General features: G+C 45.5%; 2 protein-coding genes, 2 long non-coding RNA genes and 1 other non-coding gene across 24 annotated transcripts; 1 reads left to right on the top strand and 4 right to left on the bottom strand.

Annotated features, from left to right (window-relative positions):
* Positions 1-31,767: 31,767 nt before the first annotated feature.
* LOC149128670 (uncharacterized) lies at positions 31,768-36,904 on the bottom strand. Of its 4 annotated transcripts, XR_016235981.1 has the most exons (5): positions 36,754-36,904; positions 33,683-33,767; positions 33,314-33,361; positions 33,117-33,181; positions 31,768-32,001 (listed from the first exon to the last, which is right to left on the bottom strand). It is a non-coding gene; the product is annotated as an uncharacterized LOC149128670 (long non-coding RNA). The 4 variants fall into 4 exon arrangements; XR_016235984.1 differs by lacking the exons at positions 33,314-33,361; positions 33,683-33,767 and adding an exon at positions 33,793-33,950; XR_016235978.1 differs by lacking the exon at positions 33,314-33,361.
* An 11,769-nt stretch (positions 36,905-48,673) lies between these two features.
* ZNF510 (zinc finger protein 510) lies at positions 48,674-73,897 on the bottom strand. 14 transcript variants are annotated; one of them, XM_070049533.2, is made up of 7 exons: positions 73,580-73,897; positions 71,947-72,217; positions 71,061-71,119; positions 66,129-66,264; positions 56,040-56,166; positions 55,672-55,767; positions 48,674-50,873 (listed from the first exon to the last, which is right to left on the bottom strand). In XM_070049533.2, the coding sequence occupies exons 4-7, from the start codon at positions 66,189-66,191 to the stop codon at positions 49,180-49,182; spliced, it is 1,980 nt and encodes a 659-aa protein (XP_069905634.1). In that variant the 5' UTR covers positions 66,192-66,264; positions 71,061-71,119; positions 71,947-72,217; positions 73,580-73,897; the 3' UTR covers positions 48,674-49,179. The 14 variants fall into 14 exon arrangements, with proteins under 14 accessions (XP_069905634.1, XP_069905641.1, XP_069905651.1 ...); XM_070049540.2 differs by having other exon boundaries at positions 71,947-72,022; XM_070049550.2 differs by lacking the exon at positions 66,129-66,264 and adding an exon at positions 69,123-69,334 and having other exon boundaries at positions 73,580-73,895.
* Positions 73,898-78,757: 4,860 nt separating this feature from the next.
* LOC127485067 (U6 spliceosomal RNA) lies at positions 78,758-78,862 on the bottom strand. The gene has a single exon (XR_007912270.1). It is a non-coding gene; the product is annotated as a U6 spliceosomal RNA (small nuclear RNA).
* Positions 78,863-89,620: 10,758 nt separating this feature from the next.
* ZNF782 (zinc finger protein 782) lies at positions 89,621-109,434 on the bottom strand. 3 transcript variants are annotated; one of them, XM_051818454.3, is made up of 6 exons: positions 109,310-109,434; positions 107,956-108,186; positions 106,970-107,028; positions 103,063-103,189; positions 94,455-94,550; positions 89,621-93,470 (listed from the first exon to the last, which is right to left on the bottom strand). In XM_051818454.3, exons 3-6 carry the CDS (start codon positions 106,985-106,987, stop codon positions 91,624-91,626), a joined length of 2,088 nt encoding a protein of 695 aa, XP_051674414.1. In that variant the 5' UTR covers positions 106,988-107,028; positions 107,956-108,186; positions 109,310-109,434; the 3' UTR covers positions 89,621-91,623. The 3 variants fall into 3 exon arrangements, with proteins under 3 accessions (XP_051674414.1, XP_089191683.1, XP_089191677.1); XM_089335557.1 differs by having other exon boundaries at positions 89,621-92,937; positions 109,310-109,433; XM_089335551.1 differs by lacking the exon at positions 106,970-107,028.
* Positions 109,401-125,422, top strand: LOC149128669 (uncharacterized). 2 transcript variants are annotated; one of them, XR_016235989.1, is made up of 3 exons: positions 109,401-109,515; positions 110,150-110,264; positions 124,986-125,422. It is a non-coding gene; the product is annotated as an uncharacterized LOC149128669 (long non-coding RNA). The 2 variants fall into 2 exon arrangements; XR_016235988.1 differs by lacking the exon at positions 109,401-109,515 and adding an exon at positions 109,545-110,028.
* Positions 125,423-142,979: the final 17,557 nt, after the last annotated feature.

Here is a 142,979-nt window from a genome sequence, read left to right as displayed (position 1 = left end):
TTGAGAGGTAGAATTACAGAGAGAAAGGGCTTCCATCCGCTGGTTCACTCCCTCAGTGGCTGCAATGGCCAGAGCTTTCCCAGCCATAGCAGAGAGATGGATTGGAAGAGGAGCAGCCAGGACTAGAACTGGCTCCCATATGAGATAGCGGTGCCACAGGTAGAGGCTTAGCCCACTACGCCTCAGCACTGGTTCCCCACCCCCATTTAAGAAGTAAGCTTCAATGTTCTATAACTTTATTTTTTCAGACCCTTCTGAATGAACAGTTTATGAACATTGCACTGATACTGTGGGAAAAAAGGACAGGTACGCTGGGCCATTTTGCTAGCAGGTCTGACAATTGCTAAGGGTTCCAAAATAGGGATGAAAAACAGAACTCAGTCCCACAGTCTTCTCAGGAATCCACACCTGCTTTTCCTTCTCCTACCGACAACAAAACACAAATGCTAAATGTTCTCCTATTTAACCCGCATACAAGCCAACACAGCTATCCGGAACGCGCATCCTGTGATTTCCCCAAGGAGATTCTTCATGTGTAAAATAGCTGACAGCGCTTCCGCGTAAAAGATGATTCTTTTGTCTTCTTGTTCAGTAGCCAATCTGGCATCTAAAAATATGAGACTTTTTTGCTTCACTGTTTTCTAACCTACCAGAATAATTTACATAAATTCGTGCACTATTAGGCTTGCTTTTTTACTTTTAAGCTATTTCTAGTCCCTGTTTTCACCAACAAGCAGAGGAGATAGTGAGTTGTGACTTCATTTTGTTTTGTCCTAACGTATGTCAAGTAGCTTCAGGAAGAACTCAGTTCTAAGCTCTTTTCTAAGCTCTAAGAACTCTGTTCTAAGCTCAGTTCATAATCTCCCTGAGAAGTGGCTGTCAGTAATCAAAGTCACCATTCTCCACAGCATCAGTATGTTTACTGTTTTTTTTTTTTAAAGATTTAGTTATTGGCCGGTGCCACGGCTCACTAGGCTAATCCTCCGCCTTGCGGCGCCGGCACACCGGGTTCTAGTACCCGTCGGGGCACCGGATTCTGTCCCGGTTGCCCCTCTTCCGGGTCAGCTCTCTGCTATGGCCCGGGAGTGCAGTGGAGGATGGCCCAAGTGCTTGGGCCCTGCACCCCATGGGAGACCAGGAGAAGTACCTTGCTCCTGCCATCGGATCAGCACGGTGCGCCGGCCGCAGTGGCCATTGGAGGGTGAACCAACGGCAAAGGAAGACCTTTCTCTCTGTCTCTCTCTCACTGTCCACTCTGCCTGTCACACACACACACACACAAAAAGATTTAGTTATTTATTTTGAGAGGCAGAGTCACATCACAGACAGAGAGAGAGAAAGGTCTTCTGTCTGCTGGTTCACTCCCCAAATGGCTGCAAACGGCTGGAGCTGGGCTGATCTAAAGCCAGGAGCCAGGAGCTTCTTCCAGGTCTCCCACACAGGTGCAGGGGCCCAAGGCCTTGGGCCACCTTCTGCTGCTCCCCCAGGCCATGCAGAGAGCTGGATCAGAAGTGGAGCAGCCGGGACATGAATTGGTGCCCATGTGGGTCGCCGTACCAGGTAAAGAGCCACAGTCAGCTGAAGTAATTGCTGAAGGCATAATACTTGTGGAAGAGTAATGAGAGATGGCAGCAATGAACCGCAGATTTAGGAGCGGGCGTTCCAGCCTCGCGGTTAAGACCCGGGCTAGGACGCTCACATCCACTGTCAGAGGACTTCCTCATGATTCAGGCTCCACCCCCCAACTCCAGCTTCCTGCCTGGGGTCCAGCCCTGGCTGTAGTGAGCGTCTGGAGAGTGAACCAGCAAGTGAGAGCTTGTACGTGCTGTCTTTCTCTCTGCCTCTCAAAAACAAATTTTAAAAAAAGATTTACAGGGGCTGGTGCTGATGCCGCCTACAGTGTTGGCATCCCATATTGGTGCTGGTTTGAGTCCCGGCTGCTCCTCTTTTGATCCAGCTCTCTGCTGTGGCCTGGGAAAGCAGTAGAAGATGGCACAAGCCCTCGGGGCCCTGCACTGGCATGGGAGACCCAGAAGAAACTCTTGGCTCCTGGCTTCGGATTGACTCAGCTCTGGCAGTTGCGGCCATTTTGGGAGTGAACCAGCAAATGGAAGACTTTCTCTCTCTCTTTCTCTCTCTGCCTCTACCTCTCTGTAACTCTGACTTTCAAGTAAATAAATAAATCTTAAATATATGTGTGTGTGTGTGTATATATATATATATATAAAGACAGAGTGACAAAGGGGACAGAGACAGATATATCTTCCACCTGCTGATTCACTCCCCAAATGGCTGTAACAGCCAGGGTTGAGTCAGGCTGTAGCCAGGAGCCAGGAACTCCATTTGAGTCTCCCATTTGGGTGACAGTGACCCAACAGTTGGGCCACCTTTCATTGCCACCTCAGGTGCATTATCAGGAAGGTGAACTGGAAGTGGAGTAGCCAGGGCTTGAACTGGTTTTCCAACATGGGATGCAGGTGGCAGAAGTGCTGGCTTAACTCACTGTGCCACAGTGCTGGCCCTCAAATGAACTTTTTTTTTTTTTAAAATGAAGGGCCGGCGCTGCGGCTCAATAGACTAATCCTCTGCCTGCGGCGCCGGCACACCAGGTTCTAGTCCCGGTCGGGGCGCCAGATTCTGTCTTGGTCACTCCTCTTCCAGTCCAGCTCTCTGCTGTGGCCCGGAAGGCAGTGGAGGATGGCCCAAGTGCTTGGGCCCTGCACCCCATGGGAGACCAGGAGGAAGCACCTGGCTCCTGCCATCGGATCAGCGCGGTGCACCAGCCGCAGCGACCATTGTGGGGTGAACCAAAGGAAAAGGAAGACCTTTCTCTCTCTCTCTCTCTCCCACTGTCCACTCTGCCTGTCAAATAAATAAATAAATAAATAAAGACATTCTTTAAAATAGAATTAATATGCAAATACCAAGTACAAATATGACCAGTTGCAGAATTGAGGATAGTAGTTATTATGAACACTTCTTATGTTGTTACTAACATGTTTGTGTGAGTAAAATTGTTTCCTTTCCTCCTTTATCCCTTTTTTATGTACCACAAAATGCATCAGCTTGGGGCCGGCGTTGTGGCATAGTGGGTTAAGCCAGCGCCTGTAATGCTGGCATCCCACATGGGCACCAGTTCCAGCCCTGGCTCCTCCACTTCTGATCCAGCTCCCTGCTAATGCTCCTGGGAAAGCAGTGGAAGATGGCCCCAGTACTTAGGTTTCTGCACCCTCATGGAGACCTGGATGAAGCTCTTGGCCAGTTACTTTTCAGACTGATCATCACCACCCTCCACACCGTGGGTGGCCCTCAGTGGGGCCAGTCAGTGAGGGTCTTAAGGCCAAAGACAGGTTTCCCAAGGTAGCTCCTTCCCGCTGCAGCTCGGGGCATCCTACCCAGGCGTCCAGCCTCCTGCCCGCACCACTCACACTCCCAGGTACTTGGGCCCCTGCACTCACATAGGAGACCTGGAAGAAGCTCCTGGCTCCTGGCCCAGCTCCAGCCATTGTGGCTATTTGGGGAGTGAGCCAGGAGATGGAAGATCTGTATTTCTGTAACTCTGCCTTTCAAATGCATAAATAAATCGTTTTTTTTTTTAAAGAACTGTACCCTGTACCTAAGAAATCTGTTCTCTTTATGGTAATAAAAATGAAAAATTAAAAAAAATAAAAAAGAGACCTAGAGACAGCCTTGCTCACCCCTGGGGAATACTGGCGTGCCAAGACGGACTTCACCAACTCCACGCTGCAGGGCTCATGGCCAGGACTCCCTGGGTGGGAGAAGGAGGTGGGGGAGGTGGGAACTGAAGAGCGGGGCCTCAGCGAAGGTGTATTCGCATCGGCTCCAGCCTGGGAACTGCAGCTGTGCAGCAGGGGGTCCCTGGGTGGCGAGGGTAAAGACAGCTGGTCCCTTCTGCAAGAGCTACACGGAGAGGGCCGAAGGTGAGAAACTGACCTATAAGCCAGATCAGCCGGGCTGAGACAATGTCACCATTTGTTTTCCTTTCCTTCTCTCAAAAGCCAGTAAAAACCGGTGCGCAGGTCCGACTGGGTTCAGCCAAGTCACTGGGATAAGCAGGAAGCCCGGGCGGGTTGAAGGCGTGAGTGGGCGGACAGCGCCTCCTTGTGGTCAGCGCGAGGGCGGCGGTGTTTAAGAAAATGGCTCTTTGATGAAGAATCGCCTTGTTGAATTGTAAGGCGGTCTGCCCAGAGCGTCGGAATCCATCCTGGCCGAGGTAGCAAGGGGAGAACCTGGGCCAGGTGCTGGGGTCCACCAGACAATCATGGAATCCGCAGCTCTAAAATCCACCCGTCCCTAGTGTCAGAGCCTAAGAGGGGCTCCAGCCGGCCCCCGGACCCAACGAGATGGGATCATCCCACACCACAGGGCATGAGGATTCGCTGCAAAACCCGGTTCTCCTTGCAACACGGGACACCCACAGCACAAGTGTGTGCCCTGTGGCCTCTGACAAGAAACTGGGAGACCAGGGGCTGGCGCTGTGTCATCACGGCCACGGCTTGTGAAGCCTGCATTCCATAGGGGCTCCAGTTCAAGTCCCTGCAGGTCCACTTCCCGCCCTGCTCCCAGGTAATAGCCTGGGAGACCCAAGTGCTTGGGTCTCTGTCACTCACTTGGGAGACCTGGATGAAGCTCCTGGCTTCGGCCTGGCCCAGCACTGGCTGTTGGGCTATCTGGGGAGTGAACCAGTGGGTGGAAGATCTGTCTCCGCTTCTCTCTGTAACTCGGACAGAAAGAAAGGAAGGAAGGGAGGAAAGGAAGGAGGGAGGGAAGGAGGAAAGGAAGGAGGGAGGGAAGGAGGGAGGGAGGATGAAATGAATGCTGGGGAAGTCTGAGAGGCTAGTGCAAAGCCAGGTCCAGTTAGTTTAAGGGGTGTCCCAGCACACGAAGCATTTTGCTTTATTTGTTGCTGTGCATGGCATACAGCAAGGAATAAAGAATCTCCTGTGCCTGCAATTCTCCCCCTTTAAAAAAAAAAAGATTTATTTATTTTATTGAAAGAGAGAGAGAGAAACGTCCACCCTCAGGTTCACTCCCCAAATGGGCCAGGCCAAAGCCAGGAGCCAGGAGCTTCAGCCCCTCCAATTCCTTCCAATTCCCTTCCCACTTCCTGTTCTGCTGTGGTGTTGCAAAAAGGCTTTTTAAAGGGAAAACAGGTAGCTGGATGGGACAATGAGTCCAGTCAACTGATAAACAGGCAGCATTTGCAGGCTTTGTTCTGATGATCCCCTGGGAAACCCAGGGTGTCAGGCCCAGGCTTCCTGGAGCTTATCATTAGTCAGGTGAGTCAGGTGGAAGCTTTCTTAGCCCCCTTTCAAGGGGCCCCAGAAATTCTCATGGGGTTATGCCCAGTTCAGTCGTTCCCAAAGACCACCAAGGAGCCGATACCGCTGTAAAACGCACAAGAGTTTTATTACAGGCCCAGGGCTGGACTCTCAACCATCACCGACACAGCGGGTCTGAGTTGAGAGCCCCGACCCTTCAGTTAACAGGGTTTTTATAGGGTTTTGAGAGACATTCTATACATCATGGTACCATTTAGCAAATCATCTCATCCCGCGGGAAATTCAAAGGACATCTCTTAGAATTGATTAGTGCATCCAGCGGCGGGAATGGACCTAGTAAAGGTGATTGGATGGCTTTGGGGTTGATGCCTTTTTAATTGATTGGCTAAAGTATAGGGTCCGAGCTGCTGGGGTGTAGTGCCAAACCCCAGGGTCTCGGGATGTTATCAATCGCCTTAACTGCCTGAAAAGACACTTGGAACTTTGGGTATTTCTCTGCTATCTGCTGATTGGCTGTTGCTAGGAGAGTTTATTGCAAGGGGAGTTCATTTATTTATTTATTTTTTCTTTTATGAACTTTAGGGTTCAGGGCCCGGTCAGGCTGAGTTACAACATGGAGGTCTATTCTAAAATAGCTGTGCCTTGATCCAGGCTCAGGTCTCTCAACGGATACATTATTGCTCATAAGATTAGTCACAGGTAACTCAGGACTGACTCCTCATGGGTCATTCACCAGAGTGGTTGGGATAACTCTTGACAATATTAGTAGCTGGGTTGTGGTTAATGAAAATGTGAAGAAGAAAGGACAGTGCTGTGGCTTAGCAGGTAAAGCCACCTGCAGTGCCAGCATCCCATATGGGCACTGGTTCAAGTCCCAGCTGCTCCACTTCCAACCCAGCTCCCTGCTATTGGCCTGGGAAAGCAGCAGAAGATGGCCCAAGGCCTTGGGCCCCTGCGCCTGCACTGGAGACCCAGAAGAAGCTCCTGGTTCCTGGCTTTGGATCAGCTCAGCTCTGGCCGTTGTGACCACTTGAGGAGTGAACCAGTGGTTGGAAGATATCTCTCTCTCTAAGTCTGCTTTTCAAATAAATAAATAAATCTTTTTAAAAAAATGTAAAATAGGGCCGGCGCCATGGCTCAACAAGCTAATCCTCGCCTTGCAGTGCCGGCACACCGGGTTCTAGTCCCGGTCGAGGCACCGGATTCTGTCCTGGTTGCCCCTCTTCCAGGCCAGCTCTCTGCTGTGGCCAGGGAGTGCAGTGGAGGATGGCCCAAGTGCTTGGGCCCTGCACCCCATGGGAGACCAGGAGAAGCACCTGGCTCCTGCCTTCGGATCAGTGCAGCGCGCCGGCCGCGGTGGCCATTGGAGGGTGAACCAACAGCAAAGGAAGACCTTTCTCTCTGTCTCTCTCTCTCACTGTCCACTCTGCCAGTAAAAAAAAAAAAAAATGTAAAATAGAAAGGCAGGCAAGATGCCTTGGCTGTGGGTACAGGAGAGCTTCCCTCCTGCCCTGTGGACCCACAAAATCAGTCCTGGATCAAAGGGAGCTCTCTACTTGACCTTGGTATAAATCTCTGCCCTGTGACGGCAGAGGTAAGACGCAGACCCACTGCCGTCCCTGAGAACTCCTGGGAAGCACAGCCTCTGGGTAGCTGAGTACAGGTTGCGTCTAACAGGTCCAAGTGAAGCAATGGTTCACGTTTTCCATTGTCTCCTGAAAACCTTCTGCGCCAAAGCCTTGAATCCCCACGTGGCTGCGGGGTTATTTCATCCTATTTGAATCAACCTCTAAAAATGTATTTATTTGAGAGGCAGAGAGAAAGAGAAAGAGGAGGAGAAAGAGAGAGAGAGAGAGAGCGAGAGAGCCAGTTCCCATTCTGCCGGCTCATTCCCCCAAGTGCGTGCAACAGGCTGGGCTGAAGCCAGGAGTCAGGAACGCAATCCAGGTCTCCCACATGGATGGCAGGAACCCATTACTCGAATCATCACCTGTTACCTCCCAGAGTTTGCATTGGCTGAAGCTAGAGCCAGGAGCCACAGCCAGGGCCGGGAATCAAACCCAGGAACTGTGACACAGGACATAGGCATCTTAACGTTCAGGCTAAACGCCCCCTGCTGGTCAGTTTACACTGGTGCGCCATCACTAACACTGGCCGATGGGGGAGGTGCCCTGCCCTGCCCCAGTGTGTGCCAGTCTCTGCCAAGGGGGCTCTGTACGAGAGAGCAGGCCTGGAGCCCTGGTGGGGAACTCTTGGTCGATTCTGTCTTTCCCTAAAGATGGTGAGTGGATTCCTGTCTGGTTGCTACAATAGAGAAGGATCAGAAAACATAGTGGTTAAAACACAACCCAGCTGGCAGGGCTGGGTGTCAGGAGGCTCTGAGGGGAGACACAGCTTCCTGGCCTGCACTCCTTGGCTCGTGACCCCTTCCTCACACCATCACAATCTCTGTGTCAAACCTCCTCCTGCTTACCCTGGACTACCCAGGATAATTCTCCCGTCTCAAGTCCTTGTCTAGGTGCAACATCACTTTGGCCGTATCAGGTAACATTCATAGGCTTTGAGGATCCTGATGTGGACATGTGGGGGCCATTATTTAGTCCAGCAAGATGGGGACCATGCGGTTCTCTCTCTTTCTCTTAATTAATTAATTATTTATTTATTTGAAAAGTACTTACATAGAGTGAGGGGGAGAGAGAGAGAGAAAATGTTCCATCCACTGGTTCATTTCCCCAAATGGCCACAACGACCTGGGATGGGCCAGGCCTAAGCCAGGAGCCAGGAGCTTCTTCCAGGTCTCCCACATGGGTGCAGGGGCCCAAGCACTTGGGCCATCTTCTGCTGCTTTCCCAGGCATATGAGCAGGGAACTGGATTTGAAGTGGAGCAGCCGGGACTGGAACTGGCACTCAAACCACCTTTCTGTCCCCTCTGCTAGACCCTAAGATGCACAGTGTTTTGCTTTGTTTTTGTGGCTTTTAGTGGCTGGTGCACACCCAGCACCTGGAACATAACGTGCAGCATGATGGGTGCTCGTGTGTGTGCTGCATGGAGGAATGAGAACAACAAAGTCCGTCTGCAGTTTCCTCTCCTTCTCTCCGTTTAATCCCACAGCCAAGGCTTTGGCAGGATTCTTTCTCCCAGCAATGGTAGGGGAATATACTTGCCTTTTTTGCTTTTTCTGATGTTTGGTCCAACTATCCTTATATCCAGCTTGGTGCCATTTATGCATTTACTGGTTAACTGATTGCACACCTCTGGTGGGTAACTTACAGGGCTTCCCCCTCCCCCAATAACGGAAGGTTCTCTACTCCCTTTGCAGATATAGTCCCTCTGCTCCATCCACCCTGAGCTCCTGTGGGTGTCGCACGACGTGTCTCCTGGGAAATGAGGCTCCTCTAAAGGGCTGGCCGCTGCGCTGAGAGCCGCCTCTCTTCCGCCACAGTGAGCTGGGTGTTGGCGTCTCCACAGCTTGCCTAGCTGGCACCTAGTCACCCACGTGAGGCTAACAGGAGGTGGGACCTGTTGGGAGAGGAGCAGTCTCGCTCTCAACACTGGGATCAGTGCCCTGACCCAAAGCTCCTTGCCTTGCATAAATACACAGCTAGAGGGCGCACCTGCAAACCAGGAAGTAGCCCTCACCAGACACCAAGCTTGCCAGTGCAATTTCTGCTGGTGATTAGCCGACCAGTTGATGGTGTTTTGTTACGGCAGCCTGAAGAAGCTAAGACACCCACCCACATTGTGACGCTCTTTTTGCTGCCTGGCCAACCTCCTCCCTCTGAAAAGAGCGTCTGGGAGCCCAGGACGAGCCTAGGTCTACTCTCAAAAGCCTTATTCTTCCCCTTCCTCGGCCTGCAACAAATTCACACCAGAGCCAGTTCCTCCAGCCACAGTCTTTCCTGCTCCTGTGCCGGAAGCCCCACACGGGGCTTCTCATGGCTGTTACCTGGGTCTCAGGGTTCCCGGATCTCAGCCGCCATGTCTTCCCAGGTCAATAGAATTTCAGATGTAGAACCAAACATGCATATTGAGAACACACATCCTCCTTTACAGAAGATGGTTACAGTATAAACACACAGAGCGTCAGTGGAAGCAGCCTGACCCTCACTGTGACACCGGTGAGGGGTGAAGAGGGTACACAGGCGTCCACAGACAGTTTTACTACGAAACACTCACTGGTGGTCCCACGGCTAGGAGGACTCTCGGGAAGACCTTTCATTCCTGAGCCCCCAAAAGTCTTGGTGTGGGTTCAGTGGAGGCAGGAGGTGGCAGTAGAGACCTGGACCCCTTGGAGACATCACTGTCTATGGCATCATCAAAGGTTATGTGAGGATGAAAAAAAAAAAAAAAAGGAGGGAAAAAAACCCCACCTCCATCATAAAAAGAATGCAGCCAAGATGCTGAGACCTGTGGTGAGTAATGAAGCAAATGAGAGGTCAACCAACTGGGGAATTATGGGGCCATATTCCTTCAGGGCTGCTCTTCAGGTGTCGGGTCCCCATGCCCTCCTCAGGAACAGAGACCCCTCCTGTCTTTGACCCCTTTCACCCACTGTCCCCAACTGCCACCTCCTCCATTGGCTTGCCCCTCCCCCAAAGCTAAAGGAGAGACTGTGTTAAGAACAGCAAAGCCAGTTCAAGTCCTGGCTGCTCCACTTCCGATCCAGCTCTCTGCTGTGCCCTGGGAAAGCAGTGGAAGGTGCCCCAAATCCTTGGGCCCCTGCATCTGTGTGGGAGACCCAGAGGAAGCTCCTGGCTCCTGGCTTCGGATCGGTGCAGCTCCGGCTGTTGCAGCCACTTGGGGAGTGAACCAATGGATGACCTCTCTCTCTCTCTGTGTATGTCTCTGTGTGTGTGTGTGTGTGTAATTCTTTCAAATAAAATAAAGTTTAAAAAATCTTGGAAAAGAAGATTTCCAAATTTCATAGCTAACTGAGGAGACAAGACAGTGTAGGAACAACAGAATAAATTGGCTTCAGGAAAAAACAAAACAAAACAAAACAGAAAACTGGACTAAAACTCGGTCCAGAAATAAACCATGACATTCGCGGTGAATTGACTTTTGAGAAGGATGCCAAAACAATATGATAGGAAAGGAGTAGTCTTTGCCACAAATAGTGCTGGAGAATTGGTGATCCACAATCAAAAGAATCAAGCTGGACACCGTCCTACAACATAAAAATTAACTCAAGACAAATCTGGCTGAATAAGAGCAGAAACTACAAAACTCTTAGAAGAAAACATAAATGTAAATCTTTACGACCTTGCTTTAGGCAATAGTGTTTTTTGTTTCTTTTAAAGATTTATTTATTTGAAAGGCAGAGTTCCAGAATCAGAGGCAGACAGAGAAAGACAGAGAGAGAGAGAGAGAGAGAGAGAGAGAGAGAGGGAGATCTTTCATCTGTTGGTTCACTCCCCAGTTGGCAGCAATGGCCAGAGCTGGGCCGATCTGAAGCCAGGAGGCAGGAGCTTCTTCCAGGTTTTCCACATGGGTGCAGGGGCCCGAGCATTTGGGCCATCTTCCACTGCTTTCCCAAGCCATTAGCAGGGAGTGGGATTTGGAAGTGGAGCACCTGGGACTTGAACTGGTGCCCATATGGAATGCCAGCACTGTAGGCAAGCAGCTTTACTCACTACACCACAGCATCCAGCCCCAGGTAATAATTTCTTAAACATGACACCAAAAGCACCAGTAATGTAACAAAAAATAGGGCCGGCATCCCATTTGGGCACTGATTTGAGTCCTGGCTGCTTCACTTTTGATCCAACTCTCTGCTAATGGCCTGGGAAAACAATGGAAGATGGCCCAAGTGCTCGGGCCCCTGCACCCACATGGGAGATCCAGAAGAATTTCCTGGCTTTGGTTCAGCCCAGCTCCATCCGTTGTGGCCATTTGGGGGAGTGAACCAGCAAATGAAAGACCTCTGTCTCTATCTCTCCCTCTCTCTATCTGTAACTCAACCTCTCAAAAGCTAGAGTCAGAGTTACACAGAGTCAGAGAGAGAGGAGACAGAGGGAGAGAGAGAGAGGTCTTCTATCTTCTGGTTCACTCCCCAATTGACTGCAATGGCCAGAGCTGTGCTGATCTGAAGCCAGGAGCCTGGAGCTTCTTCCAGGTCCACCCAGGTGCAGGGACCCAAGCACTTGGGCCATCCTCTGCTGCTTTCCCAGGCCATAGCAGAGAGCTGGATGGGAAGTAGAGCAGCTGGGACTTGAACTGGCGCTGATATGGGATGCAGCACTGCAGGTGGCGGCTTTACCTGCTACACCACAGCACCAGCCTCAATAAATAAATATATATATTTAAAAAAATTTTTTTTTGACAGGCAGAGTGGACAGCGCACCGCGCTGATCCGATGGCAGGAGCCAGGAGCCAGGTGCTTTTCCTGGTCTCCCATGGGGTGCAGGGCCCAAGCACCTGGGCCATCCTCCACTGCACTTCCTGGTCACAGCAGAGAGCTGGCCTGGAAGAGGGGCAACCGGGACAGAATCCGGCGCCCCAACCGGGACTAGAACCCGGTGTGCCGGTGCCGCTAGGCGGAGGATTAGCCTAGTGAGCCGCGGCGCCGGCCAATAAATAAATATTTTAAAAAATAAGCTGGACTTATTTTTAGATAAGCTGGACTTAAAAACTTTTGTGCTAATGGACACCATCAAGAAAGTGAAAAGACAACACACAGAACAGGACAATACATTTAGAAATCACACATTTGATAAAGATGTTATGTCCAGAATATATAAAGCACTCTTTTTTTTTTTTTTCCCAGGCAGAGTGGACAGTGAGAGAGAGAGAGACAGAGAGAAAGGTCTTCCTTTGCCATTGGTTCACCCTCCAATGGCTGCCGCGGCTGGTGCACCGCGCTGATCCGATGGCAGGAGCCAGGTGCTTCTCCTGGTCTCCCATGGGGTACAGGGCCCAAGCACTTGGGCCATCCTCCACTGCACTCCCGGGCCACAGCAGAGAGCTGGCCTGGAAGAGGGGCAACCGGGACAGAATCCGGCGCCCCGACCAGGACTAGAACCCGGTGAGCCGGCGCCGCAAGGCGGAGGATTAGCCTATTGAGCTGGCGCCGGCCCCATAAAGAACTCTTAAACCCAGTAATAAAAAGGCAATTAATTGGGTTAAAATGCAAGCACAAAGGATCTGAATAGACATCTCTCTGAAGAAGATACATAATGTCTCATAAGTGCACAGAAAGCATCATTAATCCTCAGGGAGGTACTAATGAAATTCACCGTGCAATACGGCTGGAATCAACCGGTGAATGGGAAGCAGTGATGGCGAGGATATGGAGAAACTGGAGCTCCACACACTGGTGCGAATGCAAAATATAAAACTGCGTTGGTGAGTGGCCTGGGAGCTCTTCAAAAAGCTGTACACAGAGTTACCACCTGCTCTAGCGATTCTACCCCCAGGAATCCACACAGAACCGCAAACACGGTTCCCACAAAAACGCGCAGCCGAAGCTTCAGGCCCCGCGTTCGTCCACTGACTGACAGACAAACAAAACGTGGTGCATTCATATTCGGCCACACGAGGACTGAAGTTCCAGTACGGGACGAACACGGATGGACTCTCGACACATCGTGCAACGGTCAAGAAGCAGAGGGAAATCCACAGTGACAGGAGGTTGAGTGGGTGCCTGGAACCAGGGGCAGAGGGGAGTGAAGAGTGGCTTCTAACAAGCATGGGGTTTCCTTCCCTCCCTCCCTCCCTCCCTCCCTCCCTCCCTCCCTCTCTTCCTTCCTTCCTTCCTTCCTTCCTTCCTTCCTTCCTTCCTTCCTTCCTTCCTTCCTTCCTTTCTTCCTCTCTCTCTCTCTCTTTCTTGATTTATTCTACTTGAACGAGTTACAGAGAGGCAGAGAGAGAGAGAGAAAGAGAGAGAGAGGTCTTCCGTCCGCTGGTTCACTCCCCAAATGGCTGCAACAGCCAGAGCTGGGCTGATTCAAATCCAGGAGCCAAGAGCTTCTTCCAGGTCTTAAGGTCTTTTGAAATAATTGAGTCACACTTAAAAAAAAAATCTTAAAAATGAAAAAAACACCTGCTGTATTAATAGGTAAATTTAGCAAATATATAAGATCAGAATTTAGGCCGGCGCCGCGGCTCACTAGGCTAATCCTCCGCCTAGCAGCGCTGGCACCCCGGGTTCTAGTCCCGGTTGGGGCGCCGGATTCTGTCCCGGTTGCCCCTCTTCCAGGCCAGCCCTCTGCTGTGGCCAGGGAGGATGGCCCAAGTACTTGGGCCCTGCACCCCATGGGAGACCAGGAAAAGCACCTGGCTCCTGGCTCCTGCCTTCGGATCAGCACGGTGAGCCAGCCGCGGCGGCCATTGGAGGGTGAACCAACGGCAAAGGAAGACCTTTCTCTCTGTCTCTCTCTCTCACTGTCCACTCTGCCTGTCAAAAAAAAAAAAAAAAATCAGAATTTAAAAATCCATTGTATTTTTTAAAGATGTATTTATTTATTTGAAAGTCAGAGTTAAACAAGAGAGCAGAGGCAGAGAGAGAGAGAGAGAGGTCTTCCATCTGATGGTTCACTCCCCAAGTGGCTGCAACGGGCCAGAGCTGTGCCGATCTGAAGCCAGGAGCCAGGAACTTCTTCTGAGTCTCCCATGCGGGTGCAGGGGCCCAAGGACTTGGGCCATCTTCCACTGCTTTCCCAGACCATAGCACAGAGCTGGATCAGAAGTGGAGCAGCTGGGGCTGGCCCTGTGGCGTAGTGGGTAAAGCCACCGCCTGCAGTGCCAGAATCCATATGGGCACCAGTTCGAGTCCCACTGCTCAACTTCCGATGCAGCTCTCTGTTAGGGCCTGGGAACGAAGTAGAAGGTGGCCCAAGTCCTTGGGCCCCTGCATCCACGTGGAATACCCGGAAGAAGCTCCTGGCTTTGGATTGGCACAGCTCCGGCCTGTTGCACCATCTGGGGAGTGAACCAGAGGATGGAAGACCTCTCTCTCTACCTCTCCTCTCTCTGTGTAACTCTTTCAAATAAATAAATGAATCCTTAAAAAAGAAAAAAAAAAAAAAAGAAGTGGAGCAGCTGAGATGAACTGGCACCCATATAGGATGTGGGCACTGCAGGCCACGGCTCTGCCCATAACGCCACAGTGCTGGCCCCTGGAGTTTCTTTTATTTTTTTATTTATTTATTTTTTCCAGGCAGAGTGGACAGTGAGAGAGAGAGACAGAGAGAAAGGTCTTCCTTTTGCCGTTGGTTCACCCTCCAATGGCCGCCGTGGCCGGCACGCTGCAGCCAGTGCACCGCGCTGATCCAATGGCAGGAGCCAGGTGCTTCTCCTGGTCTCCCATGGGGTGCAGGGCCCAAGCACTTGGGCCATCCTCCACTGCACTCCCTGGCCACAGCAGAGGGCTGGCCTGGAAGAGGGGCAACCGGGACAGAATCCGGAGCCCCGACCGGGACTAGAACCCGGTGTGCCGGTGCCGCAAGGCGGAGGATTAGCCTACTGAGCCACAGCGCCGGCCTGGAGTTTCTTTAAAGGATGACAAAACATTCTGGAATTACACAGCAGTGATCAAGGCACAATTTAGTGAATATGGCCAAAACTTTAACTTTTCAAAAACATTTATTTCTAACCTTTTGTTATAAGGCAGATACTCAAAACACAGGTATTGCTTAACAAAATAAGGGGTGGGTGAGTGTTCGTCCTGGTGGGTAAGACGGCGTGTCCCTTGTTGGAGTCCACCGTCAAAATCCAGCTCTGTCTCCCGGCTCCAGCTTCCTGCCAGTGTAGCCCCCAGGTGATGGCTCCATGACTGGGTTCCTGCTGCCCACGTAGGGGAACTGGATGAGTGGCAGTGCCAGCCACTGGGGAGTGAGCCGGTGGGCGGGGCCTCTATCTTTCCATAAAAAGGGACGCGGATGTGGAGACTTTTCACTGCTGCCTAGTCCAAGGGAAAAAACTTGGTCAGCCAACGGAGGAGCCTCACAGCGGCGAGCTCTCTTCTCCACAAGTGGCCTCCACGATGTCCCTGTGGTCATGTGCACCCCTACCCGCTAGAGTGTCATCCTCGGTGACTTCTAGATCTGTCCCAAGTGTCTCCCTGCAGGCTTGCGACAGCGCTGGCGATGGACTGGCCTCCCGCCCGCGTGCTGGACGCGTCCTGGCACACAGCTGGTGCTGCTTCTCCACTCAAGGGTGTTCTTGCTGGACTCCCACAGCTCTTTTCCGCAGTCTCTTTTTTCCAGGGTTTCCTTTGCTCTTCTTTAGCTTTCCCGCATTCCCTTCTTTGCCTCTGGTTTTCCTTTGTAAACCAGACTGCTCGCACCATTGTAGAATTCACCCACTTTCTCTGACGGGATTTTCCGATGCACTGACCTCGTCTGATGGCACTGTAGGAGAGAGCACTTACAATGTGAAAACCACAGCAGGTGCAGAGACGGACAGCACCCGGCCAGTGGTCAACGTTCAGAGAGGGACAGGACCTGGGTGGTTGTTAACATTCCACCTGCTTGCTTGACAGGTAGGGACAGGCCCAGAGAGCAGAGCCACTTGGCAAAAACTTTTGAAGTGGAATTGACCACATCAAGAGGGAACTGGGGCTGGTGTAGTGTCGTGGTGGGTTGGGTCACTGCTTGTGACACCAGGATCTGATATTGGAGTGCTGCCTCAAATCTCAGCTGTTCTACTTCTGATCCAGCTCCTTGTTAATGCACCTAGGGAGGCAGCAGATGGTGGCCCAAGTGTTTGGGCCCCTGCCACCCATATGGGGGACCTGGATGGAGTTCCTGGCTCCTGGCTCAGCCCCAGCCACCGTGGTTATTTGGGGAGTAAATCAGCAGATGGAGGATCTTTCTCCCTATTTCCATCCCCCCCCCACCATTTTTCCTTTTAAATAAATAAATAAATTTAAAATGTAAAAGAGTGCTCTTTAGAATAAGTCAATTATATCACAATAAATCTGCTGTATTTAAAAAAATTAATAGTGCTTCCTCCTTGTTGAAGAAGTCATGAAATGTTAATCTTCCACTTAGAAAAAGCTAATATACAAAGGTTCTGAAAAGGTTAAATCACAGAACAATCTAAATGTACTCAAAATCAAAATGGTATGGCCGGTGTTGTGGCGAAGTGGGTTAAGCCGCTGCCTGTGACACCAGCATCCCACATGAGCACTGATTTGAGTCCCGGCTGCTCCACTTCTGATCCAGCTCCCTCTACTGTGCTTGGGAAAGAAGCAGAAGATGGCCCAAATACTTGAACCCCTGCTGCCCACGTGGGAGACCTAGATGGAGTTCCAGGCTCCTGGCTTCAGCCTACCCCAGTCCTGGCCATTGTAACTGTTTGGGGAATAAAACAGTGGATGAAAGATCTCTGTCTCTGTCTCTCCTTCTCTCTTTGTGACTCTGCCTTTCAAACAAATAAACAAATCTTTAAAAAAATTAGTTATTCTTAGAGAACACTGAGTTTATGGCTGTTCAGTTCTTTACTTATTGTGGGGAGCAACTCGGACTAGACTAAGTTACTGGAATTAAGACTTATTCTATGCATCTGCTCTCCCACAATATGGCGCTGGGAGAGGAGTAAACAACTTCTACATAGCTGCCTCTCACCAATTTGATTGACTGAGCTGCAGGAGCTGATCCTGCTCCTGATTGGAGGAGAGCAGTGTGCTCGGCGTGTGGGTAGCCGAGTTGGGATTGGTGGAAGAGGACTATAAAGGAGGAGAGAGACAACATGCACCAGGAACATCTAAGGGGAACACCTGTGCAGCCCCCGAGAGAGCCGGCCGGCGGTGTGCCGCTCCCCCGCGGAAGTGGGGAAAGTGGCAGGGGGAGCCGCCCTTCCACGGAGGTGGAAGGATCGGCAGCCAACCCGGGAAGGACCAGCAGCAAACCCGGGGAGGGCCGAGCAGACAAAAGAACAGCGCAGGGTCCAGTGTCATTCCTCCGCAAAGAGGGGGAGCGACACTTATTTTTTTTTAAGATTGTATTTATTTATTTGAGAGGTAGAGTTACAGACAGAGAGAGGGAAAGACAGTGAGGTCTTCCATCTGCTGGTTCACTCCCCAGATGGCTGCAACAGCCGGAGCTGAGCTGAGCCAATCCGAAGCCAGGAGCTCTTCCGAGTCTTCCGTGTGGATGCAGGGCCCCAAACACTGGGGCCATCTTCTACTGCTTTCTCAGGCCATAAGCAGAGCGCTGGATCAGAAGAGTAGCAGCCGGGACTTGAACCAGTGCCTATAGGGGATGCTGGCGCCGCGGGCAAAGGATTAGCCTACTATACCATAGCACCAGCCCCCAGTTCTTTACTATTAACATATTTTTATGTTGTCTTTATATACATCAGAAAAGAAATGTAGAAAGAACACTAGCAAGCAATTTCCTGTCTTCCGAAGCTATGTGGAGGGATCCGGGCACACTATTACCCTTAAACGTGGTACACACAGCAGATGCCCATTACAGGTGTAAAGTGCTGATGCCACTCTCTGTTACCATTTTTTTTAAAACTGGAAATGAAGTAGGGGGCTGACCTTATGCCGTGCACTGATAAACCGCTACGTCTGACACACAGACACCTGTGCTGCTACATCAAATCCCTTGCTAACAGCAGCCTGGGAAGGAGGGGCTTTGTCAGAAGGGATGAAAGAGGTATTTTTCCCACAACTTGGCTACTGCACAAAAACACTGGGGAGCTCTGTGTAACGCTGTTCATGATGAATAAGTCCTTTGTATCCCATTGAAATCTCATCACCACGACATGCACCTAACACACCCTTAAACAAACCGAAGCCCTTCCAAGAGCGCAGCTCGGAAGCCCATCAAAACGACTCTTGTGCTTAGCCTCTCCAGCACCTGTTGTCAACGAAGCTGCTCGAAAACTGATCAGGCCTGGCAGCTCTCCTCCACGTTCCTGGTAGCTGGGGAGTCCAGCAGGACACCCTGGTGTAGGAAAACCTTCCCTCTGGTTCCTGGGAGATCAGCCAGGCCAGGTTGGGATGGGTGGAACACATATCACAGTGAAATCAAGTATGAGCTGAACTCTGTGTCTGCTTAAAATGATGCTAATGGCCAATCTTCTTTAGGTTTGACTGGACATATATAATATATCTGTTTTAGTGAGCAAGTTTCATGAATATTGTTTGGAAGCTGCGTTTAACATTGAGGGGCTAGTGTTGTGGTACATGGGGTTGTGCCATCCCATATCCGAGCCATCGTTTGAATTCCAGCTGCTCTGTTTTTTCTTTTTTTTTCTTCTTCTTTTTTTAAAGATTTATTTTATTTATTTTAAAGGCAGAGTTACAGGGAGAGAGAGCGAGCTAGCGAGAGAATCTTCCATCTGCTGGGTCACTACTCAAATGGCCACTAATGGCCAGGGCTGGACCAGGCCAAAGCTAGGATTTTCATTTGGGTCTCCCACATGGGTGCAGGAGCCCAAAAACTTGGGCCACCCTCTGCTGCTTTCCTATACACATTACCAGGGAGCTGGGTCAGAAGTGGAGCAGCCAGGACTTAAACCAACGTCCATATGGTTTGCTGGCACTGCAGGCGGTGGCTTAACCTGCTATGTCACAGCACCAGCCCTGCTGCTCTGCATCGATCCAGCTCCTGGCTGTTGTGCCTGGGAGGCAGTGGAAGACGACCTCTGTCACCCACGTGGGAGACCTGGATGGAGATCCCGGCTCCTTGTGTCAGGCTGGCTCAGCCCCAACTTTTGTGGCCATTTGGGGCGTGAACCAGCAGATGGAAGATCTCTCTGTCTCTCCCTCTGTAACTCTGCCTTTCAAATAAATAAAGTAAATAAAAAAAAAAAAAAACACAGATACACACATGAATGTCAGTAACCCTGGAGTCCTGAAATAAAGCATATCTAACTACATCAAAGGTATCTTTATAAAAAGAGGTCAATGCTGATTAGTAATGGAATTCTAACCTATCAATACATGAAGATTTATAAACCTTAAGATTTAATTTTTTTTTTTGACAGGCAGAGTGGACAGTGAGAGAGAGAGACAGAGAGAAAGGTCTTCCTTTGCCGTTGGTTCACCCTCCAATGGCCGCTGCAGCCACGCTGAACCGATGGCAGGAGCCAGGTGCTTCTCCTGGTCTCCCCATGGGGTGCAGGGCCCAAGCACTTGGGCCATCCTCCACTGCGCTCCCGGGCCACAGCAGAGAGCTGGCCTGGTAGAGGGACAACCGGGACAGAATCCGGCGCCCCGACCGGGACTAGAACCCGGTGTGCCGGCGCCGCAAGGCGGAGGATTAGCCTAGTGAGCCGTGGCGCCGGCCCAAGATTTAATTTTCTACCATCATTCATATTTTATTGATACTAAAAATTATCAGATGATAATAATACGAAAGAAAATACCTTTATTTCATAGAGCTTTGACCATTCACGACGCCATAGTTTATAAATGTGAACGAATAGATAAGGTTTACCTGAAGCTCAATCATGGTTGATAAAGGGATTACACAGTTCTTTTTGCTCCACTATTGGAACAAGGTTAAGAACTGATGCTAAACTTGCTGTGGGTTGTTCAGAAAATCCACCCGTTCTTTCTGTTGGCCCTGTGCTTTCTCATTCACCCTCCTTGCCTCCTGCCTGGGGGTGTGGACTGGCACAGTAATCCCAGGAGAGGGGCTCCCCTCATAGATGAATGCATCCAAAAGTAAAGGAGCCACCGAGCCAGGGTGAGAGCAGGGCTACTCCTGATCAGCTAAGAAAGAAAGCTGTTTATCTTTGGGACTGTGAAGCCCCTGTTTGTGAACACACTGTAGGAAGAAGAGAGGAGGGATGTCTGTGGAACTTTGCTCTGTTTTCTGCTACAAAATGTGAATAGTGCAGAGTGAAAACCTTTTGTGCTGGTTGATGTCTCAGGAATAAGCTGGATCTCCAGTGTTTGGGGGATGCTTTGACTCTCAAAAACCGATAATCAGAAAAGTATTTTTTGTGTTTGTTGAATGTGTCCCTGTTCTGATTAATTAAACTCCAAATTTCGCTTTAAAAACAAACAAACAAAAAAGAACTGATGCTAAAGAGGACAGCGACAATGTTCTTGTACAGAATTTAGAGGTTGCTCAATAGCATACATGGGAAACCAGGGACATTCAAACACTTAAATGCTGGCTGAGTAACCAACTACGCAACAATTAGATAATCACAGGGGCTGGCGCTGTGACTTACCAGGTAAAGCCGCTGCCCGCAGTGCCAGCATCCCATATGGGTACCAATTCTAGTCCCGGCTGTTCCACTTCTGATCCAGCTCTCTGCTGTGGCCTGGGAGAGCAGTCGAGGATGGCCCAAGTCCTTGGGCCCCTGCACCCATGTGGGAGACTGGAAGACGCTCCTGGCTCCTGGATTCGGATCCGATCAGCCTAGCCACTGGGGGAGTGAACCAGCGGATGGAAGACCTCTTTCTTTCCCTCTCTCTGCCTCTGCCTCTCTGTAACTCTGCCTTTCAAATAATAAATAAATCTTTAAAAAAAATAATCACAGTGTTTGGTACCATCTCAGCATCAGATTCACAGCAGAAGGGCAAAGAACAACGTTACCGAGGGCTGGAGAAGCTGGGTAAGGCTTTAGAAGTCACAAAGTAACCTTAGAACAGAAAGATGTGGACAATAAGGCTAAGCAGAGGGCTCCCAAGGGCTTTCTGGGAGCGAGATGCATTGAGTTCGTTGGCATAGGCACTGGCAAGAAAACCACTAGACTGGACAGGAAGATTCAGATTGAAGAAGATAGGAACGCACAGCGAAGTGGAAGGCAGTCAGAGTCTGAGACTTTGTAAGCACCCTGATTACTCACTCATGCATTCATTCTAACTACTTAAAAAGGATGAGATGTTTCACTGCTGAATTCTACCGAGCACTTAAAGAAGAACAGAAACGAATTCTTAACCTATTACAAAAAATAGAACAGGAAAGAATTCTTCCAAACATTCTGTGAGGCCAGCATTACCCTGATACCAAAACCAGATAAAGATATAACACACACAAAAAACAAAGCCACAGGGGTTGGTGCTGTGGCATAGCATTTTTTTTTTTAAGATTTATTTATTTATTTGAAAGTCAGAGTTACACAGAGAGAGGAAAGGGAGGGAGGAGAGAGAGAGAGAGAGAGAGAGAGAGAGAGGGAGTCTTCTATCTGCTGGTTCACTCCCCAGATGGCCATTGCGGCCATTTAGGGAGTGAACCAGCAGATGCAAGACCTCTCTCTCTCTCTCTCTCTCTCTCTGTCTCTACCTCTCTCTGTGTAACTCTTTCAAATAAATTTTTAAAAAAGATTTTATTTATTTGGTTGCAAGGGAAAGTCACAGAGAGAAGAAATATGCATGTGTCTTTCAGGTCTCCCACGTGGGTGCAGGTGCCCAAGTACTTGGGCCATCTTCTGCTGCTTTCCCAGGTGCATTAGCAGGGAGCTAGACCAGAAGTGGAGCAGCTGAATTCAAACAGGCACCCATATTGGATGCTGGCACTGCAGGTGACGGCTTTATCTGCTACACCACAGCACCAGCACCAGCACCATGTCTTTACATGAGTAGAGTGATTACTCTCAGCTTATTCTTTATCAAAATTGTTTTAGCTATTGTGATTTCTTTGCCTTTCCATATAAAGTGTAGAATACACTTGTCTTTACAAAAAAATCTTTCTGGGATTTTGAAAAAATGATTTATTTATTTATTTATTTGAAAGGCAAAGTTACAGAGAGGCAGAGGCAGAGGCAGAGTGAGGTCTTCCATCTGCTGGGTCACTCTCCAAATGGCTGAGACAGCCAGGGCTGGGTTGGTCCAAGGCCAGGAGCTGGGAACTTCTTCTGGGTCTCCCACATGGGTGCAGGGGCCCAAGCACTTGGGCCATCTTCCACTGCTTTCCCAGGCTACAAGCAGAGAGCTGGATCAGAAGTGGAGCAGCCAGGCAGCTGGGACACAAATCGGTGTCCATATGGGATGCTGGCACCGCAGGTGGAGGCTTAGCCTACTATGCCACAGCGTCAGCCCCTAAAGCATGAATTCTTAAACTAAGAACTAAACAAAACCACACAACAAAATCCCCCAACTTAACAAAGAAACAGGTTTATCTAATTGGGGTTTGTGTTGGAGAAGCTGCTCCACAGTAGTGGTGGGAAGATGCAAGTGGAAGAATAATTCTCTTGTATACAAAGTGCTATCTCTCCAGCCCAGGTTTCATGTTGAATGGGGAAGGGGATGGTCCCACAGGTAGACTAGGGCCGAAAGACGGCACCAGCAGAGCCGGCGCCGTGGCTCACTAGGCTAATCCTCTGCCTGCGGCGCCGGCACACCGGGTTCTAGCCCTGGTAGGGTCGCCGGATTCTGTCCCGGTTGCCCCCTTCCAGGCCAGCTCCTGCCTTCGGATCAGCGCGATGCACCAGCCGTGGCAGCCATTGGAGGGTGAACCAACGGCAAAAGGAAGACCTTTCTCTCTGTCTCTCTCTTTCACTGTCCACTCTGCCTGTCAAAAAAAAAAAAAAAAAAAAAAAAAAAGACTGCACCAGCAGTCAAGACAACCTGAGAGCTTATTTTAAGGATGAATACTAGCAGCAAAGACATAGCTGCGCTGAATCTTGCAGGCTGATGTGTGCCGACCAGGCACGGCAGTCTGGGCAGGGTAGACTGCACCTTTGGAAGAGGGGCTGGCACTGTGGCATAGCGGGTAAAGCTGCCGCCTGCAGTGCCGGCATCCCATATGGGCACCCTTTTACTTCAAGTCCTGGCTGCTCCACTTCCAATCCAGCTCTCTACTATGTCCTGGGAAGGCAGTAGAAGATGGCCCAAGTCCTTGGGTCCTTGCATCTGCATGGGAGACCCAGAAGAAGCTCCTGGCTCCTGGCTTAGGATCAGCACAGCTGTGGCCATTGCAACCATTTGGGGAGTGAACCAGTGGATGGAAGACTTCTGTCTCTGTCTCTCCTTCTCTGTAACTCTGCCTTTCAAGTAAATAAATAAATCTTCCAAAAGCAAAAAAAAAAAAAAAAAAAAAAAAAAAAAGAGTTGGAAGAGGCAGGGTAGGAGCTGGAGGAGGCCTATCTTTGTAACACTTAAACCACCATTAAAAAATGCATGTATGTCTTCAGCTCAAATGGTTTTGGCTCACAACAGGGTGTTCCTGAGGAGTTGTGGGCAGCATCAGGGAGAGTAAGAAAGAAAGCGGGCAGCAGCAGTGGGGAGGGGGCCGAGGCTTCTCACCTGCCTGTGTAGGGGGCAGCTGAATCCACGTGCATTAAGGCAGTTGCTCCTCATGGAGTCCTCGGGGTTCGGTCTCCCCCTTCTCCCTGCTCCTGGGCTCCCATGTCTCCACCTGGGCCAGTTACAGCTTCTGCCAGTCAGGAGCAGCTCCATCACACTGCAGCCAAGTAAAGGCAATGGTCAGCCTCCTAGAACTGGAGACAAGTAAGAGGGAGAGGGGGAAGGGAGGGAGGCGGGGAGAAGAAAGACGCAGCCAGGAGGAGTCAAGCCACCACCAAAACAGCAGCCTGAAGCCATCAGGAGTGAAGGAGTGAGCCAGAGAGCCACCAGAGCCTGTCTGCTCACACTCACTGTGTTCTTGCACACGTGTGTGTCTGAGTGTGGATTTGTTGAGACTGGAGCTGACTTGGGCCATCCTCTGCTGCTTTCCCAGGCCTGTTAGCAGGGAGCTGGATCAGAAGTAGAGCAGCTGGGACTCGAACTGGTGCCACAGTGCTGGCCCTCGGCCTGTTTTTCTACATGTACTGTATTCAACTTATATTTTCTATAGTCAACTGTTATTCTTTCTCTTGTGAATATTCATTTTTAAAATTTTTTTGATTTATTTGAAAGGGGGCAGGGAGAAGGAAAGAAAGATTTTCCATCTGTTGGTTCACTTCCGAGATGCCTGTAACAGCTGGGACTTGGTCAGGTTCAAGGCAGGAGCCTGGAGCTTCTAGGTCTCTCGTATACTTGGCCATCACCAGATGTCTCCCAGGGTGTGCATTAGCAGGAACTTGGATCAGACTTGATCCCTGGTACTCGGATATGGGACATGGCTTCCCACGTGATGCTTTCCCCATGAGTTTTCTCTGATGTCCAATGAGTCATTGACAGAAGAATTTTCCAGTTATCGTGTTTTTTTTCTTTTTCTTTTTCTTTTCTTTTTTGACAGGCAGAGTGGACAGTAAGAGAGAGATGGAGAGAAAAGTCTTCCTTTTCCATTGGTTCACCCCCCAAAGGCCACTGCAGTTGGCGCACCGCGCTGATCCGAAGCCAGGAGCCAGGTGCTTCCTCCCGGTCTCCGATGCAGGTGCAGGGACCAAGCACTTGGACCATCCTCCACTGCACTCCCTGGCCACAGCAGAGAGCTGGCCTGGAAGAGGGGCAACCGGCACAGAATCCGGCACCCCGACTGGGACTAGAACCCAGGGTGCTGGCACCGCAGGCAGAGGATTAGCCTAGTGAGCCGCAGTGCCGGCCCAACTATCGCATTAAGAGGGCTTCCCTTGCTCTGTGGGTTTTCTGGCGTACATTTAGAGGTGACTTCTTTCTCATTCCTTTCCCTCTATTCATTGTATTCATAAGATTTTCCTCCCTTGTGAGTTTTCTGATGTGTTCTGAGGGATGACATCTGGCCGAAGGCTCCCCACATTTATCACAATGGAAGGGTTTCTTTTTTTATTTTTATTTTATTTTTAAAGACTTTTTATTTATTTATTTGACAGGTAGAGTTACAGACAGAGAGAGAGAGAGAGACAGAGACAGAGACAGTAAGGTCTTCCTTCCATTGGCTCACCCCCCACATGGCCGCCACGTCTGGTGCTGCACCGATCTGAAGCCAGGAGCCAGGTGCTTCCTCCTGGTCTCCCATGGGGTGCAGGGCCCAAGCACTTGGGCCATCCTCCACTGCACTCCCTGGCCACAGCAGAGAGCTGGACTGGGAGAGGAGCAACCAGGACTAGAACTCGGCGCCCATATGGGATGCCGGTGCCACAGGCGGAGGATTAACCAAGTGAGCCATGGCACCGGGCCCCAACAATGGCAGGGTTTCTCTCCTGCGTGAATTCTCTGATGACTGCTACAAGTTGCCATCTGGAGCAGTGTTCTTCCCACGTCGGTTTCCCCCCAGTGTGGATTCTGTCATGCCTTCTGCAAGCTGGTCTCTGGGTAAAAGTTCTACCTCAGGCACCACATTTACGTGGTCTCTTTCCTGTGTATTTTCTCATGTGGAACAAGATGTGTGTTTCTGCCAGGAGGGTTTTGCACACTCATTACATTGCTGAGGTTTCTTCCCTGTAGGAATTTTCTGATGATGGCTAAGGATTGCCTTTTGGGCAAATGTTTTCCCACATTCATTACATTTAAATGGTTTCTCCCCAGTGTGGACCCCATTCTGCCCTCCTGAGCCCTATACACAAGCCAAGTGCCATACTACCGTGCTCTGGGAAGCTATCAGGACCGGCACCGTGTGGGTTGGTGGCTCAGAGCACCCTCCTGCATCCCCAGGAAGCTACGAGGTGTCCTACCCTGAGCAGTTTAGACCCCTGAAGGTCTGAGACATAATTTGATGGCTCAAATCATCCTCCTGAGACCTGTAAAAAAGCCAGGCGGCCCAGCCACATAGGTGCAGTCCTGGGAAGCCCCACACTCATGCCTCAGAAGTTCTGGGAAGCCAATGAGTGGTCCCATCTATGCCCCTACGTGCTCAAGAAGCAGCAGAGCAACCTGCCCGGTGCAGCTTAACCTGCCAAAGTCCTGCAAAGACAAGTGTGCCACCCTTGGCCATAGATGGAGGCCACTGATGCAAACCAGTCATGATTGCATGGCTTTCAGGCACTGGCAAGTACCCCACTCCCACTGTTGGGAGTGCAGTACCATGACCACTTGGGCTGCTGAAGCGGCCCACCCCAACAGAGCCCTCAGTATCTGTTTGGGTACCCTGTCTCCACTGCTCCAGTGCCATGTGCCTCACCTGCTCGGACCTGCCAGAATGGCCCTGCCATCACATGACCTGAGAAAAAGGACAGGTACCCTGCACCCACAAAGGCACACAGGACACCCAGATTATCAGTGAACTGACCCTGCCTGCCTGAGAGTGGTATTCTAACTGGTAGAGCAATCCCACAAACCCCTGCAGCCGAGGCCACTGGGACACCTGCAGGCATCACTGGTGCTGATGATGGATGGCCAAGCTGTGCAGAGACCGTACTACTGTGCCCGCCAGGAACAAAACCCACCTAGTCCATTCTAGGCCACATAGCCAGGGTAAAAAAAAAATTTTTTTTTTTTTTTTTTTTACAGGCAGAGTGGACAGTGAGAGAGAGAGACAGAGAGAAAGGTCTTCCTTTGCCCTTGGTTCACCCTCCAATGGCCGCCGCGGCCGGCGCACCGCGCTGATCCGATGGCAGGAGCCAGGTGCTTCTCCTGGTCTCCCGTGGGGTGCAGGGCCCAAGCACTTGGGCCATCCTCCACTGCACTCCCGGGCCACAGCAGAGAGCTGGCCTGGAAGAGGGGCAACCGGGACAGAATGCGGCGCCCCGACCGGGACTAGAACCTGGTGTGCTGGCGCTGCAAGGCGGAGGATTAGCCTAGTGAGCTGCGGCGCCGGCCTTAAAATGTTTTATGACACAAACCACTTTAGAAAATCAGACAAGGCAGGGCAGGCATTTGGTCTACCAGTTAGGATGGCTACATCCCATCTTATTGGATGCTTGAGCTTAATGGTGCCTAAGCTCCACTCCTGGCTCCTGACTCCAGCTTCCTGCCAGTGCAGACCCTGGAAGACAGCAGGTGTTGGCTTACGTAATTGGGTTGCTTTTGCCCTCATGAGACCTGGACGGAGTTCCTGGTTCCTGGCTTTGGTCTGGCCCAGTCTAGCCACTTGCAGGCATTTGAGGACTGAATCAGCAGATGGGAGCGGTCTTCCTGTCTTTCTCTGTGTTTCTGGAACAAATAAATAATCCTCCCCCCAAAAGTTAGAAAAACTGATTCACCAGATATGCAAATATGAACATGGGGACATAAGAAGCATGTAAAAGCAGAGTGCATGATGCCTCCAAGGGAACACAACGACTCTAGCACCAGACCCCCCCAAAAAGGAAACTGGTAGATTGTCTGATCAAGAACTGAAAATGATGACTTGAAGCAAACTCAATGAGCTTGAAGAGAATACAGACAAGTAAGAGAAAGTAGGGGAGCAATTCCTGGTATGAATGAGAAATGTAAAAAAAGATACAGCAATCACAAAACAATCAAACTGAATCTTACAGTGGAGAGCTTCAACAACAGAACACGCCAAACAAAAGAATTTTTGAGCTTTAAGACTCAAGGGTCTTAAGGTCTTTTGAAATAACTGAGTCACACTTTCAAAAAATGAAAAAACAACTGCTGTATTAATAGGTAAATTTAGCAAATATATAGGATTAGAATTTTAAAATCCACTGTATTTTTTAAAAGATTTATTTATTTATTTTAAAGTCAGAGTTACACAGAGAGAGGAGTGGCAAAGAGGCGAGAGAGGGAGAGGTCTTCCATCTGATGGTTCACTCCCCAAGTGGCCACAACGGCAGGAACTTCTTCTGGGTCTCCCACATGGGTGCAGGGGCCCAAGGACTTGGGCCATCTTCCACTGCTTTCCCAGGCCACAGCAGAGAGCTGGATCGGAAATGGAGCAACCAGGTCTCGAACCAGTGCCCATATGAGAGGTTGGCCCTTCAGGCCAGGGCGTTAACCCGCTGCGCCAGAGCGCCAGCCCACAAAAATCCATTGTATTTTAATAAACCAAGAATAAACTAGAAAATGAAAAAAATTAAAAATATTATTTCAAATACAAAGCTAGTGAGAAAGAGGAAGATATCTTCCATTAATCCCCAAGTGGCCAGAATAGCCAGGCCTGGGCCAGGCTAAAGCTAGGAGCCAGGCGTTCCATCCTGGTCTCACATAGGGGTGACAGGGCCCAAATCCTTGGGCCATCATCTGCTGCCTTCCCAGGCATGTTAGCAGAAAGCTGGGGTGGAAGTGGAGCAGTCAGGATTCGAACTGACACTCTGATGTGGGGTGCTGAAGTCACAAGTGGCAGTTTAACTTGCTACACAGTGGCAGCCTTGGAAAACTGTAAAAATAGTACCATTAGCTCTAGTATTGAAATAGGTTAAATACCTTCAAGTAAATCTAAAGAAAAATTGCCTGATTTCACCTGTATTCCGAAGCACTTCCCAGAAGGATTTTCAGTGGGAAACTGCTAACATTTCCATGAAAAAGTAAAGGACCTTAGCATTTATAATTTTTTGAAATAATTTTTAAAAAAATATTTATTTGAAAGGCAGTTAGAGAGAGAGAGGGAGAGGAGAGAGATCTTCCATATGCTGGTTCACTCCCCAGATGGCTGCAATGGTCAGGGCTGGGCTGAAGCCAGCAGCCACGAGCTACCGCCAGGTCTCCTACATGGGTGCAGGGGCCCAACGACTCGAGTCATCCTCTGCTGCTTTCCCAGGCTCATTAGCAGGGAGCTGGACCGGAAGTAGAGCCACTGGGACGGGAACCAGCACCCATGTGGAATTGCTGGCGCTGTAGTTGGCGGTTTAACCTATTAGGCCACAATGCTGGCCTCTATCCATTCTTGAAGAACTTGGATGCCTTACACTTCCGTATTTCAGGAGTTGCTATAAAGCATCTGTACTGAAAATAATGAAGTAGCAGCAAAAAGATAAAATGACCAAAGGAAGAGAATACACAGTGTAGACACAGATCCATACATACATGCACTAATTATATGAGAATGATCTTTTTCTCTCTCTTTTTTTTTTAAGATTTATTTATTTGAAAGTCAGAGTTACAAAGAGGCAGAGAGAAATCTTCCAACCGCTGGTTCCCTCCCCAATTGGCTACAACAGCTAGAACTGTGCCGATCCGAAGCCAGGAGCCTCTTCTGTGTCTCCCACGTGGGTGCAGGGGCCCAAGGACTTGAGCCATCTTCTACTGCTTTCCCAGGCCACAGCAGAGAGCTGGATCGGAAGTGGAGCAGCAGGGACTTGAACTGGTGCCCATATGGGATACTGACTCTGCAGGCGGTAGCTTTCCCCGTATGCCACAGCGCTGGCCCTGATCTTTTTGACAAAGGGTTTGAGGCCGGCGCTGCGGCTCAGTAGGCTAATCCTCTGCCTTGCGGCACCGGCACACTAGGTTCTAGTCCCGGTCGCCCCTCTTCCAGGCCAGCTCTCTGCTGTGGCCAGGGAGTGCAGTGGAGGATGGCCCAAGTGCTTGGGCCCTGTACCCCATGGGAGACCAGGAGAAGCACCTGGCTCCTGCCTTCGGATAGGCATGGAGCGCCGGCCGCGGCGGCCATTGAAGGGTGAACCAATGGCAAAAGGAAGAGCTTTCTCTCTCTCTCTCTCACTGTCCACTCTGCCCTTCAAAAAAAAAAAGGGGGGGGTGGGGAGGTTTGAGAGGGATGGCAACACAGCTCCCATTTACAAGCACAGGTTCGAATCCTGGCTCCTCTACTTCCTGGCTTTGGCATGGCCCAGCATTTGGGGTGTGAAGTAGCAAATGGAAGATTTTTTTCTTCTCTGTTACTTGGCCTTTCAAATAATTTCGGCAATGCCAGAGTCCCATATGAGCACTAGGTTGTCTCCACTTCTGAACAGCTCCCTGCTAATAGGCTGGGAAAGTAGCAGCAGGTACTTGGGCAAGTACTTGGGCCCCTGCTGCCCACATGAGACCAGGGGTTTCCAGCTCCTGGCTTCAGCATGGTTCAGCCCCAGCTGTTGTGGCCACTAAGGGAGTGAACCATTGAACATATCTAATTTTGCCTTTCAACTAAACTAAAAAAAAAAAAAGCCAATAGTGTTAAGGATTGATTTCTGGACCCAAAAGGTGCTCCAGTAAATAACTCTTAAAAAAACCTAAATCCCCACTCATCCCCCATCCCCCGCCTCCTGCCTCCACGGTGTAACAGCAACCTAACATCCATCTGGGAATAGAAACCTGACATTTACCTTTTACCTTTCATAAAAGCTGTTTCCAGGGGGATGAAGCCTAAATAATCAAGTATCTATGACACTGTAGAATATCTTTATGGTCTTAGAGTGGGAAAATTCATCAAACAAGGGTACCGATTCATTAAATTTAAGCACTTAGCTTAATATTGAAACTCCTACTAATAAGTAAAGCAATCTAATGAAACAAGAGTTGAACAGGTTCTCTTGTTACATGAGATATCCAAATCATCACAACACAAATAATAGTGATGAACATGAGTGTTCATCACACTAAACTATAGAATGGCTTAAATAAAAGATTGACAGTAGCAAGTATTGGTGATGACTTGCTAGAACAGGAATGCTTGTGGATATATAAACTGACACAACTACTTTGGTAAGCTACTTGCAGTAGGTTATAGCTGAATGTTTATTCTGTGAAGCAGAATTTCATTTTCTAGGTATTTCCCCAAGCCTGATGGGGGCAAAGGGGTGTTGAAACACTCTCTAACAGAATGAACGAATCATGGTTCATTCCTACGAAGAAGTCTGCTAAGCAGTGAAAGGGATACTCAAACTGCAGCAATGAGGAGTCCGGATACTATGCCCAGGGCACACATCCCCTCCCTTGAAAGAGTACACGCTGTCACTCCATTTATGATGTTCAAGGGTTATACTTTTCTCACCTGTGAGGTCAGAGCTGTGGACTCCCTTGTAGAGGGAAACAGTGGTTATGAAATGGGAACTGGATAAAAATTTCAACGTTGCCAGAATGTTCTGAATATGATAGAGACCATTATTATTGAGTTATTATGAGTACATATGTAAAAGCCCATCCAGTCACACCATTAAGAATGTGATTAACTGGCATTAAAACTGTACCTCAGTGGCCGGCGCCGCGGCTCACTAGGCTAATCCTCCGCCTAGCGGCGCCGGCACACCGGGTTCTAGTCCCGGTAGGGGCTCCGGATTCTGTCCGGGTCGCCCCTCTTCCAGGCCAGCCCTCTGCTGTGGCCAGGGAGTGCAGTGGAGGATGGCCCAGGTGCTTGGGCCCTGCACCCCATGGGAGACCAGGAAAAGCACCTGGCTCCTGGCTCCTGCCATCGGATCAGCGCGGTGCGCCGGCTGCAGCGGCGGCCATTGGAGGGTGAACCAACGGCAAAGGAAGACCTTTCTCTCTGTCTCTCTCTCTCTCACTGTCCACTCTGCCTGTCAAAAAAAAAAAAAACAAAAAAACAAAAAAACTGTACCTCAGTTAAACTAAATTAAAAAAAGGGAAAAGAATATATAAGAAAAAATTTAAGGACTTTTAGCAGGGAGCTGGATATTGGAAGTGGAGCTGACACCTATATGGGGTGCTGGTGCCCCGGGCAGTGCCTTCACCTACTATGCCACAATGCCAGCCCCCAAAAACATTATTTGAAACTTTTCTCAATTCCTTGTAAGAAAAGGAATTTGCATCTAGACACATACAGCACAGATGTGAAGACACAGGGAGCAGACAGACAAGCCACAGACAACACAGTCTTCCCTCAGCACTCTCAGAAGTAACCAACATGCTGGCATCTTTTTTAAATTAAAGATTTATTTTATTTGCTTCAAAGGTAGAGTGACAGAGGAAAAGATCTTCCATCCACTCTCCAAATAGCTGCAACAGCCAGGGCTGGGCCAGGAGCCTGGAATTCCGTGTGGGTCTCCATGTGGGTGGCAGGGGTCCAAGCACTTGCTGCTTTTCCAAAGGTGGCTTAACCATAACGCCGGTTCCTTTGCTGGTTCCTTGATGATGCCAGATTTTCAGCCTCCAGAAAAATGGGAAAATAACTTTTAAGCTATTTAAACTGATTGTTCATATTTAAATATTAAACACGCTATTTAAATATTTAAATTACTGATGTTTAAACTGCCAGTCTCGTCTCTGTGATATTTTATTTCTAATATGTTCTTGGTTTGTCCTAACATTTATCTATATCCCCATCCCATCACCCCTAAGATGAGGTCCAAATAACTGGCAAAGATTTTTACTGGACCTTCTACGCTAATATGGGCTGTTCTTACCAGAACTCCTAATGCAAAGGTGTGGAGGTGGAACCTTTCAGGTTGTCAGGTCATGAAGAGATTAATGCAGCTCCCTTGAGAATGGGTTGTGTGGTCGTTGAGGAGCGGGCAGTTATGCAGCGAGCCTGGCACCACCTCCTCCTACTCTTGCCCACATGCCCACCTCTCCATGAACCTGCTGCCCTTCCACTGCGAGGCCCTTACCAAAAGCTGAGCAGATGCCAGTGCCATGCTCTTGGGACTTGTGGAACCATGAAGCTAAATAAACCTCTTTTCTTTATAAATTAGTCGCAAGTATTTTGTGACAGCAACAGAAAATGGACCATGACACGGGCCTTGCATTCACCACACCCATTCTTCAGGACTGACCCGGTCCTTTTCCACTCTCCACCTCCCATCGTCTCAGCCTCATCACCAATCCCCACTTTCTCTCACAAACTGTCTACCTCAAGGTCTGTCCCTGTTACCTGAGGACTCTTAACAAAAGCTCTGCTATGGCACTACACCATCCACTGAGGAAAACGTGGAGCCAACATACTTTGGGGCTTTTACAGGAAATATATTTTATCACTTATGCAAAGGCCAACACATAATTCTTAAAAATCCCTGTTTCCCAACTTCAAGGAATTCATACTCCACAAGGAAATCTACTGGGTTCAGGTTTCCCATCAAGTGTTGTCTATGCGCCATGGGTCAGAAGGTTAGGAATGAAAATTGGGTAATCTGTAACTGCCATTCACATCTTTGTCTATTATCTTCCCAGAAGATTCTGACCCATTTCTATTTCTAGCTTTCCTTGATAGCACAGATTCTTAAAGCTCTATAAAGTCCAAGAAAAAAGTGTTCATAAATAACTTACCCCTTGCATGTTCAACAGCCAATGCTTGTGTTTGTAGAAGACTATGGAGAACTGCGAAGGACAAGCTGGGGGCAAAGAAAAAGTCAGGAGAGGGGCACGCGGCACCTGTATCAACCTGCTTAACACCTCATCTGACAAGTCAACACTTCCTGCATACCCTCTTAAACTAATTTCCAAAACATTACAAGGGAACACACCTGTCAATATTCAAAAATCATTTACACCAACAGAAAATCCACAGGAAACTGAGGAAAGACAAACGATTTCGAAAGAATAATTTCACGTCTGGTACTCTAACTTGGTGCAGTTTTTTCAGTTATGGACAAATCAGCCCAGGCTCTGGTGTTAGGGGTACATGAGACAGAAATACAAATCTGTGCCTTATAATGGCGCAAGAGTGGCTCAGACCGTGGGCCACACACGGGGCTACACAAGGAGGACTGGAGAGAATTTCCTGAACTCTGGCTGGTTATGCCTTCTCTAGAGACCATGGAGAGAAGCCCTCCAGGAAGTGGGGCTTTTCCTGCACGGCCGGACGGTCACCCTCCCTCTTAACCCCAGCGCACCTCTTGAACTTTGCCTCAGAATCAGGAGGTCCGCATGGTTAAGAGAGGCCTGTGGCTCTGGTGACATCGTCAAGTCTGGCTCTGCCTGGACAAGAGGAGATGAGAATTACTTTTAGGTGGAGCAAGTCAGGACCTGCTCTCCTCTGGGTCCGCCCGTGTTCTGAAGCTCCTGGCAGTAGGTCTCTGTCAGAGGGTGATCTTCCAGGTGGGACTCCCCTCTTCCTGCCAGAAGAGGGGCCGTTTTACTCCAGAGAAGCTAGGATTAGATCTGGGAAATAAATTCATTTTAGTTGAAACTTTGATGGGAAGCGGTGTTCCCTACCTTAGCACTTACTGACATTGTGAACTGGATCATTCTTTGCTGTGGCGGGCTGCCCTGTGCGTGGCAGGACGTCTACAAAGATTTCCAAGTGCTGCCGGATACTAGTGATACGGTGAAGCAGCAGCAGAGCAAAGACTACCTCAGTTCTTTGTCTCGCATGGAAGAGGAATTTCCAGGCAGACGGGGTAGAGAAAGCAAGACGTATTAAGAGCAAGATTTATTTAAGTCAGAGACCCCCAGCCAAGGTGACCTGCATGGGGATGGGGGCTCCAAGAAAGGCAAAACCCATGGGGCCTGCGCCGTGGCTTGCCTGGTCAATCCTCCACCTGCAGTGCCGGCATCCCATATGGGCACCGGGTTCTAGTCCTGGTTGCTCCTCTGCCACTCCAGCTCTCTGCTGTGGCCCGGGAGGGCAGTGGAGGATGGCCCAAGTGCTTGGGCCTCTGTACCCCCATGGGAGACCAGGAAGAAGCTCCTGCCTTCAGATTGGCGCAGGATGGCCATAGCAGCCATTTGGGGAATGAAAGAACAGAAGGATGACCTTTCTCACTGTCTGTAACTCTACCTGTAAAATAAAAAAAAAGCAAAACCCAAAGAGACTGGTGGTAGTGGGGTTTTTAAAGCAAAATATTGGGGTAGAAAAAAACATGACAATCAGCTTGACATTCAGTTACAAGGCAAGACAAAACCCATCAAAAGTACATTTCCGGGGCCGGTGCTGTGGCATAGTGGGTAAAGCCGCCGCCTACAGTGTCAGCATCCCATGTAGGCACCAGTTTGAGTCCTGGCTGCTCCACTTCTGATGCAGCTCTCTGCTATGGCCCGGGAAAGCAGTAGAAGATGACCCAAGTCCTTGGGCTCCTGCACCCATGTGGGAGACCCAGAAGAAGCTCCTGATTCCTGGCTTCAGATAGGCGCAGCTCCTACTGTTGGCAGCCAACTGGGGAGTGAACCATCAGATGGAAGACCTCTGTTTGCTTCTCTTTTCTGTTTATTCAATTAAATAAACTAAAAAAAAAAAAGTACATTTCCAAAGTCCCATGGCAGAAAAACCACCTTGGGTGAAAAAAATGACACAGGGCCTTAAACCTGATTCTTAAATGGATTCTTTGGGACTTTAATCCTGCTGATGTGCCTGGGAAAGCAGCTGAGGATGGCGCCCAGGTCCTTGGGCCCCTGCACCCTCACGGGAGACCTGGAAGAAGCTCCTGGCTTTGGATAGGCCCAGCTCTCTGACTGCTGCGGCCATTTGGGGAGTGAACCAGCAGATGGAAGACACCCCCACTCCCCGTCTCTACCTTTCTGTAAGTCTTTCAAATAAAATAAAGTAAGCCTTTAAGTTGGAACATGTTGTGGTAGAACAGGTTAGGCTGTTGCCTGCAATGCTGAAATCCGATATGGGTGCCAGTTTGTCTCTACTGCTCTACTTCTTTCTTTTTTTCTTTTTAAAGGCTTTATTTATTTGAGGGGTAGAGTTACAGAAAGTGAGAGGGAGAGATAGAAAGGTCTTTCCTCCTTTGGTTCACTCCCCAGATGGCCACAACGGCCAGAGCTGTGCTGATCCAGGAGCTTCTTCCGGGTCTCCCATGTGGATGCAGGGGCCCAAGCACTTGGGCCATCTTCTACTGCTTTCCCAGGCCACAGCAGAGAGCTGGATTGGAAGTGGAGCAGCCAGGAATGAAATCTGCACCCATATGGGACGCTGGCACTGCAGGCAGAGGATTAACCTACTGCGCCATGACACCTGTCCCCTGCTCTACTTTTTTAAAAAAAATGTATTGGGGCCGGTGCTGTGATGTAATGAGTAAAGCCACCGGCTGCTCCACTTCCGATCCAGCTCTCTGCTTGTAGCCTAGGGAAGCAGTAGAAGATGGCCCAGGTGCTTGGGCCCCTGCACCCACGTGGGAGACCAGGAAGGAGCTCCTGGCTTCAGATAGGCACAGCTCCGAAAGTTGCAGCCAACTGGGGAGTGAACCAGTGGATGGAAGACCTCTCTGCCTCTCCCTGTAACTCTACCTCTCAAAGAATCAAATCGTAAAAATCTTTTAAGTTGCCCCTGACCCGAGGTCTCTGAACCCCAGAACAAATACACCCGCCACACAGCAGGATTCTGTCCACTGTGACTGCACGTGGTCCTGAAGACCCGAGGGCAAATCATTCAGCTGTATGAAGGCTGCCAGGAGTCTCAGGGACGCAGGGTCTGAGAGCCGCCTGATTCAGTGCGTAAAGCCTATTCGTATTTGCACCCTAGCTCCGGCAGAGACGAGGAAGAGAAAGGTCTTCCACCCACTGGTTCACCCCCAAATGACCTCAATGGCCGGAGCTAGGCCGATCCGAAGCCAGGAGCTCCTTCCAGGTCTCCCACGTGGGAACAGGGGCCCGAGCACTCGAACCATCTCCCACTGCATTCGCAGGCGCAGCAGCAGGGAGCTGGTTCGGAAGTGGAGCAGCTGGGGTCCGAACCGGCGCCCATACGGGACGCAGTGGCGCTGGTGAAGCCGGAGGCTTAGCCTGCTCCACCACAGCGCCGGCCCCTCGCCTCCTCACTCTTCAGAGGAGAAACCTGGCTTACGCACGCCCAAGTGACACGGTCACTCCGATTCCTGCACACACACACTCACGGTCAGGTGCGCGTGGCGGCGGGGCCAGCAGTCGGTTCACACACCCGTATTCCCGTCCGGACGCTGGAAAGAGATGTCCCCACGTCCGGCTGCAGGTGCCGCACAAAGGTCCCCCCATCCGAACTCACCCCTCAGGGCTCCCTCTCAGTCAGCCTCTCTCAGGCACACGTCCAGGCCCGGCCAAGGCGCGGTGGTGAGGGTCCTGTCTGGGCAGGAGGTTCCCCAGCGCAATACCCTAGGTAGGTCTGCACACCGCGCCAACGCCACGTGGCTCAGAGTACTCACCCAGCTCTTAACTCTGCAGCTGCACAGCAGGACTGAGCAGGTGGGGCGGAGTGCACTCGCGCTGAGGGAAGAGCGGGCTCTCTGCTCCCGAAATGCTGCGCGAAAACCCATTCCATGAAAGACTACATTTCCCATAACGCTTGGCGCCCGGTCGCCATGTTTTTTGTATTTATCTTCGTGTGGAAAGAGTAAAGGTGTTATGGCGTGTTAGTAACAGTGTATGCTGACGTCTGAGTCCCAGTTTCTGTCAGGGCCCCAGCCCTAGTAATAGGTTAAACTCTACGCTATAATAGCAAATGCCGTGTTCCTGATTACAGAAAACCATTGGGAAAAATCAGGGAAATTTGTATATAAACTGGATACTCGTAGTAACAATATTAAAGTTACTACGAATTTTGTTGAATGTGACAACATTGGGCTTATGTAGACAGTTTCACCTACTGTTAAAGTCATGGTGAAATGTTTATGTTTTAAAAGAATTGTGGGGCCGGTGCTGAGACGTAGTGGGTAAAGCCGCCGCCGCCTGCAATGCTGGCATCCCATATGGGCGCCGGTTCAAGCCCGGCTGCTCCAAATAAATATTTTTTTAAAAAGTCATTGTCAAAAAGGGCAAACATAGCAAAACTACCTTTACCATAGAAGAGTGTACCTTTTACTATTTTCTACCTCTTTATCTGTTTGAAAGTTTTGTAAGTTCAGACAGGGAGCAATTTGGACAGTCATTTCTGTAGTGTGTTTTACTGGAGTTTGCGTGTCAACAGCTCTTGTAAATAAGGCTGTGAAGTATAAATAATACTAGAAAATGGAGTCCGTTAACATAAAAAAAAAATATCTGTAATCCTCAGAGTATTTCTTTTGGAAAAAAAGGAAAGACTGTGAGACCTGAGCTTGGATCAAGGTGTAACTATTTTAAATTAGGCCTCCATCTAGGAACTTGGACCTGACCAAGCCCTGAACCCTAAGCCAGAAGCTCCTAAAAGTAAATAAATGAACTCCCCTTGCGATAAACTCTCCTAGCGATTAGCAGATAACAGAGATATACCTAGAGTTCCTGGTGTCTTCTCAGGGCAGATAAGGTGATTGATAGCTTCCTGAGACCCTGCAGTTCGGCACGTACACCCCAGCAGCTCGGACCCTGTGCTTCGGCCAATCAATTCAAAAGGCATCAACCCCAAAGCCATCCAACCACCTTTAGTAGGTGCGTTCCCGCCACTGGATGCACTAATCAGTTCTAAGAGATGTCCTTTGAATTTCCCGCGGGATGAGATGATTTGCTAAATGGTACCATGATGTATAGAATGTCTCTGAAAACCCTGTTAACTGAAGGGTCGGGACTCTCAATCCAGACCCCCTGTGTCGTCGTTGATTGAGAATCCAGGCCTGGACCTCCAATATCGGCTCCTTGGTGGTCTTTGGGGACAACTGAACTGGGCATAACAAGACAAAGCAAGAACATCGTTCAGTGTCCTATAATGCATGAAAGTACACACAGGAAACTGTTATGCAAATTTTCAATTTCCTAGGAATGCATTTGCTTAAAGTGTTAGGTTTTAGGATTTTCCAGTTCAAAGGCAGGGAGGAAGCCGGTTAAGAAGAAAAGACTTTATCTTTGAGGGGACGGAAGTGAGGGGTTGAGCGTATGGAACACGTGGCAAAGGCCCCAATCCCCAGAGGCCGGGCCTTTTTAGATTTTAGGAGGGCTGGGGCTGAGGGTGGGGGTAGGGAGCAGCAGGAGGAGGCGAATTCCTGGAACTGGTCTTTCAGGTGGCCATGGGGGGTGGGGCATGAAGGCAATAGGGTGTGAGACCCAATTGACATTCAAGGGCAAGGAATACATTCTAATGTTCATCTATTTTTTGGGCCGTGAGTGAGGATGGGTAAGGTTTACATCCTTGTTCCATCACATTAGCTATCTGCACCCAGTTTCATTGAGCCTGGGGGTGCAGGCCCAGTGACCTAATGGGTTCTATCAGACCTCAGTAGCCTAATAGATTCTAACCGACTGTTAAATACATCATGAAACAAAGAGGTAGAGAATCAGGTAATCCTGCTGTCTTTTAAGAGAAGAGCTAACTTGAAAATAATTTCCATCTAATCTCATCCAAACTAATCTCGCATAGCCTTCAACTTCCACAAACCTTTTTTTTTTATTATTTTATTTATTTATTTATTTATTTTTTGACAGGCAGAGTGGACAGTGAGAGAGAGAGAGAAAGGTCTTCCTTTGCCGTTGGTTCACCCTCCAATGGCCGCCGCAGCCGGCGTGCTGCGGCCGGCACACCGTGCTGATCCGATGGCAGGAGCCAGGTACTTATCCTGGTCTCCCATGGGGTGCAGGGCCCAAGCACTTGGGCCATCCTCCACTGCACTCCCTGGCCACAGCAGAGAGCTGGCCTGGAAGAGGGGCAACTGGGACAGAATCCGGTGCCCCGACTGGGACTAGAACCCGTGTGCTGGCGCCGCTAGGCGGAGGATTAGCCTAGTGAGCCACGGCGCCAGCTCCACAAACCTTCTACAACATGCTTATTCCTTCAATTCCTCTATCAAAAATTTTTTTCTATCCAAACATTCATTCAATTTTCCTTCACCAAGAATACATTCTCATGCTTATAGCTCTCTCCAATTTTCTTTCCTGCCACCCAGTTCCTTCAGTTCATATCCTAAATAGTCCTCAAGGCCTTTAAATTAAGAAAAAAAAAAAAACTTAAAAGAGCATGCGTAGTTACTTTAAAGCAATTTTTGAATTTTAAAAACATTAAACAGTTTTTTGAACACTGGAGAAATTAAATTACTTTACCAAGGTGTTGTGAACCCTAGGAGTTTCAGGAAAAAAATCTGTAGCCTAGAAAACTAGACACTTAGGCATAGTACTAACAGTGCTTTGCTAACAGGCGTAAGTATTTTTGGGAATCACATTGTGGATGACAAAGGATTTAAACTAGTCATGATTACAATAACAACTGAACAGTTTATAGCCTCTTAGGAAGTATGTATGGTTTGTGAGGGAGGAAGTTACAAATTAGCCTATGTGGGGGAGGTGGGAGGGGCGAAGGAAAACAAAACATCAGTAGAAGGTCACCTTGGAAGCAGCCCACTGTTTTACATTACAAAGTGTGGCCCAGACCCCAGTAACTTTCCTGGTGGTCTCAGCCTTCCTCTACCCTCCCCCCCAGGGAAGCACCCCAGGACAATCCTGTCTGCTCAGCACCAAATGGGTTGCCTGGCCTGATAACATTGAGCAATAAAACCTTTACCTCCTTCCTCCAAGGCAGGCACCACAGGTGGGCTCCAGGTGGGCTCCTGGTCTGATAGCCCTGAGTAGTGAATTCTTGGGAGGAATTTCACCTAATTTACACTCGGCAGCTCTTTGTCCTGGAGAAGAAAGGGGGGGGGGGTGGTGAAATGGCAGAGAGAACTGGATTCTCCCTTACAGGAGGCACTCTCAGCTCTCAGCTCTTTCCTGAGCCACCCGCCTGGCCTGCCATGTGTATTTTCTCCATTAAACCACATAACCTTGCTTTTCCCAGTCTGAGGAGGCACCTTCTCTCAGATTCTGTCCCATATGTGCTGATGGGTGCCCTACTCCATTAAACTTTGCTACCTTGCTTATCACTGCTCTCTGTCTCACATCTGAATTCTTCCTTGCATGAAGACAAGAACCTACCCCACTCATCTACACTTGCGAGTTCACTCCCCAGATGGCCACAACGGTCAGAGCTGCACCGATCCGAAGCCAGGAGCTTCTTCCAGGTCTGCCACACAGGCCCAAGGACTTGGGCCATCCTCTACTGCTTTCCCAGGCCATAGCAGAGGCTGGATCAGAAGTGGAGTATCTGGGACTCAAACCAGCGCCCATTTGGGATGCCGGCGCTTCAGGCGATGGCTTTACCCACTGCGCTGTTATGCCTGCAGTCCGTGGTCCCCCAAAAATCACACCACCAGAGGCCGAAGTTGAAGCCAATTAGCAGGGGCGTTTTTATTACGAGTTCGAACCCGGGCCTCTCTGTACCTCTAGGAGAGGAAGCCCCCAAGAAGCCCCGAGCCCAATTCTTCTTTTTTTTTATTTTTAATTTTTAAAATTTTTGACAGGCAGAGTGGACAGTGAGAGAGAGACAGAGAGAAAGGTCTTCCTTTTGCCGTTGGTTCACCCTCCAATGGCCGCTGTGGCCGGCGCACCATGCTGATCTGATGGCAGGAGCCAGGTGCCCCGACCGGGACTAAAACCCGGTGTGCCATTGCCACAAGGTGGAGGATTAGCCTAGTGAGCTGAAGTGCAGGCCAGAGCCCAATTCTTACAGAGCTTTTATTATCATGTACAAGCAGGCTTTAGGGGAATGCTATAGATCAAGTTGACACTTCTGATAAGTCTGGAGACACCTGTCTGGACTCCAGGGTAGGGTATAGTTATCTCAAGCTTTAAACCTCCTTTTTACACTCCTGGACCTGGGTCAGGGTAGGGTCACATCTGGCCAGGTGGAGGGAAGGGGGAGTGTAGGATAGGGTAATCAACTTAATGTAGTTACTGGATTACTTAGTTCAAAGACACTTAGCATTGCTTATTATTACTACTAGTTGCCTAACAAGCTAATGTGATTACACTTTAGGTTACATTAAAATAACGATAATATTTTCTAGCACTATTATAATGGATAATAAGGACATAGTAAAAGCTGGTTGTGCAGGTGTCTTCTCAGTGCCACAGTGCTGGCCCCAGAAAACTATTATAGTTTAACAACTGAGAAAAAGTGGACTTTCTGTGTCAGCGGTTAGAAAGCATGGCTCTGAAGGTTGGTGGGAAAAACACCAGGTTAAAACAAACCCTGTTGTGATCAGTTCTTGTCAGTGTGTCTTTTTTTTTTTTTTTTAAGATTTTTTTAGGGCCAGCGCCATGGCTCACTTGGTTAATCCTCTGCCTGTGGCGCCGGCATCCCATATGGGAACTGGTTCTAGTCCTGGTTGCTCCTCTTCCAGTCCAGCTCTCTGCTGTGGTCTGGGAGGGCAGTGGATGATGGCCCAAATGTTTGGGCTCCTGCACCTGCTTGGGAGACCAGGAAGAAGCACCTGGCTCCTGGTTTCGGATCGGCGCAGCTCTGGCCGTAGCGGCCATTTGGGGAGTGAACCAATGGAAGGAAGACCTTTCTCTCTGTCTCTCTCACTGTCTATAGCTCTGTCAAGTTAAAAAAAAAAAGATTTTTTTAATTTGTTTGAAAGACAGGGTTACAGAAAAAGGTAGAGACAGAAAGAGAGGTCTTCCACCTGCTGGTTCACTACCCAAGTGGCCACAACAGTCGGAGTTGAACCAATCCGAAGTCAGGAGCCAGGAGCTTCCTCCGGGTCTCCCACATGGGTGTAGGGGCCCAAGCACTTGGGCAATCGCTCACTTCTTTCCCAGGAGCATTAGCAGGGAGCTGGATCAGAAATGGAGCAGCCGGGAATCAAACTGGTGCCAATATGGGGTGCCTTTAACTCGTTATGCCACAGCACTGGCCCCATCACTGTTTTTTTAAATGGTGTCCAAGGAAGTAGGGCAAATGAGACACAGGGCATCCTTTAGTAGGGAGGGCCTACTGAGACCAGGTGCTGGACCTTGGCTGGTGAACTTCCCAACATTTGAGATGAAGGAGAGCGGGTAGTGAACAGACCCTGTGCAGATCAGGCAGGCCAGGGTCAGGAGGGCCCAGGTAGAGTTTGGGAGAGTAAGTTGGCCTAGGTCTCTGGTAAAACATTCCTCCTGTGTGAGTGTGGCAAAGAGATTTTGGCCGAAAAACAGAGGAGATGCCAGGGTGGCTGGGTTAAAAGAGAGTGGGCAAGGCTGTCTCCGTGAAGTATTGGCAGAGACTTTGGCAGCCACTAGACAAGGCAGGGGAAAAGAAAGAAGAAGGCTAGGCATGGAGCATTCTTCAGGGCGAAGTTGCTCAGGACTTACTGTAGGGATAGAGTCCCTAGCTTGCTAAATGTGGGTTTCTCACTCTGGCTTGCTCGCTTGCCAGCCGTAAGGCCATGACAGGCCTCATTCTGGACCAGGAAGGAGGCAGGTCGGGTCCTTGAGAACAAAGAAAGTAAGCTCTCCTGGAATGTATGACCTCCTGCTCCCCACCAGCTTCCCTGGAATCTATGGCCCAGTGCTTCCCGCCAGTGCCTCCCGGTGCCATCCCCTTTGTGTGGCCTTCCCACCACATAACGCATATAGCCTATACGTTTAAATGAACCAATGAACATGTTAGGCCCCAGTACCTTGCCATGTAGAGAGTAAGAAGGTAACCTATGCAGGAGATGCCCTGCACCCTTGTAAGTGTGAGGCTATAAAAACCTCTCTTAAGCAAATGAGAGGGCCTTTTGCCTGTGCACTGCTAAATGGCTGTGTGCGGGTAGGGGGTCCCAGCCCGCTGGTAACAAATAAACCTCTGCTTTTGCATGCACGATTGTGCCTTGTGCATTGATTGGGAAATTCGGACACAACATTACCACTGTTCTTGTGCTTTTTCCTTGGCTAAGCATACTATTGGATATGGCTGAAACAGAGGTTTTATCTTCATGCAAGAGAAAATTTAGATATGAGATAAAGTAGCAAGGTTTAATGGGGTAAGGCATCCATCAGAGCAGATGGGCACCCCTCCTGAGAGTGAATGAGAGTCCAGTCATTTAGACTGTGGTAAGCAGAGAGAGAGAGGTCTTCCATCCGATGGTTTACTCTCCAGATGGCCGCAATGGCCGGAGCTGTGCTGATCCGAAGCCAGGAGCCAGGAGCTTCTTCCAGGTCTCCCACGCGGGTGCAGGGGCCCAAGGACTTGGGCCATCTTCTACTGCTTTCCCAGGCCATAGCAGAGATCTGGATCGGAAGTGGAGCAGCTGGGTCTTGAACCGGCACCCATATGGGATGGTGGCACTGCAGGCCACGGTGTTAACCCACTGAGCCACAGCGCTAGCCCCTGTTGTCTACTTTTCATTCTGTGGGCAGCGGCAACTTGTCAATGGCATAGTAGTCAAACTTCTTTCTCCAGTGGGTACTCTCCAAGGGTATTTAAGCTGGCTCCAGAGCCATAACATCTTGGGTCACTGGGAGTGGATGATCTGTGGATCTATTTTTGTGGCTATGGATACCTTTTAGCACTGTCATCTTGGTCTTCAGAACTTTTACATTAGCTTCAGTCTTAGGAGGGGCAGGAGCTTCCTTCTTCACCTTCAGCACCATCTTGGTGAAAATTGTTTCTAATTGCAGGTATCTCGGTGTGAGATATATCACGATGTAATTATTTGCATTTTGCTAATGACTGATGTTATTGAGGACCTTTTGATGTACTTGTAGACCATCAGTATATTTTGTTTGGAGAAATGTCCATTCAAGTCATTGCTCATTTTTGAATTGGATTGCATGTTTTGTTGTTGAGGTATACAAATCCTTTATTTTGGATATTAGATTCCTATCAGATGTATGATTCACAAAACTTTCCTCCTTTTTTTTGGGTTTTCTTTCTTCTTTATTAAAAAACAAACAAACAAACAAAACAAACCTGCTGCTGCACAGAGAGCACAATAGCATGAAGCTAGAACTGGGAGCAGAACTGGGACTTGAGCCCAGGTGCTCTGGGATGCGATGTGGAAATCCCACAGCATCTTAACTAAGGTGGAAAATGCCCGCCCCTCTGCTTTCTTGATGCTGTTCTTTTTCGCACAAATGTTTTAATGTTTATGAAGTCTAATTTATAGCAACTTGTTGTTACTATATTCTTGGTGCCAAATCTAAAAAATAATTGCCAAACCCATGGTCAAAAATTCACTTCTATGCTTATTTCTAAGAGTTTTGTAGTTTTAACATTTATATTATTGGTCTGATATCCTCACTTTTTTCCACGTGGATGTAGAGTTGTCCCAGCACAACATTGAAGAGACTCTTCATTCCCCATTGGGTGTTCCTGACACCAGCGACAAAAATCAGTTGAACTACATGTACGGGGTTATTTTTGACTTCTCAAATCTATTTCATGGATCTGTATGTCTAGCCTTATGCCAACAACATATAGTTTTGATTACTATAGCTTTGTATATATACATTTTAAGATTTATTTATTTGAAAGGCAAAGTTCAAAGAGAGAGAAGAAGAGAAACAGAGAAAAAGAGAGATCTTCCTTCTGTTGGTTCACTCCCCAGATGATCGCAACAGCCAGGACAGAACCAAGCTGAAGCCAGGAGCCAGGAGCTTCTTCTGGGCCTTTCACGTGGATGCAGGGGCCCAAGCACTTGCGCCATCCTCTACTGCTTTTCCAGGCACATCAGCAGAGAGCTGGATCAGAAGTGCAGCAGCCAGCACTCCAACTGGCATCCATATGGGATGCCAGCACTCTAGGCTAGGGCTTTAACCTAATGATCCACAGTACCAGCTCCATGTTTTAAATTTTGAAATTGGGAAGTATGAATGTTCCTACTTTTATTTCTGATTTTAATAATTTGAGTTTTTTTTCCTTAGTGCTAACTTAAAGGTTTCTAAGTTCTGCTGGCTTTTTCAAAGAACCAACTGTCTGTTTTGCTGAATTTCCTTCCATGCACTGCTTTAGCTACATCCATATATGGCAGTGTGTTATCTTCATTCTTGGAGTGCTTTCTGGGATAGACACTGGGTGCTGTGGTTGACACCACCTGGGATGCCCACATTCATACTGCAGTCCCCGAGTCTGAGCCACAGCTCCACTTCAGTGTCAGCCTCCCACTCACACACGTCCTTGGAGGAAGCAGGTGATGGCTGAAGTGCTTGGGCCTCTGCCGTTCACAAGGGAGACCTGGATCGGATTTCTGTCTCCAGGCTTTGACCTGGTCAGTCTTGGCTGTTGTAAGCATTTGGAGAGTGAACCAGCAGATGGAAGATACCTCTTTCTGCCTTTAAAATAAAAATAAATTTGATAGAATAAAAGTATTCTCTAGTGTTCGTTGTGATTTTTTTAAAAAATTTATTTCTTAATTTTCACATATTTCTTAATTTTCACATATTTATGAATTATTGTTCTTATTGACCTCTGTATTCATTATAATTGTGATAGAGTACTTTTAAAATTCATTTAGAGTTGTGATGTGGCCTAACAAATATCTCTCTTAGAGAATATTTCATGTGCAACTTGATTGAGAACCATGCTTCCTCTGCTGTTGTTGGGTAGAATGTTCTATATAGATGCTAACTGGTTTACAATGTAATTAAAACTATTCCCTGTTTGATCTTCCGTCTAGTTGTTTTACCCATTATTGAAAGTGGTGGTAGGGGGCGGATATTTGGCCCAACAGTTAACACACTGTTGTAATGCCTGCATCCCATATTGGGGAGCTTGGGTTCAAATACTGGTTCTACTTCCTACTAATGTGCACCCTTGAGGCAGCCTCAAGTATTTGAGTCCCTTCCAACTATGTGGGAGACCCCCACGGAGTTCCTGGCTCCTGGCTTTGGCCTCACCCAGCAGTGGCTGTTTGAACATTTGGGGAGTGAACCAGTGGTTGGAAGACTTTTGTCTCCCTTTCAAATTAAAAACAAATAATTTTTTAAAGTGAAAAAAGTCATATTTAAAAAAAATGGTATGTTGAGGTCTACTAAGAGCTACCAAAGTGGCTTGCTATTATAATTTGTAGCTTTCAAATGTAATTGTTGTGATCCCTCCCTTCCTTTCCACCATAGAACCAGCACTCTGATATGGGATACCACTGCTGTAGCCAGTGGCGCTTAACCCACTGCATCATGACGGCCAGTAGCTGGTTCTAATGAGGATTGAGAGATTGATGCATTGAGTTGGGGAATTTAATTTAGTACACCTGAATACCATACAGGAGAGGACTAAATTTTATTGATGAAGTATGCTGAAGCTAAGTTAGAGACTGGCATCTCAATACTTCAGATTTCCAAAAAATATTTCTTAAAAATGTAGCCTCATCACTTCTGCCATTTGAAGGACTGAATTAAGAATTTGTTCATTGGAGACTGACATGTTGTGGATAAGAAACCGAATGAGGATAGGACATACTCATTTAGTCCCAATACTCCTGATGCCAAACTTGCAAACAGTCAAATTTATCAAGCTGTAATAACTGTTTTCAGATTTCTTTCCACAAGAAGCCAGATCACCTAGTTTTTTAGTTTATTAATTATGTACCAAGATCAGTGAGCTGAAGATTAATCTAATCATATTGTTTTGTCAGTGTTCCTTAGAAAACTGGAAGATCAATAAAAAAATCAGGGAGCAACACAGGCTAATGGTACTTGGAGACTGCAATGAGACTATAAGAAAATAATTGTTTTTTTTTTTTCCCATTATACAAAATTTCCATTAGAAATGTAGAATATATTATTTCTGTTGGGCTTCTAAGACTTTTAATACAAGAGAAAAGGTATCAAGAAAGACAAACATGGAGGCAGAAGGTCAGATGCAGGTGTTATACCCTTTGGGGTGAGAAATATAAAGGACTAGATTCTTCAATGTGACAAAATAAAATTTTCTCTTTGAAATGTTAGGATGATGTGAAAAGTAAGAGTGAGTGTAACTACTATAAGATGGATTATTGGGATGAATTCTAGAATTTCTTTGCCTGTTCATTTAGTTGATCTTGGGAATCTGATTTTACCATTTTTCGTCATTTTATTAAGTTACTTGAATTGGTACTTAGGAAGTCTTTGTGTGGAAGTGAAGCAAAACAAAACCAAAGGAGGGGGAAAAATGTTCCACACACTCCAATAATGCTTATAAAAAATGATTAGGAGCAGGCATTATGGTACAGTAGGTTAAGCCACCCCTTGGGGCCCCTCTATTCCATATCCGAGTGCCAATTTAAGTCCTAGCTACTCCACTTCTGATTTAGCTTCCTTGTAATTCATCCTGCAAAGCAGCAGATAACGTCTCAAGTATTTGAGTACCTGCCAACCATGTGGGAGACCCAGATGTGATTCCTGGCTCCTAGCTTCATCCTGAGCCAAGCCTTGTCTGGTGCCAACATTCGCATGCAAGTTTTCCTGATGGAAAGCATGCCCTGCAACACAGAGGAAGTACAGCACATATAATACTAATTCCTACTGTAGTTTAACATGTAGGAGTAATCACAGTACATCCTACTGGTCCCAAAGGCCTCATCCATGGAGTTACAGTTTTCCTTCTCTGAACCCCATTAGCTAAATTTAGGCATCCTCTACCCACAAAGGAACTGGTAAGGTGCTAACTTGGGCACTAGATGCAATACAGCCATACAAATTTGAGTGTTTTCCTTCCCCGAAGGTCTCCAGAATACTTATGTGCCAACAGCCTCCTTCTCAGTCTCCACTGGAGACAGGGAAACCTCTTTCTCCTTAAAAGAGCTTTGGTTGGGATACAGAGTTGTCAAGAGGTGAGGAAGCAGTGACTTCATGTTACTAAACAAGGCACTCCAAGCTGCATGGCAGCTGCTCACCATCAGCCAAAACCAAACGCCCAGCATTTAGGTTGATATATGTCCTGTATCAGGTGGTGCTGTTTATTTCATTACATTGAAAGATGTCTTTCATATGGTTTCTCGAATGATCTTTGATGGACTCTGACTCTAACCTTCTGATTAGGTTTGTGTCCTCTGGCTTACATAAGTCGAGACAAGAGTTTTCTGCTTTCCTTGCAAAGGGATATGAAATTATGTGTGAAAACAAACAGATCTGAACGTGTACAAGACCGACAGAATATAAGCTTAATTTTTGCTCACAAAATGTTCAACTGATAAAGTTTCCTTTATCTTGTCATGTGCCACATGAAGGCACGCCACCCAAGATTGTTACGAAAGTCATATACATTTTATTCTGATAGGTTCCTGGTAATCTTTTATTTGTCAGTTTGGGATGTGACATACATCATAGGTACGCACATTCCATTACCTAGTCACAAAGCCCCATTTTCACAAAAGGGAGAGTGGGAAATTAAGACTAGATAAGTGCTAAAAAAAATAAAGTTGTTACTGGTGAATACATTATCATGTTGTGTGGTGTGTAAGTTATCTAATGGGGTGTGACTTTATTTAGGACTTTCCATACTCCTTTGAAAGAAACAGGAGTCTGTGTGAAAACTCAGATGTACTCTGAGGGTTTGCCTTTTTGACAAATTCTTCCTATTTTTAGGTTCAAATGATTTTTTTTTCCTGTGTGAAATCTCTGAAGCACTGTGGGGGTTGACTTCTTAGACTATTTACTTAATAGTCACTAATTTAACTAGTTTTCCCCAACAGTATTCTGAGTCAAATGGGGTTGTCCCTTTGTCAGAAAGATTTTCCACATCATTACATCATTAGGGTGTTAACCCTCCTTGAATTCTCTGGTATACAGTTGACTTCTCGTACAATTCCCCATATTCATTACATTCATAAGATTTCTCTCCACTGTGAGTTCTCTGATGTATTCTGAGGTTTGACTTCTGGCCAAAAGTTTTCCCACATTTATTACACTGGAAGGGTTTCTCCCCAGTATGAATTCTCTGGTGGTCACTAAGGATTGCTTTCCGGACAAATTTTTTCCCACATTCATTACATTTAAATGGTTTTTCTCCAGTGTGAATTCTCTGGTGCACTCTCAGGGTTGATGTCCGGGCAAAAGTTTTCCCACATTCATTACATTTAAATGGTTTCTCTCCTGTGTGAGTTTTCTGATGTTGAATGAGATGGTCTTTTCGCCAAAAGGACTTTTCACATGTATTACATTGATAAGTTTTCTCTCCACTATGAGTTCTTTGATGTATTCTTAGGTTTGACTTCTGGCCAAAAGTTTTTCCACACTCATTACATTGAAAAGATTTCTCCCCTGTGTGAATTCTATGATGATCTCTGAGGGTTGACTTTTGAACAAAAGTTTTCCCACATTCACTACATTCATAGGGCTTTTCTCCTGTGTGAATCCGCTGATGCCCCCTGAGCGTTGATTTTTGGACAAATGTTTTCCCACATTCATTACATTTATAGGGTTTCTCTGCTGTGTGAATTCTGTGATGTGTACTGAGGTGTGATTTCTGGGAGAAAGTTTTTCCACAATCATGACATTCAAATGGTTTCTCTCCTGTGTGAGTTCTCTGATGCTGAACGAGGTGTCCTTTCTGAAAGAAGGACTTCCCACATTCATTACAGTTATAGGGCTTTATCGCAGAGTGAGTTCTCTGGCGCGTTTTGTGAGTCGGTACCTGCCAGGATTTCTTATTTTCATGACACTGAAAGGACTTATCCCTGGTTTGTGTTCTGTCATTACATATTAATGGAGTATCTTCTGTGATAGTTCTCTGTGGTTGAGGAAGGAATGACTTCCTGTTGAAATTATTCTCATGTGTATTACATTCATAATGTAGAACAGTCTTAAATTCATTGTATTTTTCCATAGCTGATTTTTCAAAGAAGGATTTCCCATACTGGTTAAGATGAGAGTGTTTTCCCCCTGTGCCAGTTCTTTGGTGGTCAATGACAGTTGCGTTATCACAGTTTTTCCCAAATTCAGCATCTTTACAGGATTTTTCTTCTGTGTGAAAACTCTTACGAGCAATGCAGTCAGTCCTGCCACATAAAGACTTTCTAATTTCATTACACTCAAAAACTTGTTCCAATGTTTGAAAAGTTTGATGCTCCGGAAGGTTTTTCTTATAACTGAGGGCTTTCATATTTTTATTATATTCATAAAATTTCTCTCTAGTTTGTGTTCTGTCACACTTAATTTTAAAAGGTAAATTCTCACATATATTAGGATAATCTGCTTTTTTTCTTAAATAGTTTCTATTATTAATGACAAATTCAGAAGTATTTTGCAAATTCACTTGCCATGAGTCACATTTGCAGGACATTTTTGCTGAAGAAATAGAAGCTGTGCTCAGATTAAATGGTTTGCCCAAAGCTTCCTCTTCTTCTCTTGTCGATGTTTTATTGCTGATGACCTCTATTTTCCGCCAGTTTTCATGCCCGATTTTCTCATTCTTGGTCAGGTCATCATCATTGTAGTCTTCTAAAACTGAGAAAAATTGAAAATATCTCATGAACCTTTTATCTGTAGTAGGGCTTAAAATATAGCTTATATTGCACTTCATTCTTTGGTTTATTAAGTTTAAATAATTCACTTACGTACATACGAATATGTATGTCTTTGACCCCCCTACTTGGAAACTGGTTATAAATATATATCTGTAGTTGCCATGGTGAAAAGTAAGATTTTTCCCAATTGAGTGGACAAGAAAGAAAAGGAAATAAAAATTAGAGCTTTATAGGGATGGTTATTTCAAGGAGCAACAAAATGAGAGAAATGAGTGAATACATTGAAGACTGTAAACTTTAGAGTAACAAGAAAAATTAGGAGAGAACAGCACTCATGAAACATACCTAACACAAAAAGCAAAGTAGAGTCAAAGTCTGATATTTTCTAGACTATCTGGTAAAATATTCAATTGCCTATGTTCTTCTAATTGATACCCTTCAATTCCATCAATTATAAAACAGCAACTTAATTTTATAAAAACACCAACTTCCTCAATGATTAAATGAAGAAATCTGTACCTCCACTTTTCATCCTTACAACTATGATCCACGGAAATACAAGTGCTGATGAAAATAAAATACATTATTACAACTGAGATACACTGCTCCATTCTGGCTGTCCTATCTTTGATATATTCTTTTTATTTTATTTTATTTTATTTTTTTTTATTTTTTGACAGAGTGGACAGTGAGAGAGAGAGACAGAGAGAAAGGTCCTCCTTTGCCGTTTGTTCACCCTCCAATGGCCGCCGCGGCCGGCGCGCTGCGGCCGGCGCACCGCGCTGATCCGATGGCAGGAGCCAGGAGCCAGGTGCTTTTCCTGGTCTCCCATGGGGTGCAGGGCCCAAGTACCTGGGCCATCCTCCACTGCACTCCCTGGCCACAGCAGAGAGCTGGCCTGGAAGAGGGGCAACCGGGACAGAATCCGGCGCCCCGACCGGGACTAGAACCTGGTGTGCCGGCGCCGCTAGGCGGAGGATTAGCCTAGTGAACCGTGGCGCCGGCCCTATCTTTGATATATTCTATTACAGCTGAAAAATAAGTGAACCTAGGGGCCAGTGCTATGGTATAGTGGGTTAAGCCTCTGCCTGCAGTGCCAGTGTCCCATATGGGCACTGGTTCTGAGTCTGGGATGCTCTACTACCAATCCAGTTCCCTGCTACTGTGCCTGGAAAAGCAGCAGAAGATGGCTCAAGTGCTTGGGCCTCTGCACCAGTGTGGGAGACCTGGAGGAAGCTCCTGGCTCTTGGCTTTGGCCTGGCACAGCCCTGGCTGTTGTAGTCATTTGGGCAGTGAATTAGCAGATGGAGACTTCTCTTTCTCTCTGCCTCTTCCTCTCTGTAACTTTCTTTTTCAAATAAATTAAAAAAAAAAATCTCAAAAAAAAAAAAAAAGTGAACCTAATCAGCCCACCCTGTGTTCCGTATTTCAATCTGAAATGAGCAGTATAAATTTAAAAGTGGCATCATGGAAGTTCTTACTGTAAAGGTGGCATTTATAAAGGGTCTGATTCATTCCTTATGTCTTCTAAATGTCTATTTTTGATAAGTTATATTGAAAATATCACACACCACTTCACCTTTGGCTTTTTTTTTTTTTTTTTAAACCTTATGATTTATTTGAAAGGCAGAGTTACAGAGAGAAAGAGAAATCTTCCATTTGCTGGTTCACTCCCCAAATGTTCACAATGGCTAGGCCAGGCCAAAGCCAGGAAACAGGAGCTTCATTCGGGTCTCCTACTGGCATTCAGGGGCCCAAGAACTTGGGCCATTTTCTACTGCTTTCCCAGGTGCATTAGCCGGGAACTGGATTGGAAGTGGAGTAGCTGGAACTTGAACTGGCACCCATATGGGATGCCTATATCGTAGGAGGTGGCTTATCCTCCTGTGCCACAATACCAGCCCCTCCATTGACTCTCAATATTTGGTTAAGCATACAACAATATATATCTGCATAAAAAGTTTTTAGATGCAAGTTAACAGAAATGAATGAACACTCATGGAATTAGAAAGCATTTCGGGGCTGGTGCTGTAGTGCAGCAGGTTAACGCCCTGGCCTGAAAAACCAGTATCCCATATGGGTGCCGGTTCTAGTCCTGCCTGCTCCTCTTCCAATCCAGCTCTCTGCTGGGGTCTGGGAAAGCAGTATAAGATGGCCCAAGTCCTTGGGTTCTTGCACCCACGTGGGAGACCCAGAAGAAGCTCCTGGCTTCAGATCGGCGCAGCTCGGGCAGTTGTAGCCATCTGGGGAGTGAACCAACGGAAGGAAGACCTTTCCTCTGCCTCTCCTCTCTCTGTGTAACTCTGACTTTCAAATAAATAGATAAATAAAAAAAAAAAAAAAAAAAAAAAAAAAAGAAACCATTTCAAGAAACAGAACACAAGTGGTTGTATGAAAATCCCTATTTATCTGTGCCTGTTCTTCATGCTCAAGAGTTACTGGTCTCCTGATATTTATGTAATTATTTCCTTGACTTTCATTACAGATTTACCACCAATATGTAAATTCCTAAACATATAGTTGAGTTTTGCCTCTTTTTGACCTTTATAGAAGTATAATCATATATATGTGTATGTGTGTGTGTGTGCACGTGTGTGTGTGTATGTTCCTTTTCCTTAGTGCTATAATTGTAATCACTTGTACAAGTTCTTATGTGGCTGTATAATTCTCTCTCTTTTTTTTTTTTTTTTTTTTTTTGACAGGCAGAGTGGACAGTGAGAGAGAGAGACAGAGAGAAAGGTCTTCCTTTACCGTTGGTTCACCCTCCAATGGCCACCGCGGCCAGCGCGCTGCGGCCGGCGCACCGTGCTGATCCGATGGCAGGAGCCAGGAGCCAGGTGCTTTTCCTGGTCTCCCATGGGGTGCAGGGCCCAAGCACCTGGGCCATCCTCCACTGCACTCCCTGGCCACAGCAGAGAGCTGGCCTGGAAGAGGGGCAACCGGGACAGAATCCGGCGCCCCGACCGGGACTAGAATCTGGTGTGCCGGCGCTGCTAGGCGGAGGATTAGCCTAGTGAGCCGCGGCGTCGGCCTGTATAATTCTCTCTTAAGGCTATAACTTTTCTCCATTCTACTGCTGATAAGCTCAGTAGTTGGCAAATATAAACATTATTGCAGTTAATGTTCTCTTATACATTCTAGAGAACACCATTTTGTTGTAAGGTAAACTGTTAGGAGAGGGATTACTTGACTACCATGTATACAAACCTTTATCTTGATTAGACAACACCCTTCTGATTTCACAGTGGTTTTACTGCCAATTACTGGATAAGCGTATCTAATATTCCACATCCACACTAGAACCTGGAATTGCCAGATCTGTTATTCTTACATACTATCTATTATTCCACGTTACACCTCACTTAATATTTTATTTTTGTGCTCCATCTAAAAATAATGAGAGGAAGCTGGCTCTGTGGTGCAGTAGGTTAATCTACTCCCTGCAGCACTGGCATCCCATATGAACATTTGTTCTAGTCCCAGCTGTTCCTCTTCCGGTCCAGCTCTCTACTATGGCCTGAGAAAGCAGTAGAAGATGGCCTAAGCACTTGGACCCCTGTACCTGCATGGGAGACCGTAAGAAGCTCCTAGCTCCTGGCTTTGGATCGGCCCAACTCCGGCCACTGTGGCCATTTAGGGGATGAACCAGCTGAAGGAAGACTTTTCTCTCTGTCTCTCCCTCTCACTGTGTGTAACTTCACCTCTCAAATAAATAAAAAAAAAAAAATGAGATTGAACACATTTTTAAAGATTTACTGGCCATTTTGAGTGTTCATGGTCAAAATCTTTTCTGCAGTTTTCAGTTAGATTGCCTATCTCTCACATTGCCTTGTGGAAGTTCTTTATATTTTCTGGAAGTTTAGCCTTTCTAGGTTACTAGTACCAAATAAATATTTTGCTACTCTGTGGCTGGTCTTTTCATCCTTTCATCATTATCTCCTATCAACAAAGTTTTAAATTAAAACAAAAAATTTTTTTAGCTAATTTATTTGCAACGCAGAGATATAGAGACAGGTAGAGATCTCCCATGTCCTGGTTTACTCCCTACATGGTCACAAGAGCTGGGGTTGAGCCAGGCCAAAGTCAGGATCTGGGAACTCAGCTATTGAAGCCATCACCTGCTGCCTCCCATGGTGCATATATCAGGAAGCTAGAACCAGGAGCAGAGCTGGACCTTGAACTTGGGCACTGAGATATGGGACGCAGGAGTCCCAAATGGTATTTTTTTTTTTTTTTATTTGACAGGTAGAGTTATAGATAGTGAGAGAGAGACAGAGAGAAAGGTCTTCCTTCCGTTGGTTCACCCCCAAATGGCCACCACAGTTGGTGCTGTACCAACCCGAAGCCAGGAGCCAGGTGCTTCTTCCTGGTCTCCCATGCAGGTGCAGGCACCCAAGCACCTGGGCCATCCTCCACTGCCTTCCCAGGCCACAGCAGAGAGCTGGACTGGAAGAGGAGCAACCAGGACCAGAACCCAGAGCCCATATGGGATGCCGGCGCCACAGTGGAGGATTAGCCAAGTGAGCCACAGCGCCAGCCCCCCCAAATGGTATCTTAACTGCGGTGCTAAATACCCACCCCCCTCAACAGCCCTGACCCCCCAAAGTTGTTAATTTTATTGGAGTGAGGTTTATTAATTGTTACCTTTGACCAGTGCTTTTTCTGTCACTGGGCTTTCTAAGAAAAGTATTGCAATACAAAGGTGTACACATCTAAACCGATCTTCAAGAGTCTAACTACCACTACAAAACTGGGTCTGCTAGTGGCCAATAACTCACCTGGGAGATCCTGGCTTGAGAAGTCCCCCTCTGAGAACCACGCCTCTTCTCCTTGCTCCAATTTGAAGATCACCTCTGGTTTGAAAATGCAGTAACCTGGAAATAGGGAACAAATGAGGACTAAGGCCTGACAGATGGGCTTTTGGTCCGCGAGAGTGGAAGAAAACGCATCAGGAACAGCGCCCTGAAGGCCTCGGGTGCATTCGTCACTGAGCGTTGGTGACACATTCTTGCTAGCCCTGAAAAGGTCATCACTTCAGACTCTTGAAGGAAAAGCCTAAATAACATCAAACGTTAACTTCCTGTGCATTAAAAACGGAATGCTTTCTATACGGAGTTACGTGGGCAAGTCAGGCTCACGAGCTCACCCAGTGAGACGAGGTGGCTGTAGTTCTCCAGCATCACGTCTCTGTACAGGGTCCTCTGAGCAGGGCTCACGTGCTGCCACTCCTCCGGGGTGAACTCCACACTCACGTCCTTGAATGACACTGATGCCTGGAACAGCACATTTCGGTTCAATCTGAGGGCTTCACAATCACATGACACAGAAACTGCCCATGAAAACAATACTTGTCATGTTTATTAAAAAGAGCTTAAAACAGATACAAAGGATGTCTATTTTGGATCTAATATTACCATATACTTTGATGCTCAATTAGTAAAAATGTGGATAGGATAATTAATGTTATATGTATTTATGAGTTATATATATGTACTAGCAATAGATATATCAGTAAAACTTTTTAAAAAATTCTTATTTTTCCTAAAAAACTTGTTATAGTTCTTATTCTGCATCCAACAGACTATTTTGGGTATACTCTAGTCATCAGTAAATTATGGCTTGTGGGCCAAATCTGGCTTGCTGATTTTTTAATGAATAAAGTTTCCTTGGAATATGCAATCATTTTGCATTGCCTACAGCTGCTTTTATGTTGAAATAACAGTACTGAGAAATTCTCTCAAACATGTTACAACTGTCAAATCTGAAAATATTTACTGCCTGATTTGTTACAAAAAAAATGTTGCCAACTCTTGACTAAACAATCCAACTACAAGACTGATAACATGAGAATAACATGGAAGACATATTTCACATACAGGGATATAGCTAAGCTGAAGGTAAAAGAATGGAAATATATAACCGGTTATATTAATATCAAAAACATTAATTTATGATAAAAAAGAACCATGAGAGAAAATGAGAAATAATGTATAAGAATAAAATGATCCTGGGCCCAGCGCCGTGGCTCACTTGGTTAATCCTCCGCCTGTGGTGCCAGCATCCCATATGGGTGCTGGGTTCTGGTCCCGGTTGCTCCTCTTCTGGTCCAGCTCTCTGCTGTGGCCCGGGAGGGCAGTGGAGCATGGCCCAGGTGCTTGAGCCCCTGCACCTGCATGGGAGACCAGGAGGAAGCACCTGGCTCCTGGCTTTGGATTGGCGTAGCTATGGCCATAGCAGCCATTTAGGGGGTGAGCCAACAGAGGGAAGACCTTTCTCTCTGTCTCTCTCTCTGTCTTAACTCTATCAAAAAAAAAAAAAAAAAAAGAATAAAATGATCCTTTCAATAGACATTTTAAAAACTAATCTCATAGCTTAGCTTCTAAATACAATCAGAAAGGGTTAGGATTAGGATTCTTTTTATGAATCAATAATAAGTATGCATCTTTTTTTAAAAAAAAGATTTATTTATTTATTTGAAAGTCAGAGTTACACAGAGAGAGGAGAGGCAGAGAGAGAGAGAGAGAGGTCCTCCATCACTGGTCCACTCCCCAGCTGGCTGCAATGGCTAGAGCTGTGCCGACCCAAAGGCAGGAGCCAGCCCCTCATTGTTTTTTTGTAAAGGAAAATGAAACAAATCAGTATCTTTAAAAATATTTATTTATTTATTTATTTGAAGAGTAGAGTGTTAGAGTGAAAGCTAGATATCCTTCCATCTGCTGGCTCACTCCAAGAGAGGCAGAGACACAGAGAGAGATAAGCTTCAACCTGCTGGTTCACTCCCCAGATGGCTGCAATGGCTGGAGCTGTTTCAGGCTAAGATAGTTGTCCAGAGTTTCTTCCAGGTCTCCCACACAGGCAGCAGGGCTCAAGTACTTGTTCCGCCCTCTGCTGCTTTCCCAGGCACATTAGCAGGGAGCTGGATGGGAGGTGAGGCAGCCAGGACTTGAAGCAGTGCTCTTATATATGGTGCCTGCATTGTAGGAGGCAGCTTCGCTCACTCTGTCACAACTCGTCCTCAATAGCAGCACCCATTTTTTTTTAAAGATTTATTTATTTGAAAGACAGAGTTACAAAGAGGCAAAGGCAGAGACAGAGAGGTCTTCCATTGCTGGTTTACTCCCCAAATGACTGCAACAGCCAGAGCTGGGTGGATCCAAAGTCAGGAGTCTGGAGCTCTTCCAGGTCTTCCATATTGGGTGCAGAGGCCCAAAGACTTGGGAAATCTTTTGTTGCTTTCCCAGGCAATTAGCAAGGAGATGGATCAGATGTGGAGCACTGGGACTCGAACTGGCACCCATATGGGATGCTGGCACTGCAGGTGGTGGCTTTACCTGCTACACCACAGCGCTGGCCCTGCAGTATCTTTTTTTTTTTTTTTTTTTTTTTTAAAGATTTATTTCTTTGAAAAGCAGAGTTACAGAGAGGGAGAGACAGACACAGAGACACAGAGAGAGAAAGATCTTCCATTCGCTGGTTCACTCCTCAAATGGCCACAATGGCTGGAGTTGGGCTGATCCAAAGCTAGGAGCCGGGAGCTTCTTTTGGGTCTCCCATGCAGGTGCAGCAGCCCAAGGGCTTGGGCCATCTTCTACTGCTTTCCCAGGCCACAGTAGAGAGCTGGATCAGAAGTGGGGCAGCCGGGACTTGAACCAGCACCCATATGGGATCCTTGCTCTGCAGGCAGCAGCTTTACCCACTATGCCACAGCGCTGGCCTGATGCCGCATCCTTTTTTTTTTTTTTAAGACTAATTATTTATTTGAAAGTCAGAGTTACACAGAGAGAGAAGGAGAGGCAGAGAGAGAGAGGTCCCCCATCGCTGGTCCACTCCCCAACTGGCCACAACAGCCAGAGCTGAGCCGATCCAAAGGCAGGAGCCAGGAGCCAGGAGCTTCCTCCAGGTCTTTGCACAAGGGTGCAGGGGCCCAAGGACTTGGGCCATCATCCACCGCCTTCCCAGGCCATAGCAGAAAGCTGGATCGGAAGTGGAGCAGTTGGGACTCAAACCAGTGACCATATGGGACACCGGCACTGCAGGTGCTGGCCCCTGCAGTAACTTTTTAATAAGCAAAATTTTATTGGAACACAGCCATATTTATTGCTTCTGTATGATCTCTGCTCTAGCTATAGATCCATTGATTTCACATTTACCAGAAAAGTTTTCTGACCACTGATTTAGTTGGCTTAAATGGCATCAATAATCATGCTAACATATTTGGTAAGCTCTGTATAAAGTCATTTTCTGATGTACTTTGCATATTAAAGATATAAGGAAACACATTATATCTCACCCAATTGGAAAAAGTAACAATATATAATGTACCTCTGGATGTTAGCACAGTGAAATAGGGACCTGAAAAGAGCAATACTAACATTTTTACAAGAAGAAAGCTTGGAAAATTGAAAATTAATGTCTTTTTTTGTATCGTCAGATGAGAGAAGAGTACCCGCACAGAGAATTAGGACATGCTCATTTGCTTAGTGATACAGAGGCTACCAGACTCCATACAAGAACAGGAAGTCAGCTAAGGTGAGTGTGTTGAGTCCATGGGGCCACACAGGATCAAAGGAGAATCAAAAGAGAAATTGGAAATACATTGAGACTACTGAAAATGAACGTGCAAAGTACTGAAATTTAGGGAATGTAGTTAGAACAGTGCTTAGAGTGAAATGTATTGCTGAAACACCTATTTAAAAAAGGAAATCTCAGGGCCAGTGCTATGGCGCAGAGGGTTAAAGCCCTGGTCTGCAGTGCTGGCAGCCCATATGGGCACCGGGTCGAGTCCTGGCTGCTCCACTTCCCATCCAGCTCTCTGCTATGGCCTGGGAAAGCAGTAGAAGATGCCCCAAGTCCCACGTGGGAGACCCGGAAGAAGCTCCTGGCTCCTGGCTTCGCAGAAGCTCAGCTCTGGCCATTGCAGCCAACTGGGGAGTGAACCAGCGGATGGAAGACCTCTCTCTCTCTCTCTCTCTGCCTCTCCTTCTCTCATTGTATAACTCTGACTTTCAAGTAAATAAATAAATCTTTTTTTTTCTTTTAAAAAGGAAATCTCAGAATAACCTAACCATATACCTTAAAGAACTAAATGAAGATGGGGACAATTCTATTAACCATACAGAAATAAAAGGGACAAGAGAATACAGTGTAGAGTTTTACACCAACAAATTAGATAACCTAGATGAAAGAGAGTCAATAATCAAAATCCTCCCAAGAAGAATGCCCAACAGCAGCTGGCATCATTGATGAATTCTAACATTCAAAGAAGAATGACCTGCCGGCGCCATGGCTCACTAGGCTAATCCTCCGCCTTGCGGCGCCGGCACACCGGTTCTAGTCCCAGTTGGGGCGCCGGATTCTGTCCCGGTTGCCCCTTTTCCAGGCCAGCTCTCTGCTGTGGCCCGGGAGTGCAGTGGAGGATGGCCCAAGTACTTGGGCCCTGCACCCCATGGGAGACCAGGATAAGCACCTGGCTCCCGCCATTGGATTAGCGCGATGCGCCGGTCGCAGCACGCCAGCCATGGTGGCCATTGGAGGGTGAACCAACAGCAAAAGGAAGACCTTTCTCTCTGTCTCTCTCTCTCTCACTGTCCACTCTGCCTGTCAAAAAATAAATAAATAAATAAATAAATAAAGAAGAATGACCTCCAATCTTTCTCTAAATATTCTAAAAACAGAAGAGGGCACACCCCCTAATTCAATCTACACGCTATTTTGAATTAAAACAAGACAAAGAAATATCACACACACACACACACACACACTATAGATCAATACAGGTGAAAAGTCCTCAACAAGTACTACCAAGCTAAATCTAGCAGCATACGCAAAGGATGGCAGGGGCCAGCGCTGAGATACAGTGGGTAAAGCCACTGCCTTTGACGCCAGCATCCCATATGGGCGCTGGTTCAAGTTACAGCTGCTTCATTTCCCATCCAGCTCCCCGCTGATGTGCCTGGGAAAGCAGTGGAGGATGGTCCAAGTGCTTGGGCCCCTGCACCCACATGGGAGACTCGAAAGAAGCTCCTGGCTCCTGGTTCCGGACTGCCCCAGCTCCAGCCATTGTGGCCATTTGGGGAGTGAACCAGTAAGAACTGTCTGTCTCTCTCTAACTCTGCCTTTCAAATAAATAAATAAACCTTTAAAAAAAAGATGGAAGTTCCCAATTTATGATGTTTTGACACATGATTTTTGAAATTCATAATGGTTTGAAAATGATACACACTCAATTGAAACCACAGTTTATTATAAAATAGATGTATTTGATGATTTTGCACAGGGTATAAGAAGTGTTCTGAGTATGTTTAAGGTACACTAGGCAAAACTATGATGTTTGGTAAATTAAATGTACTGAATTTACTTTCATCTTAAAATGATAGAGATATATTGATTTCCAATGGGTTTTTTAGGATATAATCCCATCCTACGTTGAAGAGCATCTGTATATACCATAACAGAGTACAATTTATTCCAGGAATGAAGGATCGCATGCAAAGAGAAGATCAATCAATGTAATATATAACATTAATAGAATTAAAGAAACCAAATGATCATCTTAACTGATTCAGAAAAAGCATTTGACAAAATCCAACACCCTTTCAGAATAAAAACAGCATAATAGAAATAGAATAGAAGGAAACTGTGGCATAATAGGGTAAGCCGCCGCCTGCGGCACTGACATTCTATAGGGGCACTGGTTTGAGTCCCAGTTGCTCCACTTCTGATCAACCTCCATGCTAACGTGACTGGGAAAGCAGTAAAAGATGGCCCTAGCATTCAGGCCCCTGCCACGCATGTGGGAGATCTGGATGAAGCTCCTGAACTAGTGGATGGGAGACCTCTTTCTCTGTAACTCTTTCAAGTACATACATACATAAATAAATGTTAAAAAATAAAAACCACCACCCAAACCTTTATCAGTTGATAGGATTGTTCATAAAAATGGAGTTTTATTGAGCTATAAAAAGGAATGATGTACAGGTGCATACTGTAACATGGATGAACTTTGAATAGGCAAATTTATAGAGACAGAATGTAGTTAAGCAGTTGATCAGGACTTGGGTCAGCAATGTTGGGATAGGTGGGTGATAGATAATGAAATAGAGTTTCTTTTTGAAGTGATGAGAATATTCTTTTTTAAAAATATTTTTATTTATTTATTTGACAGGTAGAGTTACAGACAATGAGAGAGAGAGACAAAGAGAAAGGTATTCCTCCCGTTGGTTCACCCCCCAAAATGGCCACAGCAGCCGGAGCTACGCCGATCCGAAGCCAGGAGCCAGGTGCTTCCTCCTGGTCTCCCATGTGGGTGCAGGGCCCAAGGACTTGGGCCATCCTCCACTGCCTTCCCGGGGCCACAGCAGAGAACTGGACTGGAAGAGGAGCAACTGGGACTAGAACCAGCGCCCATACGGGGTGCCGGCGCTGCAGGTGGAGGATTAACCTAGTGCGCCACGGCACCAGCCCTGAGAATATTCTAAAATTGTGGCAATGACTGTACAATTCTATGAACATATTAAGAAATGAATTGTATACTTTTCTGTAAAGATTAATTTTACTTATTAGAGAGAGAGAGAGAGGGAAGGAGAGGGAGAAAATGAATCAATCTTCCATCTACCAGTTCATTCCCCAAAAGGCTGCAATGGCCAGAGCTGGGTCAGACCAAAGCCAGGAGCTTGGAACTCTCCCCAGGTCTCCCCTCTAGAAAGCAGGGGCTCAGGCACTTAGGCCACCTTCTGCTGCTTTCTCAAGCATATTAGCAGCAAGCTGGACAGGAAGCAGAGCAGCCAGGACTCCAACTAGTGCTCATATAAGATGCCAGTGTCATAACCCACTGTGTCATGATACCGGCCCTGAATTGTACACTTAAAATGTGCAAATTACATGGGATATGAATTATATTTCCATAAAACTGTTACAAGAATCACAACACTAGAAATTAAAGAAATTTAATTCACAAGTAAAAAATAACTACAAGATACTCTCTAAGATTCCATTACCTCTAGGCCGGCGCCGTAGCTCAATAGGCTAATCCTCCACCTTGCGGCGCCGGCACACCGGGTTCTAGTCCCGGTCGGGGTGCCGGATTCTGTCCCGGTTGCCCCTCTTCCAGGCCAGCTCTCTGCTGTGGCCAGGGAGTGCAGTGGAGGATGGCCCAGGTGCTTGGGCCCTGCACCCCATGGGAGACCAGGAAAAGCACCTGGATCCTGGCTCCTGCCATCGGATCAGCGCGGTGCGCCGGCTGCAGCGGCGGCCATTGGAGGGTGAACCAACGGCAAAAGGAAGACCTTTCTCTCTGTCTCTCTCTCACTGTCCACTCTGCCTGTCAAAAAAATAAAAAAAAAAAAAAAAAAAAAAAAAAAATAAAAAAAAAAGATTCCATTACCTCATGAAATCTTAAACTCTTTCATAGAACAGAAAATAAGTAATTGTTTTCTCACTCATTTTATGAGAACATAATGTTGATGTCAAAATGTGACAAGATATTATATAACAGGAAATGTACAGGTCAATATTTCTTTATCAATGTAGATACAAAAATATTAATAGAAGTATCAACCAACTAAATCCAGAAATATACTAAAGGGATGACATTGCATCACCAGGTGGGAATTATCCCAGGAATATATGATTGGTAAGACACTAATAAGTCTGTCAATATAATTTACCCTTTAACAGAATAAAGGAATAAAATTATATGATTATCTCACTATATACAGGAAAAGCAGTTGGCAAAATTTAGTATGTATATGTAATAAAAACTCTTAAGACATTAAAAACAGCAGTGGAAGTTCCTTATTCTAACAAATAGCATGTAGGAAAAATCTTACACTTAGAATTCATTGGGGGCCAGCATAACTCACTGGGCCACCAGAATGGCCTGGCCTATTCATTTTCAATCATTTTCTCTCTCACTGTCTGTAACTCTACCTGTCAAATAAATAAATAAATATTTCTTAAATTTAATAAATCATGTTTCAAGATCATAATGATAATGCCCTACACTGTGACAGAAATTTGATTAGTTTAGCCTCATCCACTTGGAATTAGCTTTTGTGAATGGTAAAAGGTGAGTGTCAGGACTCCTATTTTCATGGATGCTCTGTTACTCTCATGCCATTGTTGAAAAGACCATTCTCTGTCCACTGAGTTTTTGTAGTGGTCTCTGTTTACAATTAAGTGTGTGTGTGTGTGTGTGTGTGTGCATTGTGTATGCTTTTCATCTATTTTAGCTTTTTGCTTGTACTTTACTTTCCTAAATATTATGCTTTATAGTAAGTCATGAAATATAGCAGGCCTTTAAGTTATACAATAATTGAATGTTTAAGGGCCTTTGAATTTTATAGAAACTTTATGTTTCCACTGAAAATTCTGCTGGGAAGTTTCTCAGATTAGAGGTGAAGTCTTTGACATTTTTCATTAGATTTATTCAAAGATTTTTTTTTTAAAGATTCATTTATTTATTTGAAAGACAGAGTTACAGGGAGAGAAGAAGAGACAATAGAGATTTTCTATCTGCTGGCTCACTCCCCAAATGGCTTCAACAGCTAGGGCTGGGCCAGGCCAAAGCCAGGGGCCAGAAGCTTCTTCCAGGTATCCCACATGAATGCAGAGTCCTAAGTACTTGGGTCATCTTCCATTGCTTTCCCAGGTACATTAGCAAGGAGCTGGATTGGAAGTGGAGCAGCCAGGACTTGAACCAGTTCCTATTTGGGATGCTGGCATTGCCGGTGGCAGCTTAACCTGCTCCACCAAAATGCCCACCTCTATTCAAAGGTTTTTGACAGCCCTGGCTGTCATGGTCATGTGGGGAGTGAACCAGCAAGTAGATCTCTCTTCCCACACCTTCCCCCCTGCCATGTAACTTCCTTTCAATTAAATAATTCTCTAAAAAACAATGATTGGGCAAATAAAAGAATCCAAGAACATCAGCAATACATTAATGTGAAAAAGAACTAGTATGGCTAATGTTGAAAGAATCCTTACTAATCAATAACAAGAAAGAAACAATCCAACTTAAAACCCAAGAATTAATACATTCTTTACACAAAAGGAAAGGATATCCAAAGGATATCCAAAGCAACAAAGCACAAATAATGGTGCTCATTATCTTATCACAGAAAAGCAAATTAGAAATTTCTATGATGGCCGGCACCACGGTTCACTCGGCTAATCCTCCGCCTTGCGACGCCGGCACACCGGGTTCTAGTCCCCTTCGGGGCGCCGGATTCTGTCCCGGTTGCCCCTCTTCCAGGCCAGCTCTCTGCTGTGGCCAGGGAGTGCAGTGGAGGATGGCCCGAGTACTTGGGCCCTGCACCCCATGGGAGACCAGGAGAAGCACCTGGCTCCTGCCATCGGATCAGCACGGTGTGCCGGCCACAGCGCACTGGCTGTGACAGCCATTGGAGGGTGAACCAACTGCAAAAAGGAAGACCTTTCTCTCTGTCTCTCTCTCTCTCACTGTCCACTCTGCCTGTCCGAAAAAAAAAAAAAAAAAAAAAAGAAAGAAATTTCTATGAGACAACTACAGAATGACCAGAAGAGCTAAAATCAAAGACTAGTAAGATGGGGCCACAGCATAGAGGGTCAAGCCTCCGCCTTTTGCCTTGGCATCCCATATGGGTGGTGGTTTGAGTTTGGCTGCTCCATTTCCGATCCAGATCCCTGCTAATGCTCCTGGGAAAGCAGCAGAGTATGGCCTGAGTGCTTGGGCCCCTGCTCCTACCTGGGAGACCTGGAAGAAGCTCCAGGTTCCTGGTCCAGCTCCGACCACTGTAGTCATTTGGGGAATGAACAAGTGGATGGAAGACCTTTCTGTCTGTCTGTAACTCTGCCTCTCAACTAAATAAGTAAATCTTAAAAAAAAAAAAAAAAAAAAAGACTATTGAGAGGAAGTCTACTGGTGACAAATGTTACCACCAAAATACTGGTGGGTATGTACACTGATAACTACTTTGGTAAACTATTTGTAGCACCCGTTAAAGCTGAACATATTTATTATGTCAAGCAGCCATCCCATTTCTAGCTTTGTCCACACAAGAGTGATGAGAACATACCAAATGTGACACAAAGCAACATTCAGGCCAACATTGTGGCGTGGCGGGTAAAGCCACCACCTGCAGTGCCAGCATTCCATATGGGCGTCAGTTGGTGTCCTGGGTGCTCCACTTCTGATCCAGCTCCCTGCTGTGGCCTGGGAAAGAAGTAGAAGATGGCCCAAGTATTTGGGCCCCTGTACCTCCGTGGGAGACTTGAAAGGAACTCCAGGCTCCTGGCTTTGGATCAGCTCAGCTCCAGCCATTGTGGCCAATTGGGGAGTGAACCAGCAGATGGAAGATCTCTCTCTCTTCCTCTCCTTCTCTCTCTGTGTAACTCTTTCAAATAAATAAATAAATCTTTAAAAAAACAAAAAAAAAAACAAAGCAACATTCATAGAAGCTTATTCATAACATCCCTCTGATTGAAAAAACTTACTGCCAGGGGGAGAATGAGGAAGTAAATTACAGTATATTCATATATTGGAATACTGCTCAGTGGTAAAATGGAAATATTGAAACACACAGCAACAATGATGAATCTAAAATTTGCTATGTACAGAAGAGAGCGGACCTCCCTAAGGGTAAGGCTTGACAAACAGTACATGCTGCATGATTCCATTTATATGATGTTCAAAACTGAGTTTATCCTTTTTTTCCCTAACGTGCTCGTTCCTGTAGAGCAGGAGCAATGTCAATGACCTGGGAACTGGAAGGAAGGGAATTTCATGGATGGGGGAGACATTCTCCTTCTTAACGTGGCTGCTAAGTTACCAGTACACACAGGTAGAAGTCCATCCAGGTAAAAGCATACCTTACTTCTATTAAATCTGCATGTCAGTTAAACAACTAAACATATAAAAAGAAAAAAAAAACTGGTAATCTAGGATGGTAGGAACATATTTATTATACCATTTCTTCATTTCTTTCTGTTTCAAAGATTTCTTGGGGTGGGCATCTTGGCACAGTTAAGACATTGCTTGCAATATCTGCATCCCATACTGGAGTGCCAGAGCTTAAGTCCTGGCTCTGCTTCTGATTCCCCCTTCCTGCTAACGCATACCCTAGCAGGCAACAGATGATGGCTCAAGTACTTAGGTCTCTTGTCACCTATGTGGGAGACCTGCCTGGATAAAATTTCTTTTTTTTTTTTTTTTTAATTTTTATTTTTATTTTTGACAGGCAGAGTGGACAGTGAGAGAGAGAGACAGGGAGAGAAAGGTCTTCCTTTGCCGTTGGTTCACCCTCCAATGGCCGCCGCTGCAGCCGGCGCACCGCGCTGATCCGATGGCAGGAGCCAGGATCCAGGTGCTTTTCCTGGTCTCCCATGGGGTGCAGGGCCCAAGCACCTGGGCCATCCTCCACTGCACTCCCTGGCCATAGCAGAGAGCTGGCCTGGAAGAGGGGCAACCGGGACAGAATCCGGCGCCCCAACCGGGACTAGAACCCGGTGTGCTGGCGCCGCAAGGTGGAGGATTAGCCTATTGAGCCACGGCGCCGGCTAAATTTCTTTTTTTTTAAGATTAATTAATTTATTTGAAGGAGAGAGAGAGAGAGAGAGAGAGAGAATCTTCTATCTACTGGTTCACTCCCCAAATGGCCACAATGGCCAGAGCTGGGCTGGTCTGAAGCCAGGAGCCAGGAGCTTCTTTTGGATCTCTCACATGGGTGCAAGGGCACAAGCACTTAGGTCATCTTCTGTTGCTTTCCCAGGTGCTAGCTGGGAGCTGGATCAGAAGTGGGGCAGCCAGGACACAAAGTGGTACCCATATGTGACAGGGCACTGCAGGCAGCGCTTTACAGGCTACGCCACAGACTGGCCAGGGGGTTGGATTTCTGACTTCTGATTTTGATCTGGCATAGCCCCAGCTGATGTGAGCATCTTGAGACTGAACCAGTGGATGGAAGATCTGTCTTTCTCAAATAATATAAAATTTAAAACATTTCTCTCTGTCCCTTATAATAGGAGGAAATTTGAACACGGACCCTTATAGAGGAAAGATGATGTGACGATAGAGAGAACAATGACATCTGTAAGTCAAAGAGGCCTGGAACAGATCCTTGAAGGAAACTAATAGGCTGACATCTTGATCTTGAATTTCTAGCCTCCAAAGAGGTGAGAGATAAACTTCTATTGTTTAAACCACTCAGTCTGGGGCCAGCACTGTGGTGCAGCAGGTAAAGCCACCACCTGCATCCCACACGGGTGCTGGTTTGAGTCCTGGCTGCTCCATTTCTGATCCAGTTCTCTGCTATGGCCTGGGAAAGTGATAGAAGATAGTCCATCCTAAGGCAGAGTTGTGGTGCAGTGGGTTAACACCCTGGCCTGAAGTGCAGGCATCCCATAGGGGCGCGGGTTCTAGTCCTGGCTGCTCCTTTTCGGATCCAGCTCTCTGCAATGGCCTGGGAAAGCAGTAGAAGATGGCCCAAGTCCTTGGGCCTCTGCACCCGTGTAGGAGACCTGGAAGAAGCTCCTGGCTCCTGGCTTCGCATCGTCGCAGCTCCGGCCGTTGCGGCCAACTGGGGAGTGAACCATCGGATGGAAGACCTCTCTCTGCCTCTCCTCTCTCTGTGTAACTCTTTCAAATAAATAAATAAATAAATAAATCTTAAAAAAAAAAAAAAAAGATGGTTCATCCTTGGGCCCCTGCACCCATGTGCAGGACCTGGAAGAAGCTCATGGTTCCTGGCTTCGGTTTGGCCCAGCTCTAGCTGTTGCTAGCATCTGGGGAGTGAACCAGCGGATGGAAGATCTCTGCCTCTGTCTCTCTGTAACTCTTTCAAACAAATGAAAAAAGAAAAAAAAATATGCTAAACCACTCAGTCTGTGGTACTTTATTATGTCAGGCCTAATATACCTAGCCTACATTTTGCAAAGCAAAATACATGTAATACCTATCTTTATCCTCATTTTATTTCCTAAGAGGAAGTCCAAATTGTAATGGGCAAAGATTCTAATTGTATCTTATATGCTGTGATGATTTAGATGTGGGTTGTCCACACCAAAATTCATGTTAGAGATCTGGTTTCCAACAAAAGTATTAAAAGGTGGTGGAACATTTAAGAGGTGATGAGGTCACAGGGGCCCCACCCTCTAGAAGGGATTAATGTAGAACGTGGGAGAGGAATTAGTTGTCATAAAGTTAAGTGTGACACTGCTGCTCACTCTCTTGAACACATGCCCACTGCTCTCCTACCTGAGGCCTTCCACAGAAGCTGAGTAGGATCTGATGGACTTCCAGAACCATGAGCCAGACAAACCTTTCTGTATGAATTACCCAGTCTCAGATACTGTTTCAGCAACAGAAACTGGATTATGACAACTGCCTTGTTTAGTCTTCTCTAAAATGCAGTAACCCACATGCTCTGCAAGAAAAACCCCATCCAGTCTTCAGAATGTAGTGGGGATCTGTGAACAGAGAGGTGAGACACCAAGGCCTTTAACAGGAAGCAGTCTTTATTATGCCGGGATAAAGCTCAGCTGGATTTATAAGCCCTGAACAAAGAAAAGCATTTTTTTTTTAATATATACCTTTTTAGCTTCTTTGTCTCCTTTATATGGCTACATACATACCTTTGGATATTCCTTTTTTTTTTTTTTTTTTGACAGGCAGAGTGGACAGTGAGAGAGAGAGAGACAGAGAGAAAGGTCTTCCTTTTGCTGTTGGTTCACCCTCCAATGGCCGCCGTGGCCGGTGTGCTGCGGCCGACAAACTGCGCTGATCCAATGGCAGGAGCCAGGTACTTATCCTGGTCTCCCATGGGGTGCAGGGCCCAAGCACTTGGGCCATCCTCCACTGCACTCCCTGGCCACAGCAGAGAGCTGGCCTGGAAGAGGGGCAACTGGGACAGAATCCGGCGCCCTGACCGGGACTAGAACCTGGTGTGCCGGCGCCGCAAGGCGGAGGATTAGCCTATTGAGCCGTGGCGCCGGCACCTTTGGATATTCTAATGCTACTTGGCAGCTATAGATAAGAGATTGTGCATGCATACATAGTGTTGATAATATTTAACTTGTTTTCCTTAGCACACCTACTATTTCCTGCCCCCCCCCCCCCCCCCGAGCTGTACGCTGTCCAGCATCGCTGGCACCATCAATCTGTGCTGACAGGCAGGTAGAGAAATAGTTACAAGCAGAAGGAAGGGGCTGCATCCCATCCTAGGACAGGCCCTTTCCTCCTTTATTTCAGGAAGGTCCCTGTCACAAGAACTGACATGATCCTTTTCTACTCTCAATCAGCCAATCTGTTCTTGCTTTCACAAACTGTCTACTCGATTCTCTGTTTAGTTACCTGAAAAACTTGGAACTTAGACCTCTACTTTCAGTGTGAAAAAGTGGAATCATTGTACTGTATTTAATTCAGGGCTGTTATTCGAAATAGTTTCTGTCACATTAAGACCAACAGTTATTTTTCCTGAATTCAATCAGTTTATATTCCACAAGGACTCAATTTGGTTTAAGCTTTTTCTTTTCTTTTTTTTATTTGACAGGCAGAGTTAGATAGTGAGAGAGAAAGAGACAGAGAGAAAGGTCTTCCTTCCGTTGGTTCGTCCCCCGAATGGCTGCCACGGCCGGCAGTGCACCGATCCAAAGCCAGGAGCCAGGTGCTTCTCCTGGTCTCCCATGCAGGTGCAGGGACCAAGCACTTGGGCCATCCTCCACTGCACTCCCTGGCCACAGCAGAGAGCTGGCCTGGAAGAGGGGCAACCGGCACTAGAACCCGGCGCCCATATGGGATGCCGGCGCCGCAGGTGGAAGATTAACCAAGTGAACCACAGTGCCGGCCCCGGTTTAAGCTTTTTTTAAAAATGCAAATTTAAATGATACTGTGTATCTGACCATCTGCCATGGCTTTCAGAAAGGTGAGAGTGACAAATGCAGCACCATGTTGGAAAATCTGTGATCTCTAAGGACCTGCATCTTCCCACATCCCAGCTCTGCTGTGCTATTCACAATGCTTTTGTATTTTTTCAAATTTTATTCAAGTTATACAAATTTCATGTGTTTCCACAATGCTTTTCTAAGTCTTCCTTCTTTTCTATTTGTATTTCTACTTTTCCATAGTATGTTATGGACCCTTAAACACTTATAAAAGTCCATGGTTAAAAAAAAAAAAAAGGTGTTAGTAACTCACCTGAGATACCTTCATTTTCTTCTGTTTAGATAAGAATGTGGAGAACTGTGAAGGACAAGCTAGGGGTAAGGAAAAAGTCATGAGAGGTATGGACAGCCACTCTATTTACCTGCCTAAAATCTCATATTACCAGCTGGGGAAATGGTCTCCCCATTGAAAAATGTTTCTTTGAGCCTAGCGGAGGGGTAGGAAGCACCATGAGGAGACAATATCTCCTAGATATATGCATTTCTAATCCTAGGGTACTTCAAAAAGTTTGTGGAAAATGTAAGTAAGGACATGAATTAATTTTAGTGCAAAATTTGTTTTTGTGCAATCTTTTTCTTAACACATGAAAAATGCATATTTTGAGAAAAATATGCATGATTAAAATTTTTTTGCATTAAAATAAACTCAGAATTTCAATTCAGTTTTTGAAATACCTTCAACATGTATCACATGGATATAATCTTGGTGTTTTCATTGGTGATTATAAATTATTTTTCATTATTTATGTAAATATAGGTCTTCTCTAATAATGAAAAAATTAGAACAGAGCACCCATCTCAATAATCTATATTATTTATACCAACAGGAAAATCAACAGAAAACTGAAAAAGATGATATCTTAGAGACAGAATGTTTTCTATTCTTGTGTTCTAAGTTGGCGCAGTGTCTCAAAAAGACTTAGGGTGCCCCTCATGTGACAGCATGAACAGCAGTGTGCTCTGCTCTCGCTCTGTCCTGGGGACCATGGACACATCATTCATCTCAGAATCAGTACTGCTTTAAGGTTTCGAGAGTGAGAAACAGAAATATGCTCCTGTACTATCATTCTGTGATTCTACATGTGCAGTAAAGAGGACGCCTCAGCACGCAGTCACCCATCCTCTCAAGCCTCACTCACCTTTCGCAAGCTGGTCCACCGCCACACAGTCTGGGATGGCTTCTGGATGTGGCGACATCATCAAGTCTGGCTCCGTCTGGACAAGGGGAGTAAGAATTACTTCAGGCGAAGCAAGTCAGGACCCGGTCTCTTTCTGGTTCTTCCTGTGTTCTGAAGCTCCTGGCAGGTCTCTATAAGAGGTTATTCTTCCAGGGAGGACTCCTGCCCTGGGGCTCCCCCTCTTCCTGCCAGAAAAGGAGCTGTTTCGCTCCAGAGAAGATGGGATTTAGGCCTGGGAAACAAATTCAATTTGAAACTGTCATGGAAAGTGGAATTCTCTACCTCACCCCTGGTGACATTTTGAACTGGATTTTTTTTTTTTTTTTAATGTTCGGGGCTGCCATGTGCATCCTAGGATGTCTAGGAACATTCCCAAACACTCCTTAGACACTAGTGTATCTTTTTTCTTCCAAGTGTGAGAACCAAAAATGTTTCCAGACATTTCCAAAGTTCAGGGGAGCAAAAGCACCACTGACAAAAGGCCTTAAACCTGATTCTTCTGGAATCGGTAAACTGCCGTCCATTACCGTGCCCGCTAGTCACATCTGACAGCTGAGCACCTGAAATCTGGCTGGTGTCATGTGTTGAAATACCATTCTGAATACACTGAAAACCAGAATACGTCCTTGAAATAATTTCATTTTTATTTTAGTCTTTCTTGTGGCTGGCTGCTAGAGCATTTGAAACAAATGTGGCCCACTTTGGCTCTGTTTTGGACAGACCTGTCCTAAAATATCAGACTGTGTCTGCTGAAGACAGCTGCAGATGAGCTCGGCGCCTCGGTCTTACAGAACTAATACACCTGCCACAGAGCTGAGATTCGGAACACACGGACTGCAGACAGTCCTTCGGACGCGGGGCCAAGTCACTTACCTTGTGTGTGGCGAAGTCTGCAAGGAGGAGTTAGGTAGGCAGGATATCAGAAATGGCTTGATTTTCAGAGTAAAGCTTCTCCGTGTTCGCATCCTAGCCCTTCCATACTATAGAACTATCATCTTACCCCCCGTTCTTCTCTCACAATGGTAAGACAGACACATAAATATGGTGCTTGTCTGAATCAAAGGAACGGAACGAAGCATGTCTTCCAAACACAACGGGAGTGGCCATTCATGGACTGCTCATTTATAGTACCTGGCTACTGCTTCCACAAGTGGCAACGCACGAAATACTCTCTACTGACGTCCTCACTGTCGGATGACAACTCTCAGCTATGCCCAAGCGGCAGAGTCAGCAAGCAACCGCCTCCTCCCGGCGCCCGAGCTGGGGGCCTCAGCATGCCCCCGCGGGGCCCCGCGCCCTCCGTGGCGGATCCACGGCTACCACCACAAAGGCGCATGAGTCCGCGGCCTCGGGTAAGGGATATCTAAGGCCCGCCCCCATAACTTAGCCCCTACCGGGCACCTTCCAAACGGAGCGAGGCCATCAGCGCCCAAGAGCCCGCCTCTACGAGTCTCTGGTTAGGTGGGAAACCCAGGCCTGGCCCGGGGCTCCGGGTCCTGTCAGAGGAGGGGGCGTTCCCGCCCCAAGGACACAAGCCCAACCCCCTGAGATGGTCCGCGGTCCGCAGGGAGCCCCAGCCACCCGGAGTCCTCACCTCAGGTGCGAATCCTCCGCCCCAAACTGTAAGAGGGCGGAATCAGGGAGGCGGGGCCGAGCGCACATGCGCAGGAGAACGCGGGGCTCATGCGTTCCCAGGATGCTGAGCGAAAATCCGTGCACGTCAAGACTACATTTCCCACAGCGCACCGCGGCCTCTCGCCTTGCTGTTCGTTTTGGGCTGGTCAGGGAGTTACTGACTATTCATTAACAGGGTGGGCTCTCGTATGACGTAACAGCACATTTACGGTTCGGTCTTTGATTTGTCCCTGCGAAAGCCTTGGGGAACATTTGGGGAGCAGTGCGTATGGACAGGACACGTCGTGAGTTCTGCCAATCGTGGAAACATTGGGGTTATGAAGATTACTTTTTAGAAGTGTGTATTAATGTGTTTAAGATTTCAAAGTAACAGTTGCAACAGGGAAACACAGCAAAACGTTAGGAATTTCGACTTCAGCTATGGAAATTTTTTTGCGCATTTCTGTGTGTTTGAAATTTTTAAAATTGTATAAAGGGAAGCATTTGGACTGTCTTCCTAAGTGTGCTTTTAAACTCAGATCTATCGAGAAAAGTAAAGAAATATATATGTCAGCAGCTCTTGTGAGTAAAAACAAACACTAAAAATGGAGTGCATTGTTACCATAAAAGAATAGTACCTGTGATCCTCAAAGTTTACCTCTTGGGGAAAAAACTGAAAAAGCAAATAAACAATACCTAAAAGTCCATAGCATCCCAAATCAAACGATTACGATACAAGGTATGCATCTCCTACAGAGGTGCACCTGCTTAAAGCCTAAGTGTGTACACTTCTGAAATCAAAAACTTGGAAACTCTAAGCACAATATTTTATGACACTTTTTACTAATAAACACAAAAGCATATTTTTCTTGGTTGATATTTCATAAGGTGGGTTAGTTTGACAGTGATAAAAAGAGATTAAGTTTTGATTTAACAAGGAAAAAATGGGATTAATGCTACCAATAAGGTAGTGTAATTTATAGTATAAGACTTTATTGTGATAGTGAAATAACTAATTAGATATTGATGACAACACTAAAATTTATTTGACAAAATTCCAATCAGCGTTGCTTTCTAGGTGTTTTTTGATATTCATATATTTTAACTGATGCTTATACAGGATGCTCATGTCGCAGGCGGCAGCCTAACCTGCTATGCCACAATGCAGGCCCCCTGCTCTATAGAAAACTCTGAAATCTCAGTGCAAATCCTCAAATTTTCGTTTCCCCCTTTCACATCATTTTGGCTATCCTAGTTCCTTTGCTTTTCAATGTGAATTTTAGGACTAGTATGTGGATATTAATAAAATGGATTGCTAAGATTTGGGAGGATTGGTATCTGAAGTATACTGAATCTTAAAATCAACTGAAATAGTATGTATTCTACTATATGGGTTCTTTGATTTCTTTTGTCTGTGTTTTGTAGTTTTCAGCACACAAACACTGCACAAATTTTGAGATTTGTGTATGGGTCTTTCTTCCTCTCCCTCTCCCTCCCTTTTTCCTTCCTTTCTTTTTAAATTGTAAGTAGATTTAAAAAATATTTATTTATTTGAGAGGCACAGTTACAGAAAGGGAGAGGGAGAGTCAGAGAGAGAGGTCTTCCATCCGCAGGTTCATTCCCCAGATGGCTGCAACAGCTCAGCTGTGCTGATCTGAAGCCAGGAGCCGGGAGCTTCTTCCTGGTCTCCTACGTGGGTGTAGGGGCCCAAGCACTTAGCTATCTTCTACTGCTTTCCCAGGCCATAACAGAGAGCTGGATTGGAAGAGGAGCAGCTGGACTTGAACTGACGTCCATATGGGATGCCAGCATGCAGACAGTGGCTTAGCCCACTACACCACAGCGCTGGCCCCTTGCTAGGAGTTTTTATAATGACTATATGTTGAATTGTGTCAATTACTTCCCTCACATCTACTGATATGATCATATGGCTGCTTCATTTTAAAAAAAGATTGATTTCTTAGAAAAACACAGTTACAGGGAAGGAGAGACAGAGAGCTTCCATTTGCTGGTTCACTCCCCATATGGCCACACTGGCTAGGCAGAAGTCAGGATTTAGGAGCTTCATCTGGGTCTAACAACATGCGTGGCAGGGGCCCAAACATTTGGGCTGTCTTCCACTGCTTTCCCCAGGCCATTAGCAGGGAGCCGAATCAGATGTGGAGCAGACAGGCCTCGAACCCATGTCCATATGGGATGCTGGGATTAAAGGTGGTGGTTTTACCTGCTCCATCACAATGCTGGCCCCCATATGACTCTTTCAATTTAATCTGTTGATACTGTGAATTACTTCGCTGAATAAAAATGATTTTGTAGGAAAATACAGAAAACATAAAACGTGACTATTTCAAGCATTTAAAGTATGCAATTCAGTGACAGTAAGTATGTCCACCTTATTGTTCAGCCATCAGCACCATCCTTCTCCAGGACCTTTCACCATCTACTAGAAAAGCTGTGGCCACTAAGCAATTGCCCATTCCTACAGTTCCGTCCACCCAGCTCCTTTCTAAGCATTCTTCCACTTACTTTTTCTGTGACTTTGGCTTTTCTAGGCACTTTGAGTAGAATCACACAGTAGCTGTCTTTTAGGTCTAACTTATTTCACTTACAATGTCCTCAAGAGTCATCTATGTTATATCATTTATCAGAGTTTCATTGTTTCAAGTCTGAATAATATTCCATTATAACTATTATATATAAATAATTATATATGCATAATTATATAGTTATATATACATAATTATATATACAATTATATATGTTATGTATAAAACAATTTGTTTAACCCCCTCACCTGTCAACAGGTATTTGGGTTGTTTCTACCTTTGGCTATTGTGAATAATGATGCTGTGAACTTGGGCATAAAAATATCTGTTTGAGGCAGTCATGGTGGGTTTGCTGAAGGAGGCCAGTGACCTTTTGGGGTTGGCTGTATGTTTTAGTCCACATGTGAGGCTAAGAATACTAAACAGGAAGGTTCTTGATGTTCTTGAACAAATGCCTAAAAATGCAGCATACAGAAAATATACTGAAGAGTTTACAAATGAGAAGCTGAGTACGGTGCAAGTGGAATCAGATTTTCTAATATATTATTGAAGATTTTTGCATGTATATTTTTGGTAGATATTGGTTTACAGTTTTCCATAACTGTTTTTGACTGCTTTTGGTACAGGGTAATGTTGACTCAATGAATAAATCAGATGTATTGGGTTGGTATTACACCTTCATTAAATGTCTGGAAAAATTTACCAGTAAAACTACCTGGGTCTGGAAGTTTTTTCCTTTTGTAAGGTTTTTTACTGCAAATTTAATTTTGTTAACAGTATGAGTATAGGACTATTTGGGTTATTCATTTCTTCAAAACGTTTTGGTAGTCCATCCATTTTCAAGGACTTGGTTCATTTTATCTAAGCTGTTAACTTTATGGGTATGGAGTTGTCAGTGTTTATTCTTCTTTTAATGTTTTGAGGTTAGCAGTGGTGGTCCCTCTTTCATTTTTGAAATTGGTCATTTGTGTCACCTTTTTATATTTCTTATTAGACTGGTAAGTCTGATAAGTAAGACTTACTAGAGATATTCTAATTGTAATCCTTCCCATTTTTTTAACAGTTTCACAATTTTTGGTTTTAATTTTATGATATCAGAGTGCAAGTTCTATATATTCTTATTAATTTTCTGTCAACTAGTCCTTTCAATTACTGTAGTTGTGGGTTTATCTATTACTACTTTCGGATCTACTCATTTATGGCATATTATGTAGGAAATTCTTTGGCTAGATGCATGGGAGGGATCTTCAAGAAATTCCTTGAAAATGGGTATTGTGAAAAAAAGCTATGTATGGATTTCAAGGTTTTTGCTCGCAACTAAATTTACCTTTTAATCCCATTTCCCCATAAATCTTTCTGAAGTACCCTTGTGTACATTTTTGGATTGGGGCATTTTCTTGGATAGTTAACTACCTTATCATTATGTAATATCCCTTTTTATACCCAACAATATTCCCTTGTCTGAAGTCATCTTTGGCTTGAAATAAATGTCTATTCTAGCTTTTTTTTTCTTAGGTTTATTTATTTATTTGAAGTCAGAGTTACACAGTGGAGAAGAGAGAGAGAGAGAGTGTGTCTTTCATCTTCCATCTGCTGGTTCACTCCCTAATTGGCTGCAATGGCTGGTGCTGAGCTGATCTGAAGCCAGAAGCCAGGAGCTTCCTCCAGGTCTCCCATACGGGTCCAGGGGCCCAAGCACTTGGGTCATCTTCTACTGCTTTCCCAGGCCATAGCAGAGAGCTGGATCGGAAGTGGAGGAGCCGTGACTCGAACCAGCGCCCATATGGGATGCTGGCACTGCAGGCGGCAGCTTTACCTGCTACACCACAGCACCAGCCCCTATTCTAACTTTTCTTTTGTTGGTATCTTGTGGCTTATTTTCTCCATTCTTTTACTTTAACCTAGCTAAGGCTTTATATTTCAAGTGGGTTTCATTTAGAACACAGTGTTTTTTTTTTTTTTCAAATTTAATATAATTGCCTTTTCCCAAATATATTTAGAATATTCACATTTGTATTGATTAATATCCTTGAAGTAAAATATGTCATCTTGCTATTTCCTATTTATTCTTTGTCTTTTCCTTTCCTTTTTTACCTGTTAGATTGTAGGGTTTTAGGGCTTGAAGAGACACAGAGACCACGGGTTAAAGCAGAAGACTTTTTATTGTAGAAAGGACTGCATTGAGGGGGTTTGGGATAAGATTGTAGGCTGAGAGTGGGCAGGGAGGCTGAAATGAATGTTGAGGCCACCCCCACTCTGCCTCTGCAATGGGCAGGAGCCTATTTACATAGTTTTCTGGGAGGGGTCCTGCTGCAGAAGGGCCAGTTGGTAAAGTTCTGTATTTATATGTCTTGTCACAGCAATTTGGACTGTCCAGGTGAGGGGCTTTCCCAATCAACAGACCTGCTATTAACCTTTATATATGTACCCAGCTTTATCGGGTTTGGGGGTTTTAGACCTTGGTGACATAATGGGTTCTATTGGCCTAATAGGTCCTAACAATCTTCATTGTTTTTAGCTGAACCATTATTATTCTATTTTATCTAATTATTGGTTTTACACTTTTTAGTGGTTGCCTATAGTTTTGTTTTTTATTTATTTATTTTTATTTTTTAAATATGGAAAGCTTCACAAATTTGTGTGTCATCCTTGCTCCAGGGCCATGCTAATCTCTGTATCTTTTCAATTTTAGTATTATGTGCTGCCAAAGTGAGCAATGATTTGTGGTTAGGATGAGGGATAAGTTGCCAGAATTGCTTGGTATTTGTCCTCAGTTGGCCTCTAGGCTTCCTTTCCTTCCCCCTGGCAGAATCTACATCTTACAATTGCTCTTCTATTCATATCCACTGTAATTTTATTTTATTTTTTAATTCTTAGCCGGTTTGAGTCCCGGCTGCTCCACTTCCGATCCAGCTCTCTGCTATGGCTTGGGAAAGCAGTAGAAGACGGCCCAAGTCTTGGGCCCCTGCACCCGTGTGGGAGACCTGGAAGAAGCTCTTGGCTCCTGGCTTCGGAGAAGCTCAGCTCCAGCTGTTGCGGCCACCTGGGGAGTGAACCAGCAGATGGAAGACTCTCTCTCTCTTTCTCTCTGCCTTTCCTCTCTTTGTGTAACTCTGATTTTCAAGTAAAGAAATAAATCTTTAAAAAAATGCTTATTTATTTGAAGGGTAGAATTACAGAGAGCTGGAGAGACAGACAGGATCATCCATCCACTGGTTCACTCCCCAAATGGCCACAATAGCTGGGGCTGTACCAGGTAGAAGCCAGGAGCCTAGGACTGCATCAAGGGTCTCCACATGGGTGGCAGGGGCCCAAGTACTTGGGCCATCTTCTACTGCTTTCCCAGGCATGTTAGCAGGGAGCTGGATCAGAAGTAGAGCAGCCAGGACTTGAACCAGAGCTCACTTGGGATGTCGGCATCACAGGTGGCAGCGTCAGTGTGCCACAATGCCAGCCCTTCCACTGTGGTTTCAATGGGATCCTTGTCAGGACTGTGAGTATGGGGATGTGGGTGTTCTTTGATGTTCAGAGTAAGCCTCCTTCTGGCATGCACTGTGAACTTGGGTCTCAGGTGTGTGGTGTTCACGATTGCTTTTCCTCTCCTCTAACTACAGTGCTCAGCCTGGGCACATATTTCTGCTTCTTCACTGGGAGGAAAGCTTTGTTGTTTCGTTGTTCCCTGTACTAAGTCAGCTGCAGTCAGCCCCACCAGAGCCCTAACGCTGCAGCTTTCTTACACTTCCTCCTGAATATTTTGACTTCTGTTTCCCAGGGCAGTTAGAGGAGCTGGTCTGGATACAGGCTTGACAATGACACTTGCACCTGAGGGAAGGTTTCTAAAGATGCTAATAGTCTCTTTTGGTACCTGGTAAGAAAACCTGACAGAAGGGGCAACCCTTACTCCCCACGTCTGTGCTTCCAGTCTCAGAGTAGCCCCTGCTTAGTTTTCAGTATTGCATCTCGCAGGTTTAAATGTCATCCTGGTAGCAACTGCCATAGGTAAGCAAATGCTCAAGTTCTCTTTCTCTCTCCAGGTGCTTGTTTCTTCTAAGTGTGGGAACGACATTCTCAGTTCTCTACATCTCCACGATAAAACTGAAAGTCTAAGCCCTTTATTTTAAAAAAAAAATTTAAAAAGGATTTATTTATTTATTTATTTATTTGGAAGGCAGAGCCACGGAGAGGCAGAGGCAGAAGCAGAGAGAGAGAGAGAGAGAGAGAGAGAGAGAGAGAGAGAGAGGTCTTCCATCCACTGGTTTCACTCCCTAAATGGCTGCAATGGCCAGAGCTGAGCTGATCCGAAAGCAGGAGCCTGGAGCTTCTTCGGAGTCCCCCATAGGGGTGCAGAGGCCCAAGGTTTATCCACTATGCTGCAACACCAGCCCTTATTTCCATCTACAGGGGAGAGAGAGAGAGAGAGAGAGAGAGAGAGAGAGAGAGAGAGAGAGAAACTAAAGTTTCTTTGGAAAAGAATGAGGAATGTAGCATCCTTGGAAAAACACCTTGGAAACCACCCAGTATTTTATACTACAAAGTCCTGCCCATACCCTAGTAACTTTTTTTTTTTTAAAAGATTTATTTATTTATTTGAGGCTGCCATACCCAAGGGAGAGCTTTGTAAAAGCTGGTTGTTTAAACTCCTAAAGTGTTATAGAGACATCTATTTATAATTGGGAAAGGAAGACTAAATCAGCATGGACATTTTTTAAAGAAAATTTTCACTAATGTAATATGATATATATACCTGACTTTTCTTTAACTCTACATTGATAAGACTACTTGTTAAAAGTCATATATCACTTCTAAATAACTTCAAGCTTAAATTTCTTTCCACATTTATCTAATACTTTCCTCACATAAAAATAAATTGCAGATAGTCTTCCGTTTTGCTAAAGTCTTACAGTGAACTGAAGTATTCAATTTACCAAAGTAGGATTGATTCTCAGAAGTAGTTAACAAGTAAACATATATGAGAATGTTTACCATCCATATATTGTGATTTTATTTTCTAGTAAGCAAAACATGCCAGTACTAGTGGAAAATATTTTGATTTTACAGAATGATGAGCAATGTCCCAACAGGCAATGATCCATTTCCATCTTTTCCCACAAGAAGGCTGTTCAGACAATGCTGACGGGATCTGAATATAACAAAGATTTTAAAAGAAAAGCACATCTGCATTTTGAGTATAAATTTCCTATAGGATGCCTTCTTTTCAGGTTTGTATTTTAGTCTATAGTCTGGCATAAAACCTCAACTTTTTTTTCTGAATCTGTACTCATTTATAATTTTTAAATCAAAAAATTTAAGCCAATATATTAGCATTTTCAAATATAACATTTGCATTTTTATTATTTTAATAGGTACATAGTTTTCTTATTTAAATACAAGGGTACTTCAAAAAGTTCATAGAAAATGGAATTAAAAGATGTTTGTTTCAGTGCAAAAAATACATGAAAAGGGAAATACATTTTTTTAAATATTTATTTATTTAGTTGAGAGGCAGAGACAGAGAGAGAGGTCTTCCATCTGCTGGTTCACTCCCCAGATGGCTGTAAGGCCAGAGCTGAGCCAATCTGAAGCCAGGAGCCAGGAGCCAGGAGCTTCTTCTGGGTCTTCCACGTGGGTGGCCCAAGGACCTGGGCCATCTTCCACTGCTTTCCCAGGCCATAGCAGAGAGCTAGATTGGAAGAGGAGCAGCCGGGACTTGAACTGGAGCCCATAGGGGATGCTGGCAGTGCAGGCAGTGGCTTTACCCGCTACACCACAGCACCAGCCCTGGGAAACAAATTTGGTAGCTAAATAGTATAGTAAGTGAAATGAAATTTTTTCTAGAATTATTCAAGTGCAGATTTGAGCAGGCAGAATTTTCACTGAATTGGAAACAGGAAAATGGAAATCACTGAGACAAAGGCTTGAGTCCTGGCTGTTCCACTTCTAATCCAGCTCCTTGCTAATGTGCCTAGGACAGCAGTGGAAAATAGCCCTTGTACCCACATGGGAGACCTGGAAGAAGCTTCTGGCTGCTGGTTTCAGCCTGGCCCAGCCCTAGTCATTGTGGCCATTTGGGGAGTTAACCAGTGGATGGAAGACTGACCTCTTTCTGTAACACTGACTTTCAAATAAATAATAAATCTTTAAAAAAATCCTTAAAAAATGACTACAGTCACACCAAGTAGAATTTCTACAATCTCAGAGCCAGGACAGACTCTCCTGTTACAGGAAAATGTAAGCTGGAGAACCCCAGCAACCCTCATCTCTACTAGTTACCTTAAGTCCTCACTGATACCGTGCCCTGCTTTGGGAATGACCTGTAGTCCACACAGCTGTGCTCTTGCTCTTCCCATAGAAGAAACTAATATTGTATTCATCTCCATGGCTGAGGTGCCATGGTGCTACACCATCTTGGAACTGGAACCATTTAGCTCTTTGCACTACTTCTGGGGACTAAGAAGCCATTGTAGCCCTCTACCCCTGGAGCCTTGTTGCTGCTGTTACAAGCTACCACCTGGGGCCAAGGCTACTCAGCAACAAATCCTCTCCGAACCAAGTTGCCAAGCTACAACAGAGCTATTTCATGTCCCCAGATCCTAGCTAATGGTGCACCCTTGTGGCCTGGGATGACTTAGCACCCTGCCTATGGGAAAGAGAGATGTGTCTAAGCTGTGCAGCCGTACCTCCAGGGGCCAGAATAACAGAATAACTCCAACTGCAGCCTCAGCTGAACTGTGCAGTCATGCCTCCTGGGGTTGAACTGGTATAGTGTCCTGCTTCCAGGAACCAGACCTGTAACTGCACTGTGAGATGCCTCCCTGGGAAGTTGTTGAGGTACCTCTTTCCCTGAATATCAGAGGCATCACTGTGACATCTGCCTCCCAGGGTGTGAAGTCACCACTGTGCTGCCCTTTGCTACTCAAGGCCAAACTGCTGCGGTGTCCTGCCTTCCCCAGGATCATCCATTGTGGCCATCTGGGGAGTGAACCAGTGGATGGATGGGATGTTGCATCCCATCTCCTAGGTCCTGAGCTTGAGAAGACACCTGCACAACCAGCTTTTACTATGCCCTTATTATCCATTATAATAGTGCTAGAAAATATTATCATTATTTTAATGTAACCTAAAGTGTAATCGCATTAGCTTATTAGGCAACTAGTAGTAATAATAAGCAATGCTAAGTGTCTTTGACTTTATATATGTATTATGTTAGATGTTGAGCTAAGTAATCCAGTAACTACATTAAGTTGATTACACTCCCCCTTCCCTCCACCTGGCCAAATGTGACCCAACCCTGACCCAGGTCCAGGAATGTAAAAGGGAGGTATAAAGCTTGAGATAATCAGCCCCTACCCTGGAGTCCGCGGCAGGTGTCAATGTTGGGACTTATCAGAAGTGTCAACTTGATCTATAGCATTCCCCTAAAGCCTGCTTGTTCATGATAATAAAAGCTCTGTAAGAATTGGGCTTGGGGCTTCTCGGGGGTGTCCTCTCCTGGAGGCACTGAGAGGCCAGGTTCGAACTCGTAATAAAAACGACCCTGCTAATTGGCTTCAACTTCGGTGTCTGGTGGTGTGATTTTCGGGGGACCACGGACTGCGGGCATAACAAGCCATAGTTGCACCCTGCCATTCCTTGCTCCATGCTGCTGCTTCAGTCTTTAAGAGCCTGGGTTACCGCAGTGTTCTGTGTCCCACTACCCCAGTGTTTGGATCACCAGTGAGCAGTGCCTTGTCCCTTGGAGCCTGAGTTGCCACTGAGCCTTTATATTCCTGTAATGTGTACGGCTGCTGTGCCTGGGTCCCAACCTTCCAGGGTACTTCTTTACTCCTGGGCCAGGCTGCTGCTACATTCTGCCCTCCAGGGTCAAAGTCACAGTAACCCCTCTTCTTCTTGGGCCCAAGCTCCTAGGGGACACTGTAGAGGTCAGATCCTGACTCTGTGGGCAATCTGCATCAAATCCGTGCCTTGGTGACTGTACCATTATCGTGGGTCCCAGATGCTACAGTAATTCCTCAGGCTTCTGAGTCCACGCCTGGACTCTGCTTTAAATGGCACACATCCTAGAGTCCAAAAACCCAGGACTACCTCTAGGATATATCAGACTTGGCACCAAGACCTTAGCACCTCTTAGGTAAGGCTCCCTAGCAAGGGAAAAATGAATACAGGAGGATTCCAATAGTTCTTCCACCAAGGATCCAACAGCTCATGCTGCTGCTGCCTTCATCACAAACTTCTGAGCCTAAAACACCAGGCTCCCTGCAGTCTTCCCTGCTCTTGACCTCATCTGATGGAGTTGTAGGGAGACCACTTCACTGCACCAACCCAGAAACACACCTGCCATGTTCAACCCCAAAATCACCCTCGGAGTCACTTGCAGGTGAAAATCTTCCCCTATGGAAGTTAATCTGTAACGTGAGGAAATGGTGGCTGCTTGATCAGATGTGAGAACATCGAGACAAGGACATGGAAGCATAAAACAAAACAAAACACCAATAAGAAAACAGGACATCAGTAACAGTCCTCAAAGAAATAGAGATCTACAAATTATCTGAAAAGAAACTAATCATTGTCTTAAGGAAGCTCTGTGGTATACAAGAGAATGTAGATGGGCAATTGAACAAAATCAGGGAAACAGTTCATGAATAAAATGAAAAATTCAACAAAGTTAGAAACTAAAAACAGATCCAAACAGAAATACTGGAGTGGAGGAATACAGTGAACATGCACTGGGGAGCCTCAACAGCAGACTCAATTAAGCAGAAAAAAGAAATTGTGAACTTGAAGGCAAATCTTTTGAAAGTATGCATTCAGAGGAAGAGGGAGAGAAAAGGAAAAAAGAATGAAAGAAAAAAAGTAAAAACCAAAATATTCTAAAAGATTTTTACACCACTAAGCATATCAATATATACATTATGGAAATTATAGAATGAGGAGAGAGAAAAGGACAAAAGCTTATTTAAAGAAATAAAAGGTGGGCCGGCGCCGCGGCTCACTAGGCTAATCCTCCGCCTAGCGGCGCCAGCACACCGGGTTCTAGTCCCGGTTGGGGCGCCGGATTCTGTCCCGGTTGCCCCTCTTCCAGGCCAGCTCTCTGCTGTGGCCAGGGAGTGCAGTGGAGGATGGCCCAGGTGCTTGGGCCCTGCACCCCATGGGAGACCAGGAAAAGCACCTGGCTCCTGGCTCCTGCCATTGGATCAGCGCGGTGTGCCGGCCGCAGTGCGCCGGCCGCGGCGGCCATTGGAGGGTGAACCAACGGCAAAAGGAAGACCTTTCTGTCTCTCTCTCTCACTGTCCACTCTGCCTGTCAAAAAAAAAAAAAAAAAAAAAAAAAGGTGGGAACCGGCGCTGTGGCACAGCGAGTTAACACCCTGGCCTGAAGAACTGGCATCCCATATGGGTGCCAGTTCAAGACCCAGATGCTCCACTTCCAAACCAGCACTCTGCTATGGCTTGGAAAAGCAGTGGAGGATGGCCCAAGTCCTTGGGCCCCTGCACCCACGTGGGAGACCCGGAAGAAGCTCCTGGCTCCTGGCTTTGGATTGGCGCAGCTCTGGCCATTGTGGCCATTTGGAGAGTGAACCATCAGATGGAAGACCTGTCTTTCTCTCTGTCTCTCCTCTCTTTGTGTAACTCTGACTTTCAAATAAGTAAATAAATCTTTAAAAAAATAAAAAAAGGTGAAAACTTTCCCAACCAATAAAGAAACTAAGGCACATGAAGGAGAACTGACCTGCCCAAGGTCGCTCACTCAGGCACATTGGGCAGGGAAGAGGGGAGGGAGGGAAGAGATACCTAAATAGTGAAGATGATAAGCCATTTGGTAGATTCGGAATCTGCTAGATCCCCTAAAGCACTAAAGATCCCAGATTCACTTTTATGATTTTAAAAATCAGTTGTACTGAGCCGGCGCCGTGGCTCAATAGGCTAATCCTCCACCTTGCGGCGCCGGCATACCGGGTTCTAGTCCCGGTCGGGGCGCCGGATTCTGTCCCGGTTGCCCCTCTTCCAGGCCAGCTCTCTGCTCTGGCCAGGGAGTGCAGTGGAGGATGGCCCAGGTGCTTGGGCCCTGCACCCCATGGGAGACCAGGAAAAGCACCTGGATCCTGGCTCCTGCCATCGGATCAGCGCGGTGCGCCGGCTGCAGCGGCGGCCATTGGAGGGTGAACCAACGGCAAAGGAAGACCTTTCTCTCTGTCTCTCTCTCTCTCACTGTCCACTCTGCCTATCAAAAATAAAAAAAAAAAAAAAAAAAAAAAAAAAAAAAATCAGTTGTACTGATGTTTAATTTATATAGTATAAGGGAGACATAGGCTCAATACATCTTGATGAGTCTTGAAAATTTCTACAGCTTTATAAACACTACCAAAATTGAGATATAGAATAGTTTATCACATTAAAATAGTCTCTTCTCTCATTCTACTCAGCGAATCTTACTTCCTCCCCTAAGCAACCAGTGGTTTGCTTTCTATTCCTGTGGCTTAGATATGAGGGTGCTTCAAAAAGTTCATGGAGGGGCTGGTGCCGTGGCACAGCAGGGTAAGCCACTGTCTGCAGTACCAGCATCGTATATGGGCACCAGTTCAGACCCCAGCTGCTCTACTTCCTATCTAGCTCTCTGCTAATATGCCTGAGAAAGTAGCAGAAGATGGCCCAAGTCCTTGGGCCCCTGCACCCACATAGGAGACCTGGAATATGCTCCTGGCTCCTGGCTTCAGATCGCCACAGCTCTGGCTGTTGTGACTGACTCCTGGTTTTGGATTGGCGCAGCTCTGGCTGTTGTGACCATATGGGGAGTGAACCAGCGGATGGAAGACCTGTCTCTCTCTGCCTCTCATCTCTCTGTGTAACTCTGACTTTCAAATAAATAAATAAGTAAATAAATCTTAAAAAAAAAAAAAGCTCACGGAAAGATGGAATTAAAAGATAAATTATTTTGGTGCATTTTTTGCCATTATTTTTTGAATTACCATTTTTTTCCTAGAACTTCATATAAACAGAATACAGCTCTATTCTCTTATGATTGGATTGGCATAATTTTATTGAGATTTACCAATGTTGTTATATGCATTAATAATTTCTTTTATTACCAAGTGGTATTCCACTGTAAGGTAATACCACTGGATTCTTTATAATTTGGGGTTACATATAAAGATTATATGAACATTTTTGTACAGTTCTCTGTTTCTATGGCATAAACACCTAGAACTGAAGTGCTGTTTGAAGGTATCATTACCTTAAAAGGAACTGTCAAATTGATTTATAATACTATCACATTACAGCTTTAATTTGGATTTCCTTGCTTACTAAAGCTTTGAACATCTTTTCTATATAGTTTCTTTTGTGAAACATCTGCATTTATGTTTTCTGTTTTCCCACACTTTAACAAAGTTGTTTAACATTCCTTACAAATTGAAGATGCAAACCCTTTGTAAGATGCACCCAGATTTTCTTCAAATCTATTTTTAATTTTCATAAGCTCTCATAAAAGTAGAGGCTTTAAATCTTAATCCCAATTTATTTTTTTGCTTTAATGTTTCAAACTCTGTGTTCTATCTTAAAGAGCTCTTCATATCTCAGAGTATAATTTGTGTCTTTAGTTTTCAGTTTTAGCTATTTTGTTCATATGGGGTTGGTATTGTGGCATAGCAGGTTGAGCCACTACATTCGAGGTTGGCACCCCATATGGGTGTGGTTTGTGTTCCAGCTGTTTCACTTCTAATCCAGTCCCCTGATAATGCCTGTGAAAAGCAGTGGAAGATGGCAGAAGTGCATGGGCCCCTGCCACCCAAGTGGGAGACGCAGATGAAGATCCTGGCTTCTGGTTTTGGTCTGGTCCAGCCCTGGCTGCTGCAGCCATCTGGGAAGTGAGCCAGCAGATGGAAGATCTGTCTCCACCCCTTCCCCGCTGTAACTCTGATTTTCAAATAAATAAATAGGGCTGTCACTGTGGTGTAGTGGGTTAAGCCTCTGCCTGCAGCACTGGCATCTGCTATGGGCACTGGTTGAAGTCTCAGCTGCTCCACTTCTGATCCAGCTCTTTGCTATGGCCTGGGAAAGCAGTGGAAGATGGCCCAAGTGGTTGGGCCCCTGCACCCACATGGGAGACCCAAAGAAGCTCCTGGCTTCTGACTTCAGATTAGCTCAGCTCCAATCATTACAGCCATTAGGGGAGTGAACCAGAGGATGGAAGACTTTTCTCTCTGTCTCTCCCTCTGTCTGAAACTGTCCCTCAAATAAATAAAATACATCTTTTAAAAAAAGAATAAATCTTAAGGCCGGCGCCGCGGCTCACTAGGCTAATCCTCCGCCTAGCGGCGCCGGCACACCGGGTTCTAGTCCCGGTCGGGGCGCCGGATTCTGTCCCGGTTGCCCCTCTTCCAGGCCAGCCCTCTGCTGTGGCCAGGGAGTGCAGTGGAGGATGGCCCAGGTGCTTGGGCCCTGCACCCCATGGGAGACCAGGAAAAGCACCTGGCTCCTGGCTCCTGCCATCGGATCAGTGCGGTGCGCCGGCCGCAGCGCGCCGGCCGCGGCGGCCATTGGAGGGTGAACCAACGGCAAAGGAAGACCTTTCTCTCTGTCTCTCTCTCACTGTCCACTCTGCCTGTCAAAAAAAAAAAAAAAATAAAAAAAATAAATCTTAAAAAATGAATATTCAGTAATTTTAGTGCCATATTAAAAATAATAATCTTTTCTCCATCAAATTACCCTGGAACATTTGTTAAAAATCAACCGACAACTTTCAGTTACAGCTCAGAGATAAGACAGCAATAAAAAGCATTGCCCCATCCCTAAAATAAGAAACCAGCTGGGTAGACTTCCACAGTTTTTCTTGAATACATGATATGTTAGTATTCACAGGGCAAAACAATAACCCAAAATCTGAGGAGCTTGGTGGCTGCAAGCCACAAGGACCAAAGCAGTTACCTAAGTGAGACAGAGAATGCCAAATGCTGAAGAAAATGACTAACAAGAAAGGGAACATACAAGGTCAGAGTTGGGAACTATAATGGAATTAAAACGCTAGGAATAAAAATGATAGTAGCGTAAATGAATAATGCCTTCCAAGTGGTCATTAGTATACTCAATATTTCCTCAACATTTCTGAGGAAAGAATCAGTGATGTTGAAGACATCATATATGTCTGTTTTACATGTACTGATGACCTTAAGATAACACACAAGTCTACAGAAACACTGGCTTCTTTGAAAAGGAGCAGTTCAATGAAAAATACCTTTCCTATATACACATGTCAGAAGGTACCTGGAGAAAGGGAATGTGGTATGGCACTCTGAACTTTGATATTTCCTGTAAAAGGTTTATTTGTTATTAGTATACATGTGGCAAAATGCAGCTGATGTCAGAATAGTATCATCTATTACAGTGATATTGAGGTCAAATACACGTGTAGAATGTCTGGTAAGTGGCATGCAAATATCCATACGACAGGCAATTTAGAAAACATTCACATACATCCAATGTTGTTGTCTAGTTTATGTAATTTATTCAAGTATTTTATTCTAGTGACTATGAATCAAATATTTCATTAAATGTTTTCATATTAAATATGAAATGACATTTTATATAAAATATCTAAAGGTGATTACTTACCTTTTTCAAATTGGTATTTTCCCTTTATCTTTGAGAGATAAAGTACGATGATCTGTTGAAACGTTCACACATTCAAAACTCAGCCATCAGATATTTAATGAGTTTTTTATAAGGGACTTCCTCCTTGCATTAAAATACTGAATTTCTTCTGGTAATATTTACCTGACTGATAAGAGCTGTGGATGAAAGCTATGGCCTTTCAGGGTGTTATCAAAGGTTTTGGTGTGACTTTTGTGATACAGACTGGGTTTAGATAGCCACAGAATTCATATTCATAGGTTTTACTAAGTAAAGCTTGGTGACTTTATGTATCAAGAATACCCAAACCTGCTGAAGTTCAGCAGAGAACAAGTTTATTTCCTTGCCACAAAAAATCCAACTGTGTATATGGAAATAGAAAATTCCATTCCAGACTCATTATTTGATCCTGTTTCTTTATCATATTTTCTTCCATCTTCATTGGAAGTAATTCCTGGAAGTAATCTCAAATACTTGAGGGACAGGTGAAAAGACTGAAAATTTGAAGGATATATGACAATTATCTGAAATTAATCTCCATATTTCACTAGAGGGTAACAATATGACCCCATTTGGATGACAGTGTGGTTAAGAGATTTAGACTAGATGTTGCATGGGGTAGAAAAGGAAATGGTGATTGGTAAATATTTTTATAGTCATTTTATGACAAATGGGGACTACCACTTGCAAGCCAAGCTATGAGTTAACTTATGGTAGGATTGTCTACCTCCTTTATCTTTTTTTTTTTTTTTTTTTGGACAGGCAGAGTTAGACAGTGAGAGAGAGAGAGACAAAAGTCTTCCTTCCATTGGTTCACCCCCGAAATGGCCGCTACGGCCGGCACGCTGTCTGAAGCCAGGAGCCAGGCGCTTCCTCCTGGTCTCCCATGTGGGTACAGGGGCCCAAGCACTTGGGCCATTCTCCACTGCCTTCCTGGGCCACAGCAGAGAGCTGGACTGGAAGAGGAGCAACCGGGACTAGAACCCTGGGGTGCCGGTGCTGCAGGCGGAGGATTGGCCTAGTGAGCTGCGGTGCCGGCCAACCTTCATTTATTTTCTGTCCTGATATACAATGAAGTCTCTGCCCTCTATGAATTTTATGCTACATAGAGAAAGCTGCTCTGTGGCTAAAGTTGTAACACATTTTATGTTTTCTTGTGCCATTTCCCTGATAATGTTTTGATTCCTTACATAAAAGTTTCACATTTTTATTACTTTCTCAGAGCCTTCCCAAAAGCATCTCCTGAGGATTCAATTCAGAATATTTCCTTTTTTAAAAATTTACTTGACAGATAGAGTTAGACAGTGAGAGAGAGAGAGAGACATAGAAAGGTCTTCCTTCCATTGGTTCACCCCTTAAATAGTCGCTACAGCCGGAGCTATGCTGATCTGAAGGCAGGAGCCAGGTGCTTCTCCTGGTCTCCCATGGGGTGCAGGGCCCAAGCACTTGGGCCATCCTCCACTGCCCTCCTGGGCCACAGCAGAGAGCTGCACTGGAAGAGGGGCAGCCGGGACTAGAAACCGGCGCCCATATGGGATGATGGCACCACAGGCGGAGGATTAACCAAGTGAGCCATGGCGCTGGCCTCCAGAATATTTCCTACATTCCTTACTTTCTGGTGTTTCCTGGTTGAATTCTCTGATATCCAATGAGACTTGCACTCTGGCTGAAACACTGGCAATAGAAGATGTATTTCAAGAATTTCTTTTTTTGTTTAAGTTCTCTGATGTTTGATATTTGCAGAGGGATTTTATTGTTTAATATATTCTTAGGAGTTCTCCTGTGTGCTCTTTTACATATCGAAAGGCTTGATATCCATTGCTAGAGCTTCCCCATACTCTTTACATTCATACAGTTAATTCTCTGTGTGGGACTTCTGATGTTCTCTAAGGCTTGATTTCTGGCTGAAAGTTTTTACACATTTATCACATTTATAAGGTTTCTCCCCTGTGTGAGTTCTCTGATGGACTCTGAGATTTGATTTCTGACTAAAAGCTTCCCCACACTGATTACAATGGTAAGGTTTCTCCCCTGTGTGAGTTCTCTGATGTTTTCTTAGGACTGACTTCTCACTGAAAGCTTTCCCACAGTCACTACATTCGTAGGGTTTTTCCCCTGTGTGAGTTCTCTGATGTCCTCTGAGGTTTGATTTCTGTCTGAAAGTTTTTCCACACTCATCACACTTATAGGGTTTCTCCCCAGTATGAGTTCTGTGATGCACTCTGAGGTTTGATTTCTGACTGAAAGCTTCCCCACAATGATTACATTTATAGGGTTTTTCCCCAGTGTGAATTCTATGATGTCCTCTGAGTTGTGATTTCTGACCAAAAGCTTTTCCACACTGGCTACACTTATAGGGCTTCTCCCCTGTATGTGTTCTATGGTGTTTTCTTAGGCCTGACTTCAGTTTGAAAGCTTTCCCACACTCATCACATTTATATGGTCTTTCCCCTGTGTGAGTCCTTCGATGATTCCTTAGGCCTGACATGTGGCTGAAAGACTTCCCACAGTCGTTACATTCAAAGGGTTTCTCCCCTGTGTGAGTTCTCTGATGTACTATAAGTATTGACTTATAGTTGAAGGACTTCCCACAGTCATTACATTCAAAGGGTTTCTCCCCTGTGTGAGTTCTCTGATGTATCCGTAGGCCCGACTTGGCACTGAAAGCTTTCTCACATCCTTCACATTTATACGGCTTCTCCCCTGTGTGGGTTCTCTGATGCTTCCTTAGGCGCGACTTCTCACTGAAAGCTTTCCCACATTCATGACATTCGTAAGGTTTCTCTCCTGGGGGACTTTTCTGAGTATGAATTACGCAGGAATTCAAAGAGCAGCAGTTTCCATATTCATTACATTCATTGGGTTTTGCTCTTACGTTAGTTCTCTGATGTACACTGAAAGTGGGCTGATAGGTGGATGTCTCTGTACGTGTGCTATCATCAGAGGATTGATCTGATGTGTGAGTTCCCTGACAGAGCAGGAGTGCAGAATTATGGTTAAGCTTTTTCCCATATGCACCGTGTTTCACCTCTGTATGAATTCTCTCATGATCTCCAATGTGTGACTTTTGGCTGGTAGATTTCCCTTTTGTGTCAGTTTTTTGAGTGGTCCTATTGAAACTATTTCCATTTTCATTAAATTCACAGTGACTCTTCTCTGGATGAATACTCTGAGAGACAATAAAGGTTGATTTAGCACATTGGTTTTCCCCAGGTTTATTCAATTTATAAGATTTCACTTTTCGGTGGGCACTTTGAGATGTAATGAGGACAGTTTTTCCAAAGAAATCTTTTCCGCTTTCATTATATTTAAAAGCTTGTCCCAAGTTCTGAATTTTCTGATGCTGGATAACTTGTTCTTTAAGACTAAGGGCTTTTATATTTTTATTATAAACAAAACCTTTCCCGCAAGTATTAGTTCTGCAGTTCTTAATATTGAGAAGCCATTTCTCACATAAGTTAAGCTCATGAGCCTCTTCTCTTGAGCAGAGGCTTTGTGGGGACAGTGGGCTGGCACCCAGGTAAGTAGCCCCTGCAGCACCACATTTACAGGGAGTCATCCTTGCAGTAAAATGGTTCATGTCCAGATTACATGAAATTTCTTGACTTGTAGTCAAGGATTTGTTGGTGAATAAAAGTGGCCACAAATATTTGTCTTGGTTTTCTGGGCTCTTCTCTGACAATTCATCAGGTTGAAAGTCTTCTAAAAATGAGAAAATTAAAAGTACTATGTAATGCTTAACAGTTCTCATGAATGGACACAGGTGAGGGGGCTTGCCAAAAAGTTCATGGAAAAATGTGCATTCTAAAAAAAACCAGCATGGACTTCAAATTTATTTTTTAAACTTTGATAAAATCCATTTTATCTATTTTAAGTTTTGTTCAAGGTCATGAAGATTTATCTGCCTGTTTTAGTCTAAGAGTTTTATAGTTTTAACTTTTTTTAAAAATTAATTATTTATTTGAGAAGGAGAGACAAAAAGAGAAGTCTTCCATCTGCTGGCTCACTCACCAAATGGCCACAATGGCCAGGGCTGGGTCAGGCCAAAGCCAGGAGCTTCTTCTGGATCTTCCACATGTGTGCAGAAGCCCAAGTACTTGGGCCATCTTCCGCATATTAGCAGGAAACTGAATCAGAAGTTGAGTAGTCAGGACTCGAACCAGCACCCGTACGGGATGCTGGTGTCACAGGCAGCAGCTTAACCTGTTATGCCACAATGCCAATCCCTCAAAACAGCTTTGCACCAAATAAATGTATCTTTTAATTCTGCTTTCCATGAACTTTTTGAAGCTCCCTCAAATTATTATGCCCTACTATGTATTTGATTTCTTAATTTCTGTTTTAGTTTCCCAGTAATAAAGTATTTCCAAGTGGCATTTTGGTACATGCTAGATGGAAGGCACATGCTAGATGAGCAGCCCACAAGAGAACCCTGGTATCTAATCTCTCACAGCCTCTCTGGGTGGGCAACAAGCATATATGTCACTATTCACTGCTGGGGAAACCAAGTGTCTCCCTTTGAACTCTTAGAAGCTTGTACCTGATTTCCCTGGCCTTCACCCCATTTTTTGGCTTGGTTGATTTTGCTCTGTATCCTTTCTGTTTGATGTGAGCCATTAATATCCCGAAGTCTTGTGAGTCCTCCTAGTGAACGAGTGAATTTTCTGACAGTATTCAGTAACTTACCTGGGGAGCTCCTGCTTAGAAATTCTTTATCTAACAACCATGGATCTTCTCCTTGTTCCAATATGAAGATAAGTCCTGGTTTTGTAAAGCAATACCCTGTAAATTGGAAGCAATTTAGGACTTGAGTTATCTGCATAGGTTTTGCTGTTTCTGAATGTGAAAGAAGGTACAGTTTCAGAAGCAAAACACTGAGGGTGTTTGTTCACTGTGTCTTTTTTGGGGGAAGTGACAACAAAAACCATTTTCTTATGCCTATAGTAATCTCCTTGGATTGCAAGCCTAAATAACATTACATTCTAAAACATATGTCTTGGGTTTCAAACAAGAGATTTCATGAGGACTTCCATAAGTGGTCATAATAAAAACTGATTTACTCCTTAAAAAACTCCAAAAAAATATATGAAATGTTATTTAGACTTTAGACAACAGGTAGTGCAGACAGAGATCCTTGAGAATGGAGAAACAAAGGAGGTAAGCTCATAACAAATAAGGTTACTGCTGAGAGATTTTCCAACCCATAGAAAAATAACATCATCATCAATAACAACAAGAAAAAAACCCCAAAATCCTCAAAACAAAACATCAAAACAGCAGGCTGACAGATTCAGTGAGTTGAAACAATGGAATTATATGTGTAGAGAAGTTGGACACTAGAATTTGTGAGATAAAATATCAGAGAAGGAAGAGCTGTACTTATAAAGCGTTCTGGAGATCTGCAGCAGGGTTTCCTGTGTGCGAATTGTGCACACACATAAGAAAACCACTTGGGCCTGGCGTAGGCGGAGCAGGTAAGCTACTGCTTGAAACACTAGCATCCCATATGGTTTGAGACCTGGTTGCTCCACTTCCCCTCAAGTTCCTTGCTGATGCGTCTGAGAAAGCAGTAGAAGATGGCCCAAGTACTTGGAGCCCTGCACTCATGTGGGAGGCCCAGAAGAAGCTCCTGGCTCCTGGCTTCCACCTGATCCAACCCTGGCCATTGCAGCACTTAGAGTCAACCACCGGATGGAAGATCTCTCTCTCTCTCTCTCTTTCTGTATCTCTGCCTATCAAATCAATCAATCAATCAATAATTTTTTTCTTTTTCTAAGATTTGTTTGTTTATTTGAAAGTCAGAGTTACACAGAGAGAGGAGAAGCAGAGAGAGAGAGAGGTCTTCCAACCGATGATTCACTCCCCGATTGGCTGCAATGACTGAAGCTCTGCCGATCTGAAGCCAGGAGCTTCTTCCGGGTCTCCCACACGGGTTCAGGGGCCCAAGGCCTTGGGCCATCTTCTGCTGCTATCCCAGGCCACAGCAGAGAGCTGGATCAGAAGAGGAGCAGCTGGGACTAGAACCAGCGCCCATGTGGGATGCCGGTGCTTCAGGTCAGGGTGCTAACCCACTGTGCCACAGTGCCGGCCCCAGTAAATCAATCTTAAAAAAAGAAAAGAAAACCACTCACAGCTGGAGGGAAAAACCAGTGAAAAAGAGTAGGCAAGGAAGCCACCAAAGCAGGTACAAAAGTAGGAAGCTTATGCCATCACATTCACAGCAGAAAACCTCCTGATTCATGACCAATTAGCCAGAACAATCAGATGTTTATTGCCTTATTAGACTGGAGGCCAAATTCGTTCTACACTAAAGTGAGCTCTGAATCCAACATAACAAATCTTAGAGTAAACCCTGAAAAGACTAATCTAATTCTAAATAATTTAACTACATTCCAGAAAGGACCCAAAATATTTAAAATGTGATGCTGGCATCCCATATAGGTTTTGATTCAAGTCCTGGATGCTCCACTTCTGATTCAGCTCCCTGTTAATGCACCTGGGGGAGCAGCGGAAGATGGCCCAAGTGCTTGGGCCATTATACCCATGTGGGAGACCTGGAAGCAACTCTTGGCTCCTGGCTTCAGATCGGCCCAGCTCCGGCTGTTGTGGCCATTTGGGGAGTGAACCAGGAGATGGGAGATCGCTCTCTCTCTGCCTCTCTGTAACTCTGCCTTTCAAATCAATCTTAAAAAAATAAGCTTAAAAACATTTTTTATAAAAAAAATTAATTACTAGCAACAGAGTAAGAAATGACATATGACAAAACCAACAGTCAAGACAATACTGTTTGAGATAGAGAGACCTACTACATAATAAGAAAGGGAATAATTCATCCAAAGGATATGGCATTTTAAAATGTCTCTCCTTCCTGCAACCCTATTTCAAAATAGCAAATCCTGATGAAACTGAAATAACCGAAGTCACACGTATAGCTCATTTCTCAATAACTGATCGAACAAACACATAAAAATATATGGAAGATTTGAACAACATTATAACAAAAAATTCAAATTCCCATCTGTAGAACACTGCACTTTCAGCATTGGGTAGACCATAGAGCCAGAAAATCAAAGTTAAACTGCACTTTAGGTCAAACAGATCTAACAGATAATTATAAAACATTCTAGCCAACAGCTGAAGAATACACATTCTTCAACAGCACATTGAACATTCTCCTGATCATAAATTGGACTACAAAATAAGTCCCAACAAATTTTTAAAAATCAAAATCATATCAAGTAAATTTCTGATCACAATGGAATGAAACTAGAAATCAGCAACAGGTAGAATGGTGGAAACTCTGCTAATACAAAGAAATTAAGCAACATGTTACTGAAGGAATTAATGAAGAAATAAAATGGTTTCTCAAGATAATCTAAAATGAGAACACAACACATAAAAATCTCAGGGACACAGCAAAAACTGTACTAAGGGGTAAAGTTTGTAGTAATAAACACATGCCTCAAAAATGTGAAGGCTCTTGGGGCTGACGTTGTGGAGCATGCTATGCCATTGCCTGTGACACCAGCATCCCATGTGAATGCTGGTTTGAGTCCCGGCTGCTCCATTTCCAATCTAGCTCCCTGCTAATGGCCTGGGAAAAGCAGCAGGGCTCAGGTTCCTGGACCCCTGCCACCTAAGTGGGAGATCTACAAGAAGCTACTGGCTTTGGCCTAGCTCAGTGCTAGCCATTGTGCCCATCTGGTGAGTGAACCAGTAGACTGAAGATCTCTTTCAAACAAACAAATAAATTTTTTTTTTTAAAGAAAACTATAGGCTAATGTCCCTAGTGAACACAGATGTGCAAATTCTGAAAGAAATATTAGCAAACCAAATTCAATGGCACATTTAAAAGATCATTCATGATGATCAAGCAGGATTCATCTCAGGGATGCAAGGATGGTTCAACATATGCAAATCAATAAATGTGATCAAACACATTAACAGAATCAAGGACAACAACCACATAATCATTTGACATTCAAAATGATAAAAATCCCTCAACAAATTAGGTATAGAAGGGATGTACCTCAACACAATCAAGGCTATGTATGACAAGATGACTGCCAGCATGCTGACTGGAGAGAGGCAGAAAGCTCTTCTCTGAAATCTGGAAGACACAGATGCCCACTTTCACCTCTTCCTCTTGACATAGTACTGCAAGTCTTAGTGAGAACAGTTAGGCAAGGGAAAGATAACATCCGAATTGGAAAGGAAAAATAAAATTGTCATGTCACAGACAAGATGATCTAATTTATAGAAAACCCGAAGATCCCACCAAAAGAATCTAAAAAAAATTTAAAGAAATCATAAATTTCAGGATACAAAATCAGCATAAAAAAATCAGGGTATTTCTATAGGCCATGGTGAACTATCTAAAAAAGATCAAGAAAGGAATACCTTTTACAATAGCTTCAAAACAATGAAATTCCTAGGAATAATTTAAACAAGGAGGTCAAACTATGCTAAAAACTATAAAACACTGATGAAAGAAACTGGAGAGGACACAAATACCTGGGAAGACATCCCATATTCATAGCCTGGAAGAATTAATATTATTAAAATGTCCAAATTACCCACAGCAATCTGCAGATTCAGTGAAATTCCTATCATTAAGCCGATTACTTTTTTCACAGTTGTAGGGAAAAAAATCCGTAAATATGTACAGAATCAGAGGAGACCCTGAATAGCTAAAGTAATCCTGGGGGTTGGGGTGGGTGGGGAGATGGAAGCATCACAATACCTGATCTCAAAATACACTGTAATGCAATAGTATAGAAAACAGCATGCTACCGACATAAAAACAGACACCTAGATCAATGGCAAGGAAGGCCCAGAAATAAATCCACACATCTATAGCCAACTGATTTTTCACAAAGGTGACAAGAACACTTGGGGAAGGACAGTCTTTTTCAATACATAACTCTGGGAAAATCGGATGTCCACATCTCTCCCTATACACAAGAACCAACTCAAACCAGACTAAAGACTTAAATATGATGCTGAACTATAAAACTAAAAGAAGCAAACAGGTGAAATGCTTCATGTGCTTCATGGCTTTGCACTGGGTAAGGATTTTTTTTTATAAGATCTCAAAAGAAAGACAAACTGGATTATGTCAACCTGAAAAGCTTCTGACTAGCAAAGGAAACAATCAAGAGAATGAAGAGACAACATACTGAAATGAGAAAAATATTTGCAACCCATACATCTGATAAGGGGTTAATGTCCAGGATATATATAAAAGAATTCAAACATCTCATCAGCAAAAACAAAATAAAAAACAAAAAAACTGATTTAAAAAATGGGCAAATGACTTGAATAAAGATTTCTCAAAACAAGACATAAAAGTGAATAATAGGTACTAAACAGTGCTCATTTTCATTACCCACTAGTGAAATGCAAATAAAAAAATGAGATATCACCACATTTCAGTTAGAATGACTTCTATCAAAAATACAGAAAACACCAAGTGTTGGGGAAGATGTGTAGAAAAGGGAACAATTATTCACTACCGCAGAGAATATAAATTAGTGCAGTTATTATGGAGAGCAGTATAGAGGTTCCTCAAAAAATTAAAGATAGGGGCCAGTGCCTTGGCAGAGCAGGTAAAACTGCCTCCTGCAGTGCCGGCATCCCATGTGGGCGATGGTTCAAGTCCCAGCTGTTCCACTTCCAATCCAGCTTTCTGCTGTGGCCTGGGAAAGCAGCAGAAGATGGCCCAAGTCCTTGGTCCCTACACCTGAGTGGGGACCCAGAAGAAGCTTCTGGCTCCTGGCTTCGGATAGGCCCAGCTCCGGCCATTGTGGACATTTGGGGAGTGAATCAGCAGATGGAAGACCTCTCTCTCTGCCTCTGCCTCTCTGTAACTCTGCTTTTAAATAAATAAACACATCTTTAAAAAATCAAAGATAGAACTATCATAAGATTCAGTTATCCTACTGAGTATTGCCCAAAGGAAATGAAGCTAGTATCTTGAAGAGCTATCTAAATACCCTTGTTTATTGCAGCATTATTCACAACAACTAATATAGGAAATCAGCCTAAGTGTTCATCAACAGATGAATGAATAAGGAAAATGTGGTATATATACACAATGGGTCATTACTGAGCCATAAAAGCATATATATATATATATCACTTATATATGTGATAAAAGATATTTATATATATATAAACATTATATATATAAAAAATATATATCACTTGCAACAGTGTGGATGGACTTGGAGTAGCTTATCTTAAGTGAAATAAGCTAGGTACAGAAATACAAATACTACAGGATCTCATTTACAGGTGGAATCTAAAGACATCTGTCTCATAGAAGTAGAGAGTAGAGATTTAAAGTTACAAGGTTGGTGAGGTTGAAGTAGGGATGGGGTGAGGCTGGTCAACAAATACAAAGTCACAGTTAGATAAGAGGAGTAAGGTCTGGAGTTCTATACAGCAGGGTGAATATGTCAATAATAATGTACTATATGCCTCAAAATACCTAGAAGAAAGAATTTTTGAATGTTTTACCACAAAGAAATGATAAATGAGGCGACAGATATGCTTATTACTTGATCAATACACAATGTATACATGTATTGAAGTATTACACTATACTCCATAAACTTGTATAATTATGTCAATCTATAACTTTAACATTTATTTATTTATTTATATTTGAAAGAGAGACAGAGACAGACACAGACAGAGGGAGACTTCCCATTTGCTGGTTCATGCCTCAGAACACTTGCAACAGCCAGGGGCTAGGACAGGCCGAGGTCAGGAGCCTGAAACTCAATCTAGGGCTCTCAAGTAGGTCACAGAGGTTCAAACACTTGAGCCATCACCTGCTGCCTCCCAGGCTTCCCATTAAGAGGAAGTGGAATTGGAAGTAGAGCTTGGACGTGAACCCAGGCACTCGAATATGGGAATCCTACGTGGCATCCTAACTGCTGCACCAGATGCCCACTCCTAAAATGTTTTCAAACAAAATATTTGTAAAATTGTTGTCTCTATGCCAGATGGATAGAGTTTGCAAAATATAAGACAGGTATGAATTTTAATTCAATAATAACAGAAAAAAAACTAAACAAAAATGGCTAAAGGTTTGATTAGACATTTTACTAAAGAGTGATAAATGGCTAAAACACACATCAGGGGTTAGCATTTGGCACAGTAGCTAAGATGCTACTTCAGAGACCCTCATCTGTTTGGCAGAGCTGAGTTGGAGTCCTGGCTCCACCTCCAATTCCAGCTTCCTGCTGTTGTGTCCCCTGGGATGCAGCAGTGAAGGCTCAAGCAGCTGGATCCCTGCCACCCAGATGGGGACTTAGACTGAGTTCTTGGTTCCTGCATTGGGGTGGATCCAGTTGTGGACATTTGGGGAGTGAACCAGCGGATGGGAGACTCCTAACTCTCTGCCTTTCACGTAAATAAAATAACTAAAAAATTTTTAAAAATACACCAGAAAAGGGGCCAATGCTGTGGTACAGTAGGTTAATTCTCCAACTGCAGCACCAGCATCCCATATGGGCACCAGTTCTAGCCCTGGCTGCTTCTCTTCCGATCCAGCTCTCTGCTATGGCCTGGGAAAGCAGTAGAAGATGGCCCAAGTGCTTGGGGCCCTGCACCCACCTGGGAGACCTGGAAGAAGGTCCTGGCTCCAGATCAGCTCAGCTCTGGCCGTTGCAGCCATTTGGGGAGTCAACCAGTGGATGGAAGACCTTTCTCTCTATCTCTTCCTCTCACTGTCTGTAACTCTACTTTTCAAATAAATAAATAAAATCTATTAAAAAAAATACATGGGAAGGAATTCAACATTGCTAGTAAACTAGATTAAAAGCCGACAAGAAGGGCCAGCATTGTGGCACAGTGGGTTAAGCTGCTGTTTGTAACACTGGCATTTCATATGGATGTTGGTTCAGGTCCTGGCTGCTCTGCTTCTGATCCAGCTTCCTGCTATGTGTCTGGAAAAGCAGTGGATGCTGGCCCACTCATGTGGGAGACCTGGATAGAATTCCTGGCTCCTGGCTCTGACCCAACCCAGCCTTGGCTGTTGCAGTTATTTAGGGGTGATCAGTAGTTAGAAAATGTCCCTCTCTGTCTCTCATTCCCTGTCACTCTGCCTTTCAAATAAATCAATCTTTTTTTTTTTTTTTTTTTTTTTTGACAGGCAGAGTGGACAGTGAGAGAAAGAGACAGAGAGAAAGGTCTTCCTTTGCCGTTGGTTCACCCTCCAATGGCCGCCGCGGCCGGCGTGCTGCGGCCGGCGCACCGCGCTGATCCGATGGCAGGAGCCAGGTGCTTCTCCTGGTCTTCCATGGGGTGCAGGGCCCAAGCACTTGGGCCATCCTCCACTGCACTCCCTGGCCACAGCAGAGAGCTGGCCTGGAAGAGGGGCAACCGGGACAGAATCCGGCGCCCCGATCGGGACTAGAACCTGGTGTGCCGGCGCCGCTAGGCGGAGGATTAGCCTAGTGAGCCGCGGCACCGGCCCAATAAATAAATCTTTAAAAAAAAAAAAACAACCCAAGAATATATAACCAGATACTAAGCAGAATGGTTAAAATAAGACTTACCAAATACTGACAACAAGAACACAGATATTACTTATGAGCATAAACAACAGTTTTGCCAGCTTGAAAACATCTGGCAGTTTCTTTATAAAGTTACATATAAATATACTAAAAGATCTAGCAAGTCCACTCCTAGGTATTTATGCAAAAGAAATGAAAATATGTTGACACAAAGATTTGTAAGTGAACGTTCATAGCATCTTTATTTATAATAGCCACAAACTAGAAAGAACCTATAGATCCATTAGGTGATAAAGAATAACAAATAATGGTATATGCAAACAAAGAAGCAGTATTCAGCATAAAAAGACTGGACTACTGATATAAACAAACACATACATGTATCTCAGCAGCACTTTCTAAGTAAAAGCAGCCAAAAGAGTATATGGTTTATGATCCCATTTGTATGAAATTTGAGAAGAGGCACGATTACTGTGATAGGAAGCAAATCAATGGTGGGGTGAGAGGGTAAAGGGTGGCGGGAGCAGGGACCTCACTGCAAGGGGCTGCCAGGAATCTTTTTGGGGTGACAGAAATATTCCAAATCTTGATTTTGTTGGTGGTAATCAACTGAATACAAGGTTTTTCAAAACCCACTGACTAGTAGGCTGAAAGGCGCTGAGTTCAATTTTCTGTTGAACCTCTTCAACTGAAGTGATTGACATTTAAAAAAGGAAAAAAAAAATGAACTTTGGTACAGAGGGAATCGCATGGTAAGGTTTGCTCACCCAGTGAGACGAGGTGGCTGTAGTTCTCCAGCATCACGTCTCTGTACAAGGTCCTCTGAGCAGGGCTCACGTGCTGCCACTCCTCCAGGGTGAACTCCACACTCACGTCCTTGAATGACACTGATGCCTGGAACAGCACATTTCTCATCAGCCTGACAGCTTCTACTCAGCAGCAGAAAACTATTTTTGGAAACAAACTCTTATTATGTTCACAGTGGAGAGTCCGAAACAAAATGCTTTAAAGGTTGCCTCTCATAGCCCTTGCTCTTATACTTTGGGAATGCATAATTAGCACAAATAGCATTCTTATGCTTTGACTTATTTGTATTTTTTTTTTTTTTTTGACAGGCAGAGTGGACAGTGAGAGAGAGAGACAGAGAGAGAAAGGTCTTCCTTTGCCGTTGGTTCACCCTCCAATGGCCGCCGCTGCAGCCGGCGCACCGCGCTGATCCGATGGCAGAAGCCAGGATCCAGGTGCTTTTCCTGGTCTCCCTTGCGGGTGCAGGGCCCAAGCACCTGGGCCATCCTCCACTGCACTCCCTGGCCATAGCAGAGAGCTGGCCTGGAAGAGGGGCAACCGGGACAGAATCCGGCGCCCCGACCGGGACTAGAACCCGGTGTGCCGGCGCCGCAAGGTGGAGGATTAGCCTATTGAGCCACGGCGCCGGCTCTTATTTGTATTTTTTTAAAGATTTATTTATTTGAAAGGCAGACTGATGGAGAGAGGGAGAGAGAGAGAGATCTTCCATCCACGGTTCAGTCCCTAAGTGGCCTCAATGGCTGGTGCCAGGGCAGGCCAAAGCCAGGAGCCTGGAATTCTACTGAGGTTTCCCACATGAGTGACAGGGGCCCAAGCCCTTGGGCCATTTTCCACTGCTTTCCCGGATACATCAGTAGGAGCTGGATGGGAAGTGGAACAGCTGGGACTCGAACCCACACTCATATTGGATGCTGGTATTGCAGGCAGCGGCTTAGCCCGCATGCCACAATTCTGGCCCCTGTATTTGTTTTTAGATTACAACCATACATTGTCACTTAATGTGCCTCACTGTTAGGTAAAATTATTTTAAATAGATTTTCCATACACCACTGAAATACCCTGAGCACTCTGTACAGCACACACTCCAACCTAGAGATCTGTGTTGGGGCAATGGGAACCATGTCACCCAGTCAGACTTACACAGGAGGAAGACTCTAGAACATGGTTTCTTAAACTTGGCACTACTGACTTTGTAGACCAGATAATGCTTTTTCATGACAACAATCTTGAGCATTTTAATATACTTAGTGGTACCCCTGTCTTCCTACCACTCAAAGCTAGTTTCAACAAAATATCTCAAAAACATTATCAGATAACTTCTGGGAAGCATAATCACCCCAAGTTAGGAATCATTGCACTACATGAAATGTGGACTTAAGCAGCAAAACAAAAGACCCAATTTAAGACATGATCTGTGTTAAGGAAAAGCAACAGAAATAAAGAGTGAGAAGGTCATCTCTAGAAAACAAGATCCGTTATTGTTTTCTGGGGCAGCTACACATGACACTGTGTGGACAACTAGGTAGATACTGATACCACACACAGAAACTGAAAATATGATAAGAGCAAAAGGTTGAACAAGGCTCAAAATGCCTGCAGAACACACAAAGGGGTCTTGAAAAATTCATGGAAATGGTATGAAGGAACTATGCACGCATTTCCAAAAAAATTTTACACCCAAAAAACTATCTTTGAATGCTATTTTTCTGATAGTTTTTGGAGGTACTCTTGCACAGATACACTTATCTGTCCACTTTCGGTCACATGATTTTGGAACAAAGGGAGGTATAAAATGAAAATAAGGATCTAAGAAACAGTAGTCATTAAGATGGTAACTGAATTCATCAGAGAGAAGGAGCTGGCTCAGAAAGGGTACAGAAACTGAAGAGAGAAAAGGATCAAATACTGAATTCAAGAGAATAGCAATACTAACAGATAAGCCAAAGAAGAATAGGACATGAAAGCTCAGAAAACATTTCTAAGAGAAAGAGAAACCAGAGGGGCCAGTGCTGTGGCGCAGTAGGTTAATCTTCTGTCTGTGGCGCTGGCATCCCATATGGGCGCTGGTTCTAGTCCCAGCTGCTTCTCTTCTGATTCAGCTCTCTGCTATGGCCTGGGAAAGCGGTAGAGGATAGCCCAGGCGCTTGGGCCCCTTCACTTGGTAGGAGACCCAGAGTTCCCAACAGTTCCAGCTGTTGCAGCCATTTGGGGAGTAAACCAGCAGATGGAAGACCTTTCTCTTTGCTTCTCCCTCTCACTATCTTTAACTCTACTTCTCAAATAAATAAATAAAATCTAAAAAAAAAAAAAAAAAAGAGAGAAACCAGAGAGATTAGCTTACGAGAAGAGAGAACTGCAAGCAAAATGCTTCTTTTGGTTCTGGATAATAGACTGAGCACACACACTGTATCTCCTGCCTCCAAAAATGCACTTAGGTTTAAAAAAAAAAAAAAAGACACAACATACTATAAATGTATGACAAAAGAGGAAGTGAGGGAAACATCCCACAAGGCTGGAAAATTTGAACAAATTCTGGAGTTGCAGGTTAAGGCAGTATTATATAAGAACAACTGGGGAATACTGTCGAGCAGGAATCTTGTATCAGAAGCCGGAGTTGGGAATTGAAACAAGACACTCCAGGGTGGGAGGTGGGTGTCTTAATGAGCATCTTAACTGCTAGGGCAAACACATGACCCAGAAAAGGAGTTTTTGATGTTGCAAAAGCAGTAATAATTTTGAGATCCTAAGAAAATATTACGAAGTTCATAAAAACACATTTAAGAATAAAAATATTTTTCTACAAAAATACGAACAAATAATATAATGAAAAATATAATTCAATGTAGGCTTATGGTAATTAAGTTGGTTAGCAAATTGATTAGAGGGGCCAGCACCGTGGCTCACTTGGTTAATCCTCCACCTGCAGTGCTGGTATTCCGTATGGATGCCGGATTCTGTCCCGGTTGCTCCTCTTCCGGTCCAGCTCTCTGCCGTGGCCCAGGAGGGCAGTGGAGGATGGCCCAAGTGCTTGGACCCTGCACCTGCATGGGAGACCAGGAAGAAGCACCTGGCTCCTGGCTTTGGATCGGTGCAGCGCCGGCCGTAGTGGCCATTTGGGTAGTGAACCAACGGAAGGAAGACCTTTCTGTCTCTCTCTCTCTCAGTCTATAACTCTACCTGTCAAATAAAAAAAAAAGTAAATTGATTAAAATCAAAATTGTCACATAAAAATTCTCAGAAGGCCCAAGTTTATAAGCATCACATAATTTACATATAACACAATTTTCTAATTTTTGTAAATTTAGAAAAGAGGAGAAAAAAAGTACCCCCTTTCCTTTTATGAGATTGTAACCATCATATATGATATCATAGTTGGACAGGAAAATGGGTATAGCCTAGTCTAACTTGTGAATACAGAAATAAGAATCCTAAGTAAAGGATAAGCAAACATCCTAGGGAAATATGTAAGAAGCAATTTACTACACTTATTAGCAACTGAGGTCTACATGGGGATTCAACATTAAAAAATCATTTACCTTATCCAGAATAGTTACAGATTAAAGGAAATAGCCATAGCTCTATTCTGATGGATAAACAAAAGTTAGTCAATATAATTCAATGCACATTCATGGCTAACTTGAAATCTTAGTGACCTGGTAACTTTAGGGAACCTGTTTACCTGGACAAAGGTTATCTACCAAGCGCTAAGAGCACGAATCAGAGTTCATGGGAAAGCTGTGACTATCTTCCTTCTAGGGAGTCAGGAAAACTTGACCTGGTCCATTTCCCCTTTCACATGTAATGCACGAGTCCTTCTAAACCTCATAAATCCATTACAACACAAAGTGAGGGATAAGTAGAGCTCACCTGAGATGTGTTCATCATCTGTGGCTTTTGGGACGCTGCAGAGAACCGTGAAGGCTCAGCTGGGGACAAAGAAAGAGGACGGGGTTATGAGATCTGCCTGCCTCACTGCTCCCTGATAAAACACTCTGAATCTCAGCAACCGGCTGGGAGAGGCCTCTAGGGAGGCCCCTTTTTGGCCTTGGAAAGACATTAAACGATCAGGTGCAAGGTGGCATCACCTGTCCCTGTGCCAGCCTGAAATGATCCTGGGGGTTAAACTTGCTGCTTATTTTATTGAAATATAAACTTTTCTCAACTGATTTAACAAAAATGCTCATGTTCTTCTAACACAGAGAAATAAAGACCTCAGGAGATTAGTTGAATTAAAATTCACCAAAGGATAAGACGCTATTCTTTGATTAAAGTTGGCTTGGCAGAAAAATACTCTGTGTGTGTCACCTATTCATTTTTCTTGGTAATAATGTTTGTCCCCTGGTACAGACAATTCACAGAAAGCCTAGTACAGATCAGCTACAACTGGATATATTTCTCAAAAGTCGCTTTTTCTCAGTTTTCTAATATCATATTTTATTTGAAAGGAAGAGAGGGGGAGGGAAGGAGTAAGGGAGGTGGGGGGGGGAGAGAGAGAGAGAGAGAGAGAGAGAGAGAGAGAGGTCTTCCATTCCCTGGCTTATTCCCCAAAAGCCTGCAATAGCAGGGGCTGGGCTAGGCTGAAGCCAGGAGCCTGGAATTGAATCTAGGTTTCCCACATGGGTGGTGGGGGCACAGGTACTTGAACCACAATCATTTACCATTATCATTATCCTCAGGCAGCCACTCTGCCTCTCAGAGTGTGTATCTGCAAGAAGCTGGAATCAGAGGCGAAGCCGGGACTTGAACCCTCGGACTCCAATATGGGATTGCAGGTATCCCAAACAGCGTCTTAACCACTACACCAAACGCTTCCCTCCAAAGGCCCTCCTTCAAAGGTGCTCTTGGAGACTCACCTACGAGAGGATGAACCACGGCGTCTTCCTCCTGGTTCTGTCACAAACCAAGCATCCCTGGAAAGTCGCTGAACCCAAGTCACGCCCAAAGTCTTTGAAGCTTTCAAAGCAGCCCGAAGTAGATAACTTCGGAAAACCCTTTGGGAACCATCATTCTGGAATCCTGTGCAGCCGGGATCGTGTCGTTAGTGTCACACATGGTGACGGACGTGTGTGAGAGTAGCCCAGCGTCTGTGGAACGTGGAGAAGAACAAGGGAAAAGCTAAGACAGAATTTCCACCCTCTCCCTGACCAAGCTCCACAGTGAAGTGTCCTCTCCCGGGCAGCTGTGCCTGGCCTGGCCTGGCCAGCTCACTTTGCTCGTCTCAAAGATGGCCAGCCTCTCACTGCCACACGGTCTGGCGTGAGTTGCGGTTGTCCCCAGTCTGGCTCACTCTAGGCAGGAGCATCAGGAACTGCTTCTGACCACGCGAAACTAGGACCTGCTCTTTCCCGGGCTTTTCTGTGTCTGCTTTGCAGCTCTGGAGAGAGGCCTGAGCTCAGTGGGGTCCTGCTCCAGCGACCTCCTCATCACCCTCGGGATTACTTGATTTCAAAGAGCTCGTCCCTGGACCTGAGAATCAGGCTCCCTTTAAGGGCAAAGACCCGACTTTTGGAATTCGTTCTATCACACGTACAGACAGCCTGACGAGTGCAGAAGGGGGACCCACAGGCTGTGAGGGGACACCCGCGGGCCCATCTCCGTGCACTTCCCTTCGCATCCCTGCGTGGTGCCGTGAAGGCGGCATCGCTGGCACACCTGCCCTCGAGTCAGAGCTCCCTCTCGGCCAGCCTGTGGCCTCGGCACGTCACTCAGGGATCAAGAACCTGCGCTTCGCCCTTTGCTTCGCAGGTGATGACTTAAACCTCAGTTTCCAAACAGCGCCGCGGAGCAGGCTCATCCTCCGAGGAGAAAGCAGACTCTTGCCCAGGCTCCTCTCGGCGCTGCTCGCGGGTGACAGAGCTGGGACTTCACCCGAGTCCAGACCTCGGGGTCTCGCGGCAGACCCACCGCCCGCGCCTGCCGGCACGGTTATAAGTGGGCTTTTCCCTCCTGCCTCAGGGGCCGGGCTCACGGGCCTCGCACACCCACGTCCGCCCGGAGCTCAGCCCCACCTGCGCGCTCCACGGGACTGCGGCGCTCGGTCCCTAAACACCGGCCTCTGCCGGCCCCGACTCCCCCCGCCCCAGCGAAGGGTCCGGGGGCGAGAAGGGAACCGCAGCAATTTCCCGCTTCCCCTCCAGGGCGCGAGAGCGTTCCTCCCGCCCGGTCCCCAGCGCTGTCACCCCAGGTGCACCCCCTCTACTTTCCGACCTGACCCCGAGGTTGTCAAACCGCTTCCCGGGATCCCAGGACGCCAGCGGGGAGGCGGGGCAGCAGCTGCACATGCGCAGAAAACGTCCGGAGCCCCCTTCCCAGAGTGCAGCGCGGTTTACCCCACCGCTTCAAGACTACATTTCCCGTCAGCCTCTGCGACCACTCTTGCGGCGAGTCCAGCCATTTCCATGCCCGAGGACGAAGTACTTTTTTTTTTTTTTTTTTTTTTTTTTTTTTTTTAGCTAATGGTCTTTTTATTGGGGGGAAAAAATAGAGACTGGCATTTACAATTTTTGGAATGGACGTAAATTGTAGTTTCACTATTTTTTATTTCACTTATTTGAAAGGCAGAGTTTCAGAGGTTCCGTCCGGCGGTTCACTCCCAGCGGGGAGCCGGATGGGAAGTGGAGCAGCGGGAGCTCAAACCTGCGTCCACAAGGGATGGCGGCGCAGCTGGCGGAGGCCTGACCAGCTCGGGCCCAGGATGGTGTAGTGTTAGGCGGCCATGCTGATGGTCGTGCAGGAGTTCGGGAGTTCACGGCCGCAGCCCATTCTGCCGGCGCCAAAGTCATGCTCCAGAAAGGTTTCAAAAGCAGCCCAAAGACTTGGGTGGTGAAGGCTTCTTGTTAGGACTGTGTGTGATGGAGGCAGCCGTCGCGCTCTGGCGCACGTGGGCCCGAGCGCCGGGACCACCCTGCTGGGGGCCTGGCCCCGAGGTGAGCCCTGCGCAGTGCGTTTTGCAGACCACCAGCTAGGACAGTTCACCCTAACAAACTGAACTATGACCCGTCGGAGTGAGTGTCGAATTTCTTTTTCATTTGTTTGGTTTTAATACAGACGCCCGAGTGCTCAGATCTTCAAGCTGCATACCTGACAGGTCAGCCCACGCAGCGTGTTACTAACCAGCAAATGGAACCCGAGGGAGTCCACTAAGTGCGTCCTTGTCATTGAGGTAATCGAGTATTTATAGTGCATTCGGCCGTGTAGCTTGATCTTCCGGGCACAGGACTGCCACCCAAAACATGCGGATTGTGTGTGTGTGTGTGTGTGTGTGGAGAGAGGTACTTCTGAAATTCACTTTTTTTTTTTTAAGGTTTATTCATTTATTTGAAAGTCAGAGTTCCACAGAGAGAGAAGGAGAGGCAGAGAGAGAAGTTCACTCCCCAACTGGCTGCAAAGGCCGGAGCTGTGCTGATCTGAAGCCAGGAGCCAGGAGCTTCTCCCAGGTCTCTCACGCGAGTGCAGGGGCCCAAGGACGTGGGCCATCTTCTACTGCTTTCCCAGGCCATAGCAGAGAGCGGTATTGGAAGTGGAGTAGCCGGGACTCGAACCGGCGCCAATATGGGATGCCAGTGCTTCAGGCCAGGGCGTTAACCCGCTGCGCCACAGCCCCGGCCCGAAATTCACTTTTGCTATATAGAAAGAGAATGAATGAGCCCCCCCCCCCCCCGACTCAAGTAAAAGATTCGGTTTGATTCTTTTAGAGGGGCAAGGGAGTTGAAAGCAGGTGTTCATTTTGTAGTCACTGTCTGCACGGGCTCATGGTTGACGCGTCCCTCTCCGTCCACATCTGCGTCTCTGACCATTGTAGTGTCTGCTGCGCCGATACAACCGCTTCCATTCCTGTCCTAGACTCGGGAATGCGTCTCCTCTTTGCTAGTTTTCGTCTTTCTGGCCATCCTAGTCAAGAATTCTGGGAGGTCACTGGTGCCGCTTCGGCGATCCTAGCCTGCAGTTCAGCTTCTGTTGGGTTCTGACCCCGTGACCTCACGACAGCTCCAAGTTCCTCTGTTGTGATGGTGTCACGACCATCTTTAATCGACTAGGGCGAAAGCGTCCTTGGAATCAGCCATCTGTTCTTCGCTCCATCCACTGGCCGCGGTGTGAGCCAAGGGAGGACCATCAAGGGGCGAGAAGGGGCTGTGACGGTGGCGGAGGTCCCGCCGCTGCTAAGGCGTGGAGTGCGTGGGCTGTGGTGCGCTGATGGCGCGCCTTGTGCTGTGCTGCGCCGCGCCACGGGCTGCGGTTGGGCCGTGCGCGCTCTGGTGCGCTGTGGTTCTCTGTGCGCGCTGTGGGTGTGCCCTGGGCTGTGCTGCGCCGCGCCGCGCGCTGTGGTTCTCTGTGCGCGCTGTGGGTGCGCCCTGGGCTGTGCTGTGCTGCGCCGCGCCGCGCGCTGTGGTTCTCTGTGCGCGCCGTGGGTGTGCCCTGGGCTGTGCTGCGCCGCGCCGCGCTGCGCACTGTGGTTCTCTGCGCGGGCTATGGGTGTGCTCTGGGCTGTGCTGCGCCGCGCCGCGCGCTGTGGTTGGGCCGTGCATGCTGTGGGTGCGCCTTGTGCTGGGCTGTGTTGTGTGCTGGGGTGCGCCCTGCGCTGTGGATGCGTTGTGTGGTGGGGTGCGCTGTGAGCGTGGGTGCGCCGCACGCTGGGGTGCAACATGACCATGCGCTGTGGGCGCTGTCTGTGCTGTATTGTGACCGCCACCGCCGCGGCGGGACCCAGGGTGAAGTTCTCAAAAGTGTGATAGACAAGACTCTGCAGGAGTCGCAGCAAGTTAAGAGTTAAATTTGAACTCCGCTGCCAGAATGCAGAGCGTGGCCCTCGAAATAACAGCATTTATACCGCAAGGCTTTTGGAGACAATTGGGTAGACTGAATATATATATATTGGGTGTTGAAAAGGAAAATTTCCGTTATTTTTGTGAAGTGCAAAAGAACCCTTGGAGTTATGTAGGAAAATTGATTTTTTAAAAAAGTCACGGTTACTGAAGGTTTTAGGACTGAAATGATAGAACCTTCAATTTACTTTATAAATTTATGTGTTTTCAACCTATCCCTTTGTAGCCACTTGATCCACTGACTGGAGAGCCAGGTGCCTGGTGTCCCCCAAAGCCAGGGATGGGTTCCTAAGGAGGGTCATGGCTGCAGGTGTGCGCCTATAGAGTTGCTGTTTTTATGGTGACATTGCTTCTTGCTGAATTCTCTTATTTTTTAAAATTTATTTTTTATTTATTTGAAAGAGTTACATCGAGAGGTAGAGACAGAGAGAAAGGTCTTCCATCCACTGGTTCACTCCCCAGATGGCCTCAGCGGCTGGAGCTGTGCCAATCCGAAGCCAGGAGCCAGGAATTTCTTCCGGGTCTCCCACATACGTGCAGGGGCCCAAGGACTTGGGCCATCTTCTACTGCTACCCCAGGCCATAGCAGAGAGCTGGATTGGAAGTGGAGCAGCCAGAGCTAGAACCAGTGCCCATATGGGACGCTGGTGCTTCAGGCTGGGGTTTTAACCTGCTGCGCCACAGTGCCGGCCCCCCTCTTATTGTTTTAACACATTTTAATGTTAATTATCTTTGATGTCCCTGCTCATAATGATACTCTTTGCTTACTTTTTGCTTCTGTTTATGATTCTTTTTAGTTCTTTAATGAGTTACAAATAAAAGGACAAAATGCTGATTGAACTATATTAAATTAGTCATAATAGACTTTAGCAGAAAATCACTAATGGGAAGTAGTCAGTAGGTGTGTTATTTCCTGAAACGTTTGTGGAAAACCCGCTGTGAATAGACATCTTTCTAGATGCTGGGATAGTAAAATGAAAATCTCCTCTAGGAGATAATTTTCCCTACATCCATGACCCCAGCTGTAATGCAGACAAGAGACTACAGGATGGCTGGCACTGTGGCTCACTTAGTTAATTCTCCGCCTGTGGCGCCAGCATCCCATATGGGCGTCGGGTTCTAGTCCTGGTTGCTCCTCTTCCAGTCCAGCTCTCTGCTGTGTCCCGGGAGGGCAGTGGAGGATGGCCCAAGTGCTTGGGCCCCTGCACTCACATGGGAGACCAGGAGGAAGCACCTGGCTCCTGGCTTTGGATTGGCGCAACGCCGGCTGTAGCGGCCATTTGGGGGTGAACCAATGGAAGGAAGACCTTTCTCTCTGTCTGTCTCTCTCTCTCTCACTGTCTAACTCTGCCTGTCAAATAATTAAAAAAAAAAGAGAGAGAGAGAGAGAGAGAGAGACTACAGGATACTAGAGGTGAGTCATGGGGCCATGGAAACGTGGAGAGTGTTGTTGAAGCATCCTAGAGACTATCACTAGAACCTGGCAGGAAAATGTCAGTCTCACAGGAGTTGTGACCATAGGCGTTAATAGCTAATTCACAGCTTACTGCAAAGAGACAAAGGAGTAAATTACCCAAACTGCACTTGTTTTCTTCCCTCTAATGTCCTATCCTCTGTTAAGCATCTTTAAACACCACTCTATACCTATTCCTAGAATTCTATTCAAAATATCTATACCAACCCTTTTGTTGCCAATTTTCCAGTCTTACTCTTTTCTAGATCCTAGCTACCAATCAAGTTATTGAGCTATTGGACTATATGAGCTATTGGACTATGAGCTATATGAATCCATATAAATGTGAACTACAGATATGTATGTCTTCAAAGTGAATAACCCGATGTAACTTCTTAAATTCTGCCCTGGGGAAGTGTCTTTGTACCACACGTTTCAGAACCACCCCTACCAGGATCGGAATTCCAGCAGCTGACACGTCCAAAGAGGCCACCATACGTTGTAGACCCACTTCGAAGGAGATGCAGTCGGTAGATGGGCACAGGTCTCAGGAATGCTTGGGGAATAACTCAGAGTATATACTTGTGACTGAGTTATGAGGAATTTCATCAAAGAGAGCCAGCCTCCCCTTCTCAAGAGACACTCCCCTAGGGTGCTATCCACCTCATTTCAATGGACTTGCTAATCAAAGAGCAGCCACCACAGATCCATTCATATCACCATAAAAGATGGCTACCCATCAGAAATAATTGATTTTAAGAAGTATTTGTTAGATCTCACTTGTAAAATATATGTTATTTCATACGTATGAAATGCACCATGAACTGCTCCTAAGGTCTTAGTGAGTATGCTCATACTGATATATTTGGCCCCATGCAAACATAGTTTGATCCTTCCTGGTATATCTTAAGGGTACACTTTTATATATACTATCTAGTTTCTGCTTGTACTATTGATCAAGATCTTGAGTTCCTTTGGTGTTTTGATATTTTATTTTGTGTTTTGATTTTTTATTTCCAGATAAAACTTTATAATTCTCTCTTCAGGTATAGCTGGATTAAAACAAAATATGTATATTTTTATTTGAAAGAGTTATACACACACACACACACACACACAGAGGGAACTCTTCCATCTGCTGGTTCACTTCCCAAATGGTCACAATGGCCAGGGCTGGGCTAGGCTGAAGCCAGGAGAATAGAACTCCATCCAGGTCTCCCAATGGGTGGTAGAAGCCCGGGCACTTGGGCCATCTTCCGTTGTTTCCTAGGTGCGTTAGCAGGGAGCTGAAGCAGAAGTGGAGCAGCTGGGACTTGAACTAGAGTTCATTTGGAATGCTGTCATCATAGTTGGCAGCTTGACCTGCTGTGCCACAATGCAGTCCCATAGTTGGCTTTTTATTCTTATGTTGGCATCATTAAGGGAGGTTGTACAAAGTAATCCTGAAGAGTAAGCATTTTCTTTCTTTCTTTCTTTTTTTTTTTTTTGACAGGCAGAGTGGACAGTGAGAGAGAGAGACAGAGAGAAAGGTCTTCCTTTTGCCGTTGGTTCACCCTCCAATGGCCACTGCGGCTGGCGCTCTGCGGCTGGCGGACCGCACTGATCCGCTGGCAGGAGCCAGGTGCTTCTCCTGGTCTCCCATGGGGTGCAGGGCCCAAGCACCTGGGCCATCCTCCACTGCACTCCCTGGCCACAGCAGAGAGCTGGCCTGGAAGAGGAGCAACCGGGACAGAATCCGGCGCCCCGACCGGGACTAGAACCCGGTGTGCCGGCGCCGCAAGGTGGAGGATTAGCCTAGTGAGTCGCGGCGCTGGCTAGCATTTTCTTTCAGAGGTAAGTTACATATCTTTCTCCTTCAGTAGTAACTTTGGGCTTCCTGTATGCCTGATAAATCAATCTATGTGAAGGAATTTCTTTACCTTGATCTTGAGCTCACTCTGGGTCCATCTGAGCAGGGGTTGAAGGTGGCACTTACTAGACATCTGTCTTCATACAGGTAGCATACAAAATCTTTTTAGAAAGTTCAGGAGAATGATGCCCTTCATGAAGTCAGCCTTGTACTCAAAATTCATCTCTTCCTTGAGGTAAATCTCCATCTACAGAGAACCCAAATATACGGGCTTAATTTTTACACAATCCAGATATCTTGGGTCTGGCATTGTGGCATAGTGGCAACGCTGTAACACTGGCATCTGGTATGGGCACTGGTTTGAGTTCTGGCTACTCTATTTTTTTTAAAGATTTATTTATTTGGTTGAAAGGCAGGGTTACAGAGAGGCAGAGGCAGAGAGAGAGAGAGATCTTCCATCTGCTGGTTCATTCCCCAGATGGCTACAACGGCCAGAGCTGTGCTGATCCAAAGCCAGGAGCCAGGAGATTCTTCCGGGTCTCCCACTTGGGTACAGGGGCATAAGGACTTGGACCATCTTCCACTGCCTTCCCAGGCCACAGCAGAGAGCTGGATCAGAAATGGAGCAGCTGGGTCTCAAACTGGAGCCCATATCTGGCACTGTAGGCAGCGGCTTTACCCACTACGCCACAGCGCCAGCCCCTGATCTACTTCAATCCAGCCTCCGGCTAATGCACCTGGGAAAGCAGCAGAAGGTGGCCCAAGTGTTTGTACCTACAGGCCCTGTACCTGTGTGGGAGAACAGGATGAAGTGTTTTTAAAAAATTTTTTTTAAAAAGATGTATTTATTTATTTGAAAAGCAGAGATAAGAAAGTCCAGCAAGGTTAAGGAAGAATTAGACAGCACTGTTGACCGAATCAACTTTAGTGGCACATATAGAACACTTAATGACTGTGGAACACACATTCTTTTCGATAGCACTTGAAAATTCTCCAGGATAAACCATAGTAGGTAATAAAAATTTCATGGGAGTGGAATGATTAAAAATATTCTTTCCAATGACAATGGAATGAAGAGGTATCAACAGCAGAACACATCTGGGATATCCACAAGTTTTTGGAAAGTAAGTGACCCATGTATGATTAATGTATGAGCCAGAAAAATCAGAAGGGAAGTTCAAAAGTACTTTGAAGTAAATAAAAATGGGAAAAAGACTATCAGTATTTATATGATATACCTGAAGCAACACTCATAAGGAAGTTCGTAGCATTCATTATGTAGAGTGTATGAGAAGAAATGTCTCAAATTAACAACTTAAGTTTATGCCTTAAGAAAGTAAAAAAAAAAAAAAAAAAAAAAAAAAAGAAAAAAAAAGAAGAAGAAGCACAAACTAAGTCAAACAAGCCAAAGAAAGGAAATAATAGAGCTTAGACTGTACTTTGGAAATTCATATTCATTAAATAAAAGTTAAAAAAAAATAATAGAGCTTAGAAAGGTGTCAATAAGCTATAAACCAAAAATTGATAAAACCGGAAATTTTCTGTTTAAGATCCTGAAAATTGATAGTCTTCATAGAAAAAACAGAAAACAGAATTTACTAAAATCAGATACTAAAGGGCCATCATTAACAACCACACAGAAATGAAAGGATTATAATATTCTGAATAACATTATGCCACAAATAAGACTGTGTATAAGAAACAAATTCTTTTTTTAATTTATTTGACAGATAGAGTTAGACAGTGAGAGAGACAGAGAGAAAGGTCTTCCTTCCATTGGTTCACTTCCCAAATGGCCCCTATGGCTGGTGCTGCGCCGATCCGAAGCCAGGAGCCAGGAGCTTCCTCCTGGTCTCCCATGGGGTGCAGGACCCAAGCACCGGGGCCATCCTCCACTGCCCTCCCGGGCCACAGCAGAGAGCTGGACTGGAAGAGGAGCAACCGGGACTAGAACCCAGTGCTTATTATTTTTGGGAAGTCTATTATAGATTTTTGCTTTGTGGTTACCAGGAAGTTTATAAAATTATGTTATTTTGAAATGAAGGCAACTTGATGTTGTTTATAAAGATAGGAAAAGAAACAAAATACTAATAAAGAACTCTAATTTTGCCCTCCATTCCTCCCTTATTTTGAAATGTTGCTGTCCCATTTAATGTCTTTCTACATTGCCTGTCTTATCACATAATAATGTAGTTATGATTTTTTTCTCATCATACTAAAGATGCAAATGTTTTGTGCATGTTTTCTATATCAGAGCATTCTGAATTTGTTTGTATAGTTACTTTTATCAGTGAGTTTTACACCTTGTGATATTTTAATCTTACTCATTAGCATTTCTTTCAGTTTGAAGAAATGCTTTAACATTTCTTATAAGACAAGATAATGTGTTAAATTCTCTCAGCTTATGGCTGTCTGGGAATATCTTATGTCTCGCCTTCATGTCTAAAGGATAGCTTTGGGGCCGGTGCTGTGGCGCAGTAGGTTAATCTTCTGCCTGCAGTGTCGGCATCCCATTTGGGCGCCGGTTCTAGTCCCGGCTTTTCCTCTTCCAATCCAGCTCTTTGCTATGGCCTGGGAAAGCAGTAGAAGATGGCCCAAGTGCTTGGGCCCCTGCACCCACGTGGGAGACTGGAAGAAGCACCTGGTTCCTGGCTTCGGATCTGCGCAGCTCTGCCTGTGGTGGCCATTTGGGGAGTGAACCAATGGAAGGAAGACCTTTCTCTCTGTCTCTCCCTCTCACTGTCTGTAACTCTACCTGTCAAATAAATGAATAAAACCTTAAAAAAAACCCAAAAGACAAAAACAACCGAAGAATAGCTTTGCCGGGGACAGAATTCTTGGCTGGAGACTTTCTCCCCAGTAACTGTGACAATTTCAGCCCACTCCCTCCTGGTCTGTGAAGTTGCTGCTGAGAAGTCAGCAAATTTGGGATCCTTTATGTATTATATGTTTCTTTTCTCTTGCAACTTTGAGAACTGTGCCTCCATCTTTAACCTTAGATATCTTGATTATAACATATCTTAGGATAGACTTGGTTGGATTGAACACAACTAGTGACCTCTGGATTTCCTGTACCTGGATAGTTGTATCTTTTCCTAGTTTGGGGACATTTTCTATTCTGTCTTTGAATATGCTTCCACTGCTTTGGCTTTCTCAAGTCCATTTTTAAAGTTTTATTTATTTTAAATTTTATTTTAATGGCAGAGAGAAAAAAGACATACACACAGATCTTCCACCAACTGATTACTGGGGCTGGGCTAAACTGAAACCAAGAGCCAGGAATGCTATCCATAGCAAGTACTGCTGCCTTCCCATTAGCAGTAATCTGGATTAATTTTAATATCAAAATAAGCAGAGCCAGAACTCTAACCGGGCACTCCAATGTGGGATGCAAGGTGTCCCAAGCAGGGTCTTACTCAAATCAAATGCTTGCACTTCAAGTCCACCTTAAACTCCAATTACTTGGATATTCGTTCTTTTCATGCTATCTTAAAGTCTCATGAGCTTTCTCCATTCCTCTGGCTTCTTATTTTTTTATTCTAAGTATTTTCAGACAGCCTGTCTCAGTGCTCACTGACTCTTCTGTTTGACCCATCCTGTTGTTAAATCTTACTTAGTGTATTTTTCAGTTGAAGTTAATATCACATAATGTGGAATTCAAGATAAAGACTATGTAAATTGTATAATCCAATGAATACAACACATTGGCACACTGAAGGGTTAATTATGTTTTCCTGTTTCATATTCTGGCTTAGTTTGTGATTGTCACAGCAATTCTAAACAGAATGCTTATTTCCTCTGCGCCTGTAGACACTTCCACTATTCTAGCACCAGATGGCGCTCCAAGTCGAGGTTTGCTGCAAGTCTGCTCTTCCAGCGCTGTTACTGCCTTAGACTCAGAGGACGCTCTGAACTCCTGTTTGTCCCCTGCGGTTGGTTTGCCACTCAGAATGAACTGAGGAGGCATCCAAAAGGAGTGTCCTATCCCTGCAAGCCTCCTCCTAAGGTCAGCGCACACCCAGACACTCAGTTCTCTGTGCACCGATGATGCGGACCTGGAGCGCAGAGCCCGCTGAGACCAACATAGCATGGATATAGGACCCAAGCCCACACCACCATGGTCTGTCTGCTGCTGAGATGGATGGACTCACAGCCTGGTGCTGCCACCATTGGCCCCCGGTGATGCTGGCTGGGATGAATGGGGCCATGAACTCCACTTGCCATGGGAGACAAGTCCAGAAGTGTCACCCACAGGTGCTGGCCAGGGTATGGAGACTGTTAGGATCTGCGCAGTGTTGGGTTTTATCAGCCCAGCGTTGAGTCCCAGGATGCAGACCTGTGGTTCCTTACTGTTTTTCCATGGATAGGGGAACAGTGATCAAGGAAGCCTCTTGGCTGTCACGGCTGGCAATAAACAGGGCTGCACTTGGGTCTCACAGCCACCAGCTTCTGTGCCATCTTGGGTGTGCACACCAGGCTCACAAATCTGGCAGTAATACACACCAAAGTGGGTCTATCCCACGGGGACACAGCTCTCCGCCTAATGCCAAAGGAACTCTGGAAGCTGTTTGAAAGCACTGGCTAGGGGCTTCATCATAATTTTAATATCAGTTCTTTTCATAAATGGATCATTCACACTATCCAGACTACTCAAGAATATATATGAGTAAGTATAGTGATTTTTAGTTAAAACATGATTTATTTCAACATTGACAAATTAAGCTCCATTCAGTTTGACAAGATGAGTCAGAACTGGTATTGGGCTTTAATGTCAAATATGCTGCAGGCCCATTAGCCTTATTTTCCTTAAAGAATATACTGATATCCTAATAAGTGCCCTAATTACTATCTTTTTCCTGGGAGTACTTCATGACCCCATTGAATCAAGAAATCTGGACCATTAATTCTCTTAAAGCTTTCCTCTTAAAGCATCTTATCCATGACTATTTAATGTGACCAATTCATATACCTCCTTGGAAAGATTTCTTACCAGTGACTATGCATATGACATATCTCAGTACCCATCTTACTATCAAACATTCTAGCACAAACGTAAGAAATGCCCATCTATTCAAAATGCTGAGGGGCCAGTGCTGTGGCACAGTAGGTTAATCCTCTGCTTGTGGCACCGGCATCCCATATGGGTGCCGGCTTGAGTCCCGGCTGCTCCACTTCTGATCCAGCCCTCTGCTGTGGCCTGGGAAAGCAGTAGAAGATGGCCTAAGTCCTTGGGCCCTGCACCCATGTGGGAGACTGGGAAGAAGCTCCTGGCTCCTGGCTTCGGATCAGCACAGCTCTGGCCATTGCAGCCATTTGTCTCTTCCTCTCACTGTCTGTAACTCTACCTATAAAATAAATAAAATAAAATAAAATATCAAAACAAAAACAAAACAAAGCAAAAAAACAGTGCTGAAGGAAGAATTGCGTCAACCAAGAATACTTTACCTGACACACCTGTCCTTCAGAGTTGAGGAAGAATGTGGTTCAGTGAGGTAAGCTGTCCCTCATGACACTGGCCTCCCATATCAGAGTGCCAGTTGGAGTCCTGGCTGCTCTACTTTCAATCCAGCTTCCTGCTAATGCACCTGAGAAGGCAGCAGATTATGGCCCACGTACCTGGGTTCCTGCCACCAATACAAGAGACTTAGATGGAGTTCTTGGCTCCTGGCTTCAGCCTGTCCCAGCCCTGTTTGTGTGGCCATTTGGGGAGTGAACCAGCAGATGGAAATAAAATAATGACTAGAGTTACCTCATAGGAGGTTGTCTGTGCTGTTGTTCAACCCTTCCCTCCCTCCCTCCCTCCCTCCCTCCCTCCCTCCCTCCCTCCCTCCCTTCCTTCCTTTCTTTCTTTTTTTCTTTTTTTTCTTTCTTTTTTTAAGATTTTTCTATTTGAAAGGCAGAATTACAGAGGCAGAGAGAGAGAGAGAGAAAGGTCTTCCACCCACTGATTCACTCCCCAAATGGCTGCAACTGCTGGAGCTGGGCCAATCTGAAGCCAGGAGCCAGGAGCCAGGAGCTTTTTCTTCCAGGTCTCCCATGTGGGTTCAGGGGCCCAGAGACTTGGGCCATCTTCTACTCTTTCCCAGGCCATAACAGAGAGCTGGATCAGAAATGAAGCAACCGGCCAGCGCTGCGGCTCACTAGGCTAATCCTCCGCCTTGCGGCGCCGGCACACTGAGTTCTAGTCCTGGTCAGGGCACCGGATTCTGTCCCGGTTGCCTCTCTTCCAGGCCAGCTCTCTGCTGTGGCAGGGAGTGCAGTGGAGGATGGCCCAAGTGCTTGGGCCCTGCACCCCATGGAAGACCAGGATAAGTACCTGGCTCCTGCCATCGGATCAGCTGGTGCACCAGCTGCAGCGTGCCGGCTGTGGTGGCCATTGGAGGGTGAACCAACGGCAAAAGAAGACCTTTCTCTCTGTCTCTCTCTCTCACTGTCCACTCTGCCTGTCAAAAAAAAAAATATTAAAAAGAAGTGGAACAGCCGGGACTCAAACCATTGCCCATATGGGCTGCTGGCAGTGCAGGTGGCGGCTTTACTCAGTATGCCACAGCACTGGCCCCTCAACACTTTCAATAAACTTAGGTTTATTTCTGCTTTAAAATTTTTCCCCACTGGTTAGTGTGTCTATTTGTATGAAAATAACATGCTGTTTTTATTATAATGGCCTTATAATAATTTTGAAATCAAAGGCTTCTAGCTTTGTTCTTTTTGATAAAAATTGCTTTGGATATTTTGGGTCTTTTGTTCCATGTGACTTTTAGGGCTGTTTTTCCATTTCTGTGAAACATGCCATTAGAATTCTGATAGGAATTACTTTGCAGCTGTAGATCACTGTGGATTGTATGTGCATGTTAATAATACTAATTCTTCCAATCGATGAACATGGTTTGTTTTTCCGTCTGCTTGTGTTGCCTTCAATCTCTTTCATTAATGCTTCACAGTGTTAAATGTGCTGATGTCTCACCTCCTTGGATAAATTTACTCCTAAGTATTTTTTTGATGCTATCACAAATAGAATTGTTTTCTTGATTTCTTTTTCAGATAGCTCTGTTGTTAGTGTATAGAAACATCACTAATGTTTGTATGCTGGTTTTGTAACCTGCAACTTTACTAAATTTATCAGTTCTACTAGTTCTTGGTGGGTTTCCTATAAGATCATGTCATCTACAGACAGGAGTAATTTCACTTCTTCCTTTCTGATTTGGATGACTTTTCTTTCTTTCTTTTACGTAATTGCTCAGGTTAGGACTTCCAATCTTATGTTGAATGAAAGTGGCGAGATTGGGCATCCTTGTCTTATTCCTCATCATAATGACAAGCGTCTGCTCACTGCTGAGTATGATGTTGGCTGTGGGTTGGTCATATGTGAGTAATGATAAAACTTGAACTTTTCCTCTCCTACTTCTGAGTCTTAGAACAAGTATCACTAAATTCAGGTATAATCTTATAACATGACAAAAGTTAGCACTAATTGAAACTTTATGCCAAATATCACTATCAGTTTATATAATCACAGTGTTAATAATTGTTCTATTAATTTGAGTAGGAGGTTGAGGAAGACTTAACTTGGTTATGACAAATCCTAGCCTGCTCATCAATTGCAAGATAAAGATAGGATGAACAGCACAATCTTCATCTATTTTTCTTTTAAAATAGAATCATGGAAGTTTTTAAAAAATATTTATCTATTTATTGGAAAGGCAGAGTTAAAGAGAGGCAGAGGCAGAGAGAAAGAGAGGTCTCTCATCTGCTGGTTCACTACCATGTCGGCTGCAACAGCCGGAGCTGCGCTGATCCAAAGCCAGGAGCCAGGAGCCTCTTCCGGGTCTCCCACGCAGGTACAGTGGCCCAAGGACTTGGGCCATCTTCTACTGCTTTCTCAGGCCATAGCAGATAACTGGATCGGAAGTGGAACAGTTGGGACTCAAACCAGTGCCCATGCCATACTGCAGGCAGTGGCTTTACCCACTAGACCACAGTGCCAGCCCTGGAAGCTTTTTAAAAAAGATTATTTATTTAAGGGCAGAGTGATAGAGATGAGACAGAGACGGCGAGATCTTCCATCCACTGGCTCACTCTTCAAATCTGTAGCAGGGGCCGGCGCTGTGGCTCACTTGGTTAATCCTCCGCCTGTGGCACCGGCATCCCATAGGGGTGTTGGGTTCTAGTCCTGGCTGCACCTCTTCCAGTCTAGCTCGCTGCTGTGGCCCGGGAGGGTAGTGGAGGATGGCCCAAGTCCCCTGCACCTGCATGGGAGACCAGGAGGAAGCACTTGGTTCCTGGCTTCGGATCGGTGCAGTGCCAGCTGTAGCAGCCATTTGGGGAGTGAACCAACGGAAAGAAGACCTTTCTCTCTGTCTCTCTCTCTCTCTCTCTCTCTCTCACTGTCTATAACTCTACCTGTCAAATAAAAAAAATAGAAAAAAAAAAAAACATCTGTAGCAGCTGAAGCTGTCTGTGCCAGGCCAAAGCTAGAGCCAGAAATTCTATTTTCTCACAAACTTGTTGAAATACCCTTGTATATTTTCACCTTATCTTGATTCAAAAAAATCTCACACATTGTAACTTATTATTCTAGAATAAAAGGAACCGTCTGAATATATAGGAATAGTATGAGCTGTAATATCTCTTGGTCCCCTAGGGTTTATAGTCTAGGCCCACCACCATGCTTACAGACAATAGTACCAGAGCACAGTTTACAACAATTACCATAATTATTTCTATCCCTATAGGAGTAAAGGTATTTAGTTGATTGGCAACTTTGCATGGCAGTATTATTAAATGATATTTAGCCATTTAATGAGTCATAGGCTTTACCTTCCTATTTACTGTTGGAAGCCTAACAGGAATTGTTCCAGCCAATTCATCATTAGACATTGTTCATTATACTTATCATGTTGTGGCACATTTCTACTATGTTCTATCTATAGGAACTGTTTTTGCTTTTATAGGAGGACTTACACAATGATTTCCACTGTTTTGGGGATAGCACCCCAACCTGAGCTAAAATCCATTTTACATTTATATTTGTGGATGTCAACCTCACTGCTTTCCCACATTTCATTGCACCGTCAGTCATGCCCCGATGATAGCCTCGTTACCCTGATACCTGTGCAACATGAATGACTGTCTCATCGGTGGGTTCACTTATTTCACTAATAGCCAGTTTAGTAACAATCTTCATGATGTGAGAAGGCTTTGCTTCAATATGAGAAGTCTCAGTAATAGAGCTTGTAAGTGTGTGGCTCTCATCATAGCCCTATCTCCACTGTACTTGAACTAGTTCCACCAGAAGATTTTGAAAGCTGACTGTGTTACATTATGTCGATGTTATAATGTCATTGTGAAGCTAAGCAGCATTACTTTTCAAAGACAGATTGTCAACCCTTCCACAATGAAATACCACAGTTAAAGACATCAACATGATTCATTACTATCATCTCAATAATCTTAGCATGGTTTATCTTATTGTAATTAAAACTCAAAATACACCTATTCCTTAAAACCTTCATCAAAGAATGTTGGAACATGTAAATATGAGACCCCTTGAGGAAAAAAAAAGAACTAAAATTTCTTCACCTCTTTTATTACCCATATAATGGTACCTATTGCTATTCTAATTACCTTATTCTCAAATATTATCCATCCTGCCCCCAAGTGCCTGATTATTCTCTGTTCAACAGTGACTAGTATAACTAGTACTCAAATAATGCTATATGATTAACTTGATCTTTTTTTTTTTTTTTTTTTTTTTGACAGGCAGAGTGGACAGTGAGAGAGAGAGACAGAGAGAAAGGTCTTCCTTCCGTTGGTTCACCCCCCAAATGGCTGCTACGGCCGGCACACTGCGCTGATCTGAAGCCAGGATCCAGGAGCTTCCTCCTGGTCTCCCATGCGGGTGCAGAGCTCAAGCACCTGGGCCATCTTCCACTGCCCTCCCGGGCCACAGCAGAGAGCTAGACTGGAAGAGGAGCAACTGGGACAGAATCTGGCGCCCCAACCGGGACTAGAACCTGTGGTGCTGGCGTCGCAGGTGGAGGATTAGCCTAGTGAGCCACGGCGCTGCCCATTAACTTGATCTTTAACACCAATTTATCTCTTGGCTCAACTAATGTACTGGGAACTATTCACCAGAAACAGGTGAAAGTTTTGAAGAAAACCCAATAACACTTACAATAAAAACAATACTTAATACAGTACAGTGTATGTTATAATTACTACATGACATTTAACCAAGGCTAATGACATGAAAAATAATTGCTTTTTTTCAGCTGTAAGAACCCTGATGACCAACATTTGGAAAACCTATCCCTCATTATGATAATTAACCACTCATTCATTGTCTTACCAGCCCCATCAGATATTTCAGCATGATGAGATTTTGGCCTCCTTTTAGTATTGAGTATTCTAGATCATCACAGGCTAACATTGGCCATGCACTGTACACCAGATACAATAACCACATTCTCCTCCCACTCATATCTGCCAAGGAGTAAATGGCAGCTGAATCCGCCCCTGTTGCTGTGCCAATGGAGCGCTCACACTGTTCATCCGCTTATTTTAACACATGAACCAAGGGACCACAGCTCAACTAGCTTTCTAGAAACCTGGAACATTGGGATTATCCTGTTATTTGCAGCCGTGGCCACAGCATTCATGGGTTGTGTATTTCGTTAAGGGCAAATATCTTTCTGAGATTCAATAGTAATTACAAATCTATTATCAACTACTCCATACATTGTTACTGATTTAGTAGAATGAATGTGAGGGGACTTTTCAGTTGACAAAGCTATCCTTACAAGATTCTATTCACTTTGTGTTACTATTTATTGTTTCAGTCCAAGACATTATTCACTTTCTGTTTTTTCATGAAATACAAGCAATCAGCCGTCAGGAATCTCCTCCAATTCAGGTAAAAATCCTGTCTAAGCTCACTGCACAACTAAAGACATTCCAGGTTCCCTTTCTTACCACCACTCCTATGAACCTTAGTTCTGTTCTTCTTTGACCTTTTAGGAGACCCGACAACTAAATTCCACTAAATCTTCTCAACATTCTTCCCCTTTTTGAACCAGAACAATTCCTTTTATTTGTTTACAAAGTATTCCACTGTATCCCAAATGTATTAAGAGGCTTCTTAGCCTTATATTTTCTTCTTTCTTTTTTTTTAAAGTTTCATTTATTTGAAAAGCAGATTTACAGAGAGGCAGAGGCAGAGAGAGAGGCAGAGAGAGAGAAGTCTTCCATCTGCTGGTTCAATCCCCAAATGGCTGGAACAGCCAGAGCTGGGCTGATTCAAAGCCAGGAGCCAGGATCTTCTTCCAGGTCTCCCACACAGGTGCAGGGGCCTCAGGACTTGGGCCATCTTCTACTGCTTTCCCGGGCCATAGCAGAGAGCGGGATTGGAAGTGGAGCAGCTGGGAATCGAACTGGTGCCCATGTGGGATGCCAGCATTGCAGGCAGCGGCTTTACCCACTATGGCACAGCAACGGCCCCTGCCCTGTATTTTCAATTTTAGTTTTAGCTGTTATCCCTATGCTTCAGCTATCAAAATGGTGAAACCTAATACTCTGATAATTGAGCCAGTCCTTTATCTAAATTCTAGTAGCTGATCTCCTCACATTTACATGAATGAGACAAAAACTTGTGGTACATTCATTTATTATTAGTGGACAAGTGGCAGCTATCATATATCTACTTATTATTCTCACATTAATGCCATATACCAGTCTAATCAAGAACAAGTTTCTTATATGAGGATGGAGTATATTATATCACTTTTGTCTTTTTTTTAAAGATTTATTTATTTATTTGAAAGGCAGAGTTACAGAGAGTGAGGGAGAGACAGCGAGGTCTTCCACCTGCTGCTTTACTCCCTAAATGGCTGCAAGAACCAAGGCTGGGCTGGTCCAAAGCCAGAAGCCAGGAGCTTCCTGTGATTCTCCTACATGAGTGTAGAGGACCAAGCACTTGTGCCATCTTCTGCTGCTTTCCCAGGCACATCAGCAGTGAGCTGGATTAGAAGTGGAGCAGCCAGGACTCAAACCAATGCCCAAATGGAATGGTGGTGCTACAGGCGGCAGCTTAACCCACTATGCCATAATGCCGGCCCCTTACTTTGGTCTTATAAACCAAAAAAATGGAGACCACTTCTTTCCAGGGCAATCAAGGAAAAAAGACTCCACTTCGGCTTCCGAAGCAGAAATTCTACTTAAACTGTTTCCTTATTTTATTTATTTATTTATTTTTTTGACAGGCAGAGTGGACAGTGAGAGAGAGAGAGACAGAGAGAAAGGTCTTCCTTTGCCGTTGGTTCACCCTCCAATGGCCGCCGCGGCCGGTGCACCGCACTGATCCGATGGCAGGAGCCAGGTGCTTCTCCTGGTCTCCCATGGGGTGCAGGGCCCAAGTGCCTGGGCCATCCTCCACTGCACTCCCTGGCCACAGCAGAGAGCTGACCTGGAAGAGGGGCAACCGGGACAGAATCTGGCGCCCCGACCGGGACTAGAACCCGGTGTGCCGGCGACGCAGGCAGAGGATTAGCCTAGTGAGCCATGGCGCCGTCTCCCTTATTCTTCTACTTGAAGCACAGAAATTACTCTAAAGTATTATGTTGGTATTAACAAAAATAAAGGTCTAAAGAGTTGGCACTGTAGTGTAATGGGTAAAGCTGCCATCTGCAGGGCTGACATCCCATATGGGTGCTGGTTTGAGTCCCAGTTGCTCACTTCTGATCCAGCTCCCTGCTATGGCCTGGGAAAGAAGTAGAACATGGCCCAAGTCCTTGGGCTCCTGCACCTGTGTGGGAGACCTGGAGGAAGCTCCTGGTTCCTGGTTTTGGATCAGCCTAACTCCAGCTATTGCAGCCATTTGTGGAGTGAACCAGTGAATGGAAGACCCCTCTCTCTCTCTCTCTGCCTCTGCCTCTCTGTAAATCTGCCTTTCAAATAAATTTAAAAAAAGAGAAAAAGAAAGGTCTAGTATCCTATGTACATTGTATTATGTGCATAACCCCATTAATAACACATTAGTGCTATAAATATTTGATCATATATAGTACATGCATGTTTAGCTGAGCATTACATTACCCATTACATATAAATATTACATAAACCTTTTAGATTTTATAATACATTATTAGATAATTACTAAAAGTAGTTTACTATTTGGATGTTATTTAATACATGCAAATTTAATATTCCATTAGACATATAGAATTGTACATACAACATTAATTTATTTTTTTAAAAGATTTATTTTATTTGTTTGAAAGAGTTACAAAGAGAGCCAGAGAGAGAGATAGAGAGAGAGAAAGAGAGATCTTCCATCCTCTGGCTCACTCCCCAAATGACTGCAACAGGCAGAGCTGAGCTGATCTGAAGCCAGGAGCCAAGAATTTCTTCTGGCTCTCCCATGCAGGTGCAGGGGCCCAAGGACTTGGGCCATCTTCTACTGCTTTCCTACACTATGGCAGAGAGTTGGATTGGAAGTGGAGCAGCCTGGCTCAAACCAGTACCCATATGGGATGACAGCACTGCAGGCTGGGGGGTTAACCTGCTGTGCCACAGCGCCAGCCTCATATAGCATTAATTTAAAACAGTTCTCCACAACATGCTTATCACCTTCAATATTTATGTGTGTTCTACCAAGCTTTGAGACATCAGCTACTGCTCAGGTAGTATCCGTCTTTTTGTTCCAGGGCATAAAACCTGGGGGTTTCTTTACTGAAACTATATCTGGCATCTTGCTTCAGGGACATATCACTAAGATTGCCCAATGCTCCCCTTAAATAAGACACCTCGATGGACTAATGAGCTTTAACTGAATATTCTTTATTCAAATATATACCATGAGGTGCCAATTAATTCATGCTTGATGGATATAACAGACAACATGAATATATATATATACATACACATGTGTATGTACAAAACTTCCTCCTGCAATTATAATCAACTCCACGGCTCCTGCATACCCGTATCTCAAGCTGTATTATCAACATTTATATATATTGATATACTTACATAATGTTTTATTCTCACCAGTCTCCTAAAATAAGAAATCTTATAATCAATTATTAATGTAAAGCTTATATTTAAACCACCAAATTCGATTATAACTTCATCTGGAAGCTAGTTTCAACCTAACACCTAACTGAAGCAAATTCTAAAATGTAAATATTTTATAAAACATTAGGCTTTCTGGACTATGACTTTCTTCCTTTTTTACAAAGGTTACTATAGAAGCCTCAATACTAGAATAACAAACAGTAGTTTATTTTTAAGACAGAATCCTCTAAATGTAAGTTAATTAATGTCATTCTAAAAGCATGGCACTGAAAATGCCTAGATAAATCCACAGGTTTGGTCCTGGCCTTTTTATTAATTTTTGGTAGAGCAACACATGCAAGTGTCCACATTCTAGTGAGAATACCCTCTGAATCAAGAAAAGGCCAAAAGACATGCAGCTCACTGCCAAGTAGCTCTTGAGACCGCTCAAACACATCCCCAGGGGAAATGGCATGACTAGGATTAATACATTCATGTCAGTCACTGTGGCTATACAGTTAACCCAAATTAATAATAAGAACCGGCATAAAGCATGTTTAAGATCATACAAAGGGCTGGCGTTGTGGTGCACTGAGTTAAGCTGCTGTCTGCAGTGCCAGTATCCCATATGGGCTCTGGTTTGAGTCCTGGATGTTGCACTTCCAATCCAGCTCCCTGCTAATGTGCCTGGGAAACCAGCAGAAGATGGCCCAAGTGCTTGGGCCTCTGCACCCACGTGGGAGACCTGGAAGAAGCTCCTTTTTTTTTTTTTTTTTTTTTTTTTTTTTTTTTTAAGATTTATTTGTTTATTTGAAAGACTTACACAGAGAGAAGGAGAAGCAGAGAGAGAGAGAGGTCTTCCATCCATTGGTTTACTCCCCAGTTGGCCACAACGGCCAGAGCTGTGCTGATCCAAAGCCAGGAGCCAGGAGCCTCTTCTGGGTCTCCCATGCGGGTGTAGGGGCCCAAGGACCTGGGCCATCCTCCACTGCTTTCTCAGGCCATAGCAGAGAGCTGGATTGGAAGAGGAGCAGCTGGAACTCAAAGCAGCGTCCACATGGGATGCCAGCATTGCAGGCGGCAGCCTTACCCACTATTGCCATAGCGCTGGGCCCTGGAGAAAGCTTCTTGCTCTCGGCTCTGGCCTAGTCTAGTCCTGGCTATTGCAGCCATTTGGGGAGTGAACTGCAGATGGAAGATCTCTCTGTCTCTTCCTCTGTGTCATTCTGACTTTCAAATAAATAAATCTTAAAAAAATCATACAAAAATTGAGTGAAACTTTAAACTGTAAAAAGCTACTGCTAAAATAAAAATAAGCTATGCAAGTGACTTTCATATAATATGAATACATGAAAGCTAAGACCCAAACTGGGATTAAATACCTCACTATGCTTATAGCGATAAACTTAATAGTTTCATGAAAAAAAGTGCTTGCCAGGGAGCTACCAGCAGCAGCTTAGAACTCAAAGGACTTGGCAGGGTTGCACCTCCCTCTAGCGTCTCCTGCTGTGTAGTCCATAAACCTCATCAGCTTCAGTATCTTTTGCAAATTCAATCTAAATACTGCCATCTTCAGTACACCTAAATAATTCACCACAGTAGGCTCTATCATTAACATGAAAACACTACTTCAATGTGTAGCTCGTGAGATGGAAACAAACGGGCGGCATCTTCTTTTACAAAGTGAGCTTTAGACCAAAATCCTGAAACTAGAGGAACCACTCATGAACAGCTTTAAGCATGAAGTCATCTGTGTAGCACAATAATGAGCAGGTCAGGAGTAGAGGTGAGGCACCAGCCAAGCCTGGTGAGAACTGACTATCCAACAGGTTCTCAGTTCAATTTCAAATTTACCTGAAGAAATAATAATTTAATGTAAATAAATGCTAATCTAAAGAAAAAGGGCTCTTTATAAGTGGGGAACGATCTTATAGAGAGTGAACGATCAGAATTCCATAGTTGGCTTAAAAGCAGCCACCAATTAAGAAGATATTCAAGCTCAACAACAATAACTTAATTCCAGTTATTTCAACAAACTGCTAATATTTTACTGGAGTAAATATACTTATAACTAGAAGAAATACTGTTACTATAAGTAATAAGAAACCTATCCTTGCATAAGTTTATGTCAGACTGGATAGTTAACCACCAAATAAAAACAATTAATTTTTTTTTTTTTTGACAGGCAGAGTGGACAGTGAGAGAGAGAGACAGAGAGAAAGGTCTTCCTTTGCCGTTGGTTCACCCTCCAATGGCCGCCGCGGCCGGCGCGCTGCGGCCGGCGCACCGCGCTGATCCGATGGCAGGAGCCAGGAGCCAGGTGCTTTTCCTGGTCTCCCATGGGGTGCAGAGCCCAAGCACTTGGGCCATCCTCCACTGCACTCCCTGGCCACAGCAGAGGGCTGGCCTGGAAGAGGGGTACAACCGGGACAGAATCCGGCGCCCCAACCGGGACTAGAACCCGGTGTGCCGGCGCCGCTAGGCGGAGGATTAGCCTAGTGAGCCGCGGCGCCGGCCAAAAACAATTAATTAATTAAATAACCATTAAAACAACTATTAACCCAACATAGACATGTGTTTGAGGGAAGATTTTAAAAAGTAAGAGACTCGGGGGCTGGCACCGTGGCTCACTTGGTTAATCCTCTGCCTGTGGCACCGGCATCCCAACCGGGTTCTAGTCCCGGTTGCTCCTCTTCTAGTCCAGCTCTCTGCTGTGGCCTGGAAAGGCAATGGAGGATGGCCCAAGTGCTTGGGCGCCTGCACCTGCATGGGAGACCAGGAGAAGCACCTGGCGCCTGGCTTCGGATCAGCACAGCGCTGGCTGTGGTGGCCATTTGGGGAGTGAACCAATGGAAGGAAGACCTTTCTCTCTGTCTCTCTCTCTCACTGTCTATAATTCTACCTGTCAAATAAAAAAAAAAAAAAAAGTAAGAGACTCAGCAAATACAAACCTTGCCTGTTTGCCAAAAGCATCATCTCCAGCATATCCAGTAGTAGAGGCATCATCTGTCCAGTGACACAGAAAGGTCCTTCAAAAAGTTCATGGGAAAATGGAATTAAAAGATGATTTTATTCTGGTACAGAATTTTTTGAAATTGATGCATCCTTGTATGATTGATGGCTGCAGTATCCTGATCATGCAGAAGTAGCACAATCATTTGTTCCCTCACTAGGAACTTGTACAAATGATCACATGAGGATTTAACTCCGAAATGCTTTTTAAAGATTTATTTATTTGAAAGAGTTACACACAGAGAGAGGTAGAGACAGAGAGAGAGAGAGAGAGAGGTCTTCCATCATCTTGTTCACTCCCCAGATGGCCACAATGGCCTGAGCTGCGCCGATCTGAAGCCAGGAGCCAGGAGCCAGGAGCTTTTTCTGGGTTTCCCATGTGGCTACAGGGGCCCAAGGACTTGGGCCATCTTCCACTGCTTTCCCAAGCCTGAGCGGAGAGCTGGATTGGAAGTGGAGCAGCTGGGACTTGAACTGGTGCCCATATGGGATGCCGGTACTGCAGGCGGTAGCTTTACTCACTATGCCACAGCGCCGACCCCTAACTCTGAATTTTAATCAGTAAAACTGACCCTCCTGTGAGGACGTGGGAATACAAAAATGAGATGAGAAGGTGCTTTGGCGCTTAGTTATTAGTTCACGTAAAATAATCTCAGCCTAATCAATTGTCAATGATAACATTTGCTTAGCTGGGTAAAGACCCTGGTTGGGGTGACTTGGAGCATAAAAGCCCCTCCAGGTAATTTTAACTTATACTTACCAAAATAATAAGATCACTGTTGGTGCAAGTAATTTGATCAATAGAAAGAGTACAATTCTATTTGAGAGTTCAAATCCGGTGTTTATGACTTTGATGTTGGATTGAACATGCAAATATTATCAATGGTAAAACTATTAATGGCTCATTTGTTCAACAATTAACACCTTTTGTGTGATCTGAGCTCAGTAGCAAACTTCAGGTTGGTTTTACCCTACTTAATATTTCTCCTAGTACAAAAGGACACGAGAAATGAGGTCTGCTTCTAAAAGTGCCATCAGTTTAATAGATGATATTATCTGAATCTAATACATTACCCCATGCCCTGCCCAAGGATGGAGCTTATTAAGGTGGCAGAGGCTGGAGATCGATTAAAACTAAAGCATTACAATCAGGGTTCAATTCTTTATAGCAACATATTCATAACTAACATTCTTTTATTTGCCATCTCAGTTTTTTCTGCTATAGCATATCTAACTAGTTGAACAAAAAGTATTAGGCTACGTACAACTTTATAAAGCACCAAAAAAGTATCAGCTCCTATGTCATTACAACCAATTGCCAAAGTAAGGAAGTATTTATTAAAGAACTATTATGAGGGCTGGCCTTGTGGCATAGCAGGTAAAAGTGCCACCAGCGATGCATTCCATATGGGTGGCAATTCAAGTCTCAGCTGTTCCGCTTCTTATCCAGTTCCCTGCTAATGCAACTGAGAAGTAGCAGAACATGGCCCAAGTGCTTGGGCCCCTGCACCCACGTGGGAGACCCAGATGAAGCTCCTGGCTCCTGGCTCCTGGCTTCGGCCCTGCTCAGCACTGGTCGTTGCAGCCATCTGCAGATGGAAGATATCTCTCTCTCTCTGTGTTTCCCCCATCTTTGAAACTCTGACTTTCAAATAAATAAATTAATCTTAAAAAATTAAAAATAGGCAAAGGACCTGAATACGTGAAAGAAGATGTACAAATGACCAACATGAAAAAATGCTTAACATTTCCAACCTTCAGGGAAATGCAAATTAAAACCACCATGAGCTATCACCTCATACTTGTCAGAATGGCTATTATCAAAAAGACAACAGGTAACACAGGCTGGCAAGGATGTGCAGAAAAGGGAATCTGCACACTGTTGGTAAGAATGTAATGCATACAGAGGCTGTGTGGGAAAAAGCATGGAGGTTCCTCAAAAAGCTAAAAATATAACTACCTTATAATCCAGCAATCCCAAGGAACTGAAATCAGTGTGTCGTAGAGGTATCTGCACTTCTGTGTTCCCTGCAGTACTATTCACAGTCACCAAGATCTGGAAACAACTTACGTGCCCATCTACAGATGAGTGAAGTAATACATGATGGAATACTACTCAGCCTTCAGAAGGAAGGAAATTCTGTCGTTTGCTACAGGTGATCCTGGAGGACATTTCTCTAAGTGAAACAAGCCAGGCACAGAAGTATTGTGTGCTCTCACTTCTATGTGGAATAAAAAGAAGCCGATTTAATCAGAACAGGGACTAAGAAGGTGCTTACCAGAGGCTACAGGTTGGTTAGTGGAGAGGGTTGAGAAAAGGGGACATGTTGACTCAAAGCATGCAAAATGTCATTTAGATTGGAGGAGAAACGTTTTAGTATATTGCACTGTTTTGTGACTATAGTTAAGAATTTTTTATGTATTTCAAAATTACTAACAATAGATTTTAAGTGTTCTTATCACAAAAGGTATGAAGTTGATGAGGTGATGGATATGTTAATCTGATTATCTTTCTATAATTGTATACTTAAGATTGAAATATCACATCTTACTCCATAAATATATTCAGTTGTCATCTGTTGATTTTTAGAATTAATTTATAAAAGAGGAGGTTATACTGGATGTGCTCACAGAGAGGACACCATGTGATACCTAGGGCAGAGATCAGAGTGACCTAGCAGAGGCCAGCAACACCCAGGCCTGCCAGAAACTCTCAGAGGTTACAAGGGCATGGGTCAGCCTTCGGAAGGAACACTCTGTCTCTCTCTCTCAAATGAACAAATAAGTACTTTTAAAAAGGGCTGGGCATTTGGCTAGTGCTGATGCCTGTGGGGATACCTGCATTCCACATCAAATGCCTGGATTCAAGCCCTAGTTCTACTCCTAATTTCAGCTTCTTGCTAATGCAGACCCTGGGAAGCAGGGGTAATGATTCTAGTAATTGGGCCCCTGCCACCTGCATGAGTTACCTGGATTGAGTTCCCAGTTCCTACCTTTGCCTGGCCCAGTCTTGGCCATTTCAGGCATTTATAGAGTAAACTAGCAGACAGAAGCTCTCTGCCTGATTGTTTGTGTCTTTCTGTCTCTTTCCCTCTCAAATAAATAAAAACTAAACTAAAAACAAGTAACAAATCCTGCCAACATCTTGATCTCAGACTTTGAATTTCCAGAACTGTAACAATAAATTTGTATTGTTTAAGCCATTCAATAGACAGACATACATCCATGCTCATAAGCATACATCACCCCCAACACAAGGAAGTAAGCAAAGAATCTGAGTAGACATCCCTTAAAATAAGACATGCAAATGCCAACAAGTGTATGAAAAAATAGTTAGCATCTTTAATCATCATAGCAATGCAAATTCAAACCGCAGTGAAACATCACCTCACACTTGTTGGAATGGCTATTTTATTTTATTTATTTATTTTTAAAGATTTATTATATTTATTTGAAAGGCAGAATTACACAGAGAGAAGGAGAGACAGAGAGATTGATATTCCATCTGCTGGTTTACTCCTTAAATGGTGGCAATGGCTGGGGCTGGGCCAGGATGAAGCCAGGAGCCTGGAACTCCATCTGGGTCTCCCATGTGGGTGGCAGGGGCCTAAGCACTTGGGCCATCTGCTGCTGCTTTCTCAGGCCATTAGCAGGAAGCTAGATCAGAAGTGAAGCAGTAGGACTCAAACTGGGGCTCATATGGGACGCTGGCATCATAGGCAGCAGCTTAACCTGCTTCCCACAACACTAGCCCTTGGAGTGCCTATTATCAAAAAGACAAAAGATAACAAGTGCTGGAGAAGAAAAGGGAATCACTGTACACTGTTGGTGAGAATGTAAAATTGGTACATTTATTTATTTGTAAAGGTTTATATATTTATTTGAAAGAGCTGGAGAGAGAGAACTTCCATCCACTGATTCACTCCTCTAACAGTTGCAATGGCAGGAGCTGGGCTGGCCTGAAGCCAGCAGCTGGGAGCTTCCTTTAGGTCCTCCTCATGGGTGCAGGGGTCTAAGCACTTGGGCTTTGTCCTCTGCTGCCTTCCCAGGTGCATCAGCAGGGAGCTGGACTAGAAGTGGAACAGCTAGGACTTGAACTGGCAACTGTATGGGATGCCGGCACTGCAGGCAACGGCTTCAATTGCTTTGCCACAGTGCTGTCCCAGTTGGTACATTTATTACAGAAAACAATATGGGGTCCTGGGGGTTCCTCAAATATCTAAAAATAAACCTATCATATGCTCTAGCAATCCCACTAATGGGCATATATCAGGAATTAAAAATTGGTGTGTCAATGAGATAGATGCACTCCCATGTTCATTTCAGTATTTTTCACAATAGCCAAGACAGAACAACCAAAGTATCTATTATCAAATGAATGGATAGAGAATGTGGTATGGAAACACAGTGGAATACTCTTCAGCCTTAAAAAAGAACAGAACCCTGTCATTTGTGACAACTTGGATGAACCTAGAGGATATCATGTTAAACAAAATCAGTCTGGCACAGTAAGACAAAAATTGCCTGGTCTTGTTTATATAAGTGGGTGGAGTCTAAAAAAGTTGAACTCCTAGAAGCAGAAGGTAGAATGGTGGTTGCCAGGGCAGGGGCAGAGTAGTTGGAAGATGTTATTCAGAGGACAGAAAAATCTCAATTAGAGCAGACAGGAGGAATATATTCAAGAGACGTAGTATCATATAGAGACTGTAGTTAATAACAACATTATTTTCTCTCTCTTCTTTTTAAAAAAGATTTATTTATTTGAGAGGCAGAGAGAGAGGGAGAGACGGAGAGAGAGGTCTTCTATACTGGTTCACTTTCACAGTGACCACAATGGCTGGAGCTTGGTTGATCCAAAGCCAGAGGTCAGGAGCTTCTTCTGGGTCTCCCACATGGGTGCAGGGGCCCAAGGAGTTGGGCCATCTTCCACTGCTTTCACAGACCATCAGCAGGGGCTGGATCGGAAGAGGACTCGAACCGGCACCCACATGGGATGCCAGTGCTGTAGGCAGACTTAACCCACTGTGCTACAGCACTGGTCCCATAAGGTTATTCTTGAACACTGCTAAGACAGTACATTTTAAGTGTTCTCAGAAAAAAAAATGGTAAGAATTTAAGGAAATTGATATGTTAGTTCCATTGAATGTAAACGTGTCAAAGCAACAATTGAAAAAACCCTGGAAACAACAGCTTTTCCTAAGTTCATTAGAAAATTGAGATCACTGGGAAAAGCACCACCCTCAAAACTTGAGACAGACAGGTAGATCCAGGGCAGCCCAGCTTGCCGGGAGCAGAAATCTCTGATGGAGCCAGCCTCAGGCAGGAGGCCTCCAAGGCAGTGCTGGAGACCCAACATTGACAAACCCAAGAGACAGAAACTCCTGGGGCTGAAGGAGTGAAGACGAGAGTGAGTCCCTTCCTGCTTCCCGCAGGGCAAGGGGGAAACAGGGATGCTGAAATGTGTGCAGCGTGCTGTCCTCCCTAACACTGGCCTGTCCACAGGGAAACTAGCAACGGGGCTCTACCAGACCCCAACCAACCTGGGGAAGGAAATGCGCTACTCCAGCCCCTGCTGCCCTTCCCGTGCCACCTATGGTGAGGGATGGGGAAAGAGCATGGCTGAAACAGCCCAGGGAAACAGGGGCACTAAAGCCTGAGACCTAATTACGGGGCTGGAGAAGGCATCCCTCCACCCACACCTCACCCCTCCATAGGGCTGTTGCAAGGTAATGAGGTAGGATGGGAACACGGCACACTGCCGATCTTTCTACAGCAGCCCCCAAACTGCACCACCTGCACCAGAGTACCAGCCCGGTGTGTATTTTTTAAATGATTATCGTGGTATGCTGTGAAATATTTTGTTGAAATGGTACACTGGTGAAGGAATAGAAGTGTGAGGTTTTGCACTTGTTAAGCTTTGTGTACTTAGGCCCTTGCACCCACATGGGGGATCCAGATGAAGCTTCTGGCTCCTGGCTTTGGACCAGCCCAGCTGGTGCCATTATGGTCACTTGGGGAGTGAACCAGCAGATGGAGGATCTCTCTCTCCCTCTCTCTCCCACTCCCCTCCCCCTCCTCCCTCCCTCCCTCTGTAACTCTGTCTTTTGGATAAATCTTTTAAAATAAACCACACACACATTGGGAAAGGACAGAGCAATATCAGAAACAGCAATATCAGAAGCAGGGAGTTTGGAATTATGAGCTGTGAACTTAAAATCACTGTGATTAATATGCTGAATGCTGTAATCGAAAGAGTGTGCCACATGAAACTGTTGCTCCCCCTCTTCGTGGAGGAACGACACAGGACCCTGCGCTGTTCTTTCGTCTGCTCGGCCCTCCCCGGGTTTGCTGCTGGTTCTTCCCGGGTTGGCTACTATCCCTTCCACCTCCGTGGAAGGGCAGTTCCCCCTGGCCGCATTCCCCACTTCCGCAGGGGAGCGGCACACCGCCGGCCAGCTTTCTCGGGGGCTGCACGGGTTCCCTTAGATGTTCCCCATAGATGTTCCCGGTGCATGCCGTTTCTCTCCTCCTTTATAGTCCTCCTCCGCCAATCCCAACTCGGCTGCCCACACGCCGAGTACGCTGCTCTCCAATCAGGAGCAAGTCCTACAGTTTATTAGTTGAACTGGAGGCAGCTGTGCGGAAGCTGTTTACTTCTCTCCCAGCGCCATATTGTGGGAGAGCAGATGCATAGAATAAGTCTTAATTCGAGTAACTTAGTCTAGTCCGGATTGCTCCCCACAGATCCCCCTTTCTTTTTATTTTTGGCGTTGATACGCGCCTGTCTTCGGTGTCCCGCAGCACACACTCTGCTGTACTTGCTAGAGTTGCCACAGGCTCTTACAAGTCCTATCAATCAGGAAAACCGAATCCGGGTCCTCTCTTCGCCATGTTGTGAGGAGGTTTTTAGGCGCTGATGCGTGCCTGTGTTCGGTGCCCTGCAGCGCATGCTCTGCTCTGCCTGCAGGGGACTTACAAGACCTATCAGGCAAACCGAATCCAAGCCTTCTCATTGCCTTATTGTGAGGGAGACTTATTAGTGTTGGTTCGTGCCTATCTTCGGTGACCTGCAGCTCATACTCTGGTCGAGCTGCTTGCTGGCGCTTACCGCCTTAAATCAGGCAGACCGAATCCAAGCTTAATATTGTTGTATTGTGGGGAAGCCTTACTGATGTTAATTCGTGCCTGTCTTCGGTGACCTGCGGCGCATAAGCTGCTAGCTGCCCGCAGGTGCTCATCGCCTCACTTGATTAGGCAGACCGAATCCAAGCTCTCACATTGCAGTGTTGTAGGGAGGCCTTTTTATTTCTCTATTTCTCTATCTCCGGGCATTCCTATTTCTCCCATTTTACTTCTATCTTCCAGCATTCCTATTTTTCTCACTTTACTTCTAAACTTCTGTTTCTCTTATCCCTGCGGCTTTCCGGCACCTCGCCCCGCCGGCGGGTTCCCGGCTCTGCGCCGCTTCAGCCCGCGCGCCTCTCTCATCTGCGCAGCTTCCCGGCTTTGCGCGGCTCGGCTTCGCGCGCTCCGCGATCTCCACGCTTAACTCTTTCGCGTCTGAACCACGGCCTACGCCAGCCCCGTTCCCTATCTATTCACGCCCCGTGCTCTCTCTGCACGCGGCGGCTTCCGCGAGTAACACAGCGTAGCTTACGTGTCCGCCACTAGCATTCAATCTAAGTTCCCCGGGCTAGCCTGGCGAATTCAACCCAGCGTACGTCTCCGCCCCATGATTTGGCTTCCCGTCCTTTGCTCCCCGGGCTAATCAGACGGATCCCAATCTGGCTCACGTTTCAGCTTCTGGTTTCAACTTTTCGCCCCCTATTCCCGGGCTAACTTGGGAACCCCAAAGTGGCTTTCGTTTCCGCCTCGGCCTGCCCCCCGCGGCTTCAATTTCCCTAACATTTTTCTCTACCCGGTATGTTTCCCCAAGCTTTCCTCCAACGATATTCCTCCCTCATTTCTCCTGGCCTCTCCCCACAGTCCGCGTCCGAGTCTGTTTGTTCTAGCTTTCACTTTCGCTTTCGACCTTAGAGATTCCTCCCAGCTTCCCCCCGTAGTCCGTATCCGAGTCTATGCCTAGGCTTTCAATAGCTTCTTCCGGCTCCTTTTTCGTCCGGCTTTTCCCTAGGCTGTTTGCTAGTCTCTTTCTCCGATATTTTCCCTAGGCTGTTTGCTAGTCTCTCTCTCCGATATTTTCCCAGTTCTTCCCGTTTCTTCCCTCCTAAGTTTGCTATCCGTCCTAGGTTTCCTATCCGAGTCACGGCACCATTATGTTGCTCCCCCTCTTCGTGGAGGAACGACACAGGACCCTGCGCTGTTCTTTCGTCTGCTCGGCCCTCCCCGGGTTTGCTGCTGGTTCTTCCCGGGTTGGCTACTATCCCTTCCACCTCCGTGGAAGGGCAGTTCCCCCTGGCCGCATTCCCCACTTCCGCAGGGGAGCGGCACACCGCCGGCCAGCTTTCTCGGGGGCTGCACGGGTTCCCTTAGATGTTCCCCATAGATGTTCCCGGTGCATGCCGTTTCTCTCCTCCTTTATAGTCCTCCTCCGCCAATCCCAACTCGGCTGCCCACACGCCGAGTACGCTGCTCTCCAATCAGGAGCAAGTCCTACAGTTTATTAGTTGAACTGGAGGCAGCTGTGCGGAAGCTGTTTACTTCTCTCCCAGCGCCATATTGTGGGAGAGCAGATGCATAGAATAAGTCTTAATTCGAGTAACTTAGTCTAGTCCGGATTGCTCCCCACAGAAACAACAGATGAGCAGGGTCAGCAGACAGAAACTGTATGAAAGAATTCAGCGAAAATGCTTGAAAGCAAAAGCATAACAAAAAATGCCTTTGTTGGGTTCAACGGTAGACTGAACATGGTTGATGAAAAGAGTCAGTGAACTTGAAGATATCTGTAAAGAAACTTTCCATACTAAAAATCAGAAGAGAAAAACCAGAATAGAATATGTATGAACTATGGGACAGGGGCCAGCGCCGTGGCTCACTTGGTTAATCCTCTGCCTGTGGCGCCGGCATCCCATATGGGCGCTGGTTCTAGTCCTGGTTGCTCCTCTTCCAGTCCAGCTCTCTGCTGTGGCCTGGGAAGGCAGTGGAGGATGGCCCAAGTGCTTGGGCGCCTGCACCTGCATGGGAGACCAGGAGGAAGCACCTGGCTCCTGGCTTCAGATTGGTGCAGCGCTGGCCGTAGTGGCCATTTGGGGAGTGAACCAATGGAAGGAAGACCTTTCTCTCTGTCTCTCTCCCTCACTGTCTAGCTCTGCCTGTCAAAAAAAAATATTTACGATCTTAACCATTTAAAAAAATAACTATGGGACAGTTATGAAAAGTGTAACTTACAGTGGGAATATCAGAAGAAGAAAGAGAGAAGCCATGGCTGATCATTTTGCAAAATCAATGACAGACACCAAATAACAGATCCAGGAAGTCAGAAAACACCAGGCAGGATTAGCACCAGAAATTCTGTAAGTATGCATGTCATACTCGAATTACAGAAAATCGAAGACAGAGAAACTGGAAAGAATGCTGATGGAAAGAAAATCCCTTACCTATAGATGAGCGAGTGTCAGCATTACAGTGGCTCTCATAAATTATTCAAGCAAGAAGTGAAATAATAAGGTGTTGAAGGAAAAAAATCAAGCTGGAGTTCTGCATCTGGTGAGATTATCTTACAAACATGTAGAAGAAATAAGGACTTTCTCAGGGGGCCGGTGCCGCGGCTCACTAGGCTAATCCTCTGCTTTGTGGCACCGGCACACCGGGTTCTAGTCCCGGTCGGGGCGCCGGATTCTGTCCCGGTTGCCCCTCTTCCAGGCCAGCTCTCTGCTGTGGCCCGGGAGTGCAGTGGAGGATGGCCCAAGTGCTTGGGCCCTGCACCCCATGGGAGACCAGGATAAGTACCTGGCTCCCGCCGGCTGCGGCGGCCATTGGAGGGTGAACCAACGGCAAAAAGGAAGACCTTTCTCTCTGTCTCTCTCTCTCTCACTGTCCACTCTGCCTGTCAAAAATAAATAAATAAATAAATAAATAAATAAATAAATAAAATAAAAACAAAACTTGTGGGAATTGTTTCCAGGAGACCTGCCTTGCAAGAAATCTTAAAAGAATTTCTCCCATATGAAGAAAACTGAGATAGCACAGAAACTCAGCTCTGTGTGAAAAAGGAAGAGCATTTGAGAATGAATAAATGAAGATGTGCTAAGGTTCTTCCAATAAGCAGAACCAATTGTGTGGGTGTGGGTGTGGGTGTGTGGGTGTATGTGTGTACAGATATGTGTATTTGAAGAGATTCATTATGAGGAACCAGCTCCCTGATTATGGGAGCTGAAAAAGTTACCTGATCTCTCATCTGCGTGCTGGAAACTTATGACCCAGGAATAGTGGTAAAATTCCAGTCCAAGATCAAAGGCCTGAGGAACAAAGAGAGCCAGTGGTGTCAATCCAGGCCACAGTCAGGAGTAGAACAATGGCACAGCACAAGCAAGCAAGCAGGAAACTCATGGGGGTCAATTTCTTCTTTTCTACCTTTTATTCTATTCAAGTCCTCAACAAGTGGATGATGTCCACCTACAGTGAGGGCAGCAATCTGTCACACTGAGTCCATTGATTTATATGCCTGTCCCATCCAGAAACACCTTCACGAAGACAAACCCAGAGATAATATTTAATATGGGCACTCTTTGG

This window comes from Oryctolagus cuniculus, chromosome 1 (assembly GCF_051225735.1).
Source record: "Oryctolagus cuniculus isolate XC-2025 breed Fujian yellow rabbit chromosome 1, ASM5122573v1, whole genome shotgun sequence".
NCBI lineage: Eukaryota > Metazoa > Chordata > Mammalia > Lagomorpha > Leporidae > Oryctolagus > Oryctolagus cuniculus.
This window is presented reverse-complemented; position numbering and strand designations above follow the sequence as displayed.

Excerpts from the sequence above, each read along its gene's own strand:
- ZNF510 (XM_089335567.1), bottom strand. The coding sequence starts at position 72,007 with ATGATGTCGCCACATCCAGAAGCCATCCCAGACTGTGTGGCGGTGGAC. Across the intron at positions 56,167-71,060 it reads AGAAAATGAAGGTATCTCAG|GCATCAGTGTCATTCAAGGA; the intron begins GTGAGTTACTAA and ends GTGCTGTTCCAG. Across the intron at positions 55,768-56,039 it reads CAGCCACCTCGTCTCACTGG|GTTACTGCATTTTCAAACCA; the intron begins GTGAGCTCGTGA and ends CCCTATTTCCAG.
- ZNF782 (XM_051818454.3), bottom strand. Across the intron at positions 94,551-103,062 it reads CAGCCACCTCGTCTCACTGG|GGTATTGCTTTACAAAACCA; the intron begins GTGAGCAAACCT and ends TCCAATTTACAG. Across the intron at positions 93,471-94,454 it reads TCTAAGCAGGAGCTCCCCAG|AAGACTTTCAACCTGATGAA; the intron begins GTAAGTTACTGA and ends TCTCATTTTTAG.